A 138,071-nucleotide genomic window follows, 5' to 3' on the forward strand; every position below is an offset into this window, starting at 1 on the left:
GCCGGAGAGCACCGGGCTTGCGTGTGCAGTGCACCCAATTGCAGAAGTCTGGTAAAGGCTCCTTCACAAGCGCCGTGGGCTGACAGTGTTCTCGCTGCTCCAAAAAGCATCGTGCTCAATCCCCAGCGTGGACACAAGCACTTTCCTAGTCTTTCAGCCTTTCAGAGTCCCTGCAGCTAGAGCTCAGCCCGGAGCACAGGTCAACGCAGAAGGCTCTCCGAAAGTGTCCCTTCTCCAAGCAGCCTTCAAAAGGCGCCCATCACACTGTGGCCCCTGTGCCTTTCTTCTAAGACAGACGTCCTATGCCTTGTTTTCAGCCTCGCAGCTACCGTCGTCGACCTCCAGCAGCTGCTCTCCTGGAGAACGGCTGTAGAAGCCTGCACCTGCGCCTTCTGCACGTAAGCAACATCGATCTCACCGCTGCGCTCTGTACTTCCCTGCTCCGCTGCATCCTGCCGTCGTGCTCTCTTCAACCCGGCCACTGAAGGCAAGTGCATTTGCTTCTACAGAGCTCTGCAAGAGGACAAGGCAGCAGCAGCAGCAGCAGCAGCAGCAGCAGCAGCAGCAGCACAACTAAGTGCCGTGCAGCATCCTCCTTCCCGAGGCTGTAAGGCGAATTCTGCAGGCAGGAGAGTGGCAGCCACGCTCGTCTCGCAAGCTCGGACGAATCGCACCTTCTGGAGCTGAGGGGAAGCCGAGCACAGCACCCGTGCGTATGCGGGCAGTACACACGCCGACAAGCGGCCGAGTAGGATGCCGTGGCTGGGCTTCTCTTGTGTCCAGACAACGGAAGGCGAAGCAAGAAGCCGGAGAGCACCGGGCTTGCGTGTGCAGTGCACCCAATTGCAGAAGTCTGGTAAAGGCTCCTTCACAAGCGCCGTGGGCTGACAGTGTTCTCGCTGCTCCAAAAAGCATCGTGCTCAATCCCCAGCGTGGACACAAGCACTTTCCTAGTCTTTCAGCCTTTCAGAGTCCCTGCAGCTAGAGCTCAGCCCGGAGCACAGGTCAACGCAGAAGGCTCTCCGAAAGTGTCCCTTCTCCAAGCAGCCTTCAAAAGGCGCCCATCACACTGTGGCCCCTGTGCCTTTCTTCTAAGACAGACGTCCTATGCCTTGTTTTCAGCCTCGCAGCTACCGTCGTCGACCTCCAGCAGCTGCTCTCCTGGAGAACGGCTGTAGAAGCCTGCACCTGCGCCTTCTGCACGTAAGCAACATCGATCTCACCGCTGCGCTCTGTACTTCCCTGCTCCGCTGCATCCTGCCGTCGTGCTCTCTTCAACCCGGCCACTGAAGGCAAGTGCATTTGCTCCTACAGAGCTCTGCAAGAGGACAAGGCAGCAGCAGCAGCAGCAGCAGCAGCAGCAGCAGCAGCAGCAGCAGCACAACTAAGTGCCGTGCAGCATCCTCCTTCCCGAGGCTGTAAGGCGAATTCTGCAGGCAGGAGAGTGGCAGCCACGCTCGTCTCGCAAGCTCGGACGAATCGCACCTTCTGGAGCTGAGGGGAAGCCGAGCACAGCACCCGTGCGTATGCGGGCAGTACACACGCCGACAAGCGGCCGAGTAGGATGCCGTGGCTGGGCTTCTCTTGTGTCCAGACAACGGAAGGCGAAGCAAGAAGCCGGAGAGCACCGGGCTTGCGTGTGCAGTGCACCCAATTGCAGAAGTCTGGTAAAGGCTCCTTCACAAGCGCCGTGGGCTGACAGTGTTCTCGCTGCTCCAAAAAGCATCGTGCTCAATCCCCAGCGTGGACACAAGCACTTTCCTAGTCTTTCAGCCTTTCAGAGTCCCTGCAGCTAGAGCTCAGCCCGGAGCACAGGTCAACGCAGAAGGCTCTCCGAAAGTGTCCCTTCTCCAAGCAGCCTTCAAAAGGCGCCCATCACACTGTGGCCCCTGTGCCTTTCTTCTAAGACAGACGTCCTATGCCTTGTTTTCAGCCTCGCAGCTACCGTCGTCGACCTCCAGCAGCTGCTCTCCTGGAGAACGGCTGTAGAAGCCTGCACCTGCGCCTTCTGCACGTAAGCAACATCGATCTCACCGCTGCGCTCTGTACTTCCCTGCTCCGCTGCATCCTGCCGTCGTGCTCTCTTCAACCCGGCCACTGAAGGCAAGTGCATTTGCTCCTACAGAGCTCTGCAAGAGGACAAGGCAGCAGCAGCAGCAGCAGCAGCAGCAGCAGCAGCAGCACAACTAAGTGCCGTGCAGCATCCTCCTTCCCGAGGCTGTAAGGCGAATTCTGCAGGCAGGAGAGTGGCAGCCACGCTCGTCTCGCAAGCTCGGACGAATCGCACCTTCTGGAGCTGAGGGGAAGCCGAGCACAGCACCCGTGCGTATGCGGGCAGTACACACGCCGACAAGCGGCCGAGTAGGATGCCGTGGCTGGGCTTCTCTTGTGTCCAGACAACGGAAGGCGAAGCAAGAAGCCGGAGAGCACCGGGCTTGCGTGTGCAGTGCACCCAATTGCAGAAGTCTGGTAAAGGCTCCTTCACAAGCGCCGTGGGCTGACAGTGTTCTCGCTGCTCCAAAAAGCATCGTGCTCAATCCCCAGCGTGGACACAAGCACTTTCCTAGTCTTTCAGCCTTTCAGAGTCCCTGCAGCTAGAGCTCAGCCCGGAGCACAGGTCAACGCAGAAGGCTCTCCGAAAGTGTCCCTTCTCCAAGCAGCCTTCAAAAGGCGCCCATCACACTGTGGCCCCTGTGCCTTTCTTCTAAGACAGACGTCCTATGCCTTGTTTTCAGCCTCGCAGCTACCGTCGTCGACCTCCAGCAGCTGCTCTCCTGGAGAACGGCTGTAGAAGCCTGCACCTGCGCCTTCTGCACGTAAGCAACATCGATCTCACCGCTGCGCTCTGTACTTCCCTGCTCCGCTGCATCCTGCCGTCGTGCTCTCTTCAACCCGGCCACTGAAGGCAAGTGCATTTGCTCCTACAGAGCTCTGCAAGAGGACAAGGCAGCAGCAGCAGCAGCAGCAGCAGCAGCAGCAGCAGCAGCACAACTAAGTGCCGTGCAGCATCCTCCTTCCCGAGGCTGTAAGGCGAATTCTGCAGGCAGGAGAGTGGCAGCCACGCTCGTCTCGCAAGCTCGGACGAATCGCACCTTCTGGAGCTGAGGGGAAGCCGAGCACAGCACCCGTGCGTATGCGGGCAGTACACACGCCGACAAGCGGCCGAGTAGGATGCCGTGGCTGGGCTTCTCTTGTGTCCAGACAACGGAAGGCGAAGCAAGAAGCCGGAGAGCACCGGGCTTGCGTGTGCAGTGCACCCAATTGCAGAAGTCTGGTAAAGGCTCCTTCACAAGCGCCGTGGGCTGACAGTGTTCTCGCTGCTCCAAAAAGCATCGTGCTCAATCCCCAGCGTGGACACAAGCACTTTCCTAGTCTTTCAGCCTTTCAGAGTCCCTGCAGCTAGAGCTCAGCCCGGAGCACAGGTCAACGCAGAAGGCTCTCCGAAAGTGTCCCTTCTCCAAGCAGCCTTCAAAAGGCGCCCATCACACTGTGGCCCCTGTGCCTTTCTTCTAAGACAGACGTCCTATGCCTTGTTTTCAGCCTCGCAGCTACCGTCGTCGACCTCCAGCAGCTGCTCTCCTGGAGAACGGCTGTAGAAGCCTGCACCTGCGCCTTCTGCACGTAAGCAACATCGATCTCACCGCTGCGCTCTGTACTTCCCTGCTCCGCTGCATCCTGCCGTCGTGCTCTCTTCAACCCGGCCACTGAAGGCAAGTGCATTTGCTCCTACAGAGCTCTGCAAGAGGACAAGGCAGCAGCAGCAGCAGCAGCAGCAGCAGCAGCAGCAGCAGCACAACTAAGTGCCGTGCAGCATCCTCCTTCCCGAGGCTGTAAGGCGAATTCTGCAGGCAGGAGAGTGGCAGCCACGCTCGTCTCGCAAGCTCGGACGAATCGCACCTTCTGGAGCTGAGGGGAAGCCGAGCACAGCACCCGTGCGTATGCGGGCAGTACACACGCCGACAAGCGGCCGAGTAGGATGCCGTGGCTGGGCTTCTCTTGTGTCCAGACAACGGAAGGCGAAGCAAGAAGCCGGAGAGCACCGGGCTTGCGTGTGCAGTGCACCCAATTGCAGAAGTCTGGTAAAGGCTCCTTCACAAGCGCCGTGGGCTGACAGTGTTCTCGCTGCTCCAAAAAGCATCGTGCTCAATCCCCAGCGTGGACACAAGCACTTTCCTAGTCTTTCAGCCTTTCAGAGTCCCTGCAGCTAGAGCTCAGCCCGGAGCACAGGTCAACGCAGAAGGCTCTCCGAAAGTGTCCCTTCTCCAAGCAGCCTTCAAAAGGCGCCCATCACACTGTGGCCCCTGTGCCTTTCTTCTAAGACAGACGTCCTATGCCTTGTTTTCAGCCTCGCAGCTACCGTCGTCGACCTCCAGCAGCTGCTCTCCTGGAGAACGGCTGTAGAAGCCTGCACCTGCGCCTTCTGCACGTAAGCAACATCGATCTCACCGCTGCGCTCTGTACTTCCCTGCTCCGCTGCATCCTGCCGTCGTGCTCTCTTCAACCCGGCCACTGAAGGCAAGTGCATTTGCTCCTACAGAGCTCTGCAAGAGGACAAGGCAGCAGCAGCAGCAGCAGCAGCAGCAGCAGCAGCAGCACAACTAAGTGCCGTGCAGCATCCTCCTTCCCGAGGCTGTAAGGCGAATTCTGCAGGCAGGAGAGTGGCAGCCACGCTCGTCTCGCAAGCTCGGACGAATCGCACCTTCTGGAGCTGAGGGGAAGCCGAGCACAGCACCCGTGCGTATGCGGGCAGTACACACGCCGACAAGCGGCCGAGTAGGATGCCGTGGCTGGGCTTCTCTTGTGTCCAGACAACGGAAGGCGAAGCAAGAAGCCGGAGAGCACCGGGCTTGCGTGTGCAGTGCACCCAATTGCAGAAGTCTGGTAAAGGCTCCTTCACAAGCGCCGTGGGCTGACAGTGTTCTCGCTGCTCCAAAAAGCATCGTGCTCAATCCCCAGCGTGGACACAAGCACTTTCCTAGTCTTTCAGCCTTTCAGAGTCCCTGCAGCTAGAGCTCAGCCCGGAGCACAGGTCAACGCAGAAGGCTCTCCGAAAGTGTCCCTTCTCCAAGCAGCCTTCAAAAGGCGCCCATCACACTGTGGCCCCTGTGCCTTTCTTCTAAGACAGACGTCCTATGCCTTGTTTTCAGCCTCGCAGCTACCGTCGTCGACCTCCAGCAGCTGCTCTCCTGGAGAACGGCTGTAGAAGCCTGCACCTGCGCCTTCTGCACGTAAGCAACATCGATCTCACCGCTGCGCTCTGTACTTCCCTGCTCCGCTGCATCCTGCCGTCGTGCTCTCTTCAACCCGGCCACTGAAGGCAAGTGCATTTGCTCCTACAGAGCTCTGCAAGAGGACAAGGCAGCAGCAGCAGCAGCAGCAGCAGCAGCAGCAGCAGCAGCACAACTAAGTGCCGTGCAGCATCCTCCTTCCCGAGGCTGTAAGGCGAATTCTGCAGGCAGGAGAGTGGCAGCCACGCTCGTCTCGCAAGCTCGGACGAATCGCACCTTCTGGAGCTGAGGGGAAGCCGAGCACAGCACCCGTGCGTATGCGGGCAGTACACACGCCGACAAGCGGCCGAGTAGGATGCCGTGGCTGGGCTTCTCTTGTGTCCAGACAACGGAAGGCGAAGCAAGAAGCCGGAGAGCACCGGGCTTGCGTGTGCAGTGCACCCAATTGCAGAAGTCTGGTAAAGGCTCCTTCACAAGCGCCGTGGGCTGACAGTGTTCTCGCTGCTCCAAAAAGCATCGTGCTCAATCCCCAGCGTGGACACAAGCACTTTCCTAGTCTTTCAGCCTTTCAGAGTCCCTGCAGCTAGAGCTCAGCCCGGAGCACAGGTCAACGCAGAAGGCTCTCCGAAAGTGTCCCTTCTCCAAGCAGCCTTCAAAAGGCGCCCATCACACTGTGGCCCCTGTGCCTTTCTTCTAAGACAGACGTCCTATGCCTTGTTTTCAGCCTCGCAGCTACCGTCGTCGACCTCCAGCAGCTGCTCTCCTGGAGAACGGCTGTAGAAGCCTGCACCTGCGCCTTCTGCACGTAAGCAACATCGATCTCACCGCTGCGCTCTGTACTTCCCTGCTCCGCTGCATCCTGCCGTCGTGCTCTCTTCAACCCGGCCACTGAAGGCAAGTGCATTTGCTCCTACAGAGCTCTGCAAGAGGACAAGGCAGCAGCAGCAGCAGCAGCAGCAGCAGCAGCAGCAGCAGCACAACTAAGTGCCGTGCAGCATCCTCCTTCCCGAGGCTGTAAGGCGAATTCTGCAGGCAGGAGAGTGGCAGCCACGCTCGTCTCGCAAGCTCGGACGAATCGCACCTTCTGGAGCTGAGGGGAAGCCGAGCACAGCACCCGTGCGTATGCGGGCAGTACACACGCCGACAAGCGGCCGAGTAGGATGCCGTGGCTGGGCTTCTCTTGTGTCCAGACAACGGAAGGCGAAGCAAGAAGCCGGAGAGCACCGGGCTTGCGTGTGCAGTGCACCCAATTGCAGAAGTCTGGTAAAGGCTCCTTCACAAGCGCCGTGGGCTGACAGTGTTCTCGCTGCTCCAAAAAGCATCGTGCTCAATCCCCAGCGTGGACACAAGCACTTTCCTAGTCTTTCAGCCTTTCAGAGTCCCTGCAGCTAGAGCTCAGCCCGGAGCACAGGTCAACGCAGAAGGCTCTCCGAAAGTGTCCCTTCTCCAAGCAGCCTTCAAAAGGCGCCCATCACACTGTGGCCCCTGTGCCTTTCTTCTAAGACAGACGTCCTATGCCTTGTTTTCAGCCTCGCAGCTACCGTCGTCGACCTCCAGCAGCTGCTCTCCTGGAGAACGGCTGTAGAAGCCTGCACCTGCGCCTTCTGCACGTAAGCAACATCGATCTCACCGCTGCGCTCTGTACTTCCCTGCTCCGCTGCATCCTGCCGTCGTGCTCTCTTCAACCCGGCCACTGAAGGCAAGTGCATTTGCTCCTACAGAGCTCTGCAAGAGGACAAGGCAGCAGCAGCAGCAGCAGCAGCAGCAGCAGCAGCAGCAGCAGCAGCAGCAGCAGCAGCACAACTAAGTGCCGTGCAGCATCCTCCTTCCCGAGGCTGTAAGGCGAATTCTGCAGGCAGGAGAGTGGCAGCCACGCTCGTCTCGCAAGCTCGGACGAATCGCACCTTCTGGAGCTGAGGGGAAGCCGAGCACAGCACCCGTGCGTATGCGGGCAGTACACACGCCGACAAGCGGCCGAGTAGGATGCCGTGGCTGGGCTTCTCTTGTGTCCAGACAACGGAAGGCGAAGCAAGAAGCCGGAGAGCACCGGGCTTGCGTGTGCAGTGCACCCAATTGCAGAAGTCTGGTAAAGGCTCCTTCACAAGCGCCGTGGGCTGACAGTGTTCTCGCTGCTCCAAAAAGCATCGTGCTCAATCCCCAGCGTGGACACAAGCACTTTCCTAGTCTTTCAGCCTTTCAGAGTCCCTGCAGCTAGAGCTCAGCCCGGAGCACAGGTCAACGCAGAAGGCTCTCCGAAAGTGTCCCTTCTCCAAGCAGCCTTCAAAAGGCGCCCATCACACTGTGGCCCCTGTGCCTTTCTTCTAAGACAGACGTCCTATGCCTTGTTTTCAGCCTCGCAGCTACCGTCGTCGACCTCCAGCAGCTGCTCTCCTGGAGAACGGCTGTAGAAGCCTGCACCTGCGCCTTCTGCACGTAAGCAACATCGATCTCACCGCTGCGCTCTGTACTTCCCTGCTCCGCTGCATCCTGCCGTCGTGCTCTCTTCAACCCGGCCACTGAAGGCAAGTGCATTTGCTCCTACAGAGCTCTGCAAGAGGACAAGGCAGCAGCAGCAGCAGCAGCAGCAGCAGCAGCAGCAGCAGCAGCAGCACAACTAAGTGCCGTGCAGCATCCTCCTTCCCGAGGCTGTAAGGCGAATTCTGCAGGCAGGAGAGTGGCAGCCACGCTCGTCTCGCAAGCTCGGACGAATCGCACCTTCTGGAGCTGAGGGGAAGCCGAGCACAGCACCCGTGCGTATGCGGGCAGTACACACGCCGACAAGCGGCCGAGTAGGATGCCGTGGCTGGGCTTCTCTTGTGTCCAGACAACGGAAGGCGAAGCAAGAAGCCGGAGAGCACCGGGCTTGCGTGTGCAGTGCACCCAATTGCAGAAGTCTGGTAAAGGCTCCTTCACAAGCGCCGTGGGCTGACAGTGTTCTCGCTGCTCCAAAAAGCATCGTGCTCAATCCCCAGCGTGGACACAAGCACTTTCCTAGTCTTTCAGCCTTTCAGAGTCCCTGCAGCTAGAGCTCAGCCCGGAGCACAGGTCAACGCAGAAGGCTCTCCGAAAGTGTCCCTTCTCCAAGCAGCCTTCAAAAGGCGCCCATCACACTGTGGCCCCTGTGCCTTTCTTCTAAGACAGACGTCCTATGCCTTGTTTTCAGCCTCGCAGCTACCGTCGTCGACCTCCAGCAGCTGCTCTCCTGGAGAACGGCTGTAGAAGCCTGCACCTGCGCCTTCTGCACGTAAGCAACATCGATCTCACCGCTGCGCTCTGTACTTCCCTGCTCCGCTGCATCCTGCCGTCGTGCTCTCTTCAACCCGGCCACTGAAGGCAAGTGCATTTGCTTCTACAGAGCTCTGCAAGAGGACAAGGCAGCAGCAGCAGCAGCAGCAGCAGCAGCACAACTAAGTGCCATGCAGCATCCTCCTTCCCGAGGCTGTAAGGTGAATTCTGCACGCAGGTATGTCGGAACCTGGGAGGGAAGGAAATTAAAGCCATTGTGCTGGAGTGTCAGGGAAGTCAAGTTCTGGTAAATGGTGTAGGAAAAGCAAGTTGGGGACTGGGTGAGAGGCCAGCGCATCGCAGTGATATGTTATGTTTGTCAGGGGCAGGACATGAAGGGATCATTAAGGCCATATGCACTGCAGAAGGCTAGGCAAAGCAAAGGAGGGGAGGGGTAGGACATGGATGGCAAATTAGGTAAGGGGAAGGATATGGAAATACCCAGCTTGCCTATCCCTCACCTTGGCATACCTATATTTTTTCCTCTGCCCTTCCAATTCCTTTCTTCCCCATCCTTAATCTTACCTGGCTTCTCCTTCTCTGACCTGGCATTGCCTCAGCAACCCCTCTTTGTCCTTTTTCTGTCTTTCCTTCAACTTCATTGCCTTGCATTGCCTTTCTCAGCCACCCACCACCTTGAAATATCTACTCCTTTTTTCTTGGCCTTACCTTGCCTTCTCCTCCTTGCTGTGCATGCTCCAAATTTGCATTGCCATACCAGCCTCTCTGCGCCCTACCTTTGCCTGTACTAACACTCTTTTGTGTTGTTTTGCCTTGCTCAACCATTCCCTACCTTGACTTCTCTACCCCTTTTTTCCTGGCCTGCCCTTACTTTGCAAGCCTCTCATTTGACTTGCCTTCCCTTGCCTCCCTCCACCTTGTCTTGTCTTGCAAATCATGCTTTGCCTTGCCTTGTCTTGCCTTGCCTTGTGTTGCTATTCCTACCCAACTTCCACTTTCTTTGCCATTCTTCTTCCTCCCTTGTCTTGCCTTCCCTACCAGTTCCTTTCCAACTGCCTTGGCATACCCATCTCCCACCATTATCTGCATAGCCCTTTCTTGCCTGCTCTTGCCTTGCCTAGCCCTTCCTGTCTCTGTCTGGCTTACCCACCCTGGACTTACCTTCCTATGCCCTGTCTGGCCTATAACTTCTGAACCTTCTTTTGTCTACCACTCCGTTGCTTGCTTTGCCTTCCTTACCTCTCCCTTGACTTGCTTAGAATTGCCTACACTGCCATTGCATGGCCTTGCCTTGCTTTCCATGCAGCAAGGCCAAGAGCAGTAGGCAAGGCAAAGCAAAGCAAGGGCATGGTAGGCAGGGCAAGGCAAGAGAGGCATAGGCAAAGGAGAAATAGGTAAGAGAAGGTAAAGTAAGGGTAAGCTAGGAAAAACTAGGCAAGGTACTGAAAGCAAGGCAAGGCCTAGTGACTCAGAGTACCTTTCCTTGGAAAGCAAAGGACGTAGTCCCCGTGTTGGCAGAGCAGACAATAAAGTACCTTGGGGAGATAAACTCCAGCAAGACATTTCTGTCCTGCCACCTTCTGCATAGGAGCAATTGTTGGACGTGTTTGATACTGGAGGTGGTATCCAGCTTTCCGCTGGTAAGTTCCTGAATGAGAATGACAATGCTTTTTCACGGGAAGGAACGCATGTAGCCCCAGTGTTGGAGGTGCAGAGAAGCAGCTGCCTAGTGGAGGTCAAGGGTGGCAGCAACTTTCTGTCCTGATGTATTTGGTGTGGAAGCACTCCCTCAGTTTGCATGCTGATGGAGTTGGTATCCATCTTTTGAAGGCGGCCTCCTGAAAGTTTCCATTTGACATGCGGTTGCCACTTCTCAGAAGTGGCCTTCTGAAATTCTGGCAGTGCACCTATTTTGGGCAAGGTAAGCAGCTATGCTCAGTCTTGGTGTGCAGCTGATCTGGTGGCCAGGGGGCAGGTAACACCCAGTAACAGTGTTCTGGCACATTTGGATGGGATCAATGCCGGGATGTTTTGTGTTTTAGAGGATGGGATGCCATTTGTTTTGAGATGGGCTCATAGTTCCTCTCTTTGGCAAAGTAGGACATTTTGCGTCTGTGCATTGGGAGGCAGTTCTGTGGATTAGAGGTCTTGCACTGCTGCAGTGGGAATGCAAAAGCCAAGCTGGGGAGCTTTTTGCTCTGCTGCCTTTAGTGTGTGAGCGCTCCCTGCTGCCGTTCCATTTGGATCCTGACTCTGAGACTGAAGCATTAGGATGGTACCCAGAGCTGAGGAGGAAAGTGCAGATTCCAGGGTGTGTGCTGGTAGTTCGATGGCTGCAGTTGAAGCTGTAGGCAGCACCGACTTTCTCTGCTAGCACTCTTGTGAGCTCTGTTTTTGACGGATGTTTTTCAGGTTTGTAGCCGGACTGCATGAGAGTGAGAAGATTTCTAGGCGCAACGGAGTTCGTGTTGCCGTTTGAGCATCGTGCAAATACGAGATTGTACATGGAAGGGGAAGATCAGCGACATCTTTTTGTCCTGACACGGGTGATTAGAGAGCAAGGACGATTTCAACTTGGCTCTGCACTTGAGGTGGTTTCGAGCTGGGCTCGGTGCGTTTCCTTCTTTTGCAAGTCGACAGCGCCATCGTGTGGTTGTTGTGATGAGCGCTGACAGTGCCCAGGACGAAGCCAAGCGCTTCTCTGGCCCGGCCCCGTTCGTGTGGCAGCAGATAGCGTAAGGGATGCGTTTGTGAACCCTGGCTCTTGGAGACTTGAAAGAATGTGATCCTGCATCTAGCTAGGAAGGAAGAGGAATCATCTCCCTTTTGGCCGTGTAGTCCATAGGCTGCAAAGAAGAGGGAATGGCAGCATTGCCTCTTCCTTTTAGAACCTTTTCTGTGGGATCAGCTGGTGGGCCTCTAACTCGCACCCAAAGAACTGCATACACCTCCCTGGAGATAGGCACTTTCCCTCAAGCTCTATTGTACCATCCTACTCACTCTCGCCAATCCAAAACACTTTCAAAACGTCTGGCAGCTGCACTCGTACAAAATGTGTGAGTACAAAAAGCCAGTACTGGCCTCGCAGTCCATAAACTAGACGAAACACACTAGTGATGCGCACTTTCCTTCTCAGCTCTAGGTAGCATCACATTCTCTCAGTGTGGCAGAGTCCATGGCTAAACAGAAGCATTTCCAGCCTGCGATTTCCACTGGTAAGATGTCCCAGGATGGAAAGCATTCACTGACTTTCCCTCTTACCTGTGACTACTGATATTTCGCAGCGCAATCACTTCCACTCCCCTTCAGTGTCGCCCAGTCCAAGCAGCTATAGCTCACAGAGAAGTGAGTGTGAGGACAGAAGACGTTCCTAAATCACCCCCTTCTCCTAAAAGCCTCTATGCTGCGCACAGCGTGCTGGGACTGTGCATCGCCCTTCTCACGTATTTGTGTGCCGTCGCATTTTTCTGCTCTCGCAGGTCCCTTTCGAACATCCAGCAGCCGCATCCATAAAAAAGGCTCTAGAGGAAAAAGGCCAGTGCTGGTCTGCACCTTCATTCCCCTTGCTGCGTGTAACCACACACTTCTGCACTATGTGCTTTCCTTCTCCACTACATGTCCCATTATATCCTCTGGATCTTGGAGGCTGAAGCTGAATGGGATTGTTGCCACTAGGGCTCGGGAAGTGTGTTGTGCTAGCAAAAGCAGCTTGTGTTGATCTTCCCCCGTTGATAACTAGGCAGGCAACCGAGTGGCAGACACTGCTGCAGCCTGTATCCTGCTCACACAAGCACCATGCTCGATGCGTTCATTCTTCGCCTTACGTAACATCATGCGCTTTCACTCTCCCAGAGTGCCAAGTGTCCAGCTACTTCTCACACGGAACTCTGTGCTGGCACAGAACCACTCATACACACTCTTTCTGGTGAAACACGCCGCTGCCGTGTGCTTTCCTTCTCAGTTCTACGTACCATCCCATTCCATCAGTCTCGGCGTCTGAATCTAAATGGAAACGTTCTCAGCTACATCTCACACAGATAACTGTGCCAGGACAAGAAGCTAGCACGGATCTTGCCCCTTAGCAGGGGAACTTGTGTCTGCACTACAATCCAGTGGCAGTCCTCTTTCCTTTGCAGCCTGCAAACTGCCGTGCAGATTACGGTGCTCTGCACGTTCCTTCTCAGCTGTAAGAAGCATCATGCACCTTACAGCCTTGCAATTACTAAGGATCCAGATTTTGGTCTGGCACAAGAAATAATATGCTGGGACTGAACCATTTTCTTCATTACACTTTTCCGTCACCTGGGTTGTGGTGGTTTGTTGAAAGGCTTGGACACAGAATGACTAATTTTTGAACTGCTTCTCTTCTGGCAGATTTCTCTGAGCAAGAGGAAGGTGGACAATTTGGACTTGCAAAACAGAAGGAGTGCAATTGTGTATATATAACTCAGGAGAAACCGTGCACAGCACCCTGTGGATATGTGAGCTATACACACTGGAAACAAGCAAGGCTGAATGCCATCACAGGGTTGTGGCTCTTAGAGCTGTTGTATGGTAAGTGCTGTGCGCTCTTTCAAGGTTTGAATCCAGGCTCTGCAAGAGTGAAAAAACGTGAGAGTACATGTAGCTGAGAAGCAAGGTACATAGCCCCTGTGTGGATTGCATGTTGCTGAATTGTGGCTGCAACAAAAAGCATACTTAGTAAGCACTTCTATTCTAGCATATCTTTGTGTATGAAAGGACAAGAACGTGTTGGTCTCTGCAAAACTGGAAGTGTGTGACCTTACCTGAAGATGAGCAGGAAATTGCAGAGCAGCAGCCTGTGACTGCATGACGGTACATTTGTTTGAAAGACAAGCTCATGGGCCCGGTTCACATGGTGGTGTTGGTAGTCTTCCAAAAGTGACCGGTAAACCCGGTAACTGCTTTTGCTTCTATTTCCTTCCTGACTAGATTTGTGGAGCCAGGCTCAGCAAAAGAGCAAAAAGGCAAAGGTACATGCAGATGAACAAAGGAAACAGACTACAAATGGGTGTTGCACAGCTCAAAGCTCCAAAGAAAAAGTGATGCTCAAACCTCTCTTTTGTTTGAGGACGTTTTGTTTAAGGCAGTGGATTCTGGAGTCTCTAGATGAGACTGAAAGGCTAGGACTCCACATGCATCTTGGAAGAAACGTCACCTTCTCTTTGAAACTCTTGATTAGAACCACAATCAAGGGGCAAGAGGAATGTGTGCGCCAGGAAAAAAACACGTGCTGGATAACCCCTTCTCCTGGCAGCTTTTCAACTACAGACCACAGCATCACTCTACGTGCAATCCTTCTCAGGTCTTTGTACATTCACACTGGAAGTGCAGAATTTAAAATGTCTAGCCAGAAGCTCATTCACAAGCAGTGTCAGCTGAGAACACTCTTGCTGGTTCAACATGTAACTCGCGCATGTTGAACTCCATCAGATAACCTGGAGACACGCACTTCCATACACCTCCAAGGTTAGAGAGTCCAAGCAGCTATATCTCTACAGAAAAGTAAGTGTAAAAACAGAAGGCGTTCCTAAAGTGCCCCCTTCTCCTAGCAATCTTCAAGCTGCACCCACCTCACTGCAGCTCTTTAACTTTCATCTCAGATACACAGGTGGTGACATTTTTCGCTCTCGCAGGTCCGTTGCCAACGTCCAGCAGCTTCTCCCATAAAAAAAGCTCTGGAAGGAAAAGGCCAGTGCTGGTCTGCATCTTCCCCTTGCCAAATGTAAACCAGACCAAACACACTTCTGCACTATTTACTTACCTTCTCATCATTTTTTGAATCTCTGAGTCTAAAGGTAAGCGCAATTGTTGCCACCTGGGACTGGAAGAGGAATAGGTACGAGCACAAGTAGCCATTGCTGAGTTTCCCCCTTATGACTGTTAAATTCGGCAGGCTAGCAGGTGGCAGCCACACTCCTCTTGCAGCCTGTACGCACACAAATACTCAGGTTCATTCTCAGCCTTTTGAAGCATGACACCTTTTTGTTACCCCAGAGTATGAAGTTGTCCACCTTCTTCTCACACAGAACTCTGTGCTACGACAAAAGCAGTCCCAGCACACAGCTACTGTCGAAACAGTCCTGTGCCATGGGATTTCCTTCTCAGCTCTATGTACCATCACATTCTGACTCTCTTCTCGTCTGAACCTAAACAGAAAAGTTTTTGGCCACATCTTGCACAGAAAAATGCGCCAAGACAAGAAGCTTGGTCGCACCATGCCCCTTACGCATGGAAACTGGTATTCCTTGCACAGGTGGAACCCCTCTAGTCTATTGCCTCGTAAGAACTGCAGTCTCACTTTGGTGCTCTGCAATTTTCTGCTTGACTTCGCAAACCAGACACTCTCAAATTTGCAGAGACCATCGACTCTCTGTCCTCTCATAAACCAATGTGTGCAGGAAAAGATACGCTTGCTAGGAACACCTTGGTTGTGGCAGCATTTCAAATGCCTGGAGAGAGGCATTTCCTGTCCATAATCGCCAAGCTGTGCAACAAACCACCACAATCTGATGGAGGAGAAGAAAATACTACTGTCCTGGCATATTATTTCTTGTGCCAGACCAAAATCTGGATCCTTAGTAATTGCAAGGCTGTAAGGTGCATGATGCTTCTTACAGCTGAGAAGGAACGTGCAGAGCACCGTAATCTGCACGGCAGTTTGCAGGCTGCAAAGGAAAGAGGACTGCCACTGGATTGTAGTGCAGACACAAGTTCCCCTGCTAAGGGGCAAGATCCGTGCTAGCTTCTTGTCCTGGCACAGTTATCTGTGTGAGATGTAGCTGAGAACGTTTCCATTTAGATTCAGACGCCGAGACTGATGGAATGGGATGGTACGTAGAACTGAGAAGGAAAGCACACGGCAGCGGCGTGTTTCACCAGAAAGAGTGTGTATGAGTGGTTCTGTGCCAGCACAGAGTTCCGTGTGAGAAGTAGCTGGACACTTGGCACTCTGGGAGAGTGAAAGCGCATGATGATACGTAAGGCGAAGAATGAACGCATCGAGCATGGTGCTTGTGTGAGCAGGATACAGGCTGCAGCAGTGTCTGCCACTCGGTTGCCTGCCTAGTTATCAACGGGGGAAGATCAACACAAGCTGCTTTTGCTAGCACAACACACTTCCCGAGCCCTAGTGGCAACAATCCCATTCAGCTTCAGCCTCCAAGATCCAGAGGATATAATGGGACATGTAGTGGAGAAGGAAAGCACATAGTGCAGAAGTGTGTGGTTACACGCAGCAAGGGGAATGAAGGTGCAGACCAGCACTGGCCTTTTTCCTCTAGAGCCTTTTTTATGGATGCGGCTGCTGGATGTTCGAAAGGGACCTGCGAGAGCAGAAAAATGCGACGGCACACAAATACGTGAGAAGGGCGATGCACAGTCCCAGCACGCTGTGCGCAGCATAGAGGCTTTTAGGAGAAGGGGGTGATTTAGGAACGTCTTCTGTCCTCACACTCACTTCTCTGTGAGCTATAGCTGCTTGGACTGGGCGACACTGAAGGGGAGTGGAAGTGATTGCGCTGCGAAATATCAGTAGTCACAGGTAAGAGGGAAAGTCAGTGAATGCTTTCCATCCTGGGACATCTTACCAGTGGAAATCGCAGGCTGGAAATGCTTCTGTTTAGCCATGGACTCTGCCACACTGAGAGAATGTGATGCTACCTAGAGCTGAGAAGGAAAGTGCGCATCACTAGTGTGTTTCGTCTAGTTTATGGACTGCGAGGCCAGTACTGGCTTTTTGTACTCACACATTTTGTACGAGTGCAGCTGCCAGACGTTTTGAAAGTGTTTTGGATTGGCGAGAGTGAGTAGGATGGTACAATAGAGCTTGAGGGAAAGTGCCTATCTCCAGGGAGGTGTATGCAGTTCTTTGGGTGCGAGTTAGAGGCCCACCAGCTGATCCCACAGAAAAGGTTCTAAAAGGAAGAGGCAATGCTGCCATTCCCTCTTCTTTGCAGCCTATGGACTACACGGCCAAAAGGGAGATGATTCCTCTTCCTTCCTAGCTAGATGCAGGATCACATTCTTTCAAGTCTCCAAGAGCCAGGGTTCACAAACGCATCCCTTACGCTATCTGCTGCCACACGAACGGGGCCGGGCCAGAGAAGCGCTTGGCTTCGTCCTGGGCACTGTCAGCGCTCATCACAACAACCACACGATGGCGCTGTCGACTTGCAAAAGAAGGAAACGCACCGAGCCCAGCTCGAAACCACCTCAAGTGCAGAGCCAAGTTGAAATCGTCCTTGCTCTCTAATCACCCGTGTCAGGACAAAAAGATGTCGCTGATCTTCCCCTTCCATGTACAATCTCGTATTTGCACGATGCTCAAACGGCAACACGAACTCCGTTGCGCCTAGAAATCTTCTCACTCTCATGCAGTCCGGCTACAAACCTGAAAAACATCCGTCAAAAACAGAGCTCACAAGAGTGCTAGCAGAGAAAGTCGGTGCTGCCTACAGCTTCAACTGCAGCCATCGAACTACCAGCACACACCCTGGAATCTGCACTTTCCTCCTCAGCTCTGGGTACCATCCTAATGCTTCAGTCTCAGAGTCAGGATCCAAATGGAACGGCAGCAGGGAGCGCTCACACACTAAAGGCAGCAGAGCAAAAAGCTCCCCAGCTTGGCTTTTGCATTCCCACTGCAGCAGTGCAAGACCTCTAATCCACAGAACTGCCTCCCAATGCACAGACGCAAAATGTCCTACTTTGCCAAAGAGAGGAACTATGAGCCCATCTCAAAACAAATGGCATCCCATCCTCTAAAACACAAAACATCCCGGCATTGATCCCATCCAAATGTGCCAGAACACTGTTACTGGGTGTTACCTGCCCCCTGGCCACCAGATCAGCTGCACACCAAGACTGAGCATAGCTGCTTACCTTGCCCAAAATAGGTGCACTGCCAGAATTTCAGAAGGCCACTTCTGAGAAGTGGCAACCGCATGTCAAATGGAAACTTTCAGGAGGCCGCCTTCAAAAGATGGATACCAACTCCATCAGCATGCAAACTGAGGGAGTGCTTCCACACCAAATACATCAGGACAGAAAGTTGCTGCCACCCTTGACCTCCACTAGGCAGCTGCTTCTCTGCACCTCCAACACTGGGGCTACATGCGTTCCTTCCCGTGAAAAAGCATTGTCATTCTCATTCAGGAACTTACCAGCGGAAAGCTGGATACCACCTCCAGTATCAAACACGTCCAACAATTGCTCCTATGCAGAAGGTGGCAGGACAGAAATGTCTTGCTGGAGTTTATCTCCCCAAGGTACTTTATTGTCTGCTCTGCCAACACGGGGACTACGTCCTTTGCTTTCCAAGGAAAGGTACTCTGAGTCACTAGGCCTTGCCTTGCTTTCAGTACCTTGCCTAGTTTTTCCTAGCTTACCCTTACTTTACCTTCTCTTACCTATTTCTCCTTTGCCTATGCCTCTCTTGCCTTGCCCTGCCTACCATGCCCTTGCTTTGCTTTGCCTTGCAGGAGTAAGGAGGGGCAAGCAAGGCACTGGAAGTGCAGGGGAAAAAAAATCTGTGTGTGGAAAGGTGGGGGATAGGTATGCCAGGTATTTCTGTTTCCTTGCCTTGCTTCTTTTATACCTTCCTTGCATTATTTTGCTATCCATGTCCTTCCCCTCCCTTGCCTTGCCTTTTCCAAATATGTATTGCCTTAATGACCCCTCCATGTCCTTCCCTTGCCCAACATAACACTTCACTGCTTTGCATTGCCTTGCTCACCCATCCCTCACCTTGACTTTCCTGCTGCTTTTTGACTGGTCATGCCTTGCCTTGCCTGCTATACCTATTACTCTCCTTCTTACTTGCCTTGCTTTTTAAAGGCAACCCTCGCCTTGCCTTGCTCTGCTACCCTTCCTTTGTTCTTGCATTACCTTTCATTCACATTCCCAGCCTTGACCTGCCTAGGACTTTTGTCCCTGGTCTTGCTTACCTTGCCTGTCCCTCCTTTGCCCTGCCCTGCCTTACTTGCTCATTCCCCACCTTGACTTCCCTGCCTCTTTTTTCCTGGTCTGCCTTGCCCTGCCTGCTTCTCCTAGGAATCTCACTGCCTTGTGTGCTGTTGCCTTGCCTTTTCCACCCTACTACTACATATCCTTAATATTCCTGACCGTCCATTCCTTTACCTTACAGAGCCTTCCCTCTCCCTCCATTGCCCATTTATACAACTTCATTGCCTTGGATTGACTTGCTCACCTATTCCCCACTTTTCACTTCCCTGCCCCTTTTTGCCTCTCCTGCCTTGCCTTGTCTTCTCTTTCACTTGCCTACCTCTCACGTGCGTTTCCTTAGAAAGCCAACCCTCAACTTTCCATGCCCTTCTACCCCTCCCTTGCATTACCTTGCCTTGCATGCACATTGCCTGTCTTGACCTTGCTACAACGTTCATCCCTGGCCTTGCTTTGCCTTGCCTGCCCCTCTTTTGCCTTGTCTTTTCTTTCCAGCTTGCACTGAACCTTGCATTTCCTTACTGACCCCTCCACATATTTCCCTTGCCCTTCCTACCACTCCATTGCCTTGCATTGTCTTACACTTGCCCACCCCCCACCTTGGCCTCCCTACCCCTTCTTTCCTGGCCTTGCTTTGCCTTGCTTGCTTCTCCTATGACTCTCACTGCTTGCCTGCCTCACAGTTGCCTTGTCTTGCAAAAGTAATCCTTGCCTTACCTTCCTCTGCTACCTTTCCCTTGCCTTGCATTACCTTGTGTGAACATCCACTGCCTTTACCTGCCTACTGCTTTCTTCTCGGGCTGTCCTTTGCTTTGCCTTTCTCCTCCCTGGCTTTGCCTTGGCTTTCCTACCCACCCCTGCATATCCCTGCCATTTCTGAGCATCCCTTGCTTTGCCCCTCAATACCTTGTTCTCTTGCTCTGGTGTTTATTTTTGAAATGAGTCCCATTGTCAGACTCAATTCTTTCAGTGCTGCCATGTCACCACAGGACTTGCTTTTCAATGCCTAGGATGGGGTTCCAGGCAGCGGTGTGAGGCACAGGGTGCATCTCCAGCCATCCAGTGGTGCCTTCTATCATTGTAAGCACGTAACACTTACCTTGGCGCGTTTGTGGCAGTGTGATGTAATTGATCTGCCAGGCCTCTCCATACTTGTATTTAGACCGATACTCCACATACCACAGGGGCTTTACCTGCTTGGCTCTGCTTGATCACAGCACGTTTCACAATCAGCCGGCCACTCCCACAGAGCGTTTGCTACCATCCATGAGCCAGTGTAGAGGTAATGTTGACCACTTCTCTAGTTCAGTGATATCCAAAGACAGCTGGACAGCTTTCAGCTCTGCAACCTGACTTGATCCACCTTGTCCCTTGGTAGCTTCCACTACTCACTTAATAGCAGAGACCCTGGTCTGCACTGGTAAGGTATGAAAAATGTCCTCCCTAAGCTCCTTTCTGAGTTACTGATGGCTCTCTTCAATCATCTCATCCAATTTCTGCATATGCTCAGTTGGGTCTGTTTCCATGCCTGAGACTTGGGCTGCTGTTGGGGTGTGGACAATATCTTCCTATGTCTGCAGCCTTCTTGTCACAGCACCCAATGTCTTGTTTTCCTCATCCCACTGCAGCATCACTAGGAAGTGGCAGTACTTGTGGCTCAAGTCATGCGAGTTTCAAACCTATCAGTGTTTTACATTTTACATGGTCTGGACTGTTAGTGGGTCAGTCGCTATTTGAGAAAATTATTTCTAGCACAATGAGATCTCTCAAGTGTTGGATTCCTTGCTCCATGGTTTTCCAAAGGCCTTGTTGCAGCTGGAAGTCTTCCTGGCAAAGGTATCTCTCCTTCACACTTATTAAGAGTCATGTTCAGAGGTGGAGAGGTTCTGGCTTTCCTGTGATCCCCTGGTCAATGCCCACATCAGGCGAAAAAGATCCCAAGTGCTTTCCTCCTGTACCATCCAAAATTGTAGTCAGCTGTGGTGTCCCAGATTCTGATCAACCAGCTCAATATGGGCTCATCTGTTTGTCAGGTGAGGTCTTTCCACATGTTGTGTAGACTTTCTCAGGACAAGGACTTGGTGATTATTTTCAGCTCTGAGTCCTCTGCTGTCTGTGAGAGTCCTGTCTCCCCATTGTCATCCACTGGGCAAAAGGATTTGGTCTTGTATTTTCTCCTTTGGGCAGGGGTGATGGCTATTGGCTTTAGCTGCCCTTTCATTTTAACTGCCTGAGAGACCATGGCATTTGCCGATTTGTTCTCCTTCCCTTCTGGCTGTAGGTATTGCTCTACAGTATTCAGCAGCAGATGATAAGAATTAGCCAGGGCCCAGCACAAAGCAATGAGCTGCTTCTTTCTGGAACTGCCACTGTAATTTTCCTTCAAATATTCTGCTCCTTTAGCTGTGTTCTGTATTTGTTCAGGGGGGGACTTTCAAACCATTGGAGCAGAACATTTCTTCAACATCTGACCTATATCCTCCTACATTCCATGCCAGTCATGATTTTTGACCCCTGAGACACATCTCTGGACAACCCCACTGGAAATCTCAGCCCTGATTCTAAACGTGTTGTAGACTGTAGAGGAGACATAGCAGAACTAGCAACAAGAATATGGTGTCTTTAATATTGAGAGGGAATTCAACACTCTCAAAAAAGGGGAGAAGGAAGTGAAAGGCTGGGAAAACCCCTCCTCTCCTGTTCCTCCAACAGGCTGGGTGTGATCATTAATAAACCCCCAGAAGCAGCAGCCCAGACCAGGACAGGCAAACAACAGTGAATACACATCCCAAATGATCTTCATTGTCACTGATGTTATCTTTCGATAGACTGATATCAAAAAGTGCATCCATGAAGCAATCTTGGTTTCTCTCTCTCCCTGATCTGAAACAGGAAATCGTGGTGGGCAAATGGCTCCACATATATGGACACATATACAAAGGGAAGTGCCACATGACTAGACCCAGCAGCATGGTGACCCAGGAGTTCTGTACCTAATATTCAAATGTTTTGGACAAAATTGTCATTTTGTCCCTTTCTCTATCAAGCCCCTTTAGTTGGGTGCCAAATTTGTCTTAGTTTAAGACAATTTCCAGGGTGGAGCCTGGCAAACAAGCTACTCTCCTTTAGTTTTAAGCACTCCCCTTTCACCAGTGTGAGAAAAGTGAAAAAATAACAGTTTACTAAAAAACAGAACAGCAATTAATAAGGAAATAGCAATAACCAAAAGGACAAAGGCTCTAAGGCAAGACACTCCCTCCCACAATAATAATGAAAACAAAATGGCACAGAAGACCTTCTTGCAAGATGGTGGCGGCTGTTGCCAACCATGTGGCCCAATGACAAAGACAATATGGTGGAGAAGCCCTTCCACCAAGATGGTGGCCTCCATAGAAGACCATGAGGCCCAGGGGACAAAGATAAAATGGCAGAGAAACCTACTTCTCTGGACCATGAGGTAGAGAGAGAGAACAAAGCAAAAACAACATCTCAGCCCGAGCCCCCTCTTCCCACAAACAACAACTAATGGGAAACAGGGATAAAACAAAAAGCTGGAAGAACTCTTTTTGTCTGAAAGCAAGAGTCAATGCTGCCTGGTTGTCTGTTCCACACCACCCAACAGGGGCTCTCCTGGTGGCAGCAGTTCCATCGGCAGTGGTGGCTGGAACTGGGGTAGATGCTGGAACTTGTTGGGAGACGCCAACTCCTCCTCAGTAAAAATGGCAGGCAGCTGGATCTAGGGCAGCAGCTGGACTTTGTGAAGAGAAGGGGTTCCAATTTTCCTGGGAGGGGTGCCATGGCTGGTTGTCCTGGGTGGAGAGAGCACAAAAGAACCAGGAAGAAAAATTTCGAAGAAACATTTTCTCCAGCTCCAGAAACAGTAGTTACCGTGGCAACAGTGTCTGATAAGGTATTACAAAATTCTCCAACACCAGAGAGGAATAAAAGAAAGCTTCTACCTCACACTGCCTCAGCTGGGGAAAACCTGCCCCACGCAAGTGTCTTGGCAGCCAGGACAATAAAAGAGAGAGTTGTGTGTGTCTGTTCTCATCATTTAAAGGGATCCTCTTAACCCTTCATCTCTCAAACCCAGGGTAAAACACTGTGGTTCCACTTTGGGCCCCGAAAATCCTAAGGGACAGTAACACAAACTGTGCAGATTGATGTAGAAGAATTATGGAATACAATGCACATTTTTTGGATCACTCAAAACAGGAAGTCAAAGCGGGGGATGAGTAAGAAAGGCAATGAAAGGCAATGGAGGGTTAGCTGGGCAAGGCAAGGCAAGGGTTGTGTTTGCAAGGTGAGGCGAGAGAGTCAACAGTTAGGCAAGGCAGTGAAAGTCACAGGAGGAGCAGTCAGGGCAAAGCCAGGAAAAAAAGAGTAGGGAAGTCAAAATGAGGGATGGATGAGTAAGATGATGCAAGGCAATGGAGGGAATGAAGTGCAAGGGAAGGACACAGAGAGGTCAGTTAGGCAATGCAAGGTGTGGGTAGACAAGACAAAACAAGGGATAATCAGGAATGGCAAGGAAATACAAGGTTGGGTAGAAAAGGCAAGGCAAAGCAAAAGAGGGGTAGGCAAGGCAGTGGGAGTCATGGGGGACAGGCAAGGCAAGACAAGACAAGGCCAGGAAAAAAAGAGTAGGAAAGTAAAGGTTGGGGATGGGTGAGGAAGGCTAACACAGTTCTGTGCTTGTGGCATGAGCTCTGGCATACCCTTGATCAGAGAGAGTCCAGCTGCATTACTTCTGTGCGTTGCAGAAGTGACCTCGGCATCAGGAAAGGCGCTGGCTGGGTGCGCTCGCCGGCTTCTTTGCAGAGGAAACATGGCAGGAGCCTGTCATACATGAAATCCCTATTTGTGCTTGGTCTTTGTATATTAAGTGCTTTAAGTAATTAATTTTGAGTTAATTATTTTTAAATTGAATGTTACAATTAACCCATCAGCCCAGGTACAAAAATCCAGTTCCATTATCAGTGTTTCCATTTGTTTAAAGTGTATTAATAGAGTTGCACCCTTCCCAGTTAAAATTTTCCCAGTTAAAAATCACAAACTTGCCCCTTTTCAAGCTACAAACCACTGGTACACCATAAGAGTTACCTTTCCTGTGTTTACTGTATACTTTTACAAGTGTTTTGAGGTGTGTTGGATGTATTTTAATACTTTTTGTAGGTGTTTCACTTGCATTTTGATTCCAAGGCCAAACCCCCCACCCAGTCTTAATAGCCAGCAGCTATTTTTAGCTACAGAGCCATTACTCTGCAGGCAAGTTCCATGGCAACCTGAATACCTGAATTTTAATGAAGGTATTGTATTCCCTTATCTCTAACTGATACCACCCCCCCCTTGACAACGATGAGGCATTGGTGGACAGAGATGATCCATCAAAGGGAAAGCACCAATCGCCTTGGACCGAAGGGGCGGGCTGTGGGCTGACTGGGGGCGGAGCAAAAACTGTAAAAAGGACGAAGCTGAGAGGCGAGTTCTCTTCTCTCTTCCCCTCTTGCTCTCTCCAGACTAGCTGTGGGAGACGTCGGTGCTGGGCATTAAAAGCCTTACCCCTTTTAAGGGGCTTTTAGTAATTTTTTTAAGTCAACCCAGCACTGCAAGTTTTTTTCTCTGCCTGAGGTCTAGTGCTGTCTCAGCCAGAAGATCTCATATCCCTGCGCTCCTGGGGCATACCATCTACCGAGCCATAGGATCCCAAATTTTTATATATTTTTAATTTCTGTAATTTTTCAATTTTTCTGTTTTCAATAAATTAATCTTTTTAAGAGTTGTCTCATTTCTCACAGAGCCGATGATATAGGCTTGCGTTAGATCGGAGGTAAAGGAAGAGAGGCCATTCTGGTCTGGCTTCTAGCAGGTTTATTGTCAGAAGTTTCGCAACCAGAACATGGCAATGATCTTAATCTGGGATCCCGCCGAGAGGCTTTTCCCTCAGTTTTATAGGGGATTTGAAAACTGTGGGGAAAGGGGAAAACAACCAATGAGTTCCAAGCTAGGGGGAGGATACAATTCAACAAGAACCAATGGGGGAAACTGGGAGGCGGGAGATACAACAAAGAACCAATGAACAACCGAGTAAGAGGGAATTTTCCCAAACGGGGGAGGCAACTTGGACCGGGGCACAGCCCCAGGGGGCGTGGCTTAAGCTTCTGAGCCGCCCCTCGACCCACCCTCCAAGTCTGTGTCTTGGGGAAACTTGATCTACGGGAGTGGCTCGGATTGATTGTCATCTAGCTGCCCCAGCCCCGCAGTGGGCTGGGTCATAGCAACAGAGGGCAATGCAAGGAAATGGAGCAGTAGGAAGGTTAAGGGAATGATACAAAAAGGTTGGCAGTAGAAAGTTGAGCTAGGCAAGGCAAGGAATGGTCAGGAATGGCAAGGAAATGCAAGGTTGGGTAGGAAAGGCATGAATGAATGATACAAAAAGGTTGGTAAGGCAATAGAAAGGATAGACAAGGCAAGGGATGGGTAGACAGGGTAATGAGAGTCATAGGAGGAACAAGCAAAACAAGGGAAGGTCAGGAAAAATGGGGAAGTCAAGGTACAGGATGGATAAGCAAGGCAACGTAAGGCAGTAGAGTGGCAGGAAGGACAAGGGAAGGACACAGAGGCATTGGTAAGGCAATGTAAGTTTGGGCTAGGCAAGGCAAGGCAAGCCAGGGGTATGCAAGGCAAAGCAGCAGAGTGGAGGGCAAGGCACTGCAAGGATGGGAAAGGGAAGGCAAAGCAAGTGAGGGGTAGGCAAGGCAATGAAAGTCAAAGGACGGACAGCCAAGGGAGGGGTAGCAAGGCAAGAAAGGAGTAGGCAAGGCAAGGCGGAGGATGGGTGTAGTGGTTTGGCATGAGAGGCAATGCAAGGCTAGGGAGAGGTGGGCACGGGCAAGACCACGTTGTAGATACAAAAATGCTGCTAGCAAGGATTTTCTTGCTATTTTCCAAGTCCGTGAGAAACTTCTCTCTCTCTCACAGAAGAGGTAGCAGAGTATGTAAACAACCAAGCCACCTGCAACCTTGAAAAGTCTTGTTTATGGTACAGTAGAAAAATATTTTGACAATGGGTGTTTTAGGATTTTAGCCAACCACTCCAAGGGGTGGCTGATCCTTTGTCCAATTAGACTGTGAAGAAAAAAGTCTATAAAAGAGTTTGTAAAATAATTAAATACATCAATCTTGCTGCACAATTCCTGCCTTTTGGATGTTCTCTCCTCCTCCTCCCTATGGCTGCGGGACACAGTGATATACCCTAGGGCCCAGGCCTGCAGTAATATTTGGTGACCCCGACAGGACCTGCACTCTCTGACGTGTCTTGCTGCTGCGAGTCAAGCCGAATTTCTCTAGAGGTACGCTGTTCCCCTTCCCCACCAGGACCGGGAGGTCCAACGTGACTGAGAAATGGCGAACAGCAGCTCACAAACCAGCACTGTGGTAATGGTCTGGAAAGGTGTGTTTAGTATATTGCACACATCCATTCCTGAAAACTCAGTTCGGGAATTATTAGATTGGGCTACCTTAAAAGGTATTTCCATGGACAGAGATACTGCCTTGGACTTTGCCTTATGGCAGGAACTTGGCTGTGCTGTCCGGCACGAGCTCCCATCTGGGGACCCAGCAGTGTTAGAATTATACCAAACCTGGCATTCGTTATTTATTCTGCCAACCGACCACGACTGTGGCAGCAGGGCTGGCTTGCCTGTTTCGGTGGTGAGTGATGGAGGAATGTCCGAGGGGGACCCCGCTGACTCGGCTCCACAGGCAGAGCCTGCGCCGCCTCACCCTGCACAATCGCAGGACTCCGCGGCCCCCAGGGACCCCGCAGCGGCAGAGGCAGGGGTGTCGGGGCAGCGGGAGGGTGCGCAGTATGCCTTGTTGCTTGGCTCGGTGGTGGCCATGGCTTATCCAAGGTCACAAATTAACGGTTTAGCGAATTGGTCTCCCGTGGCAGCTCCTAGCCCATTTGCATATGCACCAGCGAAGCAAAAGCTGGCCGGATGTCCCTTTGTAGCCGGTGTAGCGCCAGGCGTGACTGCACCAAGACTGCCTGGATGTGGTCCGCTGCCCTCCTTGGCGTTGGACTATTCTGCGCAGTGGCAGAACCAAGCCATTGACCTTTTAATACAGCACCTGCCTTTGCTGACAGAGTTATCGAACATATCCCGGCAGCTGGAGGAACTGCTCAGCTTGCAAAAGCAGCTGCTGCAGACGCCAGAGGCACCCTGCCGTGCAGGTGCAGCTGTGGCTGCAGAGCAGTGGCCGGGGGCAGCAGCGCCAAACGCGGCCAGGGAGCGAGAAACAGCAGCAGTTTCGGAGCGGCACTGAATGCTGCAGCAGAGCAAGGGCCAGTGGCGGTGCCGGGCACGGCTGCAGCGCGGGGACCAGCAATGGTGCCGAACGCTGCCACGGTGGAGGAGAAGAGTGCAGCGCCGGGCGCGGCTACAGTCCCGGAGACGGTTGCAGCAGCTCCAGTACCAGTTCGGTCGGGATCGGCTGAGATGGCATCCCATAAAGAGGCTGCTGTTCAAACTGCAGTGCAGCCGGCTGTAGTCTGTGCTGTCTGTTCTGCCCCTAGCCAAACTAGCCAAAGTGCCCCTCTCCGTCCACCTCTATTCGCTCCCAGAGTCTCAGAGTTGCCTTTGCCTGATGACTCATCATCAGGCAGTGAAGCAGATGAGGTTCTGGCCCTGGGGTGTAAAGCTGCTGTAGCCAGGCGGCGAAGGAAAAGGCTGCACCGGTCTCGCCCCTGGATCTTTCAGGAATGCACGGTAACAGTGTGTCCGACCCACTACAATCGCTTCTTAGAGTCAGTTAAAATGCGAGCATTGGAGGAGGGTGACTGGAGGTTATTGGAAACACTTGGAATGAAATCAGCAACATAAAATGTGTGCTGGGTTCCTTGATATTCCAGTCATCCTGGTACTTTCTGTTGAATGTCAGCTCTGAAAGCAGAGTGGGAAATGCCTGCAGTGCCAGCTGCCAGACAGTCCATCAGCTGGGTGTCATGGTTTAGGAACATTATTCCCCAATTTAGTGCTCCCACCAAAACTGTGCCAGCACTCCCTTCCTCTACCGCCCCTTCTTCCATCCACGGATGGTTGGAGAGGAGAGTTGGAGGCACAAAGGCAAAGATAATTGGTTAAGATAGATTTACTTGAAAACAATGAGCTAAGAAATTGAACAGGATCAACGATATTAATAACAAAATTGTACAAAGAAATGGTGACTTACATGCAAAATGCTCACCAAGCCTGACCCTATGTGACTTGACCATGGCTGGTGCCACCCCACTGCTCACTCCACCCTTCTCAGAAGCCAGAGAGAGTCCCTTCACCTCCACCTCTGGCAATGAGGCAAGATGGTATTGAATAGGCCCTTAGATGTGGGGAGAGATAAGATAGAACTGAGCTACAGACTGTGGGACATGCCTGCAGAATGCCATGGCTGCACAGAGAAGCTTGTCTCTGCCTGACCTTGAGGGGCGGAGATGCCACACGGCATTGCTCTATGGAAAGGAGCCTGCCGGAAGCTGCCAAACACCTGAACAGCCTCATATAAGGATATTAAAGAAGTGTGTTGCTGATATGGCAATGTGTCATAGGTTGCTTAGTGAAAATTACCATATAAGGAAATACTGTGTCTTGAAGAAATGCATAAAACCAGCTCATTCCTCTGAATAAATGTCTCAGTATCGCTGCTGGTCTGAGTCCGTGCCTCAGTTGTTGCACTTAGACATGTCCACAGTCATGCTCCCTCAGCTACTGCAAAAATTAATTCTTTTATGGCCGAAACCAAGGCATTATCCACCCCCTATTTTATACCACCTATATCATGCCCAGATCATACACCTCCTACCTATATACATATACACATACATATGTATAAAAATATACACAAGCACAGGTATCATTTCCATAGTCAGTGTCTGTCCCTTTAAGATGTCTGTTGAGTTCATTTAGTCCATGACTGTAGGTTCTAGCCCACAGTATAGATGTCTTCCAGGGAAGAAGGGCTGGTGTGCTGTCAGCTGGTTGCTGCATTAGGAGCTCATGACTGGTGTATCTGGAGCAGTCTATTATGGTCCACGGTAGTTATGGCACACAGTAGCAGTATCATTCAGCAACCAATATTATACAATTTGACATTACTGAAAAATCAAATCCCCTTGAGTGACACATTGTGTTTCCCTGTCCCTCTGCATCACCCGCCAACTGCACCCAGGTCCTTCAGCAAAAACAATCCCATGGATGGATTTGCCTTTGCTTGAGGCAGCACTAATCCAAGCTGTCTTCCCTAACACATTCCTCATACGCACCATGGGGATTTTATCCCCTTCTACGGTATGTGGAGGTTTTGATTGGGCAGGGCCAGCTTGAATGGTAGAGCCTCGAGTATTAACTGACCAGGTGGCCTTTGCTAAATGTAGATCCCAATGTTTGAAGGTCCCACTGATGCCTTGAAGTGGCTACCTAAAAACATAGGCTAGACAAAAATAAGAGAATAAAAGTAGGTATTTATTTGAAGGGCCTTCAAAGGTACACCCTGGGCAGTCCAAAGGCTATGCCCAAGATGGACCCTGGGTCACGGGTTCTTCACACTTTTATAAGTTCGGTCCATTTGCATGTCAGGGTTAATTCTCCAATTTTAACTTCAGTTCATGATGTAATTACCCCAAGTCTTCCCCTCCTCTTCAGAGCCTTTTAGTTTACACATTTTGGGGCCTGGGACGATCGAGGTGTCCTTGAAGAGCAAACCTAGAGAGGCTTTGTTATGTCTAACCAGCATGAGAAAACAGTAGTTAACGGGCCACGTAAAACTTCAGAGTTACACACTAGGCAGTACAGGATTTGAAAAATATAAAAGTTAAAACCTAAGGCATCACCACCACCCATTGCTTTCAAGGTGGTTTTTACAGTCCATTGTACCATTCAATATTCCCAGAGGCTGGTGCATGACAGGGAATATGATACACCCGCTCAATCTCATGCTCTCTGGCCCAGGTGTCCATAAGGCTATTTTTGAAATGAGTCCCATTGTCTGACTCAATTCTTTCTGGGGTTCCATGCCTCCAAAGAACTTGCTTTTCAAGTTCCAAGATGATGTTCTAGGCAGTGGCATGAGGCATAGGGTACGTCTCCAGCCACCCAGTGGTTGTTTCCACCACTGTCAAGCAAGTAGCATGTAACATGTAGCACTTGCCTTGGGGGGTTTGTGGCAGTGTGATGCAATCAATCTACCAGGCCTCCCCATACTTATATTTTGACCATTGTACACCGTACCACAGGGGCTTTACCAGCTTGGCCCTACTTGATTGCAGCACGTTTCACAATCATGGATAACCCGGGGTATAGTGTCCATAGTTAAGTCCACCCATTGGTCACAGGGCACATCAGTATGTTGCATCTCTTCCCTGATGTCCTGAGGTGTCATGGCCCCACTGAGCCAGAAATAACTCACCCTTATGTTGACAGTCCAGATCCATCTGAGACACTTCAATCTTGGCAGCCCAATCCACCTGTCCATTGTTGTGATGTTCTTCAGTAGCCCAGCTCTTGGGTACGCATGCATCCACGTGACAGACTTTCACAGTCAGCTTCTTTACCTGGACAGCAATGCCTCACAACACTTTGGCAGCCCAGATGGGTTTCTCTTTGTGCTGCCAATTGGCCCTTTTCCATTGTGTCAGCTACCCCCACAGAGCATTTGCTATCATCCATGAGTCAGTGTAGAGGTAGAGTGTTGTGGGGTATGCCCAGCCCCTGCCCTGGAGAGAGGCCTGCTGAGATAAGGAGATTGCGTAACCTCCCAGCAAGATCCCCTTGGAAAAGGCAGCACTTTGCGGTGAGGGTGAGAGAAAACAAGAACCATGATCCTCTGGGAGATCCTATGCAGATTATTTGTAACCCATTGGCTTCTACCCTCTCACACCCACACTTATATCCCTATAAAAGCTACCCTTCTCCCCCTTTGAGTTTGGAGAGCTCATCCCTAACCTCCCCTTCGTGGGGTGCGGACTAATAAAGCTGCCTCATGTGGAACTACTAAATGAGCCTCTCGTCTCTCTCCTCTTGGTCCAGCCTGGGGTTTGCCTCGCAGAACAAGAGCTGAAGTCACTCTCGCTGAAATCACTAAAGAGCTGACAGCCTGCTGAGACAGGCACCTTTCTGCGAAGGCACCCTGGTGGCTGAGGGAACGCCATAGACCTCTGGAAGACTGTCCCTTGCGGGACACTCTCTCTGGGTCGGTCACGGCTTCCTGGATCTGAGCCACAGACCCCAATCCGGCCGCAATGGAGTGTTGGCTATTTCTCATGTTCAATGATATCCAAAGCCAGCTGGGTGGCTCTCAGCTCTGCTATTTGACTGGATCCTCCTTGTCTCCCAATAGCTTCTGCACCTTGCTGTGTAGGACTCCACACAGCAGCTTTCCATTTCTGGTGTATCCCTGTGATATGACAGGAACTGTCTGTGAAGAGAGCATATCACTTTTCATTCTCAGGTAGTTGATTACATGGTGGGGCCTCCTCAGCATGTGTTACCTTCTCCTTTTCTGAAAATAATCTGTAGTTTTCACCTTGGGGCCAGTTTATGATGACTTCCAAGATCCCAGGGTGATTTGGATTTCCTATTCGAGCTTGCTGTGTGATCAGAGCAATCCACTCGCTCCATGTGGCATCAGTGACAGGATGTATGGAAGGGCCTTTCCCTTTGAACATCCAACCCAGCACTGGCAGCTGGGGTGCCAGAAAGAGTTGTGGTTTGGTGCCAATCACTTCTGAGGCAGCTCGAACCCCTTCATCAGTTGCTAAAATATCTTTTTCAGTTGGAGTGTAACAGGCCTCAGATCCTTTGTATCCCTGACTCCAGAACCCAAGAGATCGTGCTCATGTCTTTCCAGGTACTTTTTGCCAGAGACTCCAGGAAGGACCATTCTCCCTGTCTACACTTTTTTGCATTCTGTCCTGTCCTGACTGGCCCAAGGGCTACTGCAAGAACAATCTCCTGTTTAATTTGTTCCAAAGCTTGTTGTTGTTCAGGACCCCACCTGAAATAATTTTTCTTCCAGGTTACATGATAGAGAGGTCTTACCATCTGACTGTAATCTGGAATATGCATTCTCCAAGAGCCCACAGTGCCTAGGAAAGCCTGTGTGTCCTTCTTGCTGGTCAGTGGGGACATAGCTGCTATTTTGTTGATCACATCCATTGGAATCTGATGATGTCCAGCTTGCCATTTTATTCCTAAAAACTGAATTTCCTGAACAGGTCCCTTGACCTTACTTTGTTTTACAGCAAAGTCAGCCTTCAGAAGGATTAGAATTATCTTCTCCCCTTTCTCAAAAACTTCCTCTGCACACCACTGGTATGCAGTGTTGCCCCATATGACGGTGCCATCAGTGTGCTACAAGTGTTCTGGAACCTCGCCCTTTTCCAGTGCAGTTTGGATCAGTCTGTGGCAAATGGTGGGACTGTGCTTCCACCCCAGGGACAGTCGATTCCAGATGTACTGGATGCCCATCCAGGTGAAAGCAAACTGTGGCCTGCACTCTGCTGCCAGAGGAATGGAGAAAAATGCATTGGCAATATCAGTGGTGGCACCATTTTGCTGCCTTGGACTTTGTACCAAAGTTCCAGCATGTCCAGCACAGCAGAACTCAGTGGTGGTGGGACTTCATTCAGTCCACTGTCAGTCTCCACTCTCTACTGGACTAGCCATTAGGGCCAGGGCTATTAGAGGGTAAGCGAGTTTGAATGTTCCCTGACTCTCCAGTTTACGACTCATCCCATCAGAGTGATGGTGATTCCGCAGTCCCGGTTGGTGAGGTATTGCTGATGTTGCATTGTTGCTGTGGCAATTGGTACCTGTTGTTCTTTGACCCTCAGCAGTCCCACAGCAGAAGGGTGCTCTGACAGGCCAGGCAAGGGATTCAGCTATCTAATTTCCTCTGTCTACACAGCAGCTCTCCCAAAGCCCAATGAGGTCCTTTTGGGCCCTTGAAATACACTCTCCTGAGGTAATCTGTGCCAAAGATGCCTGAAGGCCTCTGGGCCAGTCACAGTCAAGCACCTAAAGGTGCACCTTCTAGGGAAAAAGGTACTGCCTGTGAGGAGAGTGCCCAAGACAATGGCACAGGGATGAAGCTGCTGTGGTTTGGAATTGGTAAGTCATGGGAGGGACAATGGGATGTGGGCGGAACCAGGGTCCCACAGGACCTCTCAGCTTCAGGGTTACATGATGGAGAGTAAGCCACTCCCCTTTCCCCACACCTTCTGGTAAGGGATGGACAAAAGGCCAGAAATTGTGGGTTGAGATAACAATTTACTAAAAGCACAAAGGAACTGAATAAGACATGCACAATACCAATGGCAGTACTAATAGCAAAAGCAAAAGTGTACAAAAAGAGAAGGTGTTTCACCCACAGAAAGGTGTTCACCACTGGGAACAAAAAAAAGATGGCTGGTGCTTCCCATATATTGTGTCCACATGACTTCACCAGACAAAGTATGGTGAGCATTCCCACACACCACACATGTGGTCATCAGGAACCAAGGCAAGATGTCAGGGAAACTCCTGTGGCCAACATTTCCTGCCTCCCCAGCCTGAAATAACGAAAAACAGTAACAAAACAAACCCCCTGGCATCTAGGTCATCCAAGTAGGGATTGCATTACCACTCCACTGAGCTCAGTTTTGCATGGGTGCTTCTGGTGCTGCTTCTAACACTCTGCAGTATTGTGGGGTCGCCCCTGCCAGTCATTTGCTGTGGCAGCCTCCCTGCCAGCAATGTCAGTTCAGTACTACAGTCAGCTCGTGTTTTCTACACTGTCTGTTTCAGCACTATAATCTGTGGCTGCACTCTGGAGGAAAAAGGGGAGAGGGCACCAGCAGGGTGGCAGAGGGACTGAATCCATAGGGGTTGATGCTGACACCTTTGCAGAAGGAGGAAAAAATGGCCGGCTTCCAGTCTGGGTTTTCCTGCCAGAACTAGTGATGATGTACATGATGCAGAATAACAACTTAGTCACACCCACAGAGCACTAAAACTCCTCTCCCTCTCTGTAAGCAGGACAACATCACCTTGCTGGTGATGGGCAGCCATTGTGTGTCATCGCTGCCTAAACTGCCCACTGGGTCTGGCCAGAGCTGGGTGGGGTGGATGAAGTTGCCAAAATCTGGGAGCTCCAACCCTGCTATCTGGTCTGGGGGGACCCCAAAATAATGAGATGTGGGGAAAGACCCGGGAGCTTAATCATTGGCACAGCAGGAAGGAAAAAGTCATCTCCTAATACAATCCAGTTGAAGCTGAAAACTAGGGGAACAATGGGAGATGAGTGGGTGCAGCCATTGACCCACGGGTTCACCGTCTCCACTTGTTGGTTGCACTGTCTCAGTGCAACAACCAGAGGATCCAGTCAGCCAGAGGATACCAAAACCTACCAGCATGCAGTTGTTGAAGGTGCCAGTATTGAATTTGTACCACTGGGGATGGATGGAATGATGAAGGAGACCACCAAGAAGGATATAGTTCTGGGATGCTGGTCTAGAATCAAATTGCAAAAATTTGGTGTAGTTTTGGTTTGGAGTGGGTTGGAAAGTGAGGGGAGGATGACAATGGGCAGTGCGAAGGCATCAGCAGTGGTGAAACTGAAGGAGAAAGGAGAAAACAAGCAGGCGGAGAACTTCCAGCCCCACATCAACAGGGCTGCAGAGGGCAAATTCCAGTGTTGGCAGTGGGTGCCCAGCATGGGTTTCTCCTCTGGGGAGTCCCCACTGGAGCCCATCATCACCCAACACAAGGGTAGGAAGATGCTGTTACCCTATGTTAAGCTCTTCCCCAGGGGCCCCCAATTCAACCACCAGCCAGTGATGATGGAAGTCACCCCAAGTTTCAATGTGGGGGGACTCAGAGGTGAGAGGACCCTTATATTTCAGCTGTGTAAGCTGGCACTGAGCCCCCAGCTCTGTGGTGAGCAATGAACCCCCCACCAAGCATGGGGACCTTTTGCGATCCCCTAAAATGGTGATAGAGTGGTGGAGCATCACTTACTGCCCCAAACCCTCTTTAATTCCCTTACTCCCCCAAATTAATCTTTTTTTGGCGGTGTTCAATGATTTTGTGCATACTTTCCACATGTTACTATCAAATGGGAGAGGTGTTTAATAGGTCCTTGCACTTGGCTTGGCTGAAATAAATGTTAACCCCCCAAAAAAGTAATGAGAATATCTAGGAGGTCTGGGCATGGGGTTTGGGGGGCCAGGGACAGGTTTTCTGGAGCTGGCAGTAAGGGGGGGAGAGGGAGCTAGGCTGTGTTTTAGGGAAATAGAAGTGGATTTCAAGGAGTTAGGGCTGGGTTTGAGGGGCGTGGGGTGGGTTATGTTGGGCTGGAGATTTGGGGGCTGGGGATGTATCATGGGGAGCTCAGATGGGTTTGGGAGACCAGGGAGAGGTTTTGGGGGCCTTGGATGGGTTTTGGGGAATGAGGGATGGATCTTGGGGGGCTTGAACAGGTTTTGATGGACAAGGAACTGGGTTTAGTGGACTAGAATTTAGTTTTGGGTGGCTGTGTATGGGTTTTGGAGGACTTGGATGGGTTTTGGTGGACCAGGGAAAGGGGTTAGGGGGTTGAAAATGGGTTTTCAGGGGGCTGGGATCCATTTTGGGGGGATCAGGGATGTGTTCTTGGGTTTGTGGATGGATTTGGGGAGAACAGGGCTGGATTCGGGGGGGCCAGCGTTGGGTTTCTGGGGATTCCTCCACCCAGGCTACTTCTGTTGTGACATCATGTGTTGTCATGTTGATGTTGGAACCCACAGTGTTGTGAGGCTGGGTTGGGACAGTTAGGTGTCTCCAGTCCCCACTGGGTGCTGAGCTGGAGGATCCTGAGCCCCTGGTGAGGAGCCAACCCACCATGGTGACGCTGGTGGTAGGTGCCAAGTGCTATGACATATTGGCCATGGTGGGGAAGGGGACCTTTGGACAGGTGATACAGGGGCAGTGCAGGAGCACTGGGGAGATGGTGGCCATCAAGATCCTGAAGAACTGTGATCACGATGGCCAAATAGTGAAGAATGAACTGAGGCTGCTGCAGGCCTTGCGGAAGGGGAACACGAAGGACTCTCACATCATCCATTTCCTCGAGTCCTTCAGTGACACGGTCTGGACCTACCTGGTCTTTGAGCTGCTGCAGCAAAACCTCTTTGACTTCCAAAAGCAGAACAACTTCTCACCGCTGCCTGTCCGGCACATCCGTACCATCACAGCACAGGTGCTGGTGGCACTGGTCAAGCTGAAGGAGCTCTCCATCATCCATGCTGACCTTAAGCCAGAGAACATCATGCTGGTGGACCATGCACGCTATCCATTCCGCATCAAGCTTGTTGACTTTGGCTCGGCTATCCTCCTCCCTGAGGTCTGCCATGTCCAGGAGCCCTACATCCAAACCCGCTTCTACCGGGCACCGGAGATCTTGCTGGGGTTGCCCTTCTGCGAGAAGGTGGATGTCTGGTCTTTGGGCTGCGTGATGGCCGAGCTTCACTTGGGTGGGCCACTCTACCCTGGCAATGACGAATATGACCAGGTATGCTACATCTGCTCCACCTTGGGGCTACCCCGGGATGAGCTACTCTGTGCTGCCCAGAAGACACGGTCCTTCTTCCAACGGGTGCCACATTCCACTGGTACCTGGCAGCTCAAACCACCAGGGAAGGTGATGGCAAAGCTGATGGAAAGGAGGAAGCATATCTTTTCCTCACTGGATCAGTTGGTGGTAGTGAATGTCTGCCCGATGCCTGATCCTGACCAGGAGGAGCTGGCCAAGCGCTGTGATTTGTACAGGATGGTGGAGCTGGTCAAGAGGATGCTCACTTGGGACTCGCATGAGCGAATCACACCGAGTGCTGCCCTTCAGCATCCCTTCATCTCCATGCAGGAGGTGAAGGCCAGCTTTGAGGCCACCCAGTACTACCAGCTCAGCCAGGAAGACCTGAGGGCATCCTGTAAGGATTCCAGCATAGCCGAGATCTTCCCCAGCATGGAGAAAGGTGCCTTCATCCCTGCCAGCCAGGGAGGCATCCAGAAAGCCACTGTCCAGCTGGATGGGCTCAGCCTGGCTGAGCCAGTTGGGGACACTGGTGACAAGTGCCAGCAGGACATCTGCCAAGCCCCCAGCCCCACCCACTGTGGAAGCCAGTACTGTCAGCATCACTGGTGTCCCCAGATGGAGCCCACCAAGGGTCACTTGACTGTGATGGGGTCACCCAGCAGAATGAAATGGTACAGCCACTGCAATGGCAACCCAATCATGGAACAGAACCTGCCTGGAAGATGCTACAGCTCATCCTGTGCCAAGGTACAGGGAGGGGGCTCCTGGGCACAGGCACTCTGGGACAAAGGGTGCTTGGGATCCCTTACATACTTGGGTTTCCTGGTGCCCCATGTCCCCAGCTGCCCAAGGTTCCCACAAAGAAGGAGGCAACACTCACCCCCTCTTCATGCTTTCCTCCCTGTTCCCCACCACAGAGAGCTCTGGTGATGTGGCGCAACCCCAGACCTCCAGGGATTTGGAGAATGGGCTCTGGAGGCTGGGCTGGTATGCCCCTGCAGTACTCAGCACGCTCTTCCTGCCACAGAGCCAGTGGCACCCCCAGCACCACTAAGACCCCACAGCAACCCTTGCATACACTTCAGCAGCCCAGAGCTTGCAAGAGACCTTCTTCTTCCTCACCCTCAAGCACTCCAGCCACCAAAACCCAGCGCCTTGCTTGTGGAGACCACAGCCAGGACTGCAACAGGACATACTGTGCCAGATGCTACCGGCTCTGTTTCTCACATTGATCCCCCAATAAATAGTTTTGCAAAAATCTGAGCATTTCAACTGATTATTTGCCAGGGGAGTTTGGTACTGCCAAGACTTGAGGGGTGCCCCAGCTTCTCATCCGGGGCTGGCACAGCACTTGGCAAAGGCCTGGCATTTTCCACCATTGAAGCATGGAGAACCTCCCCACAGCTCAATAACAATATAAACTCCAGAAAACTTGGATTTTCTGGGTTTTTTCCCTGTAGTAGGGCATCTCAAACCCCACAAAAGCTTATCTGTAGCTTGTTAACTGGTCAGATAAATCAAACAGGACAAGACAAGCTGTCTTGTATGAGTTGTTTTGGTAAACATTAGTCTGGCATGAGTTGTTCGGTAAACATTAGTCTGGCATCTCCCAACTGCCAATAAACATCTTTACTGATGAAGTGAATTTTGGAAAGATAAGCTGGATTTCTGACTGACAGACACCTCACTTTACAAACTATAAAAGCTACACCAGACTTTCACAAAGCAGAAACCTTCTGCACATTTTTCTGGAAATGTGTGGAGTTTCTCCCTGAACAGGGATGCCTGCTTTGCAATTACTCCTCTGGAGGCTGAGTAAAAGAACTCTGTGTACGTGTTGGGGTTTCAGTTTAGTCTTAGTTTTTTTCCTGTTAAAGGAATTTTCTCCCATAGGCATGTTGCTAGGGGACAAATAGCTGTACTTAAGAAAGACAAAAAGGGGGGTGGGGCGGGCCTGGCTACTCCTTTGTCTACACCTGGGTGTGGGGGCAGTTCGCTCTGAGCGTCCGGAGAGAGAAGCTGCAGAGAAAGGAGCTGCTGTTTCTTCTTTTTGGCCGTTCTTCTCTTCCTGCTGGAAACAACGCCGGGACCCCAAAAGCCGCTTTCCCTGCCCTGCTGGAGGCCGGGCTGCGGCTGCCCTGCCCCGCTGCTGCTGCTTCGAGCTTTCGCTGTGCTGTAGCCCTGCTCGCCCTGCCTGCCTGGGCCTCTGTGGGGTTCTCCCACCTGGATACATCTCGCCTGCCACCCGGGATTTGTGTTCGTCCCTGCAGCTCCAGCCTGCCGTTCCAGCCTGCCGTTCCAGCCTGCTGTTCCCAAGGGTCCGGCTGCCCAGGGGTTTGTGAAGCCTTTGTTCCATCCCTTCCCGGGATCCCAGGGCACCGGTGCCGCGTGCTCCCCGAGCTCGCTCCGGAGCGCCCCCTGCAGCCGCGGGGAAACCATCGCACCTGCCCTGCTCACCGGGAGCCGCCAGCGCCCCTGCCGGCTGCGAGCGGAACTGCACCCGAGGGGAAAGGGCCTGACAGCCGAGAAGGCTGGCACTGGGTTTGTGATTGTTTGCTGTTACTGCCATAGTTATTGTTGTTTGTTTGACTGGTTATATATATAATAGTAAAGAACTGTTATTCCTATTTCCCACATCTTTGCCTAAAGGCCCTTGATTTCAAAATATAATAACTTGGAGGGAAAAGGGGTTATATCTGCCACTTCAAGGGGGCTTCTGCCTTCCTTAGCAGACACCTGTCTTACAAAACCGAGACAGTACGTTATCCTCATTTCAGTAGTAAGTTACATTTGACTCCTAATCAATACTATTTCTTTTGCTAGCTTTAATATAGGTACCTTGATACAGTGCACTGTTCTATGTAACCTACTCTTAGTTCCTTTAATTTTATACTGCGTAGTAAGTAAATCTGATTAAAATCTTTTGTCTGTTATCTCCTGTCTGTTTAATAAATAACTCATTTTATAAATAGACCTAATGTGCCATCCTTAGAACTTGTGGGCCAGCGTAATTTCTTAAATTTAAGCTGGCAGGGCTTGTCTAAAGCTTCCACTCACCCTGTGACATTCCCCAAACTGGAGTGGGGGCAGCCAGATTCAGCACAGCCAGATCCAGTGGTTCCTCAGTGGTCTATTCCTTGTCCTCGAATGGACCCACAGAGGCTCTCCCAGCACTTGGCATTCCCTGCTCACAAACTACCTGTGGCTGCTCTTGCGTGATGCTGGTGGCACGGTGTGGCCAGCACTGGCTCCACTCATCCTCAGCTTCACCACTGAGCTTGCTGGCTGCACAGAGTAGTCCCCAGACCAGTTGGATATCCCTGCAAGGAGATTTGTGGGGAAAGACAAAACAACCCAAGAACCACCCCAAAGCCACTGTCAGCAGCAGCTGGTGGCTCACCCAGAAGCACTGACCCTAACCAAAATCCGAAGTGGAGGTGACACAGGCATTCAGGACACCCCCACCAATGTCCCCACAGAGCACCCTCAAATGGAACAAGGACCTCCCCCCACTACCTTTGTGACCCCCAAATGAGGGCAGGGAACCCCTCCAGCACACCTGAGGCCCCCTTAAAGAGTCCAAGACCCCCAGAACCCCCCCAATAGGACAGAGAACCCACCCCGCACCCCTGGGATCTCGAAATGGGGTCTGGAACCCTCCCAGCAGGGTTTTGAGCCTCTACCCACACTTTTACCCCAGCTCTCCAGCTCCCAATCATGCCATCATGCTTGTGCTGGTGGGTGACAATTTTGGGGGTTCATCTCCCCCCAAACTCCCCTACTCTGCCACGCATGTAGGGCTTACCATGCTCCTCCAGAATCTTCCATCCATCCATCTTGTTCATCTCTATCCTATGCCTGGGGGAGGTGGGGGTTCCCACCTGTCCCTCTCTGTTCCCCCACAGGGTGTCACTTTGCCCTTGTTCTTGCAGCAGGGATAGTCATCATCGAGCTTGTCCCCTTCAGGGTCATGGAGGAAATTGGGTGGAGGGGGCTTCTTGAGGGGGTGGGGGCCAGGGATAGATGGATGGACAAACACCTCCCTCTCTCCAGTGGGGTCATGGATGGATGGATGGATGGATGGGCGGGCTAGATGGAGAGACAGCAGGGTTGGCCAGCCATGGGCCATATGGACAGACAGACAGCAGAGATGGCCGGGCCAGGGGGACAGATGGCAGGGATTGTCTGGACAGATGGATGGATGAACGGCCAGATGAAATAATGTTTGGGCTGGATGGCTGGAGAGATGGACAGCAGGGGTAGCCAGGATGAAGGATAGATGGACAGCTGGATGACTGACTGGGGTGGTGTTATGCCCTGGTCTGCTTGGAGGGTTTAGGGGAAGGTTGGTTGATTTATTCTGCTGGTGGTGAGTAAATGTGTGGGGAGAAACAACAAAATACTCAGGAAGTTCAAGAACAAGCTTTTATTTGCAAACTTGAGAACATTAAGGTAGAATAAGGTACTGTCTTGGTTTGAAAGACAGGTGTCTGCCAAGGAAGGGAGGAGTCTCCCTTGAAATGAAAAAAAAATGCAATCCCCCTCCCTCCGAATTATTATAATTTTGAAATTAAGGGGCTTTCAAGCAAAGATATGAGGAATAGGAATAACAGTTCTTTACTCATATATATTTTATATATGTATATATATATATATATATATATATATATGTATGTATGTATGTATAACAAGACAAACAAACAGCAATAACTATGGCAGTAACAGCAAACAATCACAAACCCAGTCCCCAGCCTTCTCGGCTGTCAGGCCCTTTCCCCTCGGGTGCAGTTCCGCTCGCAGCCGGCAGGGGCGCTGGCGGCTCCCGGTGAGCAGGGCAGGTGCGATGGTTTCCCCGCGGCTGCAGGGGGCGCTCCGGAGCGAGCTCGGGGAGCACGCGGTGCTGGTGCCCTGGGATCCCAGGAAGGGATGGAACAAAGGCTTCACAAACCCCTGGGCAGCTGATCCCGGTGTCCGGCCGGACCCTCAGGAACAGCAGGCTGGAACGGCAGGCTGGAACGGCAGGCTGGAACAGCAGGGACGAGCACAAATCCCGGGGGGCAGATGAGATGTATCGAATTCCGGAGCTGCAGTGGGAACCCCCGGAGGTCTCAGCAGGCAAGGCGTGCAGGGCTACAGAGTAGCGAAGGCTCGAAGCAATGGCGGGGGCAGGGAGGCTGCAGCCCAGCTCCCAGCGGGGCAGGGAAAGGCGGACTTGGGAATCCCGGGGTTTCTCTGGTAGAAGGAAGGCAGCCAAAAAAGCAGAAGCCTGCCATGCTGACAAATCCCTTCCCGCCTCTCTCCCGTCCAAACACAGAGAGCTAACAGCCCACATCCCCAGGTGAAAAAGAGTAGCCCATTGGGCTCCTCCCTCAGTGGCCAGGTCTTTTGTTTCTCCCAAGCACCCAGCAATTTGCTGCCCTGGCAACATATATAGGGAGAATTTCTCAAGAGAAAAAAGAAAACAGAAGGGGAACTCCCAAAAGCCCCAACAGGTACTTAGTAACAAAAATGGCTACATTTTAAGATTTGCTATCAATAGTAATGTGCAGAAATTCACGCAATGAAAAGCCAGTGTCCATAAAGGAGACAGAGGAGTCCTACAACTTTATTCAAATAAAGGGAGAGAGTCCACTGGGCACACACACCTAGTATCTCACTGGCTGAGATACTTGGAAGGTACAGCCTTTCCAAACCACCTGCCACATATTCCCCTCTTAAACATATCATTTCCATCCAAAGTTCAGAAAGTCAGGCTTGTGCAGATCCATTTGCCTGTTTCAGGAGTCAAACTGTTCTGTAACAAACCTGCAGCTTGAAGTTGGTAGAGACATTAACACTCATTTCAAAGACCCATACCCTCACCCATGGAATTGTTTGTAAAGACATTAGCACACATCTTTCCTATCAGTAATATAAAAACATTAAAATATCATTAAAGAAAATGTATAAGGGAAAAGAAAGAAAGGATAAGAACAGAATGGTTATATAGTTACCACCCACCAGTGGGGCCAGGGACAAAACCTGGTTGTTGCAATTTCGATGTAAGTTGGTCAAGTGATGTTCACAGCCTTGATCTGTCAGGGGTTGAAGAAGCCTGCAAAATGCAATGTTCAATAGGTTAATATGTGCTCCAGCTCCGTGGGAACAGGGGCAGGGGAGTTCTACACTGTATGATGTTCCACTTCAGATAGGGCACAATTGTTTTGAGTCCTTAACCATTAACATTCCAGTCTCTCAGAGATGGATGGCTGGACAGATGGAGAGAGCAGCGATGGCCAGGCCAGAGGGAAGGATGGGCAGACGGATGGATGGGGGTAGGACAGATTGGAGAGAGGACAGATGGTAAGTCACCTGGATGGATGGACAGACAGAAGGACAAAAGGACAGATGAATGGATGGGCAGATGGCTGAGTCCCAATGGACATCTGTGACAAGGGGTATCCCTCAGGGGTCTGTACTGGCACCAGTGCTATTCAATATCTTCATCAATGACACAGACAGTGGGATCGAGTGCACCCTCAGCACGCTGGCAGATGACGCTGAGCTGAGCAGTGTGGATGACACACCTAGAGGACACGGCCATCCAGATGGACTTGGACAGGCTCAGTCAGTGGGCCCATAGGAACTTTATGAGGTTCAACAAGGCCAAATGCAGGTGCTGCACATGGATCAGGGTAACACCCAGTATCAATCCAGGCTGTGGGATGAACAGATTGAGAGCAGCCCTGCCAACAAGGATGTGGGATGCTGGTGAGAGGCTGGACATGAGCTGGTCATGTGCACTGGCAGTCCAGAAACTATGTCCTGGGCTGATCCCCACAGCATGGGCAGCAGGTGAGAGGGGGTTCTGCCCCTCTTCTTTGCTCAGACAGGACCCCACCTGCAGCTCTGGGTTCTCCAGCACAGGAAGGATGTGGACCTGCTGTCCAGAGGCCATGAAACTGCTCTAAGGGCTGAAGCAGCTCTGCTCTGGAGACAAAGAGCTGGGGATGTTCAGCCTGGACAAGAGAAGGCCCTGCGGAGAACTTAGAGCCTCTTCCAGTGCCTAAAGGGGCTCCGAAAGAGCTGGAGAGGCACTTGGGACAAGCTGATGTGACAGGAAAAGGGGGAATGGCATCACACTGATGCCTGGCAGGGTTAGATGGAACACTGGGAAGAAATTCTTCCCTGTGAGGGTGGTGAAGCACTGACATGGCTTGCCCAGAGAAGCTGTGGAGCTGAGAAAGTGTCACTTTTACCCAAGAGCATCCCTGGACCAGTCTTGAGACATGATGCCAACTTGCCTCGCTGGCAGCCTTCTAATCAGCTCTACCAGCAGGACATTTCCAAGGCATTATTGTGAGTTTTGCTCTTCTCCTTCAGGAACCATGTTCCACACCCAGAGACAAGCCTGTACCAGGAGGGGCTGTGATGGCTCCCATCAGCTGTCCAGGTCAGAGAGATGCAGGTAAGGCACCATGGAGGAGACACTGACTGACTGCCACTTCTCTTACATTAACAGGGTTTAACAGCAGGAGGGAGCCAGGGCACAAGGGCCCGTAAGATCAAAAAAATGCATCAAACAGCAGCAGGAGAGGAAGAAAAGGTGCAGATCACCAGGCTTGGACAGTGCTTTTAGGTAGCATCTGCCAGAAACACAATTACAGTGAAAAGCATTGGGAGGTTAGGGAGCGACTGAGAAAAGTGCCCAGCAGAGAGGAGAGCCCAGGGAGACAGGAAAAGACAGAGAAAGAGATGAAAGTTATGGAACATGGAAACGGAGGCCACTCATAGTGTGCAGGTCCTGGAGAGAAACACTGTTGGTTGAGCAGATGATGGGGAAGAGCAGTAATTTGGCTGGTACTGCAAGTTTTACACGATTTGTGAAGGTGTTTTTTGATGTCATATATGCCTGAGAAGGTAAGAGGACAAGACACAAAGGACTGGTTTCTGCAGATGCAATACATGTAGCTAAATAAATAAAATAATTTCTCTTGGTAATTGAATACTATAGTATCTTTCCCTTTCTCCTAGGCTGGTGGAGAAGTGACTTTTACACAGGTCACCAGACCATGACTGGTGCCAAGAAAGATCTCTTCACTTGGGTGCTCATCTGGACCCTGTTCCTGCTCACATTCCCCACTCCCAACACCTTTCTCACTGGACTTGGTTTCTAGAAGGCACAGCAGTCCCAAGCACTGGCACTGGAGATGAAAGAAGATGCTTCCCTCATTTTGGAGTGAGTTTCACAGCAGGCTTGGGAGCTGGGTGCTTTATACTTTCTGTGAGAAGAAATGCCTAAATATTTGTCTTGGTTTTTGCCTAAGAAACTGATTTCAGGTCTGGGCTGGCTGAGAAATAGACCAGAAGGTATACAAACTGCAGCGTGTGTGACACACTGCAGAATCATCTTCAAGGTGAAGTGTTGTGGTTTTTAATCAGACTCCACTGCCCAAGTCTGCCAGGAAACCAATTTCTTCACCAAAAGAAGGAGTAAAAAGAGTAGAAACCCACCTGCTTAACCAGACAGCCCTGTTGATGGGGACTGTCAGTGTCCATGTTTGTACTCCCTTGGTTCCCTGTCTCTCTTGCACTAGATGTTGCACTTGGAGAACGTGAGCCACACACAGGGGAACTGAGCCTCTGATCCAGCAGCCCTGGAGACACTCTGTTCCTGAGAAATTTTTTTCCCTGAGATCTCTGCATGCTTTTTCAATACAGGTTTACAAAGCTCCCACCTTTCTGCATCACAGGGGAGTGTTCATAAAGGAAGTTGTTGCAGTTTGAAGCTGGTTAAGCACCAGGCACCCACAAAAAACTATTCACTCATTTTTCTCTGCCATAGCTAAGCAGATGAGGGGAAATTAAAACTTCCTTTTCATGAGTTAAGGATTATTGAAAAAAAAAAACCACTTTAAGGCAAAACAGGTTCAAAACTTAAACAGTATAAAGAAGATTTATTATTAACAAAATTGAAAGTAAAAAGGGTAATGAGAGCCAAAGAGAACTTTCAGAACACCTTTCTTTCCCAGTCCCTCCCTCTTTCCACCAACTACACAAGGAAACAGAACATAAGGTTTTGGTCAGTATTCCACGTCTTAAAAATCTTTCTTCAGTATGCTTAAGGAAGAGAGTTTCTTCTGCTGTGCCGTGGGATCCTTCCCACTGGAGATAGCTCTCTGCGAACTCTTCTAGTGTGGTTTTAACTTTTACAAGCAATAGTCCTGCCCAAACCTGCTGCAATGTAAATCCCTCCCATGGGTCAAGCAGTCTTCCCACAACTGCCTAGTGTGGGTCATTTTAGTCCATGTGGTTTAGTGTTTTAAGGATAAGCTATTCTAGTTTTGAAGTAAAGGCTCTCTTCCTCTATCTCTAAAAGCAAGGGTCATCTCTCTCTGTTCGAGTTCCTCACTAGATTACAGCTTTTCAGTGTCCACGTGCTCCAGCGTGAGTACTCTCCTTCACAGGCTGCGCGTGGATCTCTGCACCCCCCCATGCACCTCATGAATTACAGGGAAAATGTATTATAGCCTTCACCACAGCTCGCAGGAGAATCTCAGCTCTGGTTCTTGGAGCATCTCCTCCCTCTCCTTTTTTTCACTGACCTTGGTGCCGTTGTGCTGGTTTTCCTCATGTGTCCTCACTTTTCCTTCTTCTCTGACTTGGAAGAAAATTGGTGTAAGTTGCAGTTGAGAGGTTGATCTCATCTGGGCTCCGCATCAGGGAACTGCTTGCTGTGTCTCTTGCTGCTGGCCATGTGGTCCCTGCTGGCACCGCACAGCCGGCCCTGGCCGCGTGGTCCTCACGGGGCAGCTCCAGCTTTGGAGGGGCCCGGCTGCAGTCCTGGCTTCAGGAGGGCTCCGGCCATGCAGCCCTGGGCATCCCCCACTGGGATGGGTCGCAGTGGCTACCTCACCACCTCTGGGGAGAAGAAAAGAGCGCTTCCCACGGTTTTTCCTTTCTTAAATACGTCATCACAGAGGTGTTACCAACTTCTCTAATTGGGCTAGTAACCTGCCTATCATCAGAGCCTTCAGCGATTGGCTCTCTGCCGGACACAGAAGTCAGGTTTAATGGTCAACATTCTTTCTGAGATGTCTGCAGCATTTGATGATCACTGGCAGGTTACGCTGGGAAGCTTGGTGACAAGTACTGAAACAGGTCCCTACGCTAGCCATGCACTTGAAATGGTTGGCAAAGAGTGAGGCAACTGTTGCAATGCTGCAAATGTTGCTAGTTTTTAGTCCTTCTCTCTGGAGTTCCCCTTCTTCACTCTTGCACCATCCTCCCCTGAGCTTCTGCCATCAGGAGGCTCTTTCTCTCCCCGTGGGAACAGCTGAGCAGGTTCCCATGGCCATATCCCAGCTGGTGGTGAGGGTGCCCTGCATTTCCTGGGAGGTGGAATGTCTGGCTGGCTTCTGTTCAGCTTCTCCCCCTCCTCAGGGTGTGTGGGTTTTCTCCACCTCCTTGATTTCTTGCAGTTTCCTTGTGGCTTTAGACCTATCATTTTCTGGCACACTTGACGTAACATGCAGAAGACTGAAGAAGCACAAGGCTTTGGAAAATAGATTACGGTTTTCCAGCCATGTTTGTCCCTTTCAAGCAGTGACTCATCTTTATACCCTCTCAGATGTTCATTTTGCCACTTTTCACAGCTGGCATTTCACCACTTTTCTCAGAGGGCATACAGCTGGCAATTTACATAAGTGCAGTTTAGTGCCAGACAACGAGGGAGAAGAAAGGGCCTGTCAAACTGAAGGACAGACAGAACTCACCTGGACAAACAGTCGTTCTCTCCTATGACAAAAAAGCAAAATCCACCAGAGAAGAACAGCAACAGAATCAGTAACAGGAGAGTGTATTCTGAACATCCTTTCACACTTGTTCCTACCTGGCATAGAAGAGTAAATATGTACTTTGGCAGAGAGATGTCTTAAGGCATCATTCATCTAGTACCACTGCCCATCCCTGGCCTGCAAAAGAAGTTATCTTCAGATGAACTGCAGGGGTTTTTAAAGCAAAACCATAGCTGGGACACATTGAAGGACACAATTCAACAACGCAAATCACTGAGTAGATTTTCACCTTCAGGAAGCAGTAACAGTGTCCTGCCTAACAGCAGAACCTTCATGTGCCAAGATTGTAACAAGGAATAGAACAGTGGTTCTCCAGCCTAAGACATGTATGTGCCAAGGCCCAAATATTCTGGATCTGCACAACCTAAAGAGAGACCAAGACGACTCAAAAATTATCCTTAGAATCGTTAGGAAATGCCCTGAGAAAACTGTGTCACCAAACACAGGTTGAAGGTGTAGAAATAGATCACCTTGGTTCACCAAAAGCAGGTATTGCTGTTTTGGCATTTCAGTGGCAGAAAGGTGTTCTGGGCCAGCCCAGTTCTGTATGAGCTGAGTCAGGGCTGATCTTCACACTGGAGCCTCCTCTTGCCACAAGGAAAGGGCAAAGCCCAGCTACAGCATTGACTGTACTCAGATAGCTGCACTCAACCATTGTGTGCATACATAACAATTTCCAAATCAGGATTCTTCTTCAGAAAAGTGTGGAGATACAGCTAGAAAGCAGAAGTGAGAGCACTGCTAAGCTCATGTCAGAAGTAGACGTGCTAATGCTGCTAGGCCACAAACCGTGGCAATGAAATAGTCAGCACAGAAGAAAAGCATGCTTGGTATGTACCTGTGATAGTTAGTGCTAGCTTTTAGTTTTGTGATGTTATTAAGAAACATAGATATGGTTGTTACAGTGATTGCTGCTTATATAAGAATTTATTTTTAGTAACTGCTGAAAAGGTATAAATACTCAGCTCTGTATGTATAAAATCGGCTTATTGCATCCAAGCAATCTGCCCTGTCTCTTTCATCGCTGATCATCTCATGACAATAAAGGTCTCTTTCCAAGTAGAAAAGTTGCAGTGCACCTGTTTACATACCTTGCTCATCTTTCTGCCAGAGAAAGCACGACTTCTCCCCAAGCAGAGGCAGGACATTGGGACCTCTCAAAGGCAGTGTTCAGCTGATCAAACCTTGAAAACAATCACAGACCTAACTGTTGCAATCATGGAATTAGTGAAAAAGACCCTGAAGATCAAGACCAATTGTTCCCCCACCACTGCCAAAGCCACTACTAAACCATGTCCCCAGGTGCCACATCTATATGGCTTTTAAATCTTTTCAGAAATGGGGACTCCACCACTACCCTGGGCAGCCTGTTCCAGGGCTGGACGAGCCTTTCCACAGCAGTTCTTCCTGAGGTCCTACGTGAACCTCCCCTGCAACAACTTGAGGCCAATCCCTCTTGTCCTGTCCTGTCCCTTGTTCCCTGGAAGCAGAGCCCGACCCTCACATGGCTGCATCCTCCTGGAGTTGTGGAGAGCAAGAAAGTCCCCTCGAGCCTCCTTTTCTCCAGGCTGAACCCTCCCAGCTCCCTCCTTGTGCCGCTCCTTGTTCTCCAGCTCAGCAATGTTTTTCTTCTAGTGAAGCACCCAGAACTGACCCCAGGACCAGAGATGCCTCAGCACCGGCGGATAGTCACTGCCCTGGTCCCACTGGCCACCCTGTGGCTGGTACAGCCCACGTGCCATTGGCCTCCTTGCCCATCTGGGCACAACTGGGCTCATGTTCAGCCGGTGTGTGTCCAGGTGGGCAGGGAGATGAACGGTGTTATAAACATATATTATACTATTGGCTTCTTGCAAAGTATTAAGGTAGATATTATATAATGTTAGAAATGCTTTTTGCTGTGTGGATGTAGTTTTCTCTCGTTTTAGCAAGAATGTTAGCGAGTGTGAGCAAGTAAGATAACCTCCAAGGGAGCAGAGGATGAGGCCCGAGGAGCTGCTGATCAACACTTTGTCCAGAGAACAAAAGGGCCCAAAGGCTGCTCCGCCCCGAGAACGGGCGGCCAGGAGGGTCCGAGAGCTGCTATCACCGCTCTGCCCGGGGGACAAAGAGGCCAAAGCTGCAATCAGCCCTGACTGTCTGGAGAATTCAGAGATCCACCCCACCATCGACTCTTACCTAGCGGGCCCAACCCCAAGAATCAAAAGAAATAAAACCACAAGGCAGAAGACTACGCATGCTCTAAAAAGGCGGAACCAAGGAGTGGCCATGCAGAACAGCTCCTGGAAAAGTTTTAATATGAATAGAGAACAGACAGTAAAAATGGTATAAAAAGGACTCACCTCTAGCATCAGGTGTGCTCTTGGCAGAGCGCCAAGGCACCCGGCCGTTATCCCTTTGCTTTATTTTATGTGTCTCTTATTGTCTTTATATTAAACTCTTTAAATTCTAACAGGAGAGTGAACCTCGTTTTTCACAAACGGGCAGGCCTCCCCAGCCGGGCAGCGCTCTGCTGTGGGAACCCCGAGCTGCCCCTGCAGGATGCAGCTCCGGCCACCACCCGGATACCCCAGACACAGTCTGGACACCCCACACACCTCCCAGATATCCCGGACACCGTCACCCCCATGTCCCGCCCGGCCCCGTCTCGTCTTCCGTCGCCGTTTCCACTTCCGCCGCCATTTCCGCTTCCTGCAGTGGCAGTGGCGATGTCGGCGCTAGCAGCAAATCCCAACAACCCCGTGGTTTTCTTTGATGTAACCATCGGCGGGCAGGTGGGGGTGCCCCAGGACGGGGAGCGGCCGCGCCCGGGGAGGGACTGCGGGGATAATTGGGGGTGTCGGAATGTTGTGGGGATAAGAGGGCACGAGGGGTGCCGGGGGTTCGTCGTGGGGCTGGCGGGGCCGCAACTGAAAGCGCTGGGAGGGGCGGTGCCAGGAGACGGATAGCGGGGCTATGGGGCCACAGGGCCCATCGGGAACGGCTCGCAGGGAAGTGAAGCAGGAGGAGCCTGTAGGGGTGGGGGTGAATGAGGAGACAGGATTTGTGGGAGTGCCCGAGGTCGAGCGGCAGGTGTATGTGTGTGAGGGGATACCTGGAAGACTCACCTGGCCCCCGTCTCCTCAGGAGGTCGGCCGCATGAAAATTGAGCTGTTCGCAGATGTTGTACCCAAAACAGCAGAGAACTTCAGGTAAGGAGCAGCTACCATTCCTGCAGCTCAGCCTGGACTGGAACTGCAAAGGCTTTCTGGTGCAGGAATGGCTTTTGGTGGCAAAGTGATTAGCTGACACCCGCCCCAAACTGCTTCACCTATGCTGTCTTCTCTCTGTTCTCAGAGATGCTGTGTGGCATCCTGGTCTCTCAGGGGACCTTGTCTGGCTGGAAGGGGTCCGGTCCTCCTCGGCTTCCTCTGTGAAGCCTCCTGATTTGCTCTGTGCATTTAGAACAGGCAGTGCCTTGTGCCATGTGGGGGGTCTCCTGGCCACCCAATTCTCCTGCCTTCAGCTGAGGGATGGACCATGTGAAATCCCACTTCCATCAGCGGGATGGACATACCCTGGTCTCTGTCAAACATGGCGCCTGCCCCACATTTACTATCTCTTACAACCTTGGTGTTAAATCTCTGACCTCCTCACCACAAAGAGCACAGAAAATGTTTTGAAATGGCAGGGGGAAGGAGTTGCCATTTCCCGTTCCTGTTTCTCTGGGAAAATCCTGTGCACCAGTTGGTGCAGCCCTCAGACTTCACATGCACCTAACACTCTGCTCTTTTTTTGTTTGCCAGGCAGTTTTGTACAGGTGAATTCAGGTAAGTGGATTATAATGTCCTTTAAGTGTCCCACTGGAGAAACAGGGCTGGGTGAGGTGGAAAGGGTTTGTCTTGAACTTTTTCATGTTGTACCACTACAAAATGGAAGAGTTACAGAAATCTGCTCTGAGGAAGTTGTGAGGGGCTTGAAGACTCACAGAGATGGCAGGTTTCTCTTTTTGATGTGACTTTTTTTGTGGCCAGGGGGCTCTAAAAAACCCTGTCTGCAAGCCCATCTTCTCATGCTGCACCTTGCAATGGGATCCTGTGAAGATGATGTATGGATGTTGCAGGGAACAGTCATTTCATGTGCAGAGCCCCCTTGAGGCTTCCTTTTGCCTCCAACAGCAGCAGCTGAGAGGCTGCAGCACCTGGTTGTATTTCAAGGTAGCTGCTAATGTATAGGGCAACTCTTTGGGACTCTGAATTCCTGGAAGAGTTTTGTGTTGGGATATCCAGTAAGTTAAAATAATTTTCCTTTTTACTTCCTTACAGGAAAGATGGTGTCCCTATAGGTTATAAAGGAAGCACTTTCCACAGGTAAATCATCTACTGTTGTTTAGACACTAAATAGCAACCTGAGCCATACAGGGTTTTTTGACCTGCCTTGAGCTATTAGTGGTGTTGGAGACATTTGTGAATCATGGCTAATGTAATTCTGTGGCTTTTGGGGACCTGGGGATGCTGTCAGATGTGTATGCTGCGGTTACTGGGAGGAATCCCCTGTTCCTGGCATGCCACATCAGAGATATGGCATCTATCACCTAAGCACTATCCCTGGTCAAAAGCAATGATTCCTAAATGACCTCATGTCAACCACTAATTAATATTTGTTGTAGATTTTAGGCTGCAGCATTCACAGACTCTATTAACTTCTGCTGCACAGCGAGTCAGAATCCCTTTTTAGCTTACAGTGAGCTTCTTGAGGCTTTTGGCCACTGAGAACTAAGTGTTGTTTTACGTCTTTAGGGTAATAAAGGATTTCATGATCCAAGGAGGTGACTTCGTAAATGTATGTACTCCTGTATTCTTTTCATCCTTCTCCTCTATGGTATAACATGCTACTGTTTCCAAGGGTCTGTGCTGATTTGTGGGATCCCTTTCTTTTTTGAGATATCCAGTAGTAACTGGAGGTGTCCTCATAGCACTGCTGCCATCTTACTGCAACAGACCATAAAGCACTTGAAAACAAACCTGGAACCTCGGGTGAACACACATTCTTCCCAAAATATTTCCTCTCTACAATAGGCTGGCAATACACTGGCAATACCCTGGAAGCTTTCAAAACTTGGAAACTTTTTTTGCCCTGTTTTCCTTTCCACTTCCATTGTCCTCATCCAGAGAAAACCTCTGTGTATTTCAATTCACATTGTAGATAGACCTTAAGTACAGAACCCAGTGTGTAATGTAAGAGGTCATTTAAATCAAAACTAACCTTTTGTTGCTAAATTGTCTCAAAATAGAAAAGACTTTGCGCCCACAATGGCGGTCGTGCTCTGACATGGGGATAAGCAGAATATATGGGTAAGGCTGAAGGGCCACAGGATCTCTTCACTGTCCTAGGACCCAGCAAAATTATTTCATTTTTGGAAGTGTTTCAAAATATGAGGGAAGCGATAAGCTTTTTTAATATAAAACTTGGTTGTATGAAAGTCTCTGAGAGAAATGACCACACAGCAGGCAGTTCAGCCACACCAGACTCTGGGGTAGTTGCTAATTGTGACACTGCTCAGGTGTCCCAGTGCACTTTATTACTTCCACTGCATCTCAACAAGCTTTACAGATTGCTCCAGTATTTGGAATTTATATGTTATATTTATTAAAAAGCCACTTGGGGAGCAAGCACAGTCACACTGACTCCTGAGACAGGGTGCAAGTTTCTGTCTCTGAGCCAACAGTTTAAGTAAACTACAGAGAACAGGAGGAAAACAAACAAGGGCTGGGCAAGTAGAGCAAAAGATGTGGAGCTGCATGTGGTGTATTACTGATATTATTGTTCTATTAAGTTTGGCCTAATAAAGATCATGTATGTTAAGCAGAAAGGCAATGAAGGGAGACAAGTTGCAGCAAGGCAGAAGAAATGGGTCTGAAGTGACACAGAAAGGGAAGCTCAACACAGAAATGGAATGAACTGTCAGGATAGTAAATTTAAGTGACTGTACCAAGAGATACCCATTTTCACTGCTTCTGCAGCTTTCCCTGGAGAGTTCCTCACTGCAGCATCTTTAGGGACCCTGTTGAAGGGTCCCTGCTCAGTCCTTTTGTCATCATACAGGAATGTCTCTGAAAAGCTGGACCCAAGGGCAGGGTGGCCTTTGAGCAGTCCCTCAATGCAATGTGTCTGATGTGACCCATCTGTCAGACTTCTGCAGAGTTCTGAACTTGTGGGCTGTCAGAGCCTGCAACCTGTAACTGTCACAGCCCATGCTGCTTTCATTGTAAATGTCCTGAGGTCTGAGTGCTTGGGCTTGTAGTTAAGCACAAGATGTTTGGACTTAATAGAAAGTACAGCACAAACTAGAGAATCTTTATTTTAGAAACTGTCCTAGCAGAAGAGATAGGTTGCTTTCCTGTTTCCAGTAAAGTCACAGAAAATAAGGTATATAAACCATAAACTCACCATAAGCCAACTTTTGCCATGCAATCATTTCTGCTTTCTTTGTCACACCAGCCCATACTTCTATGCCTTCTCCCTTTTCCCTTCCTGATGGGTCTGTACCAAGCAATCTGTAGCCTCCACTTCACTCTGGGAGGCTTGGACTTAACTGTACCACCCGCATGGGTTTCTGCCAACATATGAATGGCGAACAATGACCTGTGTAGTTAGAAACCACTTGCTATTCTTGTTCAGAAATGAAACACTGAATGTGTACACTGCTGGTATATATAAATGGTAATACAACATCCATTTTGCCCTTTACTCTTGCTTGGAGATTTTAAATTTAATTTTTAAATGGAAATGTTCTGTAGCAATTGCTACAGAACAAATGCTGTGGCTGACTGGGTACTTCTCTCATGCAGGGGGATGGCACTGGAGTAGCCAGTATATATAGGGGTCCTTTTGCAGATGAAAACTTCAAGCTGAAACACTCTGCTCCTGGCCTGCTTTCTATGGTGAGTATGAAAAATGACATTACAGACTGAAAAGCTTTTGGTACTTTCTCTGTGCCCTTTTCCTAAGTGTATACAGTATTTGCTGGACAATGCAATCTCTGCCATTGGGTACAAGGTTTGCTTTGTAACTACTAGTCAAGCACTACTTATGGGTTAATATGTTGAGTAACACAATAGTCCTGATCCTGCATCATCCTTTCTTTGTTGCCTGTTGGAGCGATGGGACAGGCTTGGCTTGATAGCTTTCAGAAGAGCTTAATTCTTACAGTTTTCATACAGTGGTGAGTTGGTGGCGTTTTCTTCTTTCCTGATGCTGTTATCAAACACTGACCTCGGCAAGGATGAAACAGAGAGATTTGGGAAATCCAAAGCCACAGCAGTGTTACCATGGTATCTCTTAAAACAGACTTTCCTGTTCAACATAGTAGGAGAAACTGCAACCATTGCACATTGTCTGGTAGGAACAGTACCCCGACTTTTGGAATAGAAAGCAAATGGAGCTAGTGCTTCAGTGTTCCTATCCACAGCTGCTTCTTCAGCTCTTCTTCTCTTTCAGCTGCTCTGCCCTTAAAACCACTTGCTTAGGACATTTCATCATTTGGGTTAGTTACTCATCCATGTTGAAAACATGGCCCAAAAAGAGGTGTAATTGCACAGCTAAGCAGCTAGTGTGCTGTGGTACGAGAGAAGGGATTCACTCCAGTATTGCCAGCTTTGTGTTAAAGTGGCACAGCTCTGAAGTAGTTACACGGGGTCAAACCATGGATCCCAGCTGGATCCTTTTGAAGCTGGCTAGCATTAACTAGAAAGCCAAAATGACCCTGTCCTGTGCAGTCCTGCAGCTGCAGAACTTGCCCAGTTCACTCATCAGGACAGAAAGTTGCTTTAGTAGCTCCTGCTTGTCAATATTGCAAATGGCCTTCAGTGTTGCAGACATGTTTTCTTAATAGAGTGCAAATGCTCTGGGTTCTGTACTTGGGTGTGAATAAAATTTTACATCTGCATCCCACTGTTCCTGTGAGCCCTGTGCCAATACAGCTGTTACTTTTCTCATCATAATCATCAGAACACCTTTTTTTTAAATTTTATTTTTATTCTGAGGAAACCTCCCAAAAGGCAGAAATTAGCTGGGTTTTTTTCTTGCCCTGGTTTCTGGCTTTCAGTTTTCCCCAGGACAATGCTGCAGCCAATAAGTACTTGTCACAGAAAAGTTCAGTTTTTTTTCAGGAGTGTGCTGTAGAGCCTGGACTTTGACAGAGTCTTGTGCACCTTTGTAGAAATACAATAAATGGTTGGTGATTTGGCTCTTGCGCATTCTGGTGTGACCAGAGGTGGTGACATGCTACATCCCAGCATAGTGTGCTCTCCTGCAAATGTGTATCTTGTTTCCTTTGGTTTGTCTAGCAATAAGCTAAAAGTAAGATGGTCTTGACCAACAGCTCTTTCTTATGTGTCTGCCTTCAGTTTTGGCCAGTCTGAAATTGTACACTTGTTGTATTTTGCCATTCTCAACCCCCAGGCAAACAGTGGTCCGAGTACCAATGGCTGCCAGTTCTTCATCACATGCTCCAAGTGTGACTGGTTGGATGGGAAACATGTTGTGTTTGGTGAGTACCTGCAGTAAAAGTTCTGGAGCGCCAGCTCATGGACGTCCCTGCAGAGCAGCTGTTAAAATAAATAGTGAGAATCAGAATCTTCTGAGCTGGGAGGAACCTAGAGGGATCATCAAGTCCAACTTCTGACCCTGCACAGGACGCACCAACAATCCCACCCTGTGCCTGAGAGCATTGTCAAAATTCTCCTGGAGCTCTGGCAGCCTTGGGGCTGTGACCATTCCCGGAGGAGCCTGTTCAGTGCCCGACCACCTCTGGGTATGGACTGCTTGTTCTTCCCTCCTCGCTTGTGCTATCCGAGGGATCTGTGCAACCTGATACTGTGATGGATCACTTTTGAAATGAATCATTTTTTCACAGGTTAGCTTTCCAGATCAATGTTCAGTGTACTGTATTTGTGGACAAATCCTTGTGCCAGTGCAGAAGGCACAGATGAGTGGACAGATCCCTTTCTGCTCCATTATCAGAGAGGGCCGAGCTTTCAGCAGAGTTTTTGGACAGTAATTTTGTGAAATCACATCTGCTAACTTGCATTTACTGTTGGTTGAACTGTAGGAATTCCAGGCCAGCCTTAAGCTGGTGGTCTCAAACTCCAAATTTCTACACACACCACCCCTGTGATGGGAAAAGTCATTTAATCTGTGCCGAATATAGAGAATGTTTGAAGAGGGATTGTTTCCTTTATGAGTTTAGAGATCAGTAACAAACCCTGAAGTGCCCAATAGCTACACACTGCACAGGGCTTTTCAGGAGGGACAAAAATGCATGTACCTGTGATGAGTGGGGGGGAACAAAGGTAAAAAATGGCCATATTGAAGTGGATGAATTTTTTCATTCCAGGTAAAATTGTCGATGGGCTGTTGGTCATGAGAAAAATTGAAGTAAGTTTGAATATGGCTACTTCCCTGTGAATGTCTGCATTGGAAAGTCATGTACATGATTAAGTAGAGTTGTCCTGTTCTCTCCTGCTGTCTGTTTACAGGATACCAGGGAATACCAGTGTTGATAACTGGCATTATCGGTTGTCATCGTTATAATGTAGCAGGAAATCTGTTGAATGCTGTCAGGCTGTCATATGAGTTGGCTTTGGAAATGCTAGGCTCTTGTGGCTCTGATAGTCTTTGAGCAGGGATTGCGTTCTTGGCTTTATTTGCTTTGCATTTGTTCAGGAGACTGAATTAAAAAGTTGTTCCATCAGCAGCTCAGACAAGAGCGTAAAGCATCTCACTTCTGTGCTATTGCCTGGGATTATGCAGTGGATGCAAAATCATCAGTTCTGCTGATGCACGATCAGCATGTTTAATAAGAAAAATTAAACTAATCTCCTGATGGGCTTCCAGGAGCTGAAGATAAATACAGTCCGGGTGGTGATTGCTGCCAATGTCAGGCCTGGGTGTCATGGCAGGATAATGAGTAGATTTAACAAATAGCAAGTTCTTTGAGACAGCCAGCATTGACTCCATGACACATATGGGATAATGTGCATAAGGGCCTCTAATCTAGAAAGCAGGGCAAACACAGAGCTGTTGGGTTTTGAGAAAAGGTCACATGGAAGGAGCTGTACAGCATGGTGTAACCTGCTGGGGGGTTGTGGTGAGCCTGCTTTGGGTATCAGTGCAGTGAGACCAAAGTAAAGAAAATTAGAGATTCAGAGAACAGCTGAGTCCAGCACATCAGGAGGATCAGAATGAGGGCTGCTTTGCCACTGTCTCTTTCCTTTCTGTATGAATACAAGTTTGTTTTGCTTGTGGCAGCTGCTTTTAGTATCAAAGCCAGAGCAGCCTCAAGTATCTCATGAGGAGCTCTCCAGTTTTTGCTCTGTTCCTTCCCTCCAGTTCAAAGGACCAGCCTCTGGTCTGTGTCCCAAACCTCTGCTCACAGAGAGAATTCACCAGTTTACGGCTGGGCCTGTTGCCAAATGTGTAATGGTGCTTTTCTGTTCCTCAGAGCTGTGTCTGGAATTCCCCATTCCTCATGTTACAGAGATATCTCTTAGCCAGCCTTCTAGTACCTGTCACTGCCTGGGTTTGCTGTGCCTTTATAAGTTTTAATGTTCTGTATTTGTTTGTCCCCAGAATGTGCCTACGGGTCCCAATAACAAACCCAAGTTGCCAGTTGTGATCTCTCAGTGTGGGGAAATGTGAAGTGATGAAAGAGCAATGTGGTAAGTCTCAGTCTTCATGCATGGTGCCATGAACTCTGGGCTGCTTTGCTTCTTACTTTTCTCTTGACTTGCTTTCACATTCCTCTGAATCTGCAGAGAGCTGTCTCAGCTCAGTGAAACACCAGAAAGTGCTTCTCTAACAGCATTTGTTTTTTGCCAGCTCAAGTCCCTGAACTGGCTTCCCTCCAAGCTGCACAAACACCAGAGGCAGCACAGCAGGGATAAGATTTTGCAGCTGCAGTTGAGGGGAAGATGGGTTTATGGGAGCTTTTTCTTGGATGGGGCTAGGTTGCCTTGAAGCCTTGATTCTAGAAAGTGGATGAAGGGGAATTGCAGCAGTAATCCATCTGGAATTATCCAGGCAGTCTAGTTGGTGGGAGGCCTCACTTTGACCTGCATGTTGGAGAACTCTTCAACACCTACAAAAAGCAGAGTATCCATGGGTGGGACAGGCAGGGATCAAGAAAAGGAGAGGAGAAAGGGAGGACTTGAGCCTCCTTGCTCAGCACAGCTGTAGGATTGCCACCATTGAAGGACCAAGGAATTACCATTTTACATAGTCTTACCTTAACCTGAAAAATGTACCACCGTCCTTATCTGAAGGGAGATGTTTCCACTATTTACTGTTATTCTGGCTTCATTTTGATTAAACCAATAGTCTCAGGCTAACATATAGTATTCTGTTTCCATTTGTCTGCTCATTTTACTGTAAAAACCACAGGTATTTAAACAAATCTGTCTAGATTTCAGTGTGTTGGGCTGCAGCTTGTCAAAAATCTGCTGTATTAGCCTTTTGGTTGCTGATTTTTTTCAAATTTCAGGAGGCAGCTCTGACAAAAGCACATACCCACAATTTTTGACCTTCCATGAAATGATATCCAAAGGCAGCTGGAATTGCCCACAATGTTCCCTCTTTTGTAATAAAGTCTTAGAGATCTGCAGCACTTCAGACTCTTGGGAGCTCTTGCTATTTGATGAAGTGACAACAGGGAATTGTAATCATTCTTCCATTCTCCTGGTACTTCTGGTGGCATTTACAGGCTTTTGAAAAAAGCCTGCTAGCAAGGCTGTTCCTTTTTCTTGCAGAACTGTGCTGAAGGATTGAGTCCCCTTTAGGGTTGTCCTCAAGCCCAGACTTATTTATCATTTTAGTTTGGAGTACAGGATCTCTGGCCTATGTCCAGCTTGAGCCTGGAAGCTTTTCATTCATAGGTACGAGGCTGGTGCCACCTTTCTTATTTCCCAGCCAGGTCTTAGGAACAGCCTTGTTGCACCCTGATGTCTCTCAGCTGCCTGGGAGTGAGAACAGCTTTTGCATTGCAGACAGCCACATCAGCTACTTGTCAAGATCCTTGAAAATCATCTGGGAGAAACAGGCACTGTTGGTTTTAACTTCAGAAGTAGATGCAGTTGCCTGGCAGGCAGACCCAGGGGGACTCCTGAGGTCTCTGGATGATGAGAGCTGGTGTGTGCAGCAACTGGCATGCACTTAAAATCGCTGTGTGGCCCCCAGTGTCACTGCATAGCCTGGCTGTTGTAGGATGGGTTGGTAATGGCTGTCCAGTATTTCAGACCTGTTTCTTCTTTCTTTCAGTGTTCCTTTACCAGTGATTAGACCTGTGCTGGCTCCATGCAATTCCAATTCCAGCCAGCTGACCCACTGCCCCAGACTTCTCCGGAGGCCAGATCCATGCTCTTGAGGTTCTCCTGAAATTATTTAATAATGGGCATCTCTTTTTTTCTTTTTACATTTTGAAATGTAAATAAAGAATTTTTTAAAACATGTGCAGTGCACATCAGTTAACATTTGCGGGAATGGATTGTTCTCCAGGTGGGAAGGGCTGTAGCATCATCAGCAATGCATTATCCCTGGCTGGTTCAGTCAGGAACATTTACTGCATGGTATTGAGAGAGAGAGAAGGGGTGAAAGGAGCTTGGCAGAGCTGTGCTGCACCAGCTCTTTCATTTGGCAGGTAACTACAACTTCCTGGCTGGCAGAGGGGTTCTTGGCATCTTGGGAATCTCCAGAACATTTGTGTGTACAGCCTTGCTGAGGCACAAGGAATTGGTATAGCACAGATTCCATCACTGTGAGTGCTGGGCTCTGAGGAGAGTTCTGATGTAAACAAGTGTCTTGCAGCCTTCCCCTAGCGCATGGTAGCACCAGGCCATCAAGCTATTATGTTCCACAGGTGCTGGAGGAGGAGTTCACCTGGGTGCTACAAGGGTGTTGGAGCAGGCCTGTCATCCGGGGAACACAGAATGGTGATGCTATAGGAGTGAAGTTGGGGCTGCTTGTCCTGTGTGGTGCATGGAGCGCAGCTGAGGTTGCCTTTCTTCTCCCAGAACAGGACTGGGAGCTCACCCACCTGGCAGAGGACAAGCCAGCACCCTGCACAGGGCTGGGTTCCAGCAGGAGCTTCTCATCCAGCCATTTAAAGGTAAAGGAGTTAGGACAGAGTCTGTTCTGTCACATGCAAGTGCATCATCCTATGCAGAGAGATCCCATCCCTCCTTGGGCAGTGGGTGTAGGGTGCACTCTCTGCCTGAGCTGGGCTTGCCCAGCACTGACATACTGGAGGAAGCTCCCACAGGCTTGGCTGTGCTCTTTTCTCTCATGGCTCTTTGAAATCCTGGCAGCAGGCTCTGGCTGTCAGGATTCCTATGTCGTCATTTGTGGGACTGCAGAGCAGCTGAGGACACTCACTTCTCTCCAGCCTGAGGCATGTCACTTTGTACCTGCAGAACATCAGGTGATAAAAGAAGCACAGACACTGCAGTCCTTTATTCCCCAGCCCCACAACTGCTTTGCAGAGGGCTCTCCTGTGAGAGGAGGGTGGAAGATTCTCAACAGGCTGGCTCAGGTGCCTCAGGGGAGCTATGCTTGCCAGTGCAGTGCTGAGGCTTGCACTTCTGGCTGCTGGTACCCAAATTCACTTTTTCATCAAGGAAACCAGTTTATTTCTGATCCAGGCTTAGCAGCACTTTTTCAGCCTGATGTACTTATATCACTGCCATCAGCTGGTCTCACGTGCTGCATACAGGGGTCACAGAGCTTCCCCAGATTAATTAAGAGCAAATCCATTACTACCTCTTTGTTGTTCCAATGGCTAATTACATCCCATTACATTTCTCTTCAACATGGAATGTGCGAGGTTCCAGCTTTCCAGGTTGTGTGTCTTGTTCCTTACTTGCTGGCTGAAAGTTTTCTCAAAGACCACATTTTTGGGTTGAATTCCCCCATGATGATGTCACCCTTCTGTTGTATGTAGCAAATCCTGGAATCTCCTCCTGTAGAGGTGATGGAGCTCCTCTCAGCTCCAGCATCTTCCTCCAGCTGTGGATGCTGCAGCTTGAGATGGTGTTTCTGGTGGCCTGTGCATTTCCTTAAGGGTCTGAGTTGCCTCCAGACCCCGCAATATTACACCCCAAACACATTGTTGGGGCTCACAGTTTTAGCTGTAGGTGCATGGCCCTGACATCCCCACAGATTTCCTCCCAGAGTTGGAGTTTTCTCCACCATTTTGTCCCTCTCGGGTCACTGCCTGGTGCATTCCCTAATTCCCATTCTATTGTAAGATTATTTTTCAGATGAATCACTAAGCAGCTTCCAGTTTTGACATCATTCTAGCTTCTTTATCCAGGTCATCATCTGGGTGCAGATCGTTGTAGGATTGTGTTACTGTTTTTTCAAGCCCTTCCCTTTGTTAACTGAGTTGAAGATTAGGTGGAAGAGTTCCCAAGAGAGCTGGATGAGACCAGTGTCCCTAATGGGTTGATGTGGTGGGTTGACCTTGGCCTCACTGGAGTTCCTCACCTGGCCACGGTGGAATGTGGGGAACTGGGATGGTGAACTGGACAGTGATTTGTGTGCAATGCTGAAAGGGCTGATCCCAAGGGGATACATGTTGCTTGCTAAAACGGTGTAGTGGTGGGCCATCTCCCAGAGACCTTCTGGATGGCTGCTGATGATCTTTCCCTCCTCTAATGTTAGACGAATTACATAATCAAGGGAGGGCTAGGAATCTGTGGCCACCAACCACATTTTTCAGGTGCCTAAGGAAAATTAACTTGTTGGACAAGGACAGGGTTTTCCTCTGGATCTTCCCTCTGAGGAATCCAGCAAGAGATGTTGGGTATCTCCAGGCCTCTGTAAGGCAAAGACATAGGGGTAGGGAAGCAAATAGGAGCTGAGAGGTGGTGGCTGGAGAACGGCTCCAGCAGGGTAAAGGACCCAGCAGTAATGCTTTCCCGACAGCCTGGCTGGGTAGAAGGGCTCAGGGTGAGGAGCTGCCCCCGCCCCTCCGGGAAGAGAAGGATGGGATGCATAGGGAAAGGCTGATTCCCCGCGGGTCAGCTCAGTGCGGTAGCCGCACATCCGTACGTGGGTCAGTGAGCTCTGATACAGGTCCAAATCCGGCATTTCCCTCTGGTAATTAACGCTCCTGGGCCCTTTCTGCCAATCACTGACGGGAGTAGGCGCCCGGGGAGCGCTAGGACCGGAGCCGCCCGCAGGCTCGCTCTGCCCGGACTCTTTCCAGCGAGCGGAAGCGCGGTCAGGGGCGGGACAGGACAGGAGCCACCGCCACATGGTCGCGCGCACTTCCCCGATCGTGCCCGCTGGGGCAGGAGGGGCGGCCGGGACGGCCAATCAGGGGGCGGGGGCGGGGCCTCCGGGTCGGCCGGTGAGAAAAGCTAGTCTGGCAGCCGCGGGCGGAGCAGCCAATGGGCGCGCGATATTGAGGAAAGGCAGGTGTCGCCGCCAATAGATTTTCGGCGGGGGGCGGTGGGGGGTCGGGGAAAAGCCAATGGGGTCGCTCTCCGTTTAACGGGCGGGCCAGATGGCGAATCGCGGCGCGTGCGGGCGGGGCGCGCGGGGTGGCTAGCCGGTGCGCGCCGCCATTGTGGCCAGTTCGATCGGTATCGGGAGCGGAGAGCGGAGCTCAGCGAGCCCGGAGCAGGGAGCAGCCCCCCCACGGCCGGCCTCAGTCACCATCACACCGCGGGAGGCGGCGCAAACAGCAGTCACCACCACCGTCCGCACCGAACAGCCGCCGCCATGAGCAGCGAGGCCGAGACCCAGCCGCCCGCCGCCCCCGTCCCCGCGGCGGCCCCCGCCGCCCCCGCCGACTCCAAGCCAAACGGCGGGACCGGGAACGGGGGCAGCGGCCTGGCCTCGGCGGCGCCTCCCGCTGGCGGGGACAAGAAGGTCATCGGTGAGGGCGGGCGGGGGTCCCTGGGGTGGGTGGGAAGCCCCGACCCCCTACCCCTCCCCCGCTATGGCTGAGGGTGGCGCGCGCTCCCTTCCCCCCCCTAGGGGCGGTGCGCGCCCCCTCCCCGCCTTCGGCGCGTGTCCCTGCTCGCGCGCGCGGCGGCCGTTAGTCGCCCCCCTCTCCCTCCCTTCCCCTCCCCGCGCGCCGCCGGCCCCGCGTGCCGGGTGGGGGCGGGGCGGCGCAAGATGTCCGCCACGCGGGGCCTTTGTGCGCGCGCCCCGCCACGTGCCCCTGACGCGCTGCTCCCTCCCCTCCTTCCCCTCTTCCCTCTGCCCCTTCCCGCAGCAACGAAGGTTTTGGGAACAGTGAAATGGTTCAACGTGAGGAACGGTTACGGCTTTATCAACAGGTGAGCGCCCGGACGCGGCGGGCCCTGTCACGGGGAGCCCCGGGAAGGGGGCGCGTGCGGGTGACAGGTGACGCGGGGTGGGGAGCGGCGGTGCCTTTGCCCCCTCTCGCCCTGGTCGGTAGAAGGAGCTGGTGGGATGTGCCTTTTCTCTACCCAGGGGTTTCTGAGCCGCTCGGGGCTTGCCTGGTTGATTTTTAAGTCCTTTAACCTGGGCAAGAGCCGCGCTCTCTAAGCGAGTCTGTTTCCACGGCCATGTGTCTTATATTATTGTCATTTGTGGTGTTTTGGGGTTGTTTCGGTGTTGTGGTTTTTTTTTGGTGTTTTTTCTTTTTGGGTTTGTTTTTTTTTTTTCTTAAGGATATAAAAGTATACTGCCTGTCAGTGCACACGGTATTTATTTAAACTCCTGCGTGAAGTTCAGTCAATGCGAGCAAGAATTGCTTTGAGCACTTGGTAGTTCAAACATGCTCTAATGAGGAAATCTTCAACATGTAGGAAAATGAACAAAAGGAGCACAGTTCACACTGTCTAGTGCCACACTGAAGTGTATGGACGGGTCTCATGAAATAAGTGCCTAGAGGATTCTTTTTATGACAGTAGTTGGTGTGAAAGAATAATTTGAACACTTCAGGACTTGTGTAAATAGCTAATGTGGGCCTGTCAGGGAGAGAGGAGTTCTGGAAGTGCTGTGCAAGCAAGTTTTTTAAAAATGGGCAATTCTTGGTCCCATTGGTTTGGGGGCCTCCCTGGGGTGTGGCCAGAGCTGTTTCCCTTAATCGTGGTACATGAACTCCCCGGTCTCAGAATGTGGCTGAAAACTGGGGAATCTCCCTTTAGGGCAGCAAGTGTAGTGTTATTATTGGATGTTTTGTTTATGTTTGGTTTAAACACTGCCTTTTTGAACTGCCCGTTACTTCATGAGCTAGTCTGAATTGTCCGTGAAGCTCCTGAATTGGTTTTGCGTCTGCAGCTTTACAAACTTGCCTCCCAGTCTGCCCAGTTTGCATTGTTCACACCATGCTTCAGCTCCTGGTGTTGTGCAGTCGCCAGTGCTGGGAGCTGTCGTGTCTCTGGAAACGCCTCCCAAGTCCCAGCCACAAACCCCACCTCGAGGGAAGGCTTTTCCTGTTCCCTCAGTAGTGGAAATGTTCTGTGATGTCAGTCAAGCGAGGAAGCAGCAGCATCTAGTTAAGACATCCGAATGGCTTCTCCAGTCATTACTTTGGCAGCTGTTTAATCCCTGAGGTTGCTATCTGTAATGAGAAACCCAGCATGATCTCGTATTATCAAGAGATTAGAGCCTGGTAACTGAAGAGGAGGACATTTCCTCAGCTCTGGAATCTTTGCCTGGTTGCAGGGAAGCTGTGCAGGAGCTCCTGCCCTTGCATGGCTCAGCTTTAGCCAGGTCTGCTTGCAGATAAAATGAGCTTTGGAACTGAAATCAGCTTTGATGGAGGTGCATGCTCACTTCAGGTATTTTCTGTGTGCTTTTAGTGTTAGAAGTGCGATTCTGTTCCAAAATTGGAGTTTGAATTCTGGGTTTTTGATGATTATTTCTCATGTTTGCCAAAATAACAAGTAGATGTGCAAAAGCTACTAGCTTAGTCTGTACCGCAACTGGAGTTGCACTGTCTGGCCTGGCATTTGGTGCCCTGCTGGACTTCTTAGTCTGTCTGCTTGCTTGATTCCCTTTTTCTAGTATATTTTTGTGGATGAAAGACGTGAATGGAAGAGTGGCTTAGTGCAAAGATCAGCTAAATGGTTTGTTTGACCTTCAGAATGAGTGTTTCTCTTGTACCCTTCCAAATTTTCCATGAGAAAGTGATGGTCCTGCTGTTCCATCATCCACATTGACAGCATGCTTGCTGCTTCCAGGTGTGCTTGCTGGAAAACAGTATTGGGAGTGGTGTGGCCAGTGGCACGAGGCTGTGAAATGGCCTGGTATGTTTTTCACTCAGTGAGCTCTGTGTGACCCAGTCAGTTGTTGAGCCAAAACTCCAGTGTCCTTTTGAATGGAAACTGCATTGCAAAAGGACTTCAAAAATAAGTATCTGGTCTGCTTGTCCAAAATTCAACTTGGACAAAAGTACAAAGTGTCCACACTTGTGGATGAGTACTTTCTACCACTGTTTTTCAGCTGAGGGTGAAGGAAGGTGCTCAGCATTTTTACTAGAAACATGTTACTATGCTCTTGTGAAGGTTTTCAGCATTTTGGATATTGTGTTTTGAAGAAGAGTCTCTCAGCTTTGGCTTTGCAAGGGCTTCTGGGTGCTGCATCCTGGGGCTTTGGAGATGAGATCAGAATGGCTCTGCTGCCTTTTGGCTGCCTTTCCCCAGTAATCTTTGAGGTCTGTAGGCATCAATTTCAAGAGGAAACAAGGGGACTTATTTTTACTGGTGATGTCTGACAGAATAGCCGTAGTTTGGATGGAGTTTCTGGAAAACGTTTAATTGTCAATTCTCACTTTTTAAAGCCAGGGGTGAGGAGCACCTAGCTTTATCTTACTACAAACCAACCCAAGTATTCTGTTACCACTAGATATGAGCACTCCAGTTCAGAGCACGTTTTCACATGAGCTTACTTATGTCTTTAACCCATCATTCTAGGAAATAAAAGCCACTTTCCTGTAGATTCAAATTGTTCCATGCAGTAATGAAACTAACACTGCAGTGAGGGTGGGTTGATGTGATGGGAGCTGGGATGTCCATGCTTCAGGAGTAGGGGAGATGGCTTGTGCAGCTCTAACCAGCGCAAGGGTGCCTCTGTTGTAACTCTTCAGAGCAGAATAGAAAATTCTGACTGAAGCTGATACTGAGCTGTGGTTGTTCAGACTCCTGGCAGTTGCGGAAGCTCTGCCAGGGTCATGCTTGAAGGATGGGTGCTCGTGGGTCCCTGTAGATACAGACCTGAGCTGTTTTCTGTTTCTTGAGAGGGGAGACCAAGGCTTGATCAATGGTGCTTCCTTCACAGGCAGCTGGTGTTGCTGTTCCTCAGGTGAGGGAGACTTTAAAGCTGAGGGAATGTCAGGCTCCAGTGGCAGAGCTGCTTCCAAAAGCTGCAGTAGCCAGTCTCCCACAGAGCACCGCTGGGAAGGAGTGGTCACTGTCAGGTGTTCAAACCGTCTCCATTGATGGGACATGAAGGATAGAGAGGTGTGCAGGAGTGAGGAGCAATGTGCCTTACTGAACCTTCAGGATGTGCTTTGCACTTTGTGCAAGCTTCCTGCTGATCTCTTCTACACGCAGTAAGCTGATAGGAACAAGCTGAGAGCAGGTTGATGAGTAAGGCTGATGCTCAAAGCCTGTTATGATAGATCTGCATTTTGGCTCTGTACCAGACAACTGAATTTTTAATTTACTGTGCATTTTATTCACAAATTTCAATTTCTTGTTGTCTTGCAGGAATGACACCAAGGAAGATGTGTTTGTCCATCAGGTAAGGTTTCCTTGAAACTGAAACATATTCCTTGTCAGAAATTTGACTGTGCCTGACCCATTTAAGTAGGACTGAAGTTGTGGAAGAGCCTTGCATTTTCACTGTTACTTGAATACAAGCAACTGATTCTTGATTGCATTACAAGTGGAGCCTGCTTGCACTTCTTGGTTTTGCACGTCCACATGATGTACAGAGGGCTGAGTGGGCTGATGGTGTAGTGATGAGAATTGCACTGGCTGCCAGCATGGGCTTGGGGATAACTGCATGGAGTCCAGTCATCTTGTGGATTCATACAGTGGTTAAGTAAGCATCTGGAAATAAAGTTAAATGAAAAGCTTGCAGCAGGGAGAGAAATTAATTGAGCTATAATAGGGATGAAGTGCCAGTGAAGCTTTTTTCCCCTAGGCAAAATTATAGATTTTATTGTTCTAGGCTTTCAGTGAAAGTCTACAAACATTTAAATAAGGGCTTTTCAATTTAACTGGTATGTATACTTGAGATACAATGTATGGCAAACAGGTAAACCTCTGGAAAATAGCCCAAGACTGCACACCACACCTGTATATTACTTCATGGAGCAGGTTTGCCTTAGTTTAGTTCTTTGTCTGAATTGCAAGGCTGTGATCAGCAGTTTGTTTTTTGCCCTTTCTGGCTCAGGATCTCGTCAGCAAGCAGCCCACAAGGAATTCTTAGTGGAGCCTGGTTTTCCTCTGGCATTTAGGAGTCTGTGGGTCATTCTTTTGCCTCAAGTTAGGGATGTGCTGCTGATGTTAACACAAAGGAAGGGAAAAGCAATGCCTGGAAAGTGTTTATCATCTCTCAGCTTCTTGCTTGTTCTTTGTCTAAATTGCCAGCTATTAGAGGCACTGGTTTGTGAGAGGTTATACATACCCTGAGGGGAAGCTTTCAGACCCGATTGGCAAGTAGGGTCACCTGTAAGTGACCTTGACTTACTGGTTGCCTTACAGGACATGTCATGGTAGCTACTGTTTATGTTTCTGAAATAACAGTTTGGTAATGATTTGTTCTAGTGTAATACTGAAAATAAAACAGTTACAGGGCTCTAATCTGAAAGAAATCAGGTTGGTTGAGAAGTTCTTTCTGTGTATGCTTTTTTCCATCCCTGTTACATGGCTCAGGTGTCACAAAAAGCTGTTGGACTGGCTGCTGTTGTAATAAGGCTTTCTCTAAAGTTACTGTTGTTTAGACTGAGACTTGTGGGCATGTTTTTCCATTGATTTTGTTCCATTTAGGGGGAAAAAAAATATAACCAAATTGTGTGGCAAGTATTTTTGTTAACGTTGTTACACTTGTATTGCTGTTCAGTTGAAGTGTTTGATAAACAGAACATGGCTGAGCATGGTGTGTATTGAGTATTAACTCGTCTGTCGAAGATGTCATCCAGTACTGGAGAGCATCGAAAATTGAGTCTGTTCTAGTAATGTTGTTTGACAGGTGGCCGCTGATACAGAGGATTGTCTGGTGCTGACACCTGGGAAAGGCCAATCTTTGGTGTGCAATACACAGCTGGAGTAGATTTAGGGTTAATTGGTCAGTCCTGTGGTAGAAACTATGGTGTTGGCAGCCTCAGAGGAGGAAATCTCTTGATACCTGGCCATTGTTAGGTTTATAGAGTATGGAATGCAGAAGCTGCTGTGTCCTGTGGTGGTGTGGGAAATAATGAAGGACTGGAAATCCAAGAGGGTGATTGGAAAGACTGATATATTGATTTATGTGCTTCAGAGGGCTGTATAACTATCACAGTGATGTTGAATCTTAAACTCTGATTAGGAATCCTGTAGCCAGTGTGTGGTTTGGGAGTTTTACTCTTTGTTTTCAAACTGCCTTTTTAACCAGTAGACAGCATGTTGACAGGTACTTCCAGTTAATGGTAAAGCTGTTGCTCATTTCAAATAGTCCAGAGCGTAATACAGGTACATTTTATGACTTCCTGGATTTTCCCAATGATTGAATTGCTTTTTCAGGAGTACAGGTCTTTCTCCTAAGATAAAGAATTTGAGTATTTAGTAATCTTAAAAAAAAAATCTTCCTTTGTATTCTTATGCTGTGCCTGCACTGTTGTGTTGTTAGACTGCCATAAAGAAGAATAACCCCAGGAAGTACCTCCGCAGCGTAGGAGATGGAGAGACCGTGGAGTTTGATGTGGTTGAGGGAGAAAAGGTAAACACATCTCTCGGGTGTCAGAGTGTACATGGAAAACTCAGATTGCAGGCTTTGGTGTGGTGCCTGTGGTTTGAGTCTATGCCTGATGACATCCAAGGAGTTGAATGGTTTTTCATTGCTTCACAATGTGGATGTAAATGATTGCTCAGTACTAGACTGTTATGCTGTAGCTGGTGGGATGGTGACTGTTTCCCTAATGCTGTGTCCACTCTTTAGGGCGCGGAGGCAGCCAACGTTACAGGACCTGGTGGAGTTCCAGTGCAGGGCAGTAAATACGCAGCAGATCGTAACCATTACAGACGATATCCACGTCGTAGGGGTCCTCCACGCAACTACCAGCAAAACTACCAGAACAGTGAGAGTGGGGAAAAAAATGAAGGAGCAGAGAACATACCAGAAGGTCAAGCTCAGCAACGCCGTCCCTATCGCAGGCGGCGGTACCCACCTTACTATATGCGTAGGCCCTACGGGCGTCGTCCACAATATACCAACCCTCCCGTGCAGGGAGAGATAGTGGAGGTAACATTTGTATGACATATGATGCTAAACAGGCTTGGTTGCTTTGGAGCAGGGTGATGAGATGCACCTTTTGACACTTCTTGTAGGTACTCCAGATGATTTTGGTAAGGTTTGGCAGTAACATGAAATAAAGTAGCTGAAGGTCTTCGTGTTACAGCTTCTGAAAACCAGAGTGTTTCAATTGATAACGATTAACTGGAGGATTCTCCATTGTGTGCACACCTGTTCCCTAGAACTGCTGCCCTCCTTGACTGAACTGACAACCTTCCAGCTCCTTCCTCACAGCATGACAAGCTGTGGTGTTAGCACACTTCTGCTTGGGGCTGAGGGGGTCTGTGGCCTGATGTCTTGCAGGGTGCTGACAACCAGGGTGCAGGAGATGGCAGACCAGTCAGGCAAAACATGTACCGGGGTTACAGACCAAGATTTCGCAGGTATGCTGCAGATCAAGCTGCTGGTTTTAGCCTTGCTCTGCGACAGAGCCAGGACATGGCAATGCTCAGGTGCTGCATGGTTAAAGCTTAGCTTGACTTTCAGGGGTCCTCCTCGTCAAAGACAGCCTAGAGAGGATGGGAATGAAGAAGATAAAGAGAACCAAGGGGATGAAACCCAAAGTCAGCAGCCACCTCAACGTCGGTACCGCCGTAACTTCAACTACCGACGCAGACGCCCAGAGAACCCTAAACCACAAGATGGCAAAGAGACGAAGACAGCCGAACCACCAGCTGAGAACACGTCCGCTCCCGAGGCTGAGCAGGGCGGGGCTGAGTAAATACCGGCTTAACATCTCTACCATCATCCGGGTGCGTGACCAGGGGCCCGGGGATGCTGTTTGCTGACTGACTTTTTCTTCTCATGCTTTCTTTTAATTTGTGCCTTACAAGGTTTGGACACTTCTTGCTCATGCGTGCTGTAACTGATCTGTGAGTGTCCCTGCAGAACTGAACTGCGAGGCTTTGTTGCCTCAATGCCGACTAATTGGGGGGAATCAATGACAAGCTTTAATTGTCATTGATGGAATACTGTTATACTCTAAATCTTGGCTATGTTCAGTAGTTCAGGCTTACAGCAGTCTGCTCACCCAGAAATTCAAGCAGTGCAAGTGTAAAGACTTGAAAGTAGTCAGGAGAAGCATGTGCTGGGATTTACCAAACTCCATCAGTGCCTGAGCTGAGTCCCTTCAGGGAGGTGGATGGTACTGAGACTTTGGCATCCATTTCTACAAAGTCAATGAGGAATTAGCAGGAGTGTCTCAGGAGCAGCTTTTTATCTAACCAAAATGCTGGAAAAAGTGGTAGAAATGGTGCTTTTGTCAGTGTGTGGGAGCTGTGGTTGCAGTGCTGAGGTGTTGGCTTGGGAGGGCTGTGTGCAGGGCAGGGGTCAAAGGCTGGGTTAGTTGCAAGGGTCCCTGACTGTGATTGGGGCTTGTTTAGTGCTGACTCCTAAGGGACAGTTCTGCTAATTTGGAAATATTTTCATTGCCAGGACTCTTACTTGTTCTGCATTTCTTCTCAGCCATGTGTGTATCCCATTCCTTTTGTCACGTGTTCCTGGAGGGCAGGAAAGTGGAAGAGGAATTCAGGCTGTAGGGGGAGCAGACTGAGTGGTCACATTGATGGGATGGACAGGGGCCGCAGGAGTTGGGCTGGGAGAATGGCTTGGTGTTGGCAGCAGCTGCAGCCTCTCCCAACTGTGGGAGCTTGGGAACTTGATCTGCACGGCCTCGGGTGCTTCATGTTCCACTTGCAGATTGATCATTCAGTTCCTGTCCAGGCCTTGCTGCAGTGGTCTCTGTGCACTTGTTGTGAATATTTGTCGTATCCTGGTGGTCAACACCTCCTGGATGAATTCTTAGATCATGGGCTTCAAAAGGATACCACAGTGGCACCTTGGTTCCTCTTGCTGTCTGGGAGCATTGGAGAGTTACTCTGTTTAGTTTCTGTGCTCTGGGCAGTGGCTGAATGTCGGCAGAGCCTGGTGGAAGCAGCTCTCCCCATGACCAGAGGGATCCCTTTGGGTTTAAGTTGACTGACTGCTCTCTCTGAAGTCCTTAGCATTGGTCCTGTGGGAAGGTGGTGGGTATGGTTGTTGAGGGGGAGAGGAGGGGGCTGACAAGGAACAGTAGCTGGTGAGGGTTGTCCTGTGAGCATGTGACAGGCAGCTTAGGGTGAATTTTTGAGTTGCAGGTGAGTCTTGGTACACAAAGCATCCCTGTAACCCTTTGTCACTTGTCTTATGAGCCTTTTTTTTTCTCTTTTTCAGTTTAGTCATCAAAGAAAAGACTTTAAGAAATGAAGAAGAAAATGAAATTCCAGCAATAAGAAATGAACAAAAGAATTGGAACTGAAGACCTTAAGTGCTTGCTTTTTGCTGTTGACCAGATTACTAGAACTATCTGCATTATCTATGCAGCATGGGGTTTTTATTATTTTTACCTAAAGAATTCTCTTTTTGGAAATGATAAACACGTTTTTTAAAAGCCTGTTTTTTCTCAATATACCTTTAAAAGTTTGTAAATTGTTTCATATCTGGTCAAGTTGAGATTTTTAAGAACCTCATTTTTAATTTGTATGAAATATACGCCTGATTTTTTCAAGTCAAACTGCAAGCATCTGTTAATAAAGGTCTTAAAGAGTTACCGTGTGTACTTAAGCGTTTTAAACCCACTTCAGTGTGAAAGGGTTTTAAGATAAATATTCATAAAATATTTGGGAAAAAAATGAGTGCTTTACTCTTTGGGCATACAGACTGGTGGGGTAAAACAGGAAAATGAAAGTGAAAATACCAATGAAGATGCAGTTGAGTCACACTGGAGAAGGAGGGGTGGGCACAGAGGGATGGGAGTGCCTAGTGCTAGTGCAGTGTTTCCAAGAGCTGTTTGCTGGAGCAGCTTGCCTGTGTCCTTGCTGGAATACAGCACTTGCAGAACTGAGGTGGTGTGAGGGTGCTTAAAAAAAAAAAAGGGGACGCCCCCCCTCCCCCCAAATGGTAGAATCCCACATTGTTTTGGGTTGGGGGGAACCTTAATGCTCACCTCATCCCATACCCTGCCACTGGGGCAGGGACGCCTTCCACTTTGCTCCAAGCCCGGTCCAAGCTGGCTTTGAGCACTTTGAGGGATGGGACAGCCCCAGCTTCTCTGGGCAACCTGTGCCAGGTTCTAGATTCCAAAAAATACCAAACTCATCACTGGGGCTGTGCTGTAGCACACTTGCTCATGAGTGCACTGCAGAGCCGGCAGTCCATCACCAGTTCCCCCAGGGGTGCAGAAGCACGGAGCCAGAGCCATGCCTTATGCCAAAACTGGCTCTGGCTGCACCCCAGTGCCATGGTGAGAACCTGGTGAGTGGGGGCTGCTCCCTCAGTATGGGGCTCACCCTTGTCTCAGCCCAGCTGTGCAATGCTCTGACAACAGCCGTTAGAACCACTGCAGAGCACCTGCAGGAGGGGGTGGCTGTCCAATGGCAGCTTTTGGGACCTTTCTACATACTAGTGAGCTCTGTGCTCTTAATCATTTTCCTTTAGGCTCCAGTGTCTCAACCACCCCAGGTGTCCCAACAGTCCCAGTGCCCCAGGCTTTGCTCTGTGTCTGTGCTGAGCTTGGGGCGAGAAGTAAGGGAATGAGGCCAAAACCAGCATTCAGTAATTGAAAGTGGTGAGGATTGAGTTGGTGGTGGTTTCAGGTTCTGGTTTGTTTTCATAATGGTTTACAAGTGTAGAAAGATAATAATTCACTTTGAAAACAGAATTCCTGTTTTGTGTGAACTTAAAAACCCCACTCTGCAGGTAGATCATCAGGCTTCAGACTGACTCACCTCCTTGTGTCTGGTGTGTATGGCTTTGGTGTTCCTTGATGATCCCCCATGAAAACATTGATAACTAAGTGTTCCAGACTCCTGGTTTTATCCAGTTTTTGAGCACAAATTGTGCTGCCCTCTGTCCGATCCCAGGGAAGGTTTCCAGTGGGACTGGTGTGGGAGGAACCAGGACTACCAGCCACATGGAGTCAGTACTGCTCCATGCAGAAAAGACTTCCCACTGAATTCCTCCAAAGCATGGGCTGAGCAATGTCAGAGGAGCGACTCTGCCCCCAATGTCCGGAAAGCCTTCCTGGGTGTCCCTGGGGAACAGGGGCATCTTTTCTTAAAGCAACACTTTTCTGGGATTTATTTTCATGAAACCTGGCTGGAAGTGGGAAAAATACCCTTCCCTGGCTGACTGCTGCAGTACCCTCGCTTTTAGCAGTCATCTGGCTGCATCAGAGCTTGGAAGCAGCTGCAGAAGTGTCTCAGTAGAGGTGCTAGTGCTTTAATGGGGTCGGACTGGCAGGGAGAACATCCCGTATCAGAGCTGGGTGCAGGAGGTGCTGCTGGCCATCACACACGGGAATCCATGGCGTACATCTTGCTGGTGGCTGTTCGGCCCTGGGGCTGGGGATGCCTCTGGGGTTGACGGCAGCTGCTGGGGGCTGCCAGGAAAGAGTTGGGGTTATGTCACAGCTGGCCATTGCAGGGTGACTTGGGGCTGCCACAGCACGGGGACATGGCAGGAGAATTGAACCCAGCTAGCCAGCAGGGTTAACTTACACCCCATGGGACCAGGCATAAGGATTAGAGATGACGTCTGGGGAGGCATCACCTGCCCAATGTCCCTGGTGGTGGGGCTGGATTTCAACCAGCACATCCCTGCAGCCACTGGCTCAGGCTTTGGCTGATGTCAGGGATTCAGCTCTAGCACGGCTACTGCTTTGAGTAAACATCACCACACCTTCACCAGGACCTGGAGACCCACAGATGTGGATGGACTCCTGCACCCTCTCCATGCCCTTACAGGGTTTATGGGGCTCCTTACTCAGCCCTGTTCTGCGTTGTTGTAGCCTCCCCAGCCAAGGGGCACAGGCCAGGCACAAAGGGGTTCCCCTTGGCTAGGCTGGACCCTGCAAGAAGCCCCTTTGCCCTCTGAGCTGGTCCTTCACCCCATATTCCTGCAGGGCAAAACTTGAGATAGGATGGGGTGGAATGAGACAGACTGACCTGTGCAGGCATAGAGGCAGCAGGTCAGCAGGACAGATGCCACACAGCAGCCAGTGGAGCCAGCCATCCCCAGCCAGCATGACCACCCAAAGTCGTAGTGGACTCCCAGGAATATATTGTGTGACACCAGCATGGCCCTCTCCAGGTAGACGTCCACCGCATACCACACGGAGCCTATGAGCCCCAGGATACCTAGGAGGAATGGGGCTTGTTAAAAAGAACCATATAACCCCCTATGCTCCCCAAGCCCTTCTGAGGGGGTGCCGCTAGCTCCCAGCATGCTCCCCAGGTCCCTGGGGACATGAGGTCTGTCTGGTCCCAAGCTCTCCCTGCCACGCACTCCCAGCGCCAAGTATGACTCCAGCTCCATAGCACATCTTCAGTTTGACACAAGGATCTTCATTGAGGAACGTGATGCAGTCAAGCCCAAGGACCAGTGTAGCCAACGCCAGGCCAGCCAGGAGATCCGCTGTGATCATCAGGGTCCGTGTCACCACGATCTTCACTGGGCAAGGAAGTTAAAAACAACCAGAAACGGGAATGAGGAATAATCAGAACAACAGGTCTCTCCACTCCAGATTGCTGCCCATGTCCCCATTAGAGTAACCCAGCTCACCAGTGGCCATCACACTGGAACCCACCAACCCTGCCATGGGCCAAGGGAAGGTGCTCAACAAACTCATCAGAAACTTAATAAGGACTTAAACTCATGATTAAACCAGCTCAAGAAACAAAACAACTCAAGGTATACCCATCAGCACCTGGTATGTGGTCACCTGCTCAAGACATTCTTGAGCAAAAGACACTGCTGTCCACACTGTTTCTTCCTCCAAGTTGTGTAGCAGGTGTTTTGAACAGCAAATGTCAATATACCAGTGAATAACAAGAGCTGGCATGGATCACATCACCAGCTGTGATGGGACTGTGCCCTGCAAAGGTCCCTCCTCCCCAGAGCAAGTGGCAGCCTCCCTTAGTCCATACCGACAACTCTCCTTCTCCACTGCCTGAATCTGTCTTGTTCCGTGTCATGGCCCAACACAAGGGTTCTCTATGCAGGGCTTGATGTGCCCTGTGCAGGCCAGAAGAAATGTCCCTACCCTGATGTGACTGTCTCTGAGCTGTGGGCATGAGCTCTTGGCCAGTGGGAATGGTCCTTGCTCTGCCTGCAGCATGGTGGGTTGCAAATCCTAAGTTCTACATGCCAGAACATGTTTGTTGTGAGCTGCACAGCTTCATGGCCTCTTTCCTGCCTGATGACCCCATGGCAGGTCTGACTGAACCCTGAACTGCTGCCCAGACCAACCTATTGGGACAGGAGACCAAGAGCAGCCTTAGGCTGGCGTGGCTGACTGACAAAGGGAAGCTTGGTGCAATGAAAATCACTTTCCCTCTTCCCTTTCAAGACTCTGAGCTGTGAACTTAACAAATGCCTCCAGGCCAGGTCAGCTCACCTGGGTGGTCAGCCAGAATGGAGTCATATTGGTCGCAGGTCCTGACTCCGTCCTGCATGTTGGTGACACACTCCCTCCAAAGGCCCCGACATTTGTGACTTACCTGGAAGCGGGAGAAAGGCACTCATGCAAAAAGAGTCCCCTCAGCTTCCCATGGATCTCCCAGCCCAGCAGGGCAGATTTCACACTCCCACCACTACACCTGGACAATGTCCCAGTGACTCCCTGCCCATACTTGCTCTCTGTTTTCTCCTGCTCCATCTCTCTGTCTCTATAATCCTCTAATCCTTCAACTCAAAAAGCAGTGGATTTGTCCCACCATGTCCCTTTTCCAAGCCTGTGGAGACATGGTGCAACCTCATGGATGGCAAGGCATCCCCCTTGCTCTCAGCTGCTCACCTTGAGGATGATGATTGCTCGGCTCACCTTAAAGGTGGCCACTCTGCTCACCTTCCAGGTGATTTCTCTGCTCACCTCCAAGCTGTCATCAGCATTGACCATCCAACAGTCTGTGCACGTGGCCAGGAGTAGGAAGAGTGTTGAGAGAAGAGCAAGCCCAAATGCTGTCACCTGCAGGGCTGCACTCATGGGGTGACCTGCAAGGGGCACAGAGATGTTCACCAGCTCTGCTGTGGCTACTTCCAGACACCCAGTCTTCCAAGGACAAAGTGCCACCAACACCAGGCATCCTCTGGATCCCTAGGAGTCATCTGGGCCCTGTCTCACGGTGCTCACTGCTGTCAAAATGCTCTGATATCCTCTGCTATGGTTGGGCCACCAGGTTTACATGTAAAGAGAGCTTTTAGATACACAGTAATTTTGTAGTGGAGACGTTCCCACATTGGTTCCCTCTCTTCCAAATAGAAGCTGCCAACCATCTGTACTTGCCCTTTGGGAATCAAGAGCTGCTGGAAAGCACTGTCAAATAACAGCTGCTACAAAAACCTGTGGCCTAAGCACGTCTCCAGAGAACCTCTAGAGACCTCCATCCCTGCCATGTGACTTGGTGGGTACATCCTCTACCTTTTCTTGCTTTTGTTTTTTACTCCAAGAAAAGCTATGAGGTGTTGAACGTCCAGGTTGGAGCACAAGCAAGTGTCCCATGGAGGTGTCCTAATCTTAAGCACAAGCCCAAAGACGTATCTCCCATTTCAAGGGGGACAAAGGCTTCTGGGGCATGATGTAGGTGCCCTGAGGAGCTGCCAAGGCTTTCCACAGAGCAGAAGGGATGGGACCATTTGTTTTCCATCCTAGATGATGGATGGATGGATGGATGGATGGATGGATGGATGGATGGATGGATGGATGATAGTTTTCCATCCCTAGATGAAGGGACTCTGCAGAGCGGGGAGCTGTGCCCAAGGTATGAGCAGGGGATATGGTGTCTGCAAACCCTGGGCAGGAATCACACTTTGTCATGTTTTGCAACCCAAAATGCCAAATATTTTACTGCCTGAAATTGCAACCACTGCAACAGACCTTTGGACAGGGGTCCATACAAACGTGTTAATTAGCAAAACCACATGAGTTTCTGAGCTACATGGGTTAATTACCATGAGATGGTAACTCTTCATCATCACCAGGTTTGGTACCTCCAGCCAGAGGCTGCCCACCCTGGCATGGCACAGGGTCCCTGTGGGGCAGAGGTGGGAAGGAGGGTTGTGGTTCCCACACTCAATGTGCCCCATCTCCCCCCACATCCCCTCTTGGGATGTCACTGGGAGTAGAGGCATCACTCTCCCAACATCTCTGAGCACTTCCATGAGTTTCACTCCAAGTGGGCAGCCTCTTAGACCCCTATTTCCAATAATTTTTTAAAATTCCCCAGGCTCCCTTCTGAGCTAACTCTCCAGAACCTTATTTGTTTCTGCAAGACCCCAGCTGTTTTGGAGCCTTTGAAGAAAATCTGTTCAGCCAGTTATATGAGCAAGAAAAAAAAAGGAAGAGAAAGAAATTCTTAATGCTGGGAAAAATCAGCTCTTTGTTGATAATAAAAGGGGTTCATGGGGGAGCATTACCTTCACCGCAGGCTCATCCTTGTTGCAGTGGGATGATGACAGAATCTCTTTGTTGCTGATGATTTGGGATAGGGATGTAGGTCTGGAAGGCTTTTAAGTGCTGATGGGATTGGATCCTGACTAATCTAATGGAGTCAGAGATACACAGCACCGGCTGGAGCCTGCGCTGGGCTATTTAAGGTTTGTCCAAGGTACGTCAGCTGGGCTTTGTGCTCTGAAACATGATGGGCATCCCTGCAGTTAGATCAGTCATAGGCTGGGAATGGAGCCTCCCCAAAAATGTCACATGGGGAAACCGGTGGAAACCTGCTGGGAACTCTCCCCAGGTGGGGGACTCTGTGTCCTGGACAAATACCCCGTTTTTTAATTAGATCTTTCAATTACTGCCTAAGGCACTGGAGTGGCCTAAGATCCAGGAGTGGTGTGAGAGTCAGAGGGTTGGAAGGGGCCAAAGAAAGAAGCTGGAGTGCCAGGGTGATAATGAACCTCTTTGGCTGGTAATTAAGACCTTTCTTTTTTCCCCATTAAACAGAAAACAACTGAAAACCACTGCAGTGGTGATGGCTCAGGTACCATGTCTGGTCAGCCCCCAAGGAGGTGCCTATGACCCTGGGTGGCAGCACCCCAGCTATCTGGCACTTGGAGCTGCCCTAAAAACTTCTGGTTTGTTCTCTAATCCCCTACTATTTGGGGATTAAATGGGATCCGTGTTACAGCATCCTCTGAGCATCCCTGGGCTCAGCTGTGCCTCGCGGCTCTGCCATCACTCACCCTCAACTCTCAGACCCATGGAAAACACTCATATTTCCACTTTGTGAATCATAGTTGAGGTGCACTTGGGTTTTTAGGGTGGGTTTGGCTTTTGTTGTGGGTTTTTTTTTTTTTCCCTCTAGATAATCCTCTGCAGCATTTTGCTGTGGGTATTTTGGCAAAGCACCAGTCTTGGCAAATCCTTGAGTTTCAGCCCCACAGAGACCCCCAGGTGCCTTATGTGTGAGATTCCTGGGGCTTTGAGTTATCCTATTTCCCCAGAATTCTGGCACATGGCAGGTCCAATGTTTTGGCATGTAGCAGTGAATTAGGGCCAAAAATGTTCAGAAGGGTTTGTGAAGCTTCATTTTCCAGCCTTTACAGCTCAGGAATTTATGGTTCTTGGACATCTGTGACACATGAAATATTGTGTGACCCCAAGTGATACAAAACTGTACCTCCGTGGTCTTGGCAACACCTCTAAAATAGATTTATTTGTATTTTCTGCTCATCTAAACACTCAGTTTATGAGATATAAAACTAGTCTTCCTTGTCAATCCCCAACTGAAACCCTTTTGGGGGTGAAAAGATGGAGGTAGAGGAGCAAAACTAGCAGTAGTCAAATGATTAAGCTCCTTTCCTGGGTTAATGACAGTGAAAATCAGATCATGGATACCATGAGGTTTGTCAAAACCATGTGTTAAAAAAGTGCTGACAAGACCCAAACCTTGAACTTTAGCAAAAACCTGCTGTGGCTGGAAGGGAAAAAAAGAAAGATGTTTTCTTTGATGGGATCATCTCAGAGAACTAGAGAGGACTCGGTAGATGCTGTTGGGGCAGGACAGTGAATAAGAATTATTAAAAACACCACCAAATTCAAACAGCCATGTCTCAGACGTGTGAGGAAAGCCCTCCTGCATGCCTTTCAGTGGGGGTCATTTTCCCTTTTCCCTCATTTCTGCCCATTTAAAAATGACTGTTTCCCAGGGGTTTGGCTGAAAGACAGAGGTATGACCAGAAACCTCAATACTGCTGGTCAAACTGGTTTAATGACCAAAAGATGTGTGTCAGAGGGGGGGAACTCTGTTTTAGCCTGCCTGTGCTGTGAACAAAGGCAGACCCCCTCTTTGATGTGCTTCCAGCCTGGGTGTCCACCCCAGGGAGCCCTCAGGTGACTCTTGGAGATGTCACGGCAACCACCAAGGACAGCAAATCCCTGGGTTTGAGGTGGGATGGGATGTGTTTGTGGACGAGGTACAGGGAGCAGGACGAGGATGCTAAGACAACACAGCAGCCATGCAAAAACCTGGATAGAAAACATGATCTCTGAAGAAAAACGTGCACAGCAGGGGTCATGACCCTGCATAGGGGAGAAAAAATCAGTTTAAATTAGCAAAGTACCCTATTAGGCACAAGTCAGCTCTGAATTCACGGGAAATGGGAGAAAATAGGGAGACTTGAGCTATGAGGGTCCATAAGAGGGTCCATAAGTGGAAGATGCTGGTGGCATTTCAGCCTTGAGAAAAGACTTGTGTAGGGGCCAAGCTGGATTCCCAGGGGGTTAACCTTAAATTAAGAAATGTGTAAGGCCACATCCCCACCTTTGATAGCAACACGTGGCAAAAGACTCAAAATATTTAGCCAGGAGGGCAAGAACTGTTGAGGATGGGGGAGAGGCTCCTTCCACACTGCAGAAGTGGCTCTGACCCAGTACTGGAGTCACTGGCAGGGACTGGTCCAGATGGGGAATGAGGGGAGATCAAAGAGACAGTTCCAGAAAGATGGCCAAGACTGAAAATATTTTAATACCTCTGAGTCACAATTTTTAGTACAAACAGCAAAAAAAGAAAAAAAAGCCTTTAAAAATCCCCACCTGTCCCATTTCCAAGGCCATGCATCCCATAGAAAAGTTAATGGAATTAATATTAATAGAACAAAAACATTCTTTACACTGAAATATAAAAAGGCCTTTTTAGTTGGTTTTGGGGTTTTTTGTTTGTTTTACAGCACAAGGTTCCTTTTCAATCCTCACTGCAGTGGCTTATGGTTGGTGTTTTTCAAAGGGAACCCCAAAATCTGGGTTCAACGCCTGATGGGTGAAGCCAGCCTACAAGCACTGCTCTCCCATGAGGGGTGCAGGACACAGTTTTACAGGGCATCTGCAATTTAAGAGAGAAAAAGGCAGTTAATGCCAGGGAGACAGAGAGAAATCACTCCTGCAGGGAAAAAATAGCATTGCTTCACCTCCAGCACAGCCAGGGACCCAGACCAGGGCATGAGCATAGCATCAAATAGAGGGAAAGGAAATAAAATAGGGGGAAAGGAAATAAAATGGAGAAAAATAGAGTAAAATAAAATAAAGCAAAATAAAAGAGGATTATAAAATAAAATAAAGTAAAATAAAATAAAATAAAGCAAAATAAAATTGAGGAAAACAAAAGAAATAGAGCAACATAAAATTTTAAAAAATCAGCTCTCTCTTCATATTTAGATTTAAAAATAAAATAATAAAGAAATAGACAGTCAAACTGGACAATTTCCAGTGTCCTTCCCTGTGGGTTGGCTGGCGCAACACCTGCAGTAGGGCTGGAGGGATGGAGTACAGGGAGTTTGGGGCATTTACAGATGAAATTGGAGCTTTGGCGGTTGCAAAACAATTAGTAGCAGGAGAATAGAGGTACAAATAGGTGGAGGCAATTAGCAGGCTGTGTTTGGAGCTTTCAGTGTCCACTCTAGGGGATCCTGGAGGGGAAGAGGGATTTGGACCCAGCAGGGAGGCACCAAAATTCAGGGCTCTGTCCATGTGCCACTCAAAACAGTTGTGCTGGGCACCAAAAATAAAAACAAATCCTTTGTGTTCAGAGCCCCTTTTTGCTGCTTTAATTTGCCCAAACCCATTTATTCTTGTTTAGTAAGGTACAGCCTGGTCCTGGACAGGAACAAGACCAAGGGAACGTTTGGACTGGCAGAGCTCAGCGGGAGCAACTGGCCTCCAGGCAGGAATCAATAATAATTAATAATAATTTTAAAAATGTTGCTTTTTGCTAGCAATGATGCAGGAGAATGCTGCACCCTGCAAGCATGCCAAGAGCGGGCTGTGGGGATACTTGAGCCCTGAGTTGGGCTGGTGCTGTTAGAAGTGAAAACCTCAGCCCAGGAAAACCAAGCACTGGCTTTCCTCCCTGCTTGCTCCTGAAAACAGGATGTGGGAGGGGGTAGTCATGGCACAAAGTGCTTCTGTGCAGCACACTGTCGTGGGTCCAGGCCGAGTGGGAGCGCCAGGGTCTTGCCTGTTTTTGGGACGGGAGGGAGGCACTGGGCGGCAGGCAGGCACAGGGCTCAGACATATTCCCGGGCCGTGGAGGGCTGTGACTGCCGATGGTACTGCTGTCCTCGGGGCTCCTTGGCAGGGCAGGAGCAGCACAGGAGGGACCCACCCAGCATGGAGAGGCTGGCAGCCCCCCAGCCCACGAAGAGAGCAGAGCCGAATTCGTACCTGTGGTGAAAGGGGCGAGGGAGCATCAGGGAGGGGCAGAGAGGCAGAGGTGCAAACTGAGATGGGCAACAGGATGCTTGAAGCCGTGATGAGGTGACCAATGATGCCAAGGCAGATTTTGGTTCTTCCCTCTCCATCCCCATCTTTCTTATTGGCTGTATCCAGCTCCCACGTTTCCCCATCCTTTAATCCTCCCCTGGGCTGAAATTTCACATGTGCATCACTACCCTGTCCCATCTGGTAACAACTAAAGCTTTAGCATCAGGGACATCTTCTGCAAGGTGGCAGTGAGGTCCCACCTGTGGGGCACATTGGCCAACAACCTTGTGCCTTACCAAAAATAGCAAGGGAAGGTCCAGTGGGAAGTGCAGGGACAAGACAGGATTCAGAAGAAGGGCACCCCCTGAGCCAGGCTCTTACCTAGCATTGATGGGGATGGTACTCTCTCTGAAGAACTCATAGGTCACCTGTGTTGCATACAATGACACAGCAGCCAGTGTGCACAGACCTGGGCATAGAATCATGGAATCACAAAATGTTTCGGGTTGGAAGGGACCTTTAAAGGTCACCTAGTGCAAGCCCCTGCAGTGAGAGGGTCTAGGTGTTCCACTAGACATCAAACATTGACTGTCAGTGACATCCAGCCCTCACCGAACTGCTCCCTTTCCTCCATCAGTGTTGAAAGGTGTTTGAGGATTCCTGCACCAGTGATGTGCGAAGGCTAGAGCTGCCTTACCAGACAGAATGAAGAGGACACCTCCAGCAACAGCTATGCGGCTCTTGGTGACAGGATCCTCCTCCCCAACTTTAGTGCACTTCATGCCCACCACGCTCACGATGATACCAAAGAAGCCCAGGAGGAGAGAAATGACCATGAGAGCCCGGGATGTCTGGATGTGAACTGCAAGGGGGGAAGAAAAACTGCTCCCAGCAGGTGCTTTTGGCCACAGCCGGGCACTGGAAAGCAAGGTCACCGCGTTCCATGCTGGTGATGGACCTGTCCTTAATCCTGTCCTTGCTGTGTAGTTCCCATATAATATCCTCCCCACTTGGCAGATACGGAGACTTCAGCTCAGCTCAGCTCAGCTCAGGGCACTGCTCCCAGTGCCTTCCCTGACCTTCCTCCCTGCCACCCTCATATTGGTCATGACTGCCTGGGCTGGGAAACACCTTGCCTGGAGCAGCACCACAGTCACCAAATGCCAAAAGGGTGATGCACAGTCACGGAGTGGGGGGTTTTGATGTCCCCATGGGGCACTGTTGGTCCCTAAATGTGATGCCCACATTGGAGCTCAAAGTCTACTGGGGCCAGGAGTGTCCTGGCTACACAAAGGGGCTCAAACCCACAGGGCCAAGAAAGGCTCAGTCCTGGGATGGGGAGGTTGGAGCCCAAGATTCACAGATGGAGGGGGAAGCTTGGACCGACATCGAGGCTCAGGTCAGTGGACTCAGACCCTTCTGAGGGGGGGTCAGACCTACGACAAGGGTGGGAGCAAGAAGGGCTTGGACCTGAAGGCGACTCAGGCTCCAGGAGGGGCCAGGGGAGCTCAGATCCACAGGGGAAAGTGGGCACCCAGACGTGAAGAGGGTACACACCTGTTGGGAATGTGTGTTCAAACCCATATAGGTGGGTTCAAGCACAGAGAGGGGCTCAGAGCCATATGAGGGAGGGTCAAACCCACAGCGGGGCTCAGACTTGCAGGGGGGCAAGGGCAGCTCAAGATCCCTGGGGAGCTCAGACCCAAGGCGGAGAGTGGGAGGGGGGACTGCACCCAGGAAAGGAAGCGGGACTCATCCCACGGGGTCCCGGGCCCTCGTACCCACCTTCGAGGGAGAGCAGCGAGTCGTGTAGGCGGCACTGGACCTGCCCGGTGCTCTGGGCGGCGCAGCTCATCCACAGCCCCTCGTGGAGCCCCACGGCCGTGATGATGGCGTCCCCGGCGTACGAGCTCTGCCGCCACTGCGGCAGCACGGCGGCCGCCAGCGCCGCCACCCACCCGGCCAGCGCCGCCAGGTACCCGGCCAGCTCCCGCGCCCCGCCGCCCATCGCCGCCGCCGCCGCGCCCCGCCGCCCCGCGCCGCGCCCGGCCCCGCCCCGGCGGGGGGAGAGGGGCCATGGGCGGAGGGAAAGGGCCGGAGGGGGGGCTCTGAGGGGGAAGACGGGTTGGAGGAGGCCAATGACGGGGGGGGGGGGGGGGGGAGGCGGATTTGAGGTGAAGGGAGAGATATGGGTCTTGCGCGGGAGATTTAGGTTCCGGGGGGGATTTGAGTCCCGAGTGGGAGAGCTGGGGCCAAGGGGGTGGGTGACCTGGAGCTTAGGGGGAACTGGGTACTGGGAGTCGGGAATTAGGGGCCTGGAGGGGGGGCACTAGGGCCCTGGGAAGAGCCTTGGGTCTGAGGGGGAGAGATTTGAGTCTGAGGAGAGTGATTTGGGGCTGGAGGTAAGGGAGTTAAATCCCAGAGGGAAGAATGTGGTCTTGGGGGAAAGATTTGGAGCATGGAGGGTATTTGGGTCCTACAGGAGAGATTTAGGTCTTGAGAGAGATGGGTACCCCTTAAACGACAGTGGAGGAATATGGGAAAATGGGGCTCTCCAACAGGAGGAGGGGATGGGGGTGTGTGGGAGGTTACCCTACCCCATCCATGACCCCCTGAACCCCTGCCATGGGCTGGGAGCCCCACAGGTGTCACTCCAGGAATTCAACGGGGAGCAGGGAAGGAGTTCATTCAGTGAGGGAATTCAGGCACACTATGCCACCATGGCATCAACAAGAGAAGCCCTTGTCAGTGGTGTACTCCTGCAGGAGGGGGACAGGGGGTGTGGGGGACACGTGTCAGCACCCTGGTGACACCAAGCCCATTGCAGCCCCAGGACCTGGCAATCGTTAACCGCCATGGCCTCATCAGCAGTCTGCTCACGCGCTCAGGCAGCTGGGGGTGGATGCCGGGATGGTGGGCAGCCTCCACTGGGACCATATGTTCATCCTGGAGAAATCATCCTCCAGACCCCCTTTGCCCGCCCCAGTGCTGAATGGCCCTCCAAGCTGGATGGGGGTGCCGGCTGGCTGCACATGGGGCAGGATTTATTTGCCCACATTCCTGGAATGGTTATGGTAATGGCCAGACATCTGCGGGAACAATTCAATGCACTGTCTGGGGATGCCAGGGTGCTCAATGTCCTTCTTGTTCAAGGACGGTTCCCTCCTCCCTGGAATGGTGGGTTTCTTCCCACGCTATGGGAGCAGGGTCCAGGGGATGCTCAGCTGGAGATTACATTGCCCTTACTGCCCCTGGGGCACCTTGTCCCCTCCCAAACACCTTTGTGAGGCTACAGGGCTACAATACCCTTGGGTAGATGTTTGCCAGGAGGAAAGGCTGCACCGCAACACTGACGACAGCCAAAGGGTAGCATCAGCCTTCAGTCCCCACTCAGAAAGCCACAGCTTAGAAAAAAAATACCTTTATTTATCCATTTTCTGCGGAAGGCACTTAAATAGCTGCACGTTCAGGAAAGGCACACATCTCCACCCGTGGTACTAGGGCCCCACCCCTAAAACAGCATCCCTCCCTTGCTCCCATGTCACCCACCCCTGAGCCTCTATCACACATCCCAGGTCAGCTCCCGCAGGGGAATGCTGGATGCTGCAGGGATTGTACAGGGCATTCCCCAATGCGCTGTTCCACCTGGGCTGGGGGCAGAGGGGGTCCCGTATGTCACCCTTAAGACTGTGCAGCCTGAAGCCACAATGCTGGCATAACTAGTCCCAGCAGAGGCGTCCTAGTCCCTGTAGGATGTCACAGCTCATCCTTCCCCACCACAATGGCAGCTGGTGATTCCTTCTCTGTCTCTGGCTCCAAATCTCCCTCTTCCATGCTGAAAAGCATCTTCACCAGGTCATCCGCCTGCACACGCTCCTTTGGGCAGATCCATGGTGGTAAGCATGGCCATTGTCCCACCCAAAAACCCTACGCGCTGCTGGGAGGGAGCTTACCCGCTCACTGTGCCGAGGGTCCAGAGTGAACCAGAGGGCAATGGCGCAGCGCTGGCCCTTGGTCACAGCCTTCACCCCATGGGGGTTCTCTGAGCCAGAGGAGAAGCCCACGGCACGGCCACACTGTGGCTGAACCTCTGCCTGTCAAGGGTGGGAGACCCCAGTCAGGGGTGAGTGGGTTCCCCTCAACCCAAGTTCATCTTTTGCAGTGGCTCAGGGGAAGTTCCCAGGGGACAGGCCCAACAGGCAGGAGCTGGATTTGGTGCTGCACATGGATCCTCAGAGCTGAGCTACTCACGGTCTCAGTCTTGGCATCCAGCTCGGTGAAGTAGAAAGCTCCTCCTTCAAAGTCCCCGTTGAGGTAGAGGATTGCACTAAAGGGAGGAGGGGACAAGTGGAGGTGACAAGCAACCATCACTAGAGTTTCAGCAAGCAGGTGAGTCCAGAGCTCCCCAACACCATGGTGAGAGCCAGAGGCAGGAGAGGCCAGGTTTGGTGTCCTACCTTGCTGCTCCCAACCCAGCTGCCACCAAGTAATGGTAGCCTTAGGTGGGGAAGCTGCAGCTGACAGCCACCACCAATACCTGTAATCCCGGAAAGTGTAGGCTGGGGGTTCCTTCACACACACCAGTGCCTCTGCATTGAGAATACAGTTGTCCACATGCACCTCATGGCTGTTGTCACTCCGACCTTCTTGCTTCTCTAGAGTGGAACATGGCATGTCAGGACCCCTCTGTGCAAGAACAGGGTCCTGTTACTGTTCCAAGTATCCTGTGCCTGGAGGTGACAAGAAAGTCATGTGTAGCCTAAAGCACTTCCACTCACTGGACTGTGGATCATGCAAGGCCATTTGGGTGGCATAAAAGACTGTTGACTTGTCCCACGGCATTTCCATGGCCCTCCAGGCACAGTCTCTCTCAGCAACCACCCCAAAACACTTCCCAGTGATGAAATCCTGTATGGCATGAAGCCATCTGCCCTGTTAGAGGCAACCAGCAGAGCAGCTGCTCATCTCTCCAAACTCAGCTTAGGGACAAGCTTCCTACACCCTCCTGGGAAGAGAAGTGGGTTAGGGAGCAGCAAGAAGGTCTCCAAAGAAAGGTCCAAGGCTAGACCACTCCAGCTGTTAGCGGAGATCCAGACAGGACAAGACTTGCTCCTCCGGGCCACGCTCACCGTCAATGGCCGTGCGGCACACTAGGTGGGAGTAGGAGAAGTGGAGTGGGACCTCCAGGCGGAAGTAGGACTCCATCATGTGCCGCACCTTGTCTGTCACATTGTAGTACAAGTAGGCACTGTGCAGGGGCACCTTGCCCTCCTGGCCCAGCTGTGGGGGACAGACAGGACAGGGGCTCAGCCCCAGCTGGGCATGGGCAACCACCTGCCCCAAAACTACCCTCCCTTGTCCCCACAGCCTGTTTCTCCACACAAGCCACCCCAACCTTGAGGGCCTTGAGGACAGTCACGCCATAGAAGGTCTCACTGGGAGTGTGAGGAGAGGTCTTCCCTCGATAGCCATCCCCAGCTGAGGCAGCTGCCTGCAAAACCCCCAATTGGTGTTACTGGTCTGATGTCTGAGCGGCAGGACAAGACCCCTCAGCATCCTCTGCCCATCCATGCCTGCTCCACCTGTCCTTGCACTCACATTAGTGAGTCTCTGCAGTTCCCAGCACTCCTCAGCAGAAAGGAGTCCATCCACCACGACACGCTGGGAGCCATTCAGGGCCTTGGAGTTCATGGTGACACTGGCTCCTTCGTACACCAAAGGGCCACCTGTGGCACAAATGGGGACATGGGGATGGATGCCACCAACTCTGGGGTGTAGTTCTGGGGGAAGCTGTGGTCCCACCACCTGCTCCTGCTGTCACCCATGTGTGGAGGGACCATGAGCTGGCAGCAGGGGTCACAGAGGTCCCCACCCCACCTCCCCTCTTGGCCTTCTGCACCTTCTCGGATGAACTTGCTCATGTCGGCAGACTCCTTGGCCTTCTCCTCCACCAGTGTCTCGATCTCCTTCATAAGGTTGCCGATTTCCTCAGAGATGCGTGCTGCTGTCTCCCGCTCCACCCTGGGCATGCAGCAGCCATCAGCACCACCACCCCACTGTCCCCACATGAGAAATGAGGGCCACTAAGACAAGGGCAGGACAGTAGTCTCAGGTGCCAGTGACAAAGCTGGCACCAAGACTAGAGAGAGTCACCTCAATGCATCCCTCACTCTGAGGTGCTTGGGGTGACCTATCCATGCCCATCATCCCATGGGCTGATGGGAAGCAAAGTTCTGCCCTCCAGCATCCTTTTCCAGTCCCAACATCAAAACTTCCCATGGGAGAAGCTCTATGCCATGGCCTTTGGCCTAAAGTGCACAGAGGAAGAAGGGTTTGTCCTGTTGGATCCCTGCTGGGTGAGCTCAGCTGGGGACAGCACTTACTTCTGTTTCTCTCGCAGTCTTTTTGGTATCACCTCTTCAGGTGTCCATGTGTCCTGCAGCCAGAAGAACAACATCAGGAGCTGGACAAGGATATGGCCAGGACACAGACCCCTCATCTGCATTCCATCTGGCCACTGCATCCCCCCAGTCTCGCACCACCCACCGGGTCCACAAAAGGGATGCCAAAGACATCGTAGCTGAAGAAGAGCAGCTCCTTCTCCATCAGACTCCGCTGGTGGTATACCTGGATCTCCTGTGGCAAGGGGCAGAGGGACATGGTGAGGTACAGCAGGAGGGTTCTGAAAGACCCTGAGTGTGGGCAGGAAGGTGCAGGTTTACACCATTCCTGTGGTCCTTGCTCCAGACCCGCAGCCTGGTTTCCTGCTCCATCTGGCAGCTGGGAAGGAAGTGGCTTTCCCCATCCTGTCTGAACTTCCCTGTGGACAAGCCCTGGGGAGAGGACAGTTGAGCAGAGGCACATGTGTGTCCCTTCTGCGGGAGGCTCTTTAGAAGCAGAGACTCCCATCCATGCCTATCACATCCCAGGCAGGACCTAGCCATCCAGATCTGGCTATTTTGAAGCCAAATCCTCTCCTTTTTAAGCAATTTCACTGCAGTTGTGGAAGAGTGCAACACAGGTGGGCTCAGATCCTCCTAAAAAGATTGGCCTCTCACAGGCCTCTGTCTCAGGAATGGGTCCATGTGTGCCAGTCATCCAGCTTCACTTGGCTTAAGACATTTTGCCAGTGATGTTTTTCATCAGCTATTTTTTTCTCAGCTATTTTCCAACTTGTCAGACCTTAAATCTACCCATTCCTGTCCACTTTGGTAGATGGCCCAGACGAGACCCTACAACTTCTGCAAAGGTCCCCAGGGAAGAGAGACGATGTCCCCGCAATCATTCGTCCCAGCTGATTGCTCACCTCTCGGGGTTGGATGGGTCTGGCCAGGTTTTCCCCCAGGACGGCGGTGTAATAGGCCAAATTTTGGTTCATCACCTCGTCATGTGGGAAGAAGAGCAAATAGGTTTTGGCGCATTCAATGGCTTTTTCGTAATTCCCATCTGCAATGAGAAATGGGACTGTTAATGGCATGTCCAAGGACACCGGAGGCAGAACAAAGACAGGTATGGAGAAGAGACAAGAGACATAGTCCTTGTGTTCCAAAAGGTGTCATGACTAGGACAGATTCCCTGGAGCAAGGATAACTGCTGCCACAAAGGCAAAATTCAGACTCTGAGGTGCTGTCCTGTCTCCAGAAACCATCACAACAGAAACCCAGGTCACAGCTTGGGTACTTTTCTCATTTGGAAAACATCACAAAGCCTATTTACAGGTATCCAGACCAAACCATTTCCTGGCTAACCTGCAGTTTCCAGCCACTGAAGCATCCTGCCACACTTTCCTGCAGCCTTTCACAGAATCACACAATCAGAGAATGGGTCAGGTTGGAAGGGACCACAGTGGGTCATCTGGTCCAACCTCTCTGCTCAAGCAGGGTCCTCCCAGAGCACATGGCACAGGATTGTGTCCAGATTGTCTGGAGTATCTCCAGTGAGAGAGACCTGATATCCTCTCTGGACAATCTCGTCAGTGCTTGGTCACTGCACACTTCCTCATATCCAGGTGGAACTTCCTAGGCATGAGTTTCTGTCTCTTGTCCTATTGCTCAGCACCACTGAGCAGAACCTGACTCCAGCCTCCAACACTTCCCTGCAGATACTGACAAACATTGACAGGGTACCCTCACAGCTGTCTCTTCTTGAGGATTTCCATCCTCTTGGACTTCCTATTTTTTCCCCTCCTTTTGAAGAAATTCACAAAGAAACATTTTATACTTTTCTAAAGAAGTGAATAAAAAAATGAAATAAAATCAGGTGTATTTTCCTGGGTTGTAACTCTTCTGCAGTGTGAGTGTGCTGCTGTGATTTCAGGCAAGAGGTGGACAGCTGGCCAGGAGGAAAAAAAATAAAGCTTCTCTAGGCTGTTGTTTCACTTGGAAAGTGAAGCTGCCCAGGAATAAAGCGACATGAAAAGTGACTGCAGCCAGGCACAGAGAGATCCAAATCTGGAGAACATTTCAGGCAGGAGGAACATGCCTGTATGAACCTCATGAAGTATAAGGCCTAGTGGAAGGCTCTCCACCAGTATCAGTGAAGACGGGGGAATGGATGGGATTAGAGCACCCAGTGGAGAAGGACGTGGAGATAACAATGGTTGAAAAATTGCACAGGGCCCATCTGTGTGCACTAGCAGCTCAGAAATGCCCCACATTCTGGGCTGATCCCCGGCAGCGTGGGCAACAGGTGAGGGAGGGATTCTGCCCCTCTGCTCCACTCTGGTGAGGTGCCACTTGCAGTGCTGCCTCCAGCTCTGGGTTCCCCAGCATAAGGATATGGACTCACTAGAGCGGGTCCAGAGGAGGCCACACAAATGGTCAGAGGACTGGAGCCCTTCTGTGAAGAAAGGCTGAGAGAATTGGGCTTGTTGAACCCAGAGATGAGAAGGCTCCTAAGAGATCTCATATCTAAAGGGGCCACAAGAGAGATGAGGACAACTTTTTAAGAAGATTTATATTGACAGGACAAGGGGCAATTGTCTTAAACTGAAGAAGGGCAGCATTAGGTTGGCCATAAGGAGAGAATTTTCTGTGATGAGGGCAGTGAGGCCCTGGCACAGACTGCCCTGAGATGTTGTGGCTGTCCCATCCCTGAAAATGTTAAAGACTGGGTTGGATGGGGCTCTGAGAGATGTGAGTGACCAGTGCTAGATCATCTTGGGTTGGACTGATGGGATTATCTTTGAAGGTCCTTTTCCCATCCAAACCACTCTGTGGATCCACAATTTCAGTCCATGCAGAGTTGAGTGCCCAGTGCTGACAACCACAGAGAATGGGGAGAGGAGCTGCTTACTGTTGTAGTAGGCAAACTGCAGGTAGTTGAAGTGTGAGGGCAGGAAATCCTCCAGAGGCTTCTCCTGGCCGGGCTGTGAGGCCAGCTCTGTGACGCAGCCTTGCTTGCAGCTTAGCACCTGCATGGAGTGATCTGGTGGAGAAAAACCCCATGTCACTGCTCACAGTCACCCACGGGCTGGTGGGCAGGACTCTGAGGGGTGTCCAACCTCCTGCTCATACTGGGGCTGTTGCAAGCTTTTTGATAGTGGAAAACCCTCAGGGATGGGGGTTGTCCACCTCTGAGTTGATCAGTGGTGGGGTTGTGGTGCTCTCAGGACAGAGTAGCCATCCTCAGCCTCCCATCACATCCTGGTGACCCTCTACTGGTCTCTCTTCTGCCTTTCCATATTTCTCTGGAATTTGGAGGATTCCTGGGCATCAGCCCCAGTGCTGAGTGCAGGTAAACACTTCCTGCCACTTACTGGCCACACTTTCCCTAGTGAAAGCTAGGATAGGGTTTGCACTCTTCAGGGACACCCCACCCCAGGTCTTTACGGACCAACCCCCCGAGAATTGTACTCAACTCTTGTGACAGGACACAGAAGGCATGGCTCCCACCTGTGATGGCCTGGAAAAGGTCTGCGTTGTACTCCAGGTAGTTGTAGCCCTCATAATCGTAGGGTCCCTCACAGAGAGCACGGCACTCAGTGTCTGCCACAAAATACTCCTCCAGTGCCTTCTCCAGGTGCAGGATGGCGGCAGCTGGCTGCTCCTCTGTGTAAAACCGGACACCCAGCCGAAACTCGCTCTGTGGAGGGATGAGAAATGATGAGGGGATCTCAATGCCCCAGTCCCCATGATGGATCACCTCATTCCCACCACAGTGGCATCTCTGAGCCAGCAGCCGCAGTGCGACTACCCGGGGTTCCACAGTGGACAGGGGCTTTGGGGGCGGAGGGTCTCACCAGGTGGGGTTTGACCTCCAGGTCAGTGAAGTCATCCTCGCGGACTCCCACCATGGCCTGGTAGTACTCCAGGTTCTGCCTCATCTCCTGGTGCCCGGGGTTGGCCACGAAGAAGGTGTGAGCGGCCGCCGCCGCCTGCGCCGGCCGGTTCATCTGGGTGGGACGGGGGTGAGACAGCGCAGACAACACGCGGAGCAGAGGGGACACCCGTCCCCGGGGCATCCCGGCGGCCGGTGCGGAGGGCGGTGACAGGGGCGGCTCCGGCGAGCTCCGACGTGGCACTGGAGGGGGGCGGGGGGGGGGCAAGGCCGGGGCTGCCGGCCGGCAACCCCACTCCGCCGGGGCGGACACCGAACCCTCCCGGCGTCCCGGGACCGGGATTGCCACCGGCCGGTTCACCCGGTCCCACCCCTCCATCCTCCCGCCTGATTCCGGGATCCTCCGTGCATCCCGCCCGTCCCAAATCCGATCGCAGCGGGATATCCCCTTCCCTTCCCTTCCCTTCCCTTACCTTGAAATAGGCGACCTGGAGATAGTTGTAGGGGCTGCGCCGGCCGAACTCCCGGTCTAGCTCCTCGCCCAGGCGGTATCGGGAGGGCGCGGCGGGCCCGCAGTTCCGCAGGCAGGCAGCGCGACGAAGCAGCGCCCGAAAAAACCACAGGTCCCGGAGCACCGGGTCGGGTTGGGGCTCAGTCCCCTCCGCCGGCCCCGCTGTGGCGTTGGCGCAGCGCAGGCGGCACCGCACTAGCCGGGAGCGCACGGCGGCCCGCGCCCGCAGCGCCCGCTCCATCTGCAGCACTACGGTGGGCCAGTCCCCCCGCGCGTACGCCTCGGCACCGGCGGCGAACAGTGCGTCCGGGGACTGCGTGGGCAGCGGCGGGTCGGCTGGTATCAGGGTCGGGACCGGGACCGGGACCGGTTCCGGTGGCGTGGCCGCCCACGCCAGCAGCGCCATAAGCAACGGCGGCAGCAGCAACAGCAGAAGAAGAAGCAGCAGCGGCGGCGGCGGCGACAACGCCATGTCCGAACCCCGGCCGAACCGCAGCACCACCCGCCCCGAGCCCCGGAGCGACGCGAGCCCCGCCGCCCCGCCCCGCCCACCGCCCAATCAGCGACCGCAGAGCTCTGCCACGGCCGCACCCCTCACCGCGCGTGCTGACGCCGCAGCGGAAACCTCCTCGCCGGGCGGAAGCGTTGTGTCGTGGTTGGTGATGGCGGAGGGCGGCGCGGAGCCTGGGGACGACGGCCCCGGCCCCAGTCCCGGTCCCGGGCTGGCCCTGGTCGAGGGCAGCGCCGGCCGCGTCGGGGACCCCGGGGACCTAGTGGCCCTGGCCCGGCAGGTGCAGCAGGTGAGGGCCGGGTCCTAGCGGCGGGGCTGCGGGGGTAGGGCTGGGCTCGCTGTCCCGCTGCCTCCCGGCCGTCTCCGGCCTTGGTTCCTCCCAGCACGTGCCGCTGCTCTCTGGTGGCCCCGGCGGCTTCCTGGTGTGTCCAGTGGTGCCTCCCACCATCTCCCACTGTCCCCTCCCAGTATTTCGCAGTGCCCCCCCAGTTCCCTTCCCGAGTTCCAACGCTGTTGGTGTCTCCAGAACCTCCCACTGCACCTCAGTGCTTCCCACTGTGCCTTGCTGCCCCACAGTGACTCCCTGTGAAGTCCGATTCCAGTATGCCCTGCTGCTGCCCAGTATGTCCCAGTACCTTTAGTTCACAGCAGTGTTTACAGATGCCTCCTGCTACCACACTCCCAGTCCATCCCAGCACCCCTGTTATGTCCTAGTACTGCTTCAATGATTCCCAGTCTATCTTGCCTCTGAGTCCACCCCAGTTTTTTCTGATATGTCCTACTGGCCCTCCCAGTGCCCCCCAGTATGTTATACCATGCCCCCAGTGCCCCCCAATATGTTATACCATGCCCCCAGTGCCTCACAGTACATCCTAGTGACCTCCAGTGATGTCCAGTTTGTCCCTCAGAGCTTCTCAGTTCACCTAAATGCTTCACTGTATGTTCTACTGCTTCCTCCCCTGTGCATCTCACTACCTCCCAGTCCAACCCATTGCCTCCCAGTATGTCCTGCTGCTCCCTCTCACTGCCCCTCAGCCTATCCAGGCAGCTCCTGGTCCTTGGTCATGCCCGGGGGTGCCGGGACAGCTCCTGCATCCCGCAGCTCTGTTGATGCCTTGATCTTGACCATAGCTGGCCCAGCACAGTCTGGAAGGCTGCAGTTCTTGCCATCCTGACCAGCCGTCATTTTCTGTCCCAGGCCAATGACTTTGTCCGGGCAAATGCCTGCAGCAAGCTGACAGTCATCGCTGAGCAGATCCGGCACCTGCAGGAGCAGGCGCGGAAGGTGAGTGAGGATGGGCAGAAGGCTCATTGCCTTGCCTGGGGAGATGAGCATCTGCCGCCACTGCTGGCCATTTGGGGAGAGCTGTGGCCTGGATGTGAGTTGGGGCCAGGAGCTGAGCAGAGAAGATTCAATGGAAAAGTAAGGAGGTTTGTTGTCTGGTGTCAAGGGGAATGGGGGAGGGTTGGTTTTGGTGCTTTCCCTGAGTCCTGAGCACACCAGGAAGAACTTTGGATAAAGTAGGGGAGCAAGGGCAGATGGTCCAAAACAGCTCAGGTGTCAGAGAGAGATGACTCTGATTTTGGGACAGGTGGCTTGTGTGTGGACTGTGCTCTTGGAATGATCTGGTGAGGTGATGATGTGGCCCTGGCTGGATCTCAGGCCCTGGGAGAGATGAGCTCTTACCTGATGATGAGCTTGGCTTTTCCATTTGTCCTGGCTCATTTGCTGGAACGAGTGGTCCCAGCAGCACACAGCAGGGCTTGGCTGTGCTCATCAATCCAGCCTTCACCCTTAGGGGTGAAATCTGGAGCCAGAGTGGGGAAGGATATGCCACTCACTGCAACTGGCTCACTGCCACCGAGGCCATTCCGTGATGTAATCATTAACTGGTGGAGCTGGATCAGTGGACCAGTCAGGTGATGGAGCTGGGGAGATGAATTCTCCTTTGTTTGCTGCCCCTTCCCTTGCGGAGCACAGCAGGAAGGCCCCAGAGTCCAGCAGCTGGGTGCGGAGATGAGGAATAAGCCCAGCATGTGGTGAGGTCAAGTGTAGAGGTGAATCTGAGGTGAGATGCAGAGGTATTTCCACCTCTGTGGAGAGGTTCTCTGAAGTCCTACTGACAGGGAAGAATTGGAAAAAACTTTATCTCTTTGGAAAGCATCTCCTTCCTGGGGCAAGTGAAGTCAGATGTGTGCCAGGGAGATCAAGGCCTCATGACCCATAGGTCAAGTGATGTGTCTCGGCCTGTGGCTGAGATGCAATAGCATGTTGTCATTTTATTTCAAGTGTAAAGATGTTAAGTTTTGTGTTTTCCAGGTCTTGGATGAAGCTAACAGGGATGCTGATCTGAACCATGTGGCCTGCAACCTTGTAAAAAAGCCAGGAAATGTTTACTACATGTACAGGCGGGAGAGTGGACAGCGGTATTTCTCCATCCTGTCTCCTAAGGTGGGTGGTTACAGCCCATGAAGAAGCAGGGAGGGGAAAAAAAAGCCATGTTTCTGGTGCTTGGGAACATACGGAGCTCAGGCAAAAGCACCAGCTTGATGGGGGTATTTGTTGGTCCCTACTCAGTTGGTGTTTGCCCTTGGTCTGGGTTAAGTCTGCTGGGGTCAGAGCCATCTTACGGAGTTTTCTGGCTCTTGGTGGAGAATGGCAAGAAGCCCTTTGGGGCATGGACCTGAATTTTGTCTTTCGGTACCTGTGGTTCTTTGTTTGGAAGTAAAGAACTGCCAATGTGCCCTGAGCCTTCCCTGGCTGGTGTGGCTGCCTGGCAGGATGGTCTCCTCAGGTACTTCAGCCCAGGGACTGAGTTTGCCTGCAGCTGAGACGATGGTCTTGGAGGTCTCCTCCTTCCAGACTACCCATTTTCTTACACACAGGGGGAAGGCTTCAGGGCAAAGCTCTGGGCAGGTCAGGGAGATCCTGTGTCCAGAAGCCTTCCTGTGTCAGCAGCGCTGGAGCTCGACCTGATCTTGGACTCGGGGTAGCTGAATCTATTTTTAGGTTAGGAAATCAGATGGTCATGTAGCTGGGACAGCCCAGCTCCAAGGGAAGTTGAGCACTGATGGAATCTCTCTTTTCTCCACCAGGAATGGGGTACCACTCCCCATGAATTTCTTGGCGCCTATAAGCTCCAGCATGACATGTCCTGGACTCCATTTGAGGACATAGAGAGACGAGATGCTGAAATAACTGTCCTGGAGAAGCTGCTGAGCCGGCAGGCAGCACTGCCCCCGTGCACGGAGCCCAATTTCCAGGGCCTGACCAAGTCACATGAGTGACCACACAGGACCCCCTGAGCAGAGTCCCTGAGTGAGGGGACACAGTACGCTGTCAAAGGCAGGGCAAGGAGAGAGACCAAGAAACAAAAATGCTGATTGCTCTGTGCTTTAAGGAGACTAATTCTGCATTCAGTCTTACTGGATTTTCTAGTAATTGAATAATTGACTTCATTGATGTATGCCAAGGTGTAGCAAGAGGCAGGTAGTGTGAGTTCCAAGAGAGCTTGGAGCAAAAAGCAGCAATACTTGGGGCAGATGTGATAATGCTGTAAAATAGTATCTCCTATCTGCCTGGCTCTGGTGTACTTCACTGTGAGTGCTTGTGGCAGGTAATGATCTCAGGACTGGATTTTGCACCTTATTAAAATGCATGTATTTAGAGAGCTCTGTGGCCTGGGAAGAGTGGTCAAAAGCCTGTGCAAAGGGTCTGCTGTGATGAGTCTTCTGGTTTCTGTCCTAGCTGGTCTGAATCCCTGAGCTGGGAACATAGGGTGACCTGAAGCTCTCTTCGCTGGAAAGAGCATCCTCAAAAGTGCCGTGCAGGCTTCAGGTGCTCTTCAGATGATCTGTGTTTGACATCCTCATGCATTTCCCTTGGATTTGAGTGCATGAGCTGCCAGGTAGAGACCGGATACTGGATGACTTTATGCCAGAGCAGTGGGGAGAGTAAAATAAATCAGTCTTGATTTCACATGTACCTCCAAGACGGGCTCTGTGTTCTTCCTGCGTGGCAAGAATCCCTTCAGCTTTACTAGGGAGACTTAGTGGCATGTGGAGCTGGTAGGACACCTCCAGCATTTTTTTTCCACCCAGGAAAACTAGGGAAAAGTAAAGCTCAGAGCTGCTGAGGAGATATCCTCCCTCTGTCCAGCCACACAGGGCTTCTTCAGGAGCTTGCCTGCTCTTCTGTGAGGAGCCAAAGTTGGAATTTATCGACAAGAGAGGATGTCCGGGTTGGATTCTGGCATGTAACTTTAGATCTGGTCGGATCCTCCCATAACTTTCTCACTTTCCTGACATGACAAGGTGATCTTACATGCTGCTCCAGGCACTGCATGTGCACAGTGGCCTTGCCATCTCCACTGGCAACATGGGAGGGTTGGGGACCGCTTGTAGAAGCTGAATTCTGACCCTGGGGTCTGGGCCCACTATGGATGGAGTTGGCACTTCTTGGTGGAGCCCAACTGTGAGGGCATCTGCAAAAAGGAGACCCTTGGGGACCAGCACTTGTCACTGTTTTTCCACTGCTGGAGTTTATTCCCCCTTTGCAGAACACAGCCTCTCCTCCAGCCTCTAGTGTCCCTCTGTCCTCATCCCCATGCACTGGGAGTTGCCTTGGGAGATGCTCAAGACTGCTGGCAGTTCCTCATGGGAAGAGCTGTTTCCTGCTGGCATTACCGAGGTTTGGGAGGTTCGGGGCAGCTCCCTAGCAGCCCAGGATTTCTTTTTGTCCCAGATTTTCTTCTCCCAGCTCTGTCCAGTGCTGTAGCTCACCTACATCCCAGTGTGGCTGAGCCTTTCTTTGGCAGAAACCTGCTCCTTGGAGTCAATACGGGTTGTTTTTCTCAATGTCTTTCCTCACTTGGAGCACAAGGGCATATTAACAGCAATTTATTGTTATTAATAGTAGTATTAGACCAGGCTATAATTAATTCCTTTTCAAGTCACAGGTGCCTAATTCGACAGGGTTTTTCTCTACTTGTTTCATCACCTCGGGTCTGATTTTACTGCATGCTATTAAATCTTAACTTGGAAGGGAGAAAGTTAATTACTGCATGGGCTTCGTGTGGTGCTAATTACAGCAAAACGAGATCTTCATGTGTGTTGATTTATGCTGCTCTGGGAAGTGGGGATTCCTACCTTGGTTTTATCTGTTTCCATCATTAATATCTGTACCATGGCATGCACAAGAGGACTAGGGGGTGGTGGTTGTGGACCTCTGTAGCCTTTGGTGGGATGTCACTTGTGTCCAGCAGACACCCCTGGCCCTCCATACCCCACAACTCACTGGTGTCCTGCAGTTCCTCTGGTCACTGTCAAGTCTTTCTGTTGGATTTGCCCCCCAAAACCAAAACCATTATGGCTTTGTATGAAAACACAAAGGAGGTCTCAAGAGATAGGACATGGAGGTGATGAGCTCATAGTCATGCTCCGTGTTCTTGGCACTGTGGGAAGTGGGGAAGGAGGCTGCTACAGGGAGGGGTTGATGGAAAGGGGGAACCATTCCCCCAAAATTCCTTACGCATTGTTGGGATCTAATTAAAGCCAAAGAACTGAGGCATCATCAGAAATACTGGAAGGTGCTTTAGAGCTAAAGCAACCCATAATCTGGAACAAGGATGAAGCTGGTGGCAGGAGGATGAGGTGGAGCCTCCTGTGATGCTTGCGGTAAGGATGAGTTTCTGGGGAACCAAAGAGGTGGTGCCCTGTGGGAGACTCCAGAGTCTCTCTAGGTTCACAATCTCATCCACTCAGCCTCTATCCAGCTGATGCCTTTGTGCTTGATGGGGGGCAGGGACTTAATCTAAAATCAGCTGGAAGAGATAGTGAGACACTGACCCATCCATTCATGATTTCATCTCGAAAATTCTTTTCAAAATATTCCTCTTTGCTCTTTTGTGAATACTCGGGACAGCAGTGAGCATATTCAGAAGGCAATGGCTCTTTCCAAAATCCCCAGGGATTGCCAGTATTTGCAGAAGAAGGCACAGATGTGCTTCTGACACCATTACATTGGGCAGAGTGGGTTTTGTTCCATCTTTGGCCATGCAGATGAACCAGGGCTCAATTAAGAGGCCAAACACAAAGATGCTCCGAGGGTTTGACCCGCTCTAGGTGCTCCTCAGAGCCAGTGTTTGGTGACTTGAGGCTGCTGGCACTGGTACTTGCAGCTCTTTCCAGCTTTTAAAATTTCATTTACTCTGGAGTTTTAGGTGTCAGGGCAGATTTTTGCTTCTGCTTCTCAAAGTGGCCGTGCCTGGAGATTTTCTTCCTGGCCTCTTGCTCCTGAAGGATGGGGCGGTTAGGGGGATTTAACCCACCATACGTGCCCACTGCTCTGGGGTGTTGTTTCCCAGCCAGGAGGAGTCTCCCAACAGGAAGAATGGTGGCCCTTTGGCCCTTGTTATTTCAGCTTCAGGTCCAGGGAGAAAAGGAAAAAAAAAAGCCAAGAAAACCTAGAGGGAGTTTGGGCGCTGCCCCAGGCGAGCCCCACGTCGGCCGGGCCGTGCCCGCGCACGCCCCCTGCCGGTCCGTGCAGCGCCCGGCGGGCAGCGCGTGGCCGGCAGGGGGCGATGTAGTCGGCACGCCCCTCGCCGGCGCGCTGCGCGGTGACGTCACTCGACTGCCCCTGTGCCTGCGCTGAGGAGACCCCGCAGTGAGCTGCCAACGCCCGGCGGAGCGTCCGAGGTGAGAGTGGGGGGGAGGGGGGCGGAGACGGGACGGGGACCCCTCGCCCGACCACGGGGACCACCGACTGGTCCCGATCCTCGCCTGGCACCCACCGAAAGACCCCCGGCCTTCACCTTGGTCGGAGCGCCCGCTGTGCGGGAGCCGCCCTGCCGGGCCCGCTGTGTGTGCGGGGCCTCCCCGGCAGCCGCCTGCCGGGGGGAAGGGCGGCCTCTTCTCGGAAGGGTCTCGGTGGCTGCTGGCGGGCGCTTCCTTTGCGGGGCCGGGTCTGTTGAGACGGTGGGGGTGGCCGCCGCCTCTCCTCTCCACCCTTCCCCCCCTTCCGGGCAGCGGGCGGCCTCGACCCTCGGAGAGGCGCAGGAAGCGTTCCCGCGGCCATGGCGAGGCCCGGCTGCACTCCCTGGGCCCTGCCTGTACCAGCCCCGCCCTGGTCCCGTTCCGGCCTCAGCCGCGGCCCTCCGCGCTCGGTGTAGCCCGGCTGCGCTCGCGGCTGTGGGAGAAGCCCCGAGGGGCTGCGGGCTGGACTGGGTGTGCCGTGCCACAGGAGCCCTGAGCCGCAGGGGGTGCGGGCTTGGCGAGGGGTTGAGCTCCAGCTACGTGCCCTGCACAGACAGCGCTCAGTCAAGGAGTCGCAGGCTCTTCTGGGCATCTGCCTCACGAGCTGCAAGGCTGTGGATTACCCAGAGCCGTCCCACAGCTGTCGTTATAGCGTGATGCCACCGGCTGCAGCTGGGGCAAGAGCTAGCGCTGCTTCGAGGGTTGATATATTGACATGTGTTTCTCATTATGTATATACTGCAGCAGCATAACACCTGTCTGTGTTTTAAAGGTCTGTTTTAGTGATCTGGACTTCAGTTTTGTACTTATAAATAGGCAGAACTTGAGCTGGTGACAGCAGTAGGAGACAGTCGGAGAGCCAGGTAGCTGTGAACATAACAGCCAACACTGGAAACCTCTGCTTAACAAAGAATGGTCAGGATTCCCGGTGTCCTCTCTGTGTGGATGGATGCTGTGGCCAGAGCAGCTGGAGCTCCCCGGCTGACAGCAGCATGAGGAAGACAGGCTCTGGCGAGGAGGCCATGTTAGATGGCAACTGGGTGATCAGAAGTGGCTTGGTCTGGCCATCTCTGATTGTCTTTGTCTCATGTTCATATGTGCTTCTCTCCCAGGGAAGGAGGTGTTGGTTGTCTCTGTTCAAAGTGTTGAGTTGCAGTACTTCAAACATCTTTTTCTTTTTTCTGAAGGGGCATTTAAAACCTGGCTCAAGCTCTTTGTGTTGTGATTGGGATAACTCAGTAAAGCATTACAACTTCTCTTTTTCAGTTAGCAAATTATATTCAGCTGGCTGTATATGGGGAAGCTGTTGTTCTGCTTTGTAAACTCTTGTTGATTAGGGTTCTGAGGAAGATATTATAGGCAAGTGTATATTTGAGTCAGGTCTTAGACATGCACATAAGGTTTGAATCAGTGTATTGCTGACTGTAAAAGTGGCTTGGTGTTTAAACTGTTCACGTTTATGCTTCAGTAGCAAAGAGAAGAAGGATTTTTAAGTGTTGGCAAGGAGTAAAAAATTACTGTGGTGCAAGATAAAACATGTTTTCACTTTGGTAGTATATCCTAGGCAGAAGTTTTAATCACTAGGTTTGCATACTTTGAACTTGGTTATTCATGACTTGCAATTGATGCTCTGAATTCATTAAGTGCCTTGCTTCAGAGCTGTTTGTTTACCTGAAACTGATGGCCAGGGCTGGGGAGTTCATGATGTTTTTACTGTTTAAATAGAAAAGCTCTGTAAGCTCTAGAGTGCGAGGTACCTGAAATGGAAACTGTAGTTCCACTAAAAAACCAACAGTAAACAGAAATGGAGCCCTGTGAAACTCCCAGGGATTTCTCTTACATGTGTGCAGTGGGCTTTCCTTGCTGTAAAAGCATCTGTGAGGCTGATGGAAAGTGCAGCGTGAAGCTGGCCACTAGTCTTGATGTAAAGGTTCCTTTTGGTTAAAATGCAGCTCTAGTACTAAAATAAATTTCCAAGTCTTATGAGCATACATAGCTGGACCTTTTAATTAAAACCTTTTCAGCAGCTCTGATGTTACCATGGTGGATTGGTGTAGCTCTGCTGCTAGCTCTGGAAGACTTGGACATTAAATGAACATGCAGCACTGCAGCTGAGGTGTGCATAATCTGCCTGATGCTCATGTGAGTGCTCACAGCTTTTAAAAGTTGACTGTGGGCTTGTGTGTTATATCCTCCTCATTTCTCTGCCTGCCTTTTGTGGTCAGCTGAGCTTTCCTGCCGTCCCTTGTCTCCATCATGAATTTATGATATGAGTTTCTAGAGCAGGAGACAGGAGGAGTTGTAGGGGGGTGTAGTTATCCTCGCCTTTGAGGAAAAGATTCTTTCCTGAGGAAGGAATGACATCTTTTTTGTTCTAGAAGATGAAGGTGCTGTCAAATCAAATGGAAGTGAAATTGTTTTCTGGTGCTTCAGGTAGCAAGAAGCTCTCTTTAACCATATAGTCTTCTTCCTTGGCTCCTTTCACTCTCTTACGTTAAATGTAGGTGGAAGCACCCTATTTTCAGTAGTTAATATATGACAAATAAAACAACTTACTGGCCAGATAAGATTTTATCAAAAGTTTTAAAAGAAATTTGAAGTATCTTTACATTTCTGCAGCCTGTCAGCATTTAATCAGCTGGCTTCCTCCAAGCCCTTCACTTTGCACTTTATAATGGTTTTACACTATACAAGCTAAGGGTATATTCATCAGGAAATATTGCCATTAGGAATAGTAGGTAAAAAAAGCCCTTTCTCCAGAGTTTCTGCAAGGGCTGAAGCCTGGCACAAAAGTTCTCCCTCCCTGAGGATGTCTGGGCACCCCAACATAGCGGTCAGCTGCCTCTTGCAGCCTGTGGTGTGTATGTCAATGCCTGAGGTGAGTGACAGGAGTGGCATTAAGGCAGGTAATTCCCAGCTTCTTGTGGGGCATCCTTTAGGTTGTTTTTGAGTGGATGAACTGGATTTGTTTACCTGGCCCTGGGTGTGCAGAAAACGGCAAACAGAGAGAGCAAGAAGCAATGTTTGTGTTGTTGTTGTGTAATTAATCTTTGTAATCTTCCCTTGGAGTTTCAGAGAATGACTCTGACCTAAAGAGGTATAAAACTTCAAAATACTAATTGGCCTGTTTTCAGTAGAGCAGCTGTTCTTTACTTGAGATGTGTTGATTTTTCTTCTAAACAAGTGATATTTTATAAAGAGAAAACAAAGAATTTGTTTTGCAAAAGCTTTTAAAAGCTGTTTTTCTGTTTTAAGCTCTTGTGCTGCCAATTCAACCCATTACTTTAGAGTGTTGTGGCATTATTCCTACCAGGAGAGTTGGTCCGTACACTATTTTCTTGTCTCATGAAAAATTAGTACAAAGCCTTTTTTAATAAAGTAGCACGGGGGCTTCCTTGGGGCCTTTGTCTGGAGGGGATGTGTAGGTACTGGGTCATTTTTGCCAAGTTGTCCATGCCTATGATCAGATTGTGTGGGATCAGCATGTGTTTTCCAGCATAGACCAAACTCTGGCAGGTGAAGGTTTTCACCAAGCTGAAGTGGTGTTAGAGCAAGCCTTAGGCTGCTGTGGAGTGGGACTGGTAGAGGACCTGGGGCAGCTGAAGAGGATTGCTGTTGCATGTGGTGCTAGACTTGCATGCTGAGGCTGCCAGAATTGCTCAGCTTTTCTCAAGTTGAAGGATGCTGTGCTGTGTTTCTGGTCGATGATGAGTGTTTTGTTTGGGGGAACTAATGACAAAAATGCTCCTGCAGCTTTGGATGCAGGTCAGGAAGGCCTCTGCCACTCTGTGAGCTGGATGGCTGTGTGCACCAAAGAGCAGCTGGGGAACAGCTAAATGCAGAGGGGCTTGTGTGGGGCCTGGGTCTGACAGCAGCAGTGAGTTTAGTGTGTTTGAGCAGTTACCTTGAGTTCAGTGGTATTTCAGGGTTTAGTGCGTGTGAAGTGTTGCTGAGTCTCCGATGTCCTGGAGTTTCTTCTTCATGAGCCTCTTGCCGTTACTTGTTCATGAGCCTCTCGTGCATCTGCTGATGGCTGAACAACTGCCAGTTGCCCAGCATGCTCTTGGCCCTGAGGAGAGGGCTGCCAGGGCTCATCTTGGGCCAGGCAAAGTGGGGTGGCTCCATCTGCTCTGGTTCCTTCTGCTGGTTAGGTGAATGAAGGGTAGCTCCCCTGCTGCTGTCCTGGTGTTGGTGAGCCTTCCAGCTACTTTATTTTAACAGCAGTCCAGGATAGCTCAGTATCTGGGAAAAGTTGCTTTTGCAGTGTTTTTTAACAAAGCTTTATCTCTTTAGTCTTAAAACAGCATGTTGGTACACAGCCTGAGCTATCCCCCCTGAACACAGCATGTCTTCCTGGGAACTTTCTGGTTGTGTGGATGGTGCACCTGGAGCTGTCTGTTCCCTGAGCATAACAGGAGTTAGCAGGATCTGCTGCAGTGGTGTGCAAGGCATGGTGCTTCTCATGGAGGAAAAACATGCCTCAAAACAGAGGAACTTCCGCCAGTGTCTTTTGTACCACTGTGGAATGTAGTTGGCCACAGGAATGTGGGGAGAACTATAAGGGCCATGTGGGCCTTGGTTTGATGCTGTGTCCAAATAAGAGTGTAGGAGCATCTTTTTTCTTTTAAATATTAGCAGTATGCAACTAAGCTAGTGAAGATAGGGGTTTTTAAGTCATAGTAAAATATGGAACAGAATTTTGTTGCATGTAGGAGGAAAACAGCCTTCTGTAGAGTGCAAAAGTGAGGAGTAATAAGGTAAGATTAAAGTGCCTTTGACAGAAAAGGATTTAATGTAACCCGACACACTTCCCAGTGCTTTATCTGGGGCAGGTTTTTCCAGTGCTGATGCTACTTCTGACAGTGTAACCTTAACCAGAGTGATAATGGGAAAGTTGTCACTTTTGATTTTTTTCTGTGGACTTGGTGTTCAGATGAAGGTGGTTGGTTGGAGCCTTGAAGTGGGATAGTGGGCAATGCCTGTGGTAAAGCAGGTGTAGGCACAGCTGTACCACAGTGTAACTGGTGTGGCAGCAGAGTCCGCTGAGTCACGCTATCTAGTTGGTCAGCTTTCTGGTTTTGAATTTAGGGCTAAAATGGGATGACGTGGTTTTCCCCTTCTTTTTTTGAAGTTGCAAAACTTGGAATGTGTGTTACGGTGCTGCTGGTAGTTTGGGCTCAGGCTATTAAAAATCCCCTGCCCAGCTGTCTTCACTTCCTGTCTTGTGTGTGTATGTACCAGATGGTTGTGAAGAGCCTTTAGAAAGATGTGCAAAGTAGCTCTCAAATCTTAGGGAATTAGAAAAAGAAAATTGCATTAAGTATAGAAAATATCAGTTGATGTCAAACAGTGGGATCCCTTCCAATTCAGCATATTCTATTTTATGATAGCTCTATGGTGATTGCATGTTGAGAAGAGATCTCTTACTGCTTCTTTGGCAATTCATAGTAACTTGTCCTGAAATGGGAGCTGCAAACCTGCAGAGGTGTTGGGATATGCAGGCTCTGTTGAGTGGCAGATTAAGAGATGCTCGAGGACCTCGGACATGTGCTTTATCTCCTACAGGGATTCCTATAATGATAGCAAACTTTGTGGGTTTCAGGAACAACAGGAGCCTATGAGGTCAATCAGGCCTGTCATGGTATTGATCCAGCTCTGTTGGTGATGGTGATCCTGTGGCTCTTCCCACTGCTCGCTTTTGTATGCCTACCCACAAGTTTCTCATACTGACATCCAACACCAGGTTGAGACTGTTGGTGTGAGCAGGCACATGGGATGGAGCCCACCAGTGTGCTCTGCTGCTGTTGGTCTCTTCAACCTCAGATAAAAACCCACCCACTGCAGATCCAGGTCTTTACATGAGTTCTTGTGTTTATCTTGACACAGCTTCTAGTGCAACTGAGCTTTTGTGGCTGTGTCTTGTAATTAGACATGCTTATAAAGTGAGCAGCAACACTGGTTTTTGGAGATAGAATTTGTACTCTGCAGGGAGAACTGGTAGTATTTAAAGGATTGTGTCTGATCTGTTAGTGACAGGTAATGCCAAAACAATGCTTAAAGCAGGATATCCTTTTCAAGATGCTGAACTGATGGAGTACAGGATTGTGTCTCAAGTCTGTCCCTTGTGCTTTTGCAGGTTTTAGCTTGGACTTCATAATTTCCTTTGCTCTAGAGGAGTGCAGCTCCAGTGCTGGTTCGTAGTTCAACAGCCAGTTTAAGCCTCACCTAAGAAACTAAAGACCCAGGCCATAAGCTTGACTTGGAACCTGTGGGAACAAGTGTATTTGTGTATGAACTTGTAAGTGTCTGCAGCAGCCTAAGCTGTGGGCAGGATGGGCAGTTGAGCTTGGGCACCAGGTGGTTTAGAACCTAATGTATTCTTTTACATGTCATTTGCCACCTTACTAGCATAGAAGTGGCAGATGTGTTTAGTTCTGGGGTGAGATCTTCATGAAAAAGATGATTCCTAGCAGGCTGGAAGGTTGGCTTTGGGCTGGAGGATGTGCGTAGTGTCTGTAGATGGTTGCTGCATGTGTGCAGAGGAGAATTCTGGCCATGGTGATACTGCTCTTAAAAACAGTTTTGCCTTCTGTGCCAGTTTATCCTTCTGGAGTTTAGCTCTTAATCTCTCTTAAAGAGAGTGGCTCCTGTTGGTGTTTTGCATCATAGGTTTGTGACTGTACCAAGAGGTCCAAGGTATTCTTCCTGTTGCGGTTGGCAGCTGAGCCTGTGTGGTGCCTTCATTAGTGGCTTGGGATCTCTGCAGAGAACCGGTGTGTTGTACGCAGTGACCTTTGTCATGTAGTGTTTGTAATACAGGCATACAATACACCCTCCATGTAATTGCTGGTATGTCTCTCTGGTGAGGCAAATCAGGTTGCTGGGATTGTAGTAGCCAAGTACCTCTCCTTGGTTCCCCCTGTAACTGGAGAGATTTGTCACTTTGAAAAGGAAGTGTTTATTTTTAGTAGAGCTAGAAGAGATAGCTGAGGGCAAGGACCTTACAATGGATTGGATTAATTTAGGAAGAAATTACCAAGTACAAATGAATAATTTATTTCGAACTGTGTAGTTTTATAAGATACGAAATGAAAGTACTGTGGAAGGGCAAAAGTAGTTACCAGAGATCATGAGTAAAATCCTGTGAATATTGTTCCTTTCAGTGTGGACTCCTGAGTGCTTTGAGTTGGATGAGTAAACTGTTAACTGTAAAATGACAGTGGGTGGGGAAAAAGAATCTTAGTTTTCAGAAATGGCTGTTTGTTTTCTTGGAATGTGGAGCAGGTGCCCAAACAGGATCCGGAAGCTGTGATGGACTGGTTAAGGTTCAACTTGTAAGCTAATGGTGTATCCCAGAGAGCACCACAAATGGGTTCTTGGTCAGTGGTGCCTTGCAGCAAGCCAAGGGAGCTGGTCCTACTGATGAAATGACAGCGGTTTCAGTCCTGCCTGAAAGAGGAAGTGGTGGTGCTGCCGAGGCAGGAAGCAAGTTCAGGACTCGCAGACACATCTGACAGCACAGTTTCCTTTGGCTGGGGGAATGTACACATTTTAACCTGAAAACAAACTTCAGTAGCTTAAAAGTTAGAGAAATTTTAACAAGCTTGAAGGCTTGTGGTTTCTCCTTCAGATTGCACGTACAGCAAAAGTGAAGGTGAGATCATGCAGATTCTTAACTCTGGGTGTAGTGGAGAACACTGATTGTGTACAAAACCTCACAAAATTTCACTTAATTCTGCAATTAGCAGTGCACACAGGTACTGGAACAGATCGCAGCTACTCTTAAGTTACAGAGTTTGTGAAAACAAAGTGCTCCCATAGTACCACCACATTCCATATGCTTGCCTTGCCTTTAGAATGGGAAAGTCAGACTTCCACAGGAGATGCAAGTGTGTTTGGGATGGTATGGCTTGTGCTTAGTCAGTGGGAACCTGCCGTAGGTACCATGGATTTCTTCAGCCTTTTGTGATCAGTCAGTGTTTTGGTACTTGAACAGGCCTGTGTGACCAAAGTGCATCACTCCAGAATTTCCTTTGTGCCAGGAGGGATTACCGACCTCCATGATGTCCCACTATTATTTGCATCTCTGTAAACACTTTTGGAATTGATCCTAAATGCAGATCAGCTGTCTTCCACAAAAGTGTAATTGAGCTTCAAAGCAAAATTCTGTAAAATGGGCCTATGAATTTGACAGAGTTTGCATGGCTGTGTAATCCACAGTTTCCAGGATGCCAGATCGCAGTTCTCTAGGACATTGTTGAGTTCTGTGAAATCCTGCTGTTGTGATTACGTGCTAAGCAGGTTAGAATCCAGCAAATACTACAAGTATTGTTAGTTAACATGTACTTTACTGAATTTGCTGAAGTTTTTGGTTACACTGCAGAGAGGCTTGAGAGATTAAATCACTGCAATGCTCCATTTTTTTTTTTTTTGTAATTTTTATTTATGTTTTTAAGAAGTCTTTAGAACTCCTTGAACAGAACTAGGTCATATTGATCTGCATTGCATTCTCAGTCTCTTATCAGCTCTCCTTTTTGGGCTTGGCCAGATGGCTCACAATTACATGGCTCAAAATCCACTCACTGCACTCAGGCTGGGAAGACTTCAGTGCTTTCCAGTCTGTTTCAGTTCCCTCAGATATTTAAAACTGCTACGAGTGTTCTCTCTGCTGGGTGTTTTACATACAGACTTCCTTTTATTAGGTGGTGTCTTCAGGGGGGAAACAAGCCCAAAGCCTCTGTAACTTCTTTGTTTCTATCTGCCTTGTTGTTGCACTCTGGGGATGAGTTATTCTCTGGTTAATGTCAAATTGGATTAAATTACTTTTAAACCACAAGCTAATGATGTATGTCTCCTTAAAGCTATTGCTATGGAAGAGTAGGTCCCCGGATAGTGAATCTAAAGCTCCTTAGAAATGAGCTTGTTTTCAGCTGTGATCTGTGGACTTCTAAGAAGTGCAAAACATGAAATAGCTCATCCAGCTAATCTAGGAAGCCTACTAATCCAAGGAAAATAATTTATTCAGCAACTCCACTTTGCCACTGCTAAGACTTTGGAGACCTATGCTGAAGACTCTTAAATGCGTTTAGAACTTACACCATCTTGTTTCAGTATTTAAAGTTATACATCCGTTAAAAAAAAATGTGGGGAGATGCCTTTACCCAAGAGATGTGCTCACATTTGTTTTCTTCCTTTTAATATGTAATCTTGAAGTGTCTAGTTGGGGCTGGGGGGAGCGCAATTCATCAACTTGTGTGAGAGCAGTGGTACTTGCGTGTTTCATAGAGAACTTCCAGTGGTCCAGTTCAGTGGTTTTCATGGTAAACGTGGTTAGTTTTGTGCTTTAGAAAGGAGGAAAAAAAAAAAAAAGAGAAAACAGCACTGCCCAGGCTTTTCCAGACCCCTGTTGTGCCATTCAGGTTCTGTTTTAGGCTTCAGAGTAAGGCTTTGGGTTATTTGTTGTATAAGAAAGTTTTGTTCCCACTGCCAGAAAACTGAAAGGGTCAGGTCACCCGCTAGAAAAAGATAGTGCATGCTGCCTCACCCAGTGCAGTGGTGTGTGTGTTTGAGTCGTTGATGTGCACCACGCCAGTGCTTCACTTCAGGAGGGAATTGGAGGTGCAGAGGGAATGAGCAGTGCTGTTGTAGATGCTCTTGGTTTGCAGTGCCGGTGTTCTCTGTGAGAGAAACTGTGTGGATAGGGCTGATAGCTCACTGCCAGAGTTGGAGCTGTGGCAGGAATAATGTGAACTATGTGCAAGGTGTGTGTGCGCAGCTGGTGCTGTGTCAGCCCCAGTTTCTGACCCGAGCACTTGCCAGAGAACAACAGCTTCTCTCCCAGTGCCAGTATTGGGACTTGACTGTGTCCAAGGACAGGAAAGAAAGTGAAGGCTTGCAGCACGCTCTGTGACCTGAGATGTTTTCTAGTACTGTGGCTTGCTTGGTGCTCTCTGGAGTAATGAGCTTTACAGAATAATACTAAACCCTTGTTTTTTCTTTTTGCGAAGGTGTATGTGAGCTTTTCTGGTAATAAACAACATTTGGATTTATAGAGAGTCATGGATTGGTGTGTTGCAGTGAGCACAGGGAATGCTTCAGAGCCAGGATTTTATCTCTGGTGCGCTTTCTGGTCTGAAGCAGATGTGTAACCTGCAAATTACAGGTAAACAAGGAAATGCAAATAATTGGGGAAGCAGGTAGAAGAGGGAGGTAGAACAGGAAGGGAGGATTACAGCATGGAGGAGTTCTGGTCTGCCCAGGGGAGAGCAGGGTGGAAAGCGTGCTTCTCTAAAGGGGTGACTGTAAGTGCTGTTATGTGAGAGGGATGGATGTTCCTCCACTTGTGTCAGCCCTGGGATGAGCAGGGACAGCTGGAGCGGGGGTTCCAGGGACTGGCTGGGCAGTGTAACAAATTTGAGTGGAAATTGGAAAAACATATGAGAAGTGGCTGGGAAATCCAGTGTGGAGATTTGTTTTGTACTTCATTTACTAACTCTGAGAGGAATTCCTGGAGGCAGCAGTTTACCTGTGCTGAACAGTGGCAGAGCTGAATGCTTTCAGCTTTGCCCAAACCAAAAGGCAGGTGGTAGAATTGTCTTGGCTATACTAGTGGGGCATACTGGTTACTGTGGCTGGGGTTAGCTGGAATGCACTTGGGTTGTTTGCTCGGCCTGAGTTTTGGTGTGTTTTCCTTTTGAAAATCTCCTTAATGAGTGGCTCATCCCTTTCCACCTTTGCTTTGAGCATGAGGACTTTCTTAATGTGGGCCTGAGCTGTGCTGTTCCACTGCCCGCTTTCTGTCTGGTTGCTTTTTTTTTTGTTCTGAAATGGGACTTTCTCTGGGATCAATCAGTGCCGCCAGCATGGCAAGGCTGAACTGTGGAAGCACTTTGCGATATTGAATAATAGTACTTGGATGTAAACAGTTGAACTGGCCTGAACACTGAGGATGTCTTTTGAAATGTAAGTAATTGCTTTGTCCTCCTGAGTAAATACGTGTTTGCTTCAGGCCTGAATTGCAGAGCTTTTTGCTGTAGTAATGAAGGGCCTGTTGATAAATCTGCACAGTGCATCCTGCTGAATGTCCACTGTGAAACTGAGATCTGTATAAATCAATAGATTCTATTGATATTGAAATTGGGCACCAAGTAGAGGACCGGTGGCAGCACCTGATACTTACACACATCATTCATTGTCTCTGTGTTTGCTGAAAGATGATTTACAGATGAGGATGGCAGTGTAAGTGGCTTGTGTACCAGGTGCTGGCTCATGGCCTGCTCTGAGAATCTTTGCTGCCATTTCCTAAAACTGCTTGTGATTTTTGTCCGGGTCTTGTGGGAATGGTGGTGACTAGTATTCCCCTACAAGTATTGTTCTTAGGAACTTTGAGGATGTTTATTATGAAGGTAGCTGTCTTTGTTGAAATCTTAGAGCATCCCTGCAGTATCTGAAGAAGAGCTGGGGGTGATATGTTTCTTTTGAGTCCCTAGTAATTTCCTTTCCTTGCAGGCATGACAGTGTGATATACAGTATCAAATCATGTTGCTGGCTGTGACTAAAGCCTCAAAAATCTGGATTTGCGCTGTACTTTATTCACATTACTGTAAGAAGTGAAATCCCCAGGAAGTGACCAAATGCACAGTTCAGGAGGGTTTGATTTGGGTTTTTTAATGCAGTTACCCAGACCTGAGAGCCGTGGCAGCATCCTTGCTTGGCTAAGGCTCTGCTGTTCCTGTGGTGGCAAATTTGCTGCTTGCAACACCCCCTGGTGCCCGTCAGGACTACAAAGACGTTGCAGCAAGTCTCTGTTGCTGTAAATAAAAGTACTTCGGATGTTATGATGCTGACAGTCAGTGAGAGCTTTGCAACTAATTTGCTGGGGTCAGGATTTCACACATCTGTGTGAAGGAATGACCAGAGGCCTGGTACTCCTCTAATTAAAGTAATACACGAATGAAGGACGGCCATGCAACATTGGAGGTAGCCACCACGTGTTTGGAGGAGATATTGGTGATACATACTGGTTTAGTTCACATGCTAAAGTTTTTGCTGAGACAGTGTTGGAGTAGCTGGGTGCATCTGGATTACTGAAGAGTAATTCCCTTGGGATCTGAATGCCCTGCTGAGCTTTCAGTGCTGTTAACACTTCACAGTGGGGATAGAGGTGTGTGTTAACTAGCAACTTTAACCAGAAGATTGTAAAATGGTGCTTAGGCCTTAAAAAAGGCGGGGAAAGAAGAAACTAATCATATTTATTTCTGTCTGTACACCTTAATTTTTATTCCATAAACTAGCTTCAAAGCACTGCCAGAATGTCTCATGGTGAGCTGCTCTCCAGAGGGAGCTCTCGGGGAGGCAGGTGTGTTACTGAGCAGCTCTCAAGACCAGAGCTTACACTTCAAGCTTTCAGTGCATCTGGGGCTAGATGCTTCCATGCATTAAAAACCGAGTCTGGAAAAGCCCAAAGATGTTTTTGCCCACCTCTAGGTAATTAGGCAAAAATTCTTTCGCTTATGAATGTGAGCAGCTTTGTGTGTGTGGTGGAGAGAAAGGATATACCAGCTCATTTAGGAATGTCTTGTTTTCATATCTTAAATGTGCTGTTAGTGGTTTGGGCTTGAGTCAAAGGTGATGTGCATGGCTATCTAGTGAGTATGGGAAACATCTAAATACATGTATTTTTTTTTTTTTCTTCTAGGTTCTCTTTGGAGTTGATATTCTAGTAGATTTCAGCTATGCAGACGATCAAGTGTGTAGTAGTGGGTGATGGTGCTGTTGGTAAAACCTGTCTCTTAATTTCTTATACAACAAATAAATTCCCATCGGAATACGTACCAACGGTAAGTGTGAGAATGGCTCATGGTCTTTGGGCATGATGGGGCAGGGTAGCATGAGTTCCCTTTTGAACTAACCTTGATGGCATGCGTGCCCTAATATGTGTTCTCGCAGCCTGCTTTCCTCTTGGAGACTGACTAATACAGCATGGAAAAGTAGCAATCAGTCTGATAGCCTGCTGCTGCCTTCCATATCACCTGGTAATGGTGGTCAGTTCACCTGCATCTGGTCAGTTCTTGCTGCTTGATTGCTCTGCAGAATCGGTGTTCTCTTTGTGGGTGGATTCTGTGCGTGAGATTAACAGTGTGAGCAACTGCAGACCAGTGGAGAGCAAGCAGTAGGAACACCTGTTGTCCTGGTTGTGCTCTCACTTCCTGCTACACCTTTGTTTCTAGGGAAAGGCATGTTTCATGTTGCTGGAATAGTCAGTGACTACAGTTAACGTTTTCTGAGGCTCATTTTTCTTCTGCAACTCCAAAAAGTTCTGGAAAGATCCAGAGATTTAGTGAACTATGGAGGGTGACTGGTCAACTTCAGCTAAGAACGAGGACTGTGTTTGGATGCAGTCACGTTCCTCTGTACTTCCAAATGTATGCCAGTTTTATGTGTAGTCCTTGACTATGTTGAAGTAACCTTTTTGAGTTTCACAGGCTCAGTTTTCTGAAATACTGAATCCCTTGACTTATCTAAAGTTTAAGTTGAGAGCAGTTTGGCTGCCTGTGAGACATGTGCACAGTCTTCCTGTTAGAAAAGTGCTTTTCTGCTTAATATTGCATATGCAAGATCATATACTGTGACTGAGGTGCGTCAGTTTTTAGTGAGGTTGCTGCAAGAGACTTTGACAGCTGGATGCACTTTTTAGTAATTTTCTCTGTTGTGGACCTGAAAAGGCCATCTTCTACTAATACATGAGTTGAAGAGTTTACCTTGGTATCCCAAACAAATTTGGGTCTGGAAATGCATCACAGAGAACACCCGCCGGTGAAAGGGTTGGTAATATTCTCTGTGTTACAAAGTAACTCAGAAGACCAGATAGCTCCTCTGAGATGCTGGGTAGCTCTGCCCGATAGCTCTTCTGGAATAGGACTTTACAAAAATGTCCTTTCTTTGTGGGAAAGAAGTTGCAGTAAACATCATCACATCTTTTGGAGGTATTGGCTTTGTATGCTATCAAAATTTTTTCAACTTACCAAATACAAGGTTTGTCCTGTGTAGGACAGACTTCCACAAAATAAAAATGTTTGTCTTTAGCTGTAGATCAGGAGCTAAAGATGAAAGGACTCCCAAACCTCATAGTGTTCAGGGTAAAGGCAGTGGCCACAGTTGGGAACTTGTGGATTGTGCTGTAAGCATGGAGACCCGGGATCAGCCTCTCTCATGGGCTCTGTTATGGATTTGTACAGAAGTGGCATTTGAAACTGTTTCACCGTTCTTAAGTTTTTCAGTGGTGTCAGGTATCCTGATGTGATGCTTGTAGGGCTGTCACATCCTGTGCTGAACCTGTGGAAGGCTGCTTGTCCTATTTAAGCTATTGTTTGTAGTCAAGGCAAAATGAAATTGGTCAGTGAGTTCAGCACTGAGTGTTTCTATACTTATCCCTTAAGGGAAGTGATTAAGTTGAAAAATGTTATAATCTTAAAATATGTGTTTTGAAAGCCTTCAAGTTTGTCTGTTGTCCTGCACACAGTAGTAGTGGCCGTAAATCTCTGTTAGCAGGAATGTGGAAAACTTGCTAAAAAGTTAGTTGCCAGTGAAGTGTGTTCAAGGTCCTAAGGCTAAGGTGCTAAGGCTTCTTTATAGTGCCTTTTAAACCTGCCCCATGTTTCTGGCCTGTTACTTATCTGTGAACTTCATGGCTTGAGGAACTTGCTGTTCTGGAGATATCAGAGGCCCATTCCTAAATCTGTGAATGACCTAGAGGCATATTTCAGACTCTGAAAACTGGTGTGTAACCTCTGATATTCCAGCTAATGCTTCTAGTAGTGAATGGACAGAGAAATAGAACCAATACTGCTGTGCTTGTGCAGTGGCCTGGCCACAGTATGGATGGAGAACATACCAGTTCAGACCGATAGATAGTTCTGTTCAGTTGGCTCTGTGTTTTGCAATCTTTTCTCTTTATGGAGGATATTTCCCAGTGGAAGATGGATTTCACAGTGGTGCTGCACATGGTTTGTTACCTGTGTGTTTTTGATCTTGTTGCCATTCTCAAAAATCAAGGCAGTGAGGGGCACGTCTATGGAAAGGCACTGGCAGTGTTTGGGTTGTGACGGCTCAAGTGTGAGTCTTCTCCCATGAGAGCTCATGCCAGCTGCTGCCATGGGCTTTCTGGCATTAGCAGGAACTGAAACTTATTTGGGCTCTGGTTTTTAGCCTTTTTGGCACAACTGAGGATGAAATTGTCTGTGACATCTGCTATGAGACTATAGTTGCCAGGTTTGTGTGAAGGCCAGCCTCGTAACCCTGGCCTCCTTAGGGCTCTACCCCAAACATTTCAGTAGTAGCTGTACCTTAACAAAAATACTGAAATTAAAAAATCCCATTTTGCGATAGGGAGCTTTAAAAATAAAAAAAGATGAAAAGGAAGACATGCTAATTGCCTTAAAAGGGCAGCTACAGGTGGTAGTGAGCAAAAATGGGGGGATATCATTGGGGGATTGAACTGCTGACCGTCTTCTGACATCTGGAAGAGCAAATGCTCTGACCTTCATCATTCTGGTTCCTTGTTCTGTTCCTAGGAACAGAGGAGTCCTCATCCTGATCTGTCTTTTGGGGTCTTGGAGCAGTACAGGCGTGTTGAATGTGCCCTGTGAAATGCTTTCCACCCTCCCTCAGCCTCAAGGTGTTATTTGGAGCTGGATACTTGCGTGTTCAGTTAAGGCAAACCCAGTGCAGCGTGTGATGGATTGGGCTGCAGGTAATGGGGACGAGTGGTGAGGTCTCTTGCAGTGCTTTAAAATCTTGAGTGCACTAATTCAAAATAGTGTGAGAAGTGGATTTCTGCTTCTGGATGATGCTGTGGCGATATGCAGTGTGCAGTGGCCGTAGGTGCTTTCTCAGTCATTGTGAGTAGTGAAAAGTTGAAAAAATTAGGGTAGTGTCAGTGTCTTTAACCAGGGCAGTCAGGTGGGAAGGAGATATCTGAACTCTGGGAAGTACAGCTTTGAAGTGCAGTCTCAGTGCTCTTACCTCAAATTTTGGTGGTTTTTTTCCCAATGACCTAAGCTCTTGCTATATTAACAAGAGGTGCATGGGACTGCTTATTTTCCACATCCCTCCCTGCTTGCTTCCATGAAAAGCCTTTGAGGTGGCTGCTGGCCTCTTTCCTGTTGGGATTTACTTCAGCTGTGAGAACTGCTCAGGCTGCAGTTCTGTGAGGAAGCAGAACTTCCCCGTTATCATTTGGAGATCCCGACTGGCCCCAAGTGACCATGCAGCAACTTGCAAGGACAGGTGGTGGGTTTTGGTTTTTTTGCAGTGGGAAGGATCTTTTGCCAAAGGTAGTTTCTGCAATACTGTCTTTTGTGGTTCTAAAGATAACATGGTAATTGGAATGAAGGATGCTGACCTCAGACATAGCACCGCTGAGTGGCTGGGTGTTGGAGGTGAGCTTTTGCATAGGCCCTTGTGCTCAGTTGTGCTCTAAACCAGTTAGTGGGTGAAACGGTGGGTAGTGCTAGCTTTGATCTGTGCAGTGGGTCTGTCCTGGAGGGCAGTAGTGTTGTGCCAGGTGATGTTGCAGAGGCAATAGTATTTGATATCTGGAGTCAGACTCTCCATTTAGATTGAATTTGACACAGGCTGATTTTTATCAAATGCTGCTTCCTTCTAAGATGGAGGATAAATCCCTTTTGAAAAGATGGACTCTATAATAGAGCTCCCTAGATATTTAGAAATACGGACTTCAGAGGATTTGGGTACTGTGAGATGCAGCCCCATCACTGTGTGCCTGAAGAGCGGGGCTGACATTACCCGTTCTGTCCTTGTGGAGATGTGTTTATTCTGTCACACTAAGGTTTGGAATTTCTGTGGCAGCGTGGGAAACCTCCTTGCAGTAACAGGCAAACACTGTTGTAGGTGTTTTGCTCAGTGGTTTTTACCATGTGTTATTCAGTGGTGTACATCATACGCCTTTGCTTTAGTATGTCATGGAAACAGCTGGAGTATCCCTATTCCATATGGAATTGTTCTGTTAATGGTATTAGTGGTAATAGCAGTGTAAGCTTGATGGTTCTGTTTTCCTGTAGAGGTGTCTCTTGTTCAAATCAGAGGTGCTCTGGCAAGATGGGTAAGCTGATGGTTTGAGAGATGGCCTATTCATGTCCCTTCTAAATGTGTGTCTCTTTTCTTGACAGGTTTTCGATAACTATGCTGTAACAGTGATGATTGGAGGAGAGCCTTACACCCTTGGCCTCTTCGATACTGCAGGTGAGAAACCAAGTGCTTACGTCATTGTACCTGACCAAGATTTACCTGTGGTGATGTTGAACATGGAGACATACAGTTGGGGGTTTTTTGGTGATATTTTTTTTTTTAATGGAAGGGGAAAATCTCTCTTGATTCTGTCAAGACAGAATGACTGATATTGGAATGTCTTAAATGTGTGTATGTCTCTGCATCCTTAATGTGGATGAAGTCACGGTGTGGATTTCATAGGCCCTCTCAGTACGTGCTTTTAAAAATTAAAAATCTGCTGGCCTCTTGTTTAAGCTGCTTCTCAGTTTCAGGCTGGAGAAATGTGCAGTGATTAAACAGCTAAACATTGCTTTGCATGTGTGAACAGTTACCAAGAAAGGGTAGAAACTGGTTCAGCTGCTGGATACCCCGTCTCTACTGCATAATAATACTGAAGTGATGTGGCAGCAACTGGTATTGTAAACTCTTCTTCAAAAGAGCCCTTCTAGAGAGCTTAGTTCATAAGCTTTCATCTAAAATTGTCCTGATATAATTTAATCTGTTTCCAGCTGTATTCTTACACGCATCATTAGCGTCTAATTTAATTAATGAAACAATCTTAGGTTTCCAGTTAAACCCTGTAGCTGTTGAAGAAACTTTCCTGTTTGCCCATCCAGGAGCCATTCTGACAGTCACACTTCACCACCTGAGCTGGGACTGAAGCCTGTTTGTAGTGGCAGCTCCAGTGACCCAGTGGGGCCTCGCTTGACACTCAACGTGCACCACACTTTGCAGTCAGACAAGGTTTCCTTACTGCCTTGGTCCCAGGTTTCCCATAGATGTCTCAGATGTCTAGATCCTTAAAATTTAGTTGTGGTGCAAAACCAAAATAACAGCTTGAGCTAGCGCCTCTGGGAGGGGACCCTGAACAAAGCAAACCGTGGGCTTTTGTGTCCCTCACAGTGTGTGTTTGAAAGTCTGGGGGCTTCCAGCTGAATCCTTGGCTCCTGCTGTATCTCTGAACGTCCATCAGCTGGTGGTGCCACAGGTCCCTGGGCCATATTTTGTGCAAAGGGTCAGTGCCTGCTCACTTGGGGCTCCCGGACACCCAGAGCTCAACCTGCAGCTGGCACTGCAGCTGTACCCTGAGCTGTCTGTACTGAATGTATTCTTCAGCATGGCTTCACTTTAGCTCTCCATGTTCTCCTCCCAAATGGGATTTGTGTTCCCATTATTGTAAGCTCCCTAGTTCATGGATAAGGAGTTGGGTGGAGAAGAGAGACTCCTTCCTGACACGTTGTATGGTGTGCTCTAGGGACTTGGTGGTCCTACAGCAGTTGTAGCATTGCATGGTCCCTGTGTGGGTGAAAGTTGTGTTGGGTCCTTCTCTGCCTGTTTTCATGATGAGGGTTCAGACCTCTGAGAAGTGGTGTGTGCGTAGTTACGCACATTCATGTACTATCAACATGAGCAGTGATCCAGCCTGTAATTCTTAGCAGTTACCAAATGACCTGAGTGCATGTAGGTGACTCTCTGCACTTGTGAATGTAAAGGCTTTCTTTCCAGAGCTGGACTGCTGAGGAGAAAGTATTTGTTCTTAATGGTTGCCTGCTTTTTGCTAAATAGCAGCCAGTACAGGTGACAAAATTTGGCAATGAATGAAATCCCTATTTTTAGTTCTCAGGTTAAAACCCAAGTCTGTGTTTTGAGCTTGTACTTGGAAGACAGACTTTTTGGAATATTCTGTTAATTGCCACAGGATATTTTAGATTTAGATTAGATTAGGAAGAAATTGTTCCCTGTGGGGGGTGGTGAGGCCCTGGCACAGGTTGCCCAGAAAATCTGTGGCTGCCTCATCCCTGGAAGTGTCCGAAGCCAGGTTGGACGGGGCTTGAAGCAACCTGGGATAGTGGAAGGTGACCCTGCCCATGGCCGGGGGTGGAATGAGATGAGCTTCAAGGTTCTTTCCACCCCAAACCATTCTGAGACTATCATTCTGGTCAGTGCTTACTCCTCTGTGTCCAGCCAAGCACAGTAGCTGAAGTAGGCTGTCTAGATTTCTGTTTTCAAACTCTAGGTCTTTTCTGTTGAGGTGTCCCAGGTGTTGTGTCGGCTCCTTCAAGATTCTTGGAGGTCTTTGTCTTGTATGATGAATGAGACAGCATTAGTTGGAATCTGAGACATTTTAACCGAGTGCTTTGGATTTGGTTGTCAGTGTATGCAGCAGCTTCAGTCCCAAATTTGCTTTCTAAAAGCAGTACTGCTGAATTGGGCAGGAGGAGGTTTAAGAATGAGTTTAGACAGAGTCAGGCTGGTGGATCAGTGCTGATGGTGCCTTACAGAGACTGCTTGTCCACAGGGACTCAAAGGGAAGAGGCTGGCTTCTTCCAAAACACAACCCATGCTGGGACTTTGGTGATGTTTTTGGAGAATACTGCTGAGTGGCCTGGTCAGTTGTGTACCAGCAACATTCTCCTCTTCATGCCTGGAGACACTTCACTGACTGCTCACAGAATAAGTCAGAACATTCTTGTGAACAAAACTATTTTTTTTCTCCCCTTCAAAGAGCAAGGTTTTTTTTGCAGGGTAAGGAGATTTGATGGCATAATACCTGTAATGAATGGACTAGGTGCAGAGGACCTCCTCTATAACTGGATCCGTGTTCTGCGACCTGCCTTTATAATTGAGGAGGGTGTTAAGCAATCTGAGGGTGTTTGATCTCAAAATGTATTGGAGGCTTCCCAGCTTTCCTGTGACTTTCAGCAGCTCGCTGTTACATAGCAACTGAATGAATTCTGGATTTGAAACCTAGATTTTTGAAATGTTTGAGTTCACCATTCTTAAGCTTGGCTCTTTGCTTAAGAGTTAGGATTAATCACAGCAATGTTACCGTGATGAAATGTGCATTCTGGCTCCCTATAAAGGGCAGGATTTTGTTGTCTGGGTCTAATACGGTGTTAATTTCCTCCTCTCTAGGTCAGGAAGACTATGATAGATTACGACCTCTCAGCTATCCACAGACAGATGTATTTCTGGTCTGTTTTTCAGTGGTCTCTCCTTCTTCATTTGAAAATGTGAAAGAAAAGGTTGGTTGAACTCTGCCTGAAAAGGGAGCTGCTGAAGTATGTCAGGAGTTATCTTGGGTGGTTAGTAACAAATGCTGTATCTTGTCTGTCTTTAGTGGGTACCTGAAATTACTCACCACTGTCCAAAGACCCCTTTTCTGCTTGTTGGGACCCAGATTGATTTAAGAGATGATCCCTCAACAATTGAGAAACTTGCCAAGAACAAGCAGAAGCCCATAACTCCAGAGACTGCTGAAAAGCTGGCCCGGGACCTGAAGGCTGTAAAATATGTGGAATGCTCTGCGCTTACGCAGGTGAGGGTTGGTCTTTGACCATTTTTGCTTGCTTATACTCCATACTTTTTTCAGTTCCAGGGAAAAACAGCTCAATGTGGATGTGAAAGGGTGTAAACTCTGTTTCTGCTATTTACACTGTAGCTTTCTCTTTGTTGTGTTGTTCTAAGGCACAGGGAATTGGCAGTGGTACAAGGAAAATCAGCCTGTGTGGCTTAAGCCTAGTGTTGAGGGGTGATGGAGGAGGATGTGCTTACTGTGTTTGCTTCTGTGCTGGAGAAAAATAACTGTTGAAAACTCATTGAAAAATGAAAAAGGTACATTACAGACAATAATTGGGTTGGGATACAGAGGGCACCTCACTGCTGAAGCGAGCAGGCGAAGGAAAAAAAAAAGCCTCTCATAAAAGTTAATGCTCTTACTTGTAAGACCGGAAACCTTCGTAGTTGAGAGCTGCCTTCTCTTCCTGTGCAGCTGGTGGTGAGCTGTTTCCTGTGTCCTTCCTTCAGATGGAAGTTCTGTTGAAACAGAAAATAACAGTTAAATAGTTCTTAAGACAATTCTCACATCATGTTTATAACTTGTGAATGTGAGTGTAGAGCCAGCTAAAGTAGCTGATTTGAGGGCAAGAAATGCAATTATCTTTTCCTTTTCAGTTAGGAGTACTGGAGTGGGAGCCATTTTCTGGCTAGCTGGCCTGTTGCCTTGGCTTTGGATGCTCTGGGAACTTAATCCTACTCTTGCAGAGTTCCTACTCTTGCAGAATTGACTACAACTCTTTTAACAACTTCCTTAATGCTGGTCTGTAAAGAATTTGTTCTTCCTGATGTGCATGAACCAGGGGTGCACAGTATCAAGCCCCTCACTCTTTCCAGTTATGTTGTGCATTCATCTCCTTGAGCACAAAACTTTATTGCCAAACTTCACAAAGCCTGAAGTTCTACTTATCTTTCCCCTTTTGCCCAGATTGCATGTTGACCATTTAAAACCCATTCAACTTAAAATTCTGAGGCTCTTTTTGTAACAAAGATTCGCCTGGGTGTTTCCTGTGAAGGAAGTGGCTTTGCTGGAGTTGTGCAGGATGCTGGCACTGGAGGTGGTGTGGTGAGGCATGCTGCTGTTCATCCTGGGAATCCCTGATCAAAAGGTGGTCTTGGCCGTGCTTCCTAACTGCCCACAGGCAAGCTGAGGGTTATTTATGCTTGGGCTGTAATTTTCTTGGATCTGCTCAGCCCCAAAATACGTTTTTAGATGGTGTCTGGCACAGCCTGAATGCTGCTGCTCACTAGGCTGTAGAACCTGCTAGCTGGGTAAGTACCTGCAAGGGCCTTTGTCTTGTATTGCTCACTGAGACCTTTCCTCTGTAGCTTTGGACTTGCCTTGTATAGTCTGCTCAAATTGCATGGAATCACTTAGAATTACCAGAGCAAGAGTTGATATAACAAAAAAGTGGCAGTGTTTATCCATTCTTTCTATTTCCAGATAGACTAATCTGTATCTGTTGCAGTGAACGACTTAATGCACTTGGAAGCTCAGCCTGATTTTTTTCCAGAGCAGTAGTGCTTGTATACCCACTGATAATTTTAGGAGTCAGGAGTGACCTGGGAGGAGGGTTCAGAAGCCTTCTCACTTGGACGACTAGTCGGTTTGCATCTGCTCCATTCTTCTCCCTTCATTTGCTGTTGACTCACAAAACACTTTTTTCCTGGGTCTGTCATCAGTAGCTGGTGAACAGCAGCGTAGCTGATCTGCGAAGGGCTGTGTGGGGCTCTTGCAGTGATCTCACTGGCAGCTTGCTGAACACAGAAGCCGGCTGCTTCCCTGGCCGGGAGGGTTGTTTTCCTACCTGCAAGGCAGTGCTGTAGTAGCTGATTTCAGCTGAAGTGAGACTCAGCTGAGTATTCAGTCTCTCTTTGCCTTGGATGCTGTCTGTGCAGTTCACCTCAGCAGTCCAGGCTGTTTTTTTTCTTCCCAACTAATTTACAAATGACTTTGGCACCCCACTAGCAAACAGTCATAGAATCATGGAGCTGGCATTATTTGTTTTTGTACTGTGTGAGTCATGAGAGGTTGAGTTTCTGAGTTTTTTTCTGTAAAGACAGAGTATCTTCTCCCCCAGTTTGGATGAATGCTCTATTGGAGAGCCAGTTCTATCCCATTTTCCTCAGGTTGTGGAATCCCTTTTTGTGATGAAGGCATTTTCAGTGTCCATCTCCAACCTTTCTCTACAAAACAGGGCCCAGTGTCACTGTGACAAGTAGGTCAGGCTTTGCTGTTAGGAAAGGGTGACTGACAGATTGCAACTACAGTGTTTGTTACTTCTGTTACTCTTGGGTGCAAGTGTATGAGTGGACTTTCTGAAGCCCAATCCTAGTACCTAATACCAGAGAGAGTGCTGAATTTGGTTTCTTTTCCCTCCTGATGGTAGGTTGACAATTTTGACACAGATTTACAAAGTGCCTTAAGTTGTCCATAAACAGAGGGAGTAAAGGAAGCCTGATCTCAGCCTGTTCCCTGTGTAACACAAAAGTCGTGATTTTAACAGGCCTGTGTGCCTGTGGTATTGAACACAGCTCCTTTCCCTCATGTTATTACTCGTGGTCATCCAGGCTATTAATCCTGGTCCATTTTCGCAATAATTTTGTCCCAGTCATTTTTTTTTTTTAATCCTCTTCCCTTTTTGGCTAGGTCCTTCAAACCAAATCCCACATTCTGCACTCCTGAACAAATTTCTCCTTGGCAATAGGAAAATAAAAGAGGAATCCCTGAATAGGAGGATTTAAGTAAAATTGGTTTTTTTGACTCTGATCCTGCCGGGATTCTTCATCTGTCTAACAGTGCATAATTGATTTTATGCCACAGCATTATTCTCACAGAGAAGGGAAATCTAATTAGTACTTAGACTTCAGAGGCATTATTTATCTGAAGTTTTTTAGCTCTTTTGTGAGCCTGAGTTGCAACTCATTTAAAGAAAAAGAAAAACTGCTGGGGAGGATGTACAGAATGTGCAGAATGTACATTGTCGTTTCCTTAAATACTGTTCTTTCAAGTATAATCTTGCATGTGATGGCCTTAAATGCTTCCAGATGGCACTGCGTTAGAGGTCTCCCATGTATGTGCTTCGGTAAACAAGATTAAAGACCTTCTAAAAGGGATATATCCAGTATAACCTGTAAGGGAGAAACCAGTTACATGTGAGTGATCTTAAAAGAAGAAGTTTAAATTTTGCACAGACTGCAGTTGTTTACAGGACGTAATTGAAGCTTTTCTGTTTGCCTTTAGCTGTCATAAGCAGTTCTCCTGAGTTTTTGAAGGGTGCACTCATGACAGTAGATTTAGGCGAGTCCAGTTAGCCTAAACTGAGCCAGGTTTCACTTCCAGTGTGGTGTGTAACTTGGCAGAGTTGGGTGGGAGTGGTAACACCCTGCACTGTTCCTGTTGTGCTTACAGCAAATGCAGCGCATACTCCGTGCTCCGGTGTAACCCCTGCAGAGTCCTGCAGCTCTGTGACTGCTTGTCTGGTGTTGGATCCCAGTTGTTCCACTCCTAACGCTGTTCCCATCTTTCTGTGGTTACACTTGCTTTGGAAACTAAACTGAATAACTGAAATGCACCATTTCCATGCTGGCTCCCAGTGTCAGAGTAGCACTGGTAAGATACTGCATCACTTCTAAAGACAGAGAGTTAGTGACTGCCAGTGATGATGGCTTACCAGGGAGGTCCTGCTTCCATCCCAGATTGTGTGTTCCCAGCCATTTGGAGATCTTCAGTTATTCAGGGGCTGAATTCACAAAGCAGAGGAGTTGTTTGGAGCCTTTGCTCTGGACCAGCTGTCGCCTGGAGAGTTGGGAGCAGTAGTCTGTGCATCCAAGGTGCTCACTTATCCACAGTGGGTGATGGCAAAAGGTTTAACTGACCTTTTTGGTCCCTGTGGTGGGGCAAGCTGCTGTCTGCTTGATTTATTCCCCTGTAAACTCCCTCAATGTATGTACAGCAGTGGAGTGGAAACTGTCACCCTTTTTCTGCCCGCACCCCCATGTTCTTGCTGTGTTTGTGCCTCTCCCTTTCTGAGTGTTGATTTTGTCTGACTTGGCCTGTCACATGTTCTGTCTGTCTGTCATTGACTTCTGGGTCATCTAAATGAGATTTCCTCTTGGGATCTACTTTGTTTTTTGCAAAGTAAATCTGTTTACTGCCTCTGTGAATTCAGCCTGCTCCTGAATGCTCTTTGTATCTGCTTGTTTTTCTCTAATCCTCTAACCTGGCTGCTGTTTTTTCTCCTCCCCTCTGTCTTGTAGAGAGGTCTGAAGAATGTGTTTGATGAGGCTATCCTAGCTGCCCTCGAGCCTCCGGAAACTCAGCCCAAAAGGAAGTGCTGTATATTCTAAACTTTCTTCTTCCCCTCTTGCTGCTGCTTCCTCTGTCCCACTACAGTAGAAACCTGGTTAAAAATGAATCAAACCACCTTGATTGAAAGCTGTTGTGCCTGCTTGCCATCTTAGAGCAACCTCTGTATTAGCTCTTGGACTGAAAACAGTACTTGAGATCTTTAGTAAAACATTGTGACTGTGGAACGTGAACTGGACTCGCTTAACTCCCTGCTGCTTGGGTTGCCAGGTGTGGCTAGCTTTATAATTCAGGCTGTTGGGGGAAAGGATTTGGTTACATCATTATTTAAAGAACAATCAAAAAAATAAGAGATGATGTTTGATCTTCCTGAATCCAACTGAAAGAAACAGTGTGAATGTTTTCAATTTCTACTTGTGACTCTTAACTGTATTTGCATGACAAAAGTACCTGAACTGGTGATCTGCAAATGATGCTGTAATGTGAAGGGTTTTCTGGTTCTCCTGTGTGCAGTGAGATGTTTTCTGTTGCTGTTGCTTTGGCTGTCTGTGCTATAGGTGGAGTATCTGTCAGTCTTTGGGGGGAAGGAAATATTGATGTACTTGCTACTGCTTTATGAACTGTTAAAATTCTTGCTTTCACTAACATGGTAGAGCTCTTCATTTCAATAATCAATCCTTAAAGCCTGTTACTGTAAGATGTAAAGCTTCTGCTTACTATCGTGCTTCTGATTTTTATTGTTTTAAGGAAAAAACATCAATTGTAGCTTGTCTTTAAATTTTGAAATTAAAAATTGCGGTTGTTTGTATAAATGACTGATGAAGCTTTATTCAAGTTGCACATCCTGGCTCCCATTTAATCCTTAACAGAGTGTATGGTACCCCTCTGTACTCCTCCCAGTTTGACTTCTCTGCTACCATGGCAGCTTCTGGGCTCTGCCTGGCTACTTCTAACCCTGGGGTGTTTGGGGCTGGATGCCCAACCAGAGCATGTACTGGACCAGGTTATCATTGCATGCTTGCCTTGTTTCTCCTCCACTGACACACGGGTGTGTGTTGTCCCAGGTGTGCTCCAGGTTGAGCTCTTCCATCTGAATGCAGCACTTTCTACTTTGCCATTAGCATGTGAAATGTGTGAGTAGCCAGTTAATCATAAAAATTGCTTTAAGGAAATTACTTTGGTGCGTGTGTTTTGCTTCTTGTGAAGTACACTGCTCTGCTCTCAGAGGATAAGTTTTCGTGTTCTGAAAATGAGATGCTGTGCTCAGGAGCTGCTGACAGCAGTGGTATGGAGCCTTGCTGGGCAGGCAGGCTTTGGGGATGGCAAATCTCCATCTGTCCTTAGAGGGGTGTGGCTGCCACTTAGCTTTCTGGGGTTTTGTTTGTATGAAAACTCAAAAATGAGACTGCCCCTTTCTCTCTTTGCCCCTTTTCAGAAAGGCCTAAAGAATGTATTTGACGAAGCGATATTGGCTGCCCTGGAGCCCCCGGAGCCGAAGAAGACTCGCAGGTGTGTGCTGCTATGAACATCCCTCCACGGCCCTTTCTGCAAAGCTGGTGTTTGATGTCATACTAAAAGCAATGTTAAAATCAAACTAAAGATACAAATTTTAAAATTTGTTTTTGCAATAATGACAAATGCCCTGCACTCCCATCTCCCCCACACGATCCCTGTGTGAGATGAGAATGTTAGTGTTTATTCCTCAGTGCCCCCTCAATTCAGTTAAACTAGTTAATTTTGAGTAATTATGTATTATCAGAAAACACTGATCATTACTAGTTTTTTGTTTATTGTTTCTAATTTTTTTTTGTTTAACATCAAGGCATGCTCAATGACTTTTTCTGTAACAGACTAATTTTAGGCTGTTTTACTGAAGCCTTGCCCCTTATGCCAGTGTGGCAAAACTTGGTTCTGGTTTCTAGGTCTTGTAGGGCTGTTCTGCAGCCAGCCAGCCAGCAGCCTGGGTATGAGCAGACTTTAGTCAGGAAAATAAAATGTCCCAAGCTGGTGCTCCTCTAAGAAGGATTGTAGAAAACACATCTTCTCTGAAGTTGCCTTGTATCTTTTTCCCCTGGCTTTTTTACTGTGCAGGTCATAAATTTATATCCCATCCTCTAAGTTATGAAGCCTTAGGAATAGGAGAATGATTTTCTCTGGATGCACCATCAGACTTGAAACTAACTTGCCAGTCTCTTCCTTAATCTTTGCCATCATAAGCTTCTGGCTCATGTTGAAGAAATAACTGCGCCTTTGAAAACATGCCTAGCTGGGTCAGTTGGCTTTTAACGAATCTACCTTCTGCCAATCCTTAATTATTAGAGAAACGCTTACAATTACCAGCACATACACTGCTATTGGACACCCTGATGGGACCTGGGATATGCTGCAATGGGTTTTGGAGCTGGCTCTGATGGTGCATCTCTTGCTGGATGGCTTGGCATCCTTCAGGGAGGGGTGGAAAGATAGGCCTGTGTCAGTTGAAAGGAAGTGCAGGGAGGGGCTTCTGGTGTTTGGTGTGGCACCATATTGGGACCAGTTGAGGGAACCCCTTTTTCTGCATTTTGCTCGTGAGTAACCTTGAACCTATAAGAGGGGCTCCAACCCCTGAGGATCACGTGCAGGGTCTCTACATAGACCAACTGCAGTATTGTAAGGGTTTTACCAAAAATATATTTGGTTTGCAAATTCAAATTTTTTTAAGGCTTAGGGAATCTTCTCCATCTTCCAAAATTTCAATTTCTTGTAGACTCATTAGTGTTGAACCAATGCTTTTTCATGTCTAAGTTCTTTGTATATGCATTCTTTTCAGATGTATTAAACATAAAGTATCTTCACAAGCCTGCCTGAGGGTAGTTATTTCCTTTGCCTTTCTCCTGAGTGTGAAGCACTTGTAAATATTGGCTTTATCCCTTGTGAGCCCCACTCTCCTCCTTGCAAGCTAGCTCGGGTCTTTCCTTAATGTTTAATCCTTGTCAGTCTGCTTCTGGCTGCAGTCCAGTCAAAATTGCTCTAATCTTTGATGCAACATCTTTGCTGTCAGACCCCTATGAAGAGAGGGTTTGTTAGTTTTTAATGAAAGAAATACTCAGTGTGCATGCTCCCAAATAGTAAAAGCTGGCTTTTGGGGCTTATTGGGCTCCTGCACCTCTTCTGTCAAGAGGTTTCCTGTTGCTCCCTCCTCATGGGTGGATAGCAGAAAGCCTAAAGGGACAAATGACATCATACCTATCCCAGAACTGCACACACTTTATCACACCATGATAAAGTTCATGCTCCAGAAGAATAGTGAAGTCTTACACTGTTGATAATAACTTGCATTTATTAAAATTCATTAGAAGGAGCCTCACTTTTCTTTTAAGAAGCTGATTTTTGGGTACTCTAATCCCAAATCTTAGTGTAAAATGTGTGGTTTTTCACTTTTCATAGTGATTAGTGCTGCTGTTCAACTTTGCAATTCAGTTTTAATTGCTGCCTTCTGTGGGGAGGTTTGGCTGGAACTCTGGGCTTCCTGGAGAAGGTTCTGCTGGTACGTCTTGGTGGCTGTTCTTACAGCTTCTGCACCTTGTGACAGCTAATCCTAATTCCTATGTCTAAATATCAGCAAGACCAAGGGATTGCCTGCAGGAAACTGCTTTTGGAGTGGAGGGAAAACCCTTTATGACTTCCTCAGGGTTATCCTGTCAAGCCTTTTCTGTCAAGCCTTAAGTGGTCCCTCTGCATACATCTTCATGGCAGTGATCTGTGCCAGTCCTCAAGGCATCACTTTTGGCTAAGCAATGAAGTCTGTTCTGTTAAATCAGGGCCACGAGGTTAAACTTGGCTCTGGAGGGAATCCAGGAGGCACTAGGTGATGAAAACGTACTTCTCAAGGAGTGATGCTGTTTCCTTCCTCTTAGTGTTGCATTAGCTTTGCAGAGGCCTGATAGCTTCCTGGATCTGCTAGGACATAGCTATCCCAGGCCTGCGACTGGTTAAACAAGCTCAAACAGCTCTTGAGCTATTTCACGCTATGCCTGGTTTTTGCTGGAGTGTGGTAGAGAGGTTTGTCTGAGGCCAGATGTATGAGATGTGCTCTGTCTTGCCAAGTTCTTGAATGAGCTCTGTGGTGACTGTCTTCCTGTATGAAAGCATGAAAAACTGGCAAAAGCAGGCAAATCCACCACTTGCTTCCCGCTTTGGAACTGCTGCTTTCAGCTAGTGGATTCGAGAGCACAGGGCTTGGAGGCACTTTTTTGATCCTGGTATGGCCAGCCAGTCTGTGCTGTAAGCTGGGATTTCCTCACATTACTGACAGAGGATTTCCCTCTGCAGATGTGCTTGTGGCTCAGGGTTGTTGTCCTCTCACCTGTGAGGGCTACTGAGGTACCTGTAGTAGCTCATAAGCACAAACAGAACATGAGGTTTGGACTGGCTGCTTAACCAGCTGCTACATAAAATCCCAGAATCCAAGACTGGTTTGAGTTGGAAGGGACCTGAAAGCCCATCTTGTTCCACCCCCTGCCATGGGCAGGGACACCTTCCACTAGACCAGGTAGCTCCAAGCCCCATCCAGCTTGGCCTTACGTGTGCTAATGGGGTCCCCTGTAAAGGGCCAAACATCTCCAATGGGAAGATGCCTGAGAATCATATCAAACTTGTTCCAAGGACTGAGGGCTGCATGGAGGCTGAAGAGCAGCTTTGTGTTTTATGAGCTGGGCCACTGCAATTTCTTATTAAAATCTTTGGGTTATTCATATAACTCTTACTGAACAGCTAGTTCTTCCCGCACAAGGATTAGGTTTGTGATCTGAGGGTTTTGGTTGGCTCTCATTGTGAATCTCTGGTTCCTGGTATTAATCAGGTAGTGAGCGAATTTCTTGCTTCTGTTGGCTGCTCAAAGCAAGTGGCACTTCATCAGCTGTTTGTTGTCTCTGAAGCAGGGATCATCTCCTTTCCCTGTCTGGGCTGTGTGTTCCCACATGTCTTTAACATCAGCTCCATTAAGCTGTACAGGGAGACAGTTACATTCAGGAATTGCATGGAAATGTGACATCTTGCGCGATACTTTCTTGATGAACTAGTGGACCCTGTTTTTCAGGGTCAAGCTGATACCAAAAAGAGTGCAAGGGAGGAGGTAGAAGAGCAGATCTAGTATAGAGAGTTAGGGAGTAGGTGGGAGCGTGCCCACAGTGTGACCACTACAGCTGTATCAGGTAAGCTCCTGTGTGCTGTGGTGACAAACAGCATGAATCAGTTTGTTATTCCACTGTTCTGTTGTCAATGGAGTTGACATATGGAAATTGAGGACTAAATAGGAAGTAGTTAATGTGGAAAAAAGCCCTGCCTCTTGTAGGGGACCAAGACACTGGATTCCAGGCTTGATAACTGGTGCTCCAGGGCAGCAGTTGCTTTCCTGAGCAGATGATGATTTTAAGCATGCCCTATGCTCAGTCCCTGCCTTGCTGATTTAATTGGTATGTGGAAATTTTCCTCTGTATTTAAGCTGATTCAGCTAATCCTGCTGTTTCTGTACCTTCTGGTGCAGGCATGGACTCTGCATGGCTGCTGTAATGCAGACTGGTGCTAAGATTGTGTTAAACTGATGTCTGTCTTTTCTCTCTAAGCTTTTCTGTGCTCTGCAATCATGTTGGAGTCATGAACCTTTTCTTGTTCTCCCTTGTCTGTTTCCCTGTGGAGGAATGGGAAACTGTTATGCCATGGAAGAAATGGTTCTGTTGAACATCAGATGCAGTAAGGGTCATCTTTACTGAAGTGTTTGGGAGATCAGTGAGGCAGGCTGAGTTCTGCAGCTTTCCCAGAAGGTAGCTCCTTTGCTCAGCTGTGTTCTTCACTCTTCTCCTCCCTCTCCTTCCCAGTAGTGTGCTGGATCAGTGCTGGGCATTACACATAGTGAGGTATAGCCCTAATTAAAATATGAGGAGGGTATCAAGTAAGGAGAGATGGGCACATTTGATAGGACCTCTGAGAGAAGAGCTTTCAGGAGCAATGGCATGTTCCCCAACACAGCCGAGTCACCCAGGCTTCTGAGCAGTTGGTTTCGTGGCATTACATGTATGACAAACTGTCATACATCCCCAGTTAGTGGCCTTGAAGGGCTTTCCAAAGAGTGTGTTAGTTCATCTGACCTGTGATGGTTCCCTTTGTGCTTCACTGTCTCTGCCTGGATTATGTGTGTCTGCCCTTCCTGTCCTAAGGGGTTCCCGAAAAGGAGATTTGACAGAATGCAGCTATGCAGCTGCTTTAGTGTTACATTGGACTGATGTAAAAATCTCCTGAGTTTTCTGTCCTTTATGTGCTCTATTTCACATCCCATAGTGGTTTTGGAGTGTGCTAGTGGGATTTGTACTAGGTGAACTGTAAGTGTGTATTGCCCTCTAGTAGAGAATGGAATTTGGAGCCTGACTGGAGGGAGTTTGAAGGGCCCCCAAAATCTGAGTGTTGCTACTGGTTGGTTTTGCTTGGTGGATCTGCGCCTGCTGCCTCTGCTGCTTGCTGCTGCACACAGCTAAAACAGACCAATGATTTTGTCATATTCCCAAGAGACAGCAGTGTCCTCTGGTACTTGGCCACTATCTAGTTCTTGATTTGCAGATGGCAGCAGCTGCCTGCTTTTAAAACCAGACTCTGAGTGGTACTTGCAAGAGCATTGTCAGCACTGACCTGACCCAGCCTTCCTGCTGCCTTATCTTATGTGAACCATCCTCTCTCTCTCTCTCTCTCTCTCTCTCTCTCTGGCTCTTTTCCATGGGGTGCTTCTGGGGTGCTGTGCTTGGAAGGTGTCTTGCTTTGTTTCCCCTGGCAGCCCACACTCTGCTTTCTCTGAAAAATATTCCTTACTGTTGTTCCTCTTTAAGAAGATCAAGCGTGAAAGAGGAAATTACTGCTTCAAAAACTGCAAAGAATAATCCTGAACTGATTAAACGATGTATAAACAAGTTCTAGCTAGTGAAATGCACTAGTGAATTTCTGCTAGTTTTGTCAGCTTGGTCCCGTTGGTGATCTGTCCCTTTCATGGGCTGAATCAGTTTCTGAAATCGAGCCTGGGAAAAAAGCAGCAGTGATCTGGGAGTTGGCTGGAGCTCTCTGTGTACTTTTGCCCTAAATGACTTGTCCGGGATTGCGCAAGAAGCTGGCAGCATTGGCGAAGGCTGGAGCTTAACAACAAGGTTATCTTAGCTAGAGATCCTGCTGCCCCGCTGTAAACACACTGGCAAGTCCAGGGGTCCTCCCTCCTTTGGAAGTTCCTCTGGAAGCTGATGCTGACTGACCAATTCCTCACTACAGTGAGGTGAGATGAAAATACAGCTCATCATGGGCTTAGGAAAAAAGCCTGAATGCAAAATGAATTGATAGTAGCAGAGATGGAGGAGCTTGGATGAGGGGCAAGGAAAATCGTGATCTGCATCAGGTCTCCTGTCTGATTTTGTGGGTTCTCTTGGGTATAGACTGTGTGTTTTTTTAGACCCATCCTGATGCTGCTACCCTCTGCCTGCTGCTCTGCTTTGACAGAGGGTCAGCGTAACCAAGGGGGTATATTTATCTGATCACCCCCTAATGTAGTGGTCCCTGGAAGTTAGTAAACTCTTTTCCTTATGCCAGGGAGGTTTTTGGTTTGAGTTGTCATTGTGAGCCCTGAGAGCTAAGGACCAGCTGGACACAGGCCCCATGCAGTGTGTGCTGTCAGGTCCCTGGCACTTCTTGGCTGTCGGCAGAGGGCTTCCCTGAGGCAGGGATGGGGGCAGCTCCTGGCCCCTGGAGGGCAGTGTGTGCGCTGGGGTGTCTTTTTAGTTCCTGTGGTGCAGTAGCTGGGCAAGGGGAATGCTCAGCAATGGAATATTCACCGTGTGTGTGCCTGTCCATGGTGCGTTTCCAGCTGCCCTCTGGTGGTTTGCGACAGAAGGGCTGAGATTGGAATTTGTCCTGTGTTCCTGACGTCACATGCTCGTGAGAGCCTCTGCTGCCAATGGGACCTTCCGGAGCTGAGCGACCCTTGGAGCGGGAGCCCGCAGCGTGGGACACGGTGGGCTCGACTCCAGCAGTCTTCCGGGCCTCCTGGGTGACCTGAAGCAGTGCCTGGGTCATGGTGCTGCTAATAAAGCCTGATGAGGTGCCAAAGGAATCGACTGTAAGGGTCGTAGAGGTTGGTTCCTGCATGGGAGTTGGCCTCATGTTCCAGGGTGAGGAGGTGGAGTTCTGAAGCAGGAAAATGCAGACTATGGTCTCTACAGCAGGCTTCTTCATGGGCTCTGGTGAGAAATGGGCTTGAGCATAGGTTTGCCATCACCTTTAATCTCTTGCCATCAGTATTTGTGCTGGAATAAACTACATAAAATTAAACTAGATATGTCCTGAGTTCCTGACCTTCAGACTTCATGCATCTGTGAAAATACTTCTGTTAGTTTTGAATTTCCAGCTTTTCTTTGGTTTTGAAGAAATCAGGACCCTGCTGAGGGTTGTGTAGTGCAGCCTCAAATGACTGCCTGCACACGTGGGAAGTGTGTGTGCATCTGCTCACCCTCCTGTACCTCTTTGTGCTGCAACTCAGCCTGAAGTGCCTGTGTGAGTGATGTTTTCAGTGTGTGAGGGAGAAGCCTAAACCCCATGGTACAAGGGATGTACTGGTCCTGTCTGTACAGTCCCTGGAAACCCGATCCAGAGTTGGACACATACTGTGTAGGGTTGTGTGCTGGCTCCTGCTGGGTGACCTCAGACCTATGTGCCAAGGGTCTGGTGGGTGGTCGTTTCTCTGGGAGCAGCTACAGCAGGTGGGCTGTACCAAAACATAAGACATCTGCAGTTCCTGCACTGACATCCCAGGAAATGTCGCTGCTGGATAGTCCAGCTCTTCTCTGTTCTGGATAAAAGTGATTTCTGCACAAGTGCAGGACACTGATGACTTACCAATGCTCAGTTTGTGGGGTAGCATCAGCATCTCTTATTTTGGGGTGATGGTGCTCACCGAAGTGTACCTGTAATTGCATGGAGAGGAGAGAGGATTTCTTTCCACAGAGGGGAAAGGTTGGTTACTTCATCCAACACCCAGCTCTGGAAGGATGGGGGTGTTAGAAGCGAAGTGCTGCATACATCTTCCTTGAATTTAGTATAAGACCTTGCGTCTAGGCTGCTGTCCCATGCATAGCTGTGATGACCTCCCTATGCTTCCAATGACATAGTTACAGCTGGAGGGAGCTTACCCCAGGAGAAACACACCTCTTGGCCCTTCCTGAGTGCTTTGGGAGGATCAGATTGGAGCAGAGGTTCTCTTGCCAGATGCTGTGGCAACAGTGAAGCCCATGGGTATCGTGCCCCCTCCTTCATAATTCTCTGCTGTTTTGATGGTGTTCCTCTTCCCATCAGGTGGGAACCTTCAAAAAGCCATGCTCCTGATCTGCAGCTAGTCCTGGCTTGGATCGTGTGTTTCCCAAATCTTCCTCCCACCTTTCACAGTTGGGTATCCGAGGGGAAGTGGAGATGCTGGCACAGTGCTGCATGCTTCCCAGAGCTCATAATGGAATGGGCTCCTCCCTCGTGGTTTCTGAGTTGTTTGCTGTCTGTCACCTGCCTGTGCCTTTCTGGGCTGTCGACCTTCCTTATATCCCAGGGTCAGCATAGGGTGAGAAGCAATTCCCTTTAAATGCAGCTGAGGCTAGTCAGGGCAAAACCACAAACATAAATGATTGGGAGCTTGCAGGAGTTGGAACCTGATGTCTTCCAGGCAAGGTAAGTGACTGCTTTGGCCCTCAAGGAGTGTTTCAGCCCCCTCAGCCATGGCCTGGCAGCGCAGCCAGCTCCTTCTTTCCAGCCTGTGTGTGCTCTGGAGGTGCAGGACTGTGCTGAGTCCAGGGAAGATGCTTAGATGTATGTGGGAGCTTAAGAGCATGGGAAAGGCTTGTCCTGGAAACCTGTTCCAGCTTCTTCCCTTCTCTTGGGGAGAGTCTGAACTGGGCACCACTTTTAGAAACTGCTCAGGCATCATCCTGGCAGCCAAGAGGTTTGGTTCCTCTGAGCCTGGTGAGCTCTGAGATCTGGCCATGTCTGAGTGCTGCAGCTGTGGAGGAGAAGCCAGTCTGCTTTCTGGAAAGCAGAGCAGGCAGAGGTGGGAGAGCAGGGGGATGGGGTGGGGGGGGCTGCGATGGGGCTGCATGCTTTTTATCCCGTATGTGGTTTCAAGAGACATTGGCAGCCCACTCTGGAGCACAATGTCCCTGATTTCATTCCTGGTGGTGGCAGTGCTGCAACATGCAGGTGGCTGCTGAAGTCACTGTTGATGGCAGGGGATACTCAGGAACCAAGGGGGTTGTTATGGTAAATCACAGAATCCTAAAATTTTTTGGGTTTGAAGAAACCTTAAAGGTAATTTAGTTGCAATCTCCTGCCATGAACAGAAATACCTTCCACTAGACCAGGTTTCTCCTGTCCAACCTGGCCTTGAACGCTTCTGGGGTGGAGCAGCCACAGCTTTTCCAGATTCCTGGAGGCATTTAGCCCTGCTTCAGAGCTGGAGTGTGCCAGCAAAGGGTGAGGTAACGGGCGTTGATTTGGCCCTGACTCTGTCTGGGGTTGGATCCTGGTGGAAGGTGAGGTCTACTCAGCTTTCCAGGATTGCTACATGACAGGAACTGGAGCTCAGTGGCTCCTACAGAGCCAATCAGAGATTTGTGAGCACAACTGGTGTGACATGGGACCCTTCACTCAGTCGGGGTTTGCTGCGGGTGGGACAGTCTTGTCCTGTGGTGCCTCCATTCAGCCCAGCTCACAGAAGCGCACAGCAGCAACTGCAGCTTTCCAGGGATCTGCCTCTGAAGCACAAGGAAAAAGCCTTTTCCATGAAGCTGCATTTCCCAACTCATGTTCTGCACCAGGAGCAGGGCTCTGGCAGTAAACCAGGTAGGTATTGCTGTAGGCATGGTGTTTGCAGGGTTGGGGTGTTTCTTGGGTTTGAGGATGAAGAAATGAGCCCACCAAGCATTAGTGAGGCTGTCTGTCTGTGTCTTTTGCCTCAGGCAGATAAATCTGGGCTTCTGCACAGATTCTGGTGGTGGTACCCAAGCTCCAGGGATGCTGTGAGGCTGCAGGCTTTTTTTTTATTTCCTTTGAATTAATGAAAAGAAAAAGGGAAAAACCGAAGAAAAAGTAAGTGTCCTATGGCAATTGAGGGCCAACCAGAAGGTGCTAGCTGATAGCAAAAGCCTGCTTAAAATAAACCTGAAAATGTTTTACACAGTATCTTCTTCTTTCCTTGTTTGACATACTGATCACCGATTTGGGATGTGTGCGGATAACATCAGAATTTGTCACTTCTGTGCAGTGGGAGAACAGGCAGAGATGGAGTTGGCTGCAGCAAATAATCTGGAATTTCTCACTGCTCCTCAGCATGTGTGTCGCTGTAGCCCGTGTAGCCAACCTCATCATGGGGTCCCCGCCTCTGGTCATGGGACTTTACTAACTGGGATCAAATCCACCATTTGTGTTGGTAGTTTTCCATTTTCCTGTCACATGCAGGGTGACTGTGTCACCCCTGAGCCCCTTTTCTCCAGGCTGAGGTCCCCCGAGTCTCTCAGCTGCTCCTGGTGCCCCAGGCCCTTCCCCAGCTCTGTTCCCTTCTCCAGATACACTCCAGCCCCTCAATGTTTCCTGTCATGAGGAGCCCAGAACTGACCCCAGGCTTTGAGGTGGGGCCTCACCAGTGCCCAGCACAGAGGAGCGATCACTGCCTGGTTCTGCTTTGCCATTGGCCTCTTGCCCACCTGGGCACACACTGGCTCATGTACAGCACCCCCAGGTCCTTTTCTGCCCAGCAGCTTTCCAGACTTTTCCACATGCCTGGAGCACTGCCTGGGTTTGGTGTGACCCAAGTTCAGGACCCGGCACTTGGCCTTATTGAACCTTGTGCAATTGGCCTTGGCCCATCAATCCAGCCTGTCCTGATCCCTCTGCAGAGCCTTCCTGCCCTCCAGCAGATCCATACTCCGACCCCACTTGTCATGTTGGCTGTGATGGCACCACCTTAGCTGCCAGGGGTAGATTTTTGGGCTCTCACCACATAAGCACAGCCCCCTTGCCCTGATGGATGTTGTCCCCAGCCATGTTCTCCCAGATCTGGGCTCTCATCCGCAGGACGCTTTGCAAGGTGCTGGTCCACCTCGCTGTCTTGCCTGCGCTGCAGAGCATTAGGGAGCTGAGTGGGGATGCCGCCCTGTCCCAGGGCAGAGGTGTGTCCCAGCTGTCTCAGGACAGCCCATGTCAGGTTGTCCCCAGCCCACTAGATGGCAAACATGTAAAGGCTTTGCTCGCTCCTGGCCAGCCCGGTCCTTGGCTCCAGTGCCAAGGAGGGGGCTGGAAGAGTTGGATTTCTTTTTGCTAGGGCTGTCTGCACCAGCAGCCACCGGCTGTGGGTCCAGTGCAGTCATTTATGTTTCCAGCTCCTTTGTATAACATCAGTACTGGGGCGTGCAGAAACTGCTGAGCTGTTTACAGCTGTGCTGGGGCTGCAGCATCGGCCGAGTGAGCCACATCCAGCTGTGCTCCCATTGCTGCTGCTGTTGGTTTTGGCTTGCTCCGGATGAACCCAGCCCTGGTTTACAGAGGACCCGGAGGAAGAGGAGAGAGGCTTGGGGGTTTAGTGGGGTAGTTTGTTCCACTGACTGTGCTGAGCAGTTTGGGTTTCCCTGGCTGCTAAGCAAGGACATCCTCAGTGACTGTTTGCCCTGACGCTGTGTCCCTGTGGAGTGCTTTATGGGCACAGTTCCCATCAGGTACCTCGATCCAAGACCTTATTGCAGTCCACAGCTTCTTCACAAGGGGCAGTGGAGGGGCAGGTGCTGATCTCTGCTCTCTGGTGACCAGTGACAGGTCCCAAGGGAATGGCATGAAGCTCTGTCAGGGGAGGTTAAGGCTGGATGTTAGGAAAAGGTTCTTCCCCCAGAGGGTGTCGGGCAC

At 49.6% G+C, this 138,071-nt stretch overlaps 8 protein-coding genes and 1 long non-coding RNA gene across 15 annotated transcripts; 5 read left to right on the forward strand and 4 right to left on the reverse strand.

The window, feature by feature from the left end:
• Positions 1-35,369: 35,369 nt before the first annotated feature.
• HIPK4 (homeodomain interacting protein kinase 4) lies at positions 35,370-37,116 on the forward strand (the record flags this gene model as incomplete). The annotated part of the gene is made up of 2 exons (XM_082295584.1): positions 35,370-36,836; positions 37,090-37,116. The coding sequence occupies 2 exons, from the start codon at positions 35,370-35,372 to the stop codon at positions 37,114-37,116; spliced, it is 1,494 nt and encodes a 497-aa protein (XP_082151710.1).
• A 3,526-nt stretch (positions 37,117-40,642) lies between these two features.
• Positions 40,643-49,503, reverse strand: LOC309581280. The gene is made up of 3 exons (XR_014227039.1): positions 49,240-49,503; positions 47,989-48,081; positions 40,643-42,156 (listed from the first exon to the last, which is right to left on the reverse strand). It is a non-coding gene; the product is annotated as an uncharacterized lncRNA (long non-coding RNA).
• A 96-nt stretch (positions 49,504-49,599) lies between these two features.
• PPIH (peptidylprolyl isomerase H) lies at positions 49,600-59,382 on the forward strand. The gene is made up of 10 exons (XM_082295733.1): positions 49,600-49,671; positions 50,024-50,088; positions 50,683-50,706; positions 51,202-51,246; positions 51,676-51,718; positions 53,728-53,820; positions 55,340-55,427; positions 56,274-56,314; positions 57,509-57,597; positions 59,192-59,382. The coding sequence occupies exons 1-9, from the start codon at positions 49,606-49,608 to the stop codon at positions 57,575-57,577; spliced, it is 534 nt and encodes a 177-aa protein (XP_082151859.1). The 5' UTR covers positions 49,600-49,605; the 3' UTR covers positions 57,578-57,597; positions 59,192-59,382.
• A 3,115-nt stretch (positions 59,383-62,497) lies between these two features.
• YBX1 (Y-box binding protein 1) lies at positions 62,498-71,996 on the forward strand. 2 transcript variants are annotated; one of them, XM_082295527.1, is made up of 8 exons: positions 62,498-62,813; positions 63,156-63,219; positions 66,622-66,655; positions 68,747-68,836; positions 69,056-69,358; positions 69,713-69,792; positions 69,896-70,161; positions 71,621-71,996. In XM_082295527.1, the coding sequence occupies exons 1-7, from the start codon at positions 62,657-62,659 to the stop codon at positions 70,128-70,130; spliced, it is 963 nt and encodes a 320-aa protein (XP_082151653.1). In that variant the 5' UTR covers positions 62,498-62,656; the 3' UTR covers positions 70,131-70,161; positions 71,621-71,996. The 2 variants fall into 2 exon arrangements, with proteins under 2 accessions (XP_082151653.1, XP_082151652.1); XM_082295526.1 differs by having other exon boundaries at positions 62,520-62,813; positions 69,884-70,161.
• A 1,738-nt stretch (positions 71,997-73,734) lies between these two features.
• Positions 73,735-76,430, reverse strand: LOC309581363 (claudin-16-like; the record flags this gene model as incomplete). The annotated part of the gene is made up of 5 exons (XM_082295934.1): positions 73,735-73,826; positions 74,392-74,583; positions 74,732-74,896; positions 75,843-75,945; positions 76,317-76,430. 5 exons carry the CDS (start codon positions 76,428-76,430, stop codon positions 73,735-73,737), a joined length of 666 nt encoding a protein of 221 aa, XP_082152060.1.
• A 4,287-nt stretch (positions 76,431-80,717) lies between these two features.
• Positions 80,718-84,153, reverse strand: CLDN19 (claudin 19; the record flags this gene model as incomplete). The annotated part of the gene is made up of 5 exons (XM_082295933.1): positions 80,718-80,769; positions 81,960-82,106; positions 82,527-82,614; positions 82,843-83,007; positions 83,931-84,153. The coding sequence occupies 5 exons, from the start codon at positions 84,151-84,153 to the stop codon at positions 80,718-80,720; spliced, it is 675 nt and encodes a 224-aa protein (XP_082152059.1).
• A 1,534-nt stretch (positions 84,154-85,687) lies between these two features.
• On the reverse strand, positions 85,688-93,437 carry P3H1 (prolyl 3-hydroxylase 1). Of its 3 annotated transcripts, XM_082295549.1 has the most exons (15): positions 92,897-93,437; positions 92,386-92,538; positions 92,039-92,228; positions 91,440-91,571; positions 89,452-89,591; positions 88,692-88,781; positions 88,529-88,581; positions 88,045-88,166; positions 87,744-87,871; positions 87,541-87,636; positions 87,275-87,425; positions 86,683-86,800; positions 86,397-86,472; positions 86,099-86,239; positions 85,688-86,021 (listed from the first exon to the last, which is right to left on the reverse strand). In XM_082295549.1, the coding sequence occupies exons 1-15, from the start codon at positions 93,404-93,406 to the stop codon at positions 85,902-85,904; spliced, it is 2,220 nt and encodes a 739-aa protein (XP_082151675.1). In that variant the 5' UTR covers positions 93,407-93,437; the 3' UTR covers positions 85,688-85,901. The 3 variants fall into 3 exon arrangements, with proteins under 3 accessions (XP_082151675.1, XP_082151673.1, XP_082151674.1); XM_082295547.1 differs by having other exon boundaries at positions 86,397-86,800; XM_082295548.1 differs by lacking the exon at positions 91,440-91,571 and having other exon boundaries at positions 86,397-86,800.
• A 147-nt stretch (positions 93,438-93,584) lies between these two features.
• Positions 93,585-97,437, forward strand: LOC309581314 (uncharacterized protein C1orf50). The gene is made up of 4 exons (XM_082295862.1): positions 93,585-93,734; positions 94,644-94,730; positions 95,766-95,897; positions 96,542-97,437. Exons 1-4 carry the CDS (start codon positions 93,597-93,599, stop codon positions 96,731-96,733), a joined length of 549 nt encoding a protein of 182 aa, XP_082151988.1. The 5' UTR covers positions 93,585-93,596; the 3' UTR covers positions 96,734-97,437.
• Positions 97,438-100,084: 2,647 nt separating this feature from the next.
• Positions 100,085-127,969, forward strand: CDC42 (cell division cycle 42). Of its 4 annotated transcripts, XR_014227036.1 has the most exons (8): positions 100,085-100,141; positions 112,896-113,037; positions 117,388-117,460; positions 120,404-120,513; positions 120,609-120,806; positions 125,084-125,402; positions 126,197-126,265; positions 126,568-127,969. XR_014227036.1 is itself a non-coding variant. In XM_082295743.1 (6 exons), exons 2-6 carry the CDS (start codon positions 112,933-112,935, stop codon positions 126,655-126,657), a joined length of 576 nt encoding a protein of 191 aa, XP_082151869.1. In that variant the 5' UTR covers positions 100,085-100,141; positions 112,896-112,932; the 3' UTR covers positions 126,658-127,969. The 4 variants fall into 4 exon arrangements, 2 of the variants coding, with proteins under 2 accessions (XP_082151869.1, XP_082151870.1); XR_014227037.1 differs by lacking the exon at positions 126,197-126,265; XM_082295743.1 differs by lacking the exons at positions 125,084-125,402; positions 126,197-126,265.
• The last annotated feature ends 10,102 nt before the right edge of the window (positions 127,970-138,071 follow it).

Source organism: Coloeus monedula (genome assembly GCF_965178545.1).
Source record: "Coloeus monedula genome assembly, chromosome: 22".
Lineage (NCBI taxonomy): Eukaryota > Metazoa > Chordata > Aves > Passeriformes > Corvidae > Coloeus > Coloeus monedula.

Excerpts from the sequence above, each read along its gene's own strand:
- PPIH (XM_082295733.1), top strand. The coding sequence starts at position 49,606 with ATGTCGGCGCTAGCAGCAAATCCCAACAACCCCGTGGTTTTCTTTGAT. Across the intron at positions 50,707-51,201 it reads TTTTGTACAGGTGAATTCAG|GAAAGATGGTGTCCCTATAG; the intron begins GTAAGTGGATTA and ends ACTTCCTTACAG. Across the intron at positions 56,315-57,508 it reads TGGTCATGAGAAAAATTGAA|AATGTGCCTACGGGTCCCAA; the intron begins GTAAGTTTGAAT and ends GTTTGTCCCCAG.
- YBX1 (XM_082295526.1), top strand. The coding sequence starts at position 62,657 with ATGAGCAGCGAGGCCGAGACCCAGCCGCCCGCCGCCCCCGTCCCCGCG. Across the intron at positions 69,359-69,712 it reads TGCAGGGAGAGATAGTGGAG|GGTGCTGACAACCAGGGTGC; the intron begins GTAACATTTGTA and ends GATGTCTTGCAG. Across the intron at positions 69,793-69,883 it reads TACAGACCAAGATTTCGCAG|CTTGACTTTCAGGGGTCCTC; the intron begins GTATGCTGCAGA and ends GTTAAAGCTTAG.
- P3H1 (XM_082295547.1), bottom strand. The coding sequence starts at position 93,406 with ATGGCGTTGTCGCCGCCGCCGCCGCTGCTGCTTCTTCTTCTGCTGTTG. Across the intron at positions 88,167-88,528 it reads AGACTGCGAGAGAAACAGAA|GGTGGAGCGGGAGACAGCAG; the intron begins GTAAGTGCTGTC and ends CTGCATGCCCAG. Across the intron at positions 86,240-86,396 it reads TGGATGCCAAGACTGAGACC|GCAGAGGTTCAGCCACAGTG; the intron begins GTGAGTAGCTCA and ends CACCCTTGACAG.
- LOC309581314 (XM_082295862.1), top strand. The coding sequence starts at position 93,597 with ATGGCGGAGGGCGGCGCGGAGCCTGGGGACGACGGCCCCGGCCCCAGT. Across the intron at positions 94,731-95,765 it reads TGCAGGAGCAGGCGCGGAAG|GTCTTGGATGAAGCTAACAG; the intron begins GTGAGTGAGGAT and ends TGTGTTTTCCAG. Across the intron at positions 95,898-96,541 it reads TCTCCATCCTGTCTCCTAAG|GAATGGGGTACCACTCCCCA; the intron begins GTGGGTGGTTAC and ends TTTCTCCACCAG.
- CDC42 (XM_082295743.1), top strand. The coding sequence starts at position 112,933 with ATGCAGACGATCAAGTGTGTAGTAGTGGGTGATGGTGCTGTTGGTAAA. Across the intron at positions 117,461-120,403 it reads TGGCCTCTTCGATACTGCAG|GTCAGGAAGACTATGATAGA; the intron begins GTGAGAAACCAA and ends CCTCCTCTCTAG. Across the intron at positions 120,514-120,608 it reads TTGAAAATGTGAAAGAAAAG|TGGGTACCTGAAATTACTCA; the intron begins GTTGGTTGAACT and ends GTCTGTCTTTAG.